This window comes from Pan troglodytes, chromosome 16, assembly GCF_028858775.2.
Source record: "Pan troglodytes isolate AG18354 chromosome 16, NHGRI_mPanTro3-v2.0_pri, whole genome shotgun sequence".
Lineage (NCBI taxonomy): Eukaryota > Metazoa > Chordata > Mammalia > Primates > Hominidae > Pan > Pan troglodytes.
The window spans coordinates 55,309,641-55,439,157 of NC_072414.2; the positions used below are offsets into that span (position 1 = coordinate 55,309,641).

The following is a 129,517-nucleotide window of genomic DNA, read 5'->3' on the forward strand; positions in this document are numbered from 1 at the left end:
AATTCCTATTGCCTAGTTACGTCATAGCCATTGTAAAATCCTAGTGCAGTGCGTTACTCAGATATTTGTGGTGATGCTGATGTAAACAAACCTACCACACTGCCAGTTATATAAAAGTATATAGCATATACAATTATGTTATATACTATAAATGTATATGCTGTACAATTATATAGCATAATTGTATATGCTATATACTTTTATATGCTAAAACAACTCTGTTATGGTTTATGAATTTACTACACTGTACTTTTTATTGGTATTTTAGAGTGTATTCCTACTTAGAAAAAAAAAGGTAAGCCTAAAACAGCCTCACGCAGGTCCTTCAGGAGGTATTCCAGAAGGCGTTGCTATTCATAGGAGATGACAGCTCCGTGCATGTTATTGTCCCTGAAGACCTTCCAGTGGGACAAGATGTGGAGGTGGAAGACAGTGATACTGATGATCCTGACCCTGTGTAGGCCTAGGCTAATATGTATATTTGCGTCTTAGTTTTAAACAAAAAAGTTTTAAAAAAAATTTAAAGGCTTATAGAAAAAGGATATAAAGACAGAAAATAACTTGTACTGCTGTACAGTATGTTTGTTTAAAGCTAAGTGCTATTATAAGAGTCCAAAAGTTAAAAAAATTGAAAGTTTATGAAGTAAAAATGTTAGAGTAAATTTATTATTGAAGAAAGAAAAGTTTTCAATCAATGTGTAGCATAAGTGTACAGCATTTTTTAGAGTCTACAGTAGTGTATAGTAATGTCCTAGGCCTCATACTCCCTCCACTCACTCACTCACCCAGAGCAACTTCCAGTCCTGCAAGCTCCATTCATGGTGGACCATTTTTAATCTTTATAACATTTTTACTGTAATTTTTCTATGTTTAGATACACCAATACCATTGTGTTACAATGGCCTATAGTGTTCAGTACAGTAACATGTTGTACAGCTTTGTAGCCTAGGAGCAATAGGCTGTACCATCTAGCCTAGGTGTGTAGCAGGCTGTACTATGCAGGTTTGTTCACACGACGATGAAATCTAATGATGAATTTCCCAGAATGTATCCCTGTTGTTAAGGGATACATTGTTAAGCGGTGTGTGACTATATGTATATATATATATGCACTGTATATACACACACTATATAGAGAGACACACTATTTTGTGTGTGTCTCTGTGAGTGTGTGTGTGTGTGTTTATTCCTTCTCTCCAGTTCAGCCTTAGGAAAAGGGAAAGCTTGTGAATGTGTCCTCGGGAACTTGGTTTGCTGAATTAACAGGTGAAGGTAACATCTCAAGAGCTCAGTAGACCCTTCTGCCCAAATGCAGTTGGCAGTCCTTGGTCAGGCTTCACCTGAGTGGAGGCCAGGGATTAGAGCTACCAAGCAGATTGCAGGTGGGAGGTTGTGGTTGACTTTTTGGAAGTCATTAGTACAAATGCTTTTAGTGCCTTTAGCCCCTGGGGTTTTACAAGGTCACCGCGTGATTGGGATAAGCACGGTAAACTCTACGACCAGAAGGTGTTTCCATGCCACGTGATTGGGATAAGCACAGTAAACTCTACGACCAGAAGGTGTTTCCATGTCACTGGGGCTGTGGAGTGTGGCCCTAGCACTGTCACTAAAAATCCGAGGGCTGTGGGAGCTCTGGGAGCTTGGCTTAGCCAGAGCCGCCTCCTCTTTCCCACTTGGAGGCTAGGGGCAATGCTGTGCCTGACCCTGGGTTGTGCAATGGAGTGAAGGGGACTTAGGGCGGTCAAGAGCCAGAGGCATTGCCGAATTCCTGGGTGGCTTGCAGTCGTCATGATACGCTGACCTGGTTGCAATCATTTTTATGGTGAATTATTCAATACAGCAAAGTAATCTGGCCCTTATCTCTGCCCAGTCATTCTATAATGAAGAGGCACGGGGTGGAGACCGGGGACACCCTTGGTGGCATTGTCGGGCCACATACCTTTCCCCTCACATCCTGCGACAGCTGAATCCGAGCCCGAGGACCACGTGCGGGGCGGTCTCCAGTGTGGATGGCAGCCCGGCTGGAACGCACTGGCAGGTGGTCCCTGCGCCCCAGAGGCCCCGTTTCCTTCCGGAAGCGAGGCTGCAACTGCTCCAGATACCCAGCAGGAAGGCCACGTGACAACGGGAGGGGCGTTCCTGTGTGTGTGTGTGTAGGGGCGAGGGGGTGGCGGTGCCAGGGTCCTGCAGTTCACCAGGTGCCCACGTGCCTGCCACCCGAGCGCCATTCACTCGCGACTGCGGGGCCCGGGCACGGCCGGGCCCACTGCGGCGAGGCGAGGAGATGTGGGGAGAGGAAGAGCGGCGTCCACGATGTGCTCATTTAGGCTTGATTTTCCTCCTGCCCTCCTGTCTCCCTCCCTGGCTTCACCCACAAGGCTTTCTTCTCGGGCTGATTTCTGTGGGAGCTCTCTAGGCAGAACCCTCAGTCTCTGAAAGTCGGGTTCGTCGTCCCGGTCTGCGCAGGGCATGGATCTTGAGCGCTTGGAATGTGCCTTAACTGAGAAACGCTACTTTATTTTAATAAGTTTACATCTGAAAGCCGATCATTGATTGCATTATTTGGAAAACAACTTCTAAGTGTGTTTGGAGCAACTCGGATATTGGAATCTTTTAAACTGTAAATTTTATGAAATCTAAATAACGACCAAATATCTACAAGGAAAATCTAGCATCTGAATCGAGTGTGCTGTCAGTGTAAAACACACACCAGATTTCAAAGATTTACTGCAGAAAAAAACACATGAAAATACTGGTTACATGTGGAAATGATAGTATTTTAGATCTGTTGGATTATCTAAAATTAAATTTAAATTAATGTCACTGGTTTTTTTTTTTACCTTTTTCTAGTGTGGCTACCGGAAAGTTTAAATTTCATACGTGTCTCATGTTATATTTTATTACATTTCTCTCGGCCTGTGTGCTCTAGATGGTTGATTTGGCTGGATTGAGATGAGGTAATGGCCATCCTAAAGGAGGGCCTGAGTTCCCTCTGCCGACCTATGGCTCTCACTGCTATGCCTCCCTGATCATTCAGCCAGTGGATGTGGAATTCAGGGAGATGAGAGATGCTCATTTCCTGCTCCAGGAGTGCTCTCCCCAGTGGGGTGGGAGCAAGTCCGAGGAGTGAGTGCTTCGTGGGAACTCTGGCTTCTCGGCTGTCTTCATGCCTGTGCGTGGCCATGACACCTGGCAGGATGCCAGAGCAGGGAGAGCGGAAGCTTCCTGTGTTCTAGCAGAGTACAGACCATCAGAAATGTTTCAATTCCAAAGCTGGGCCAGGTACTGTCACCCACTGGAGCCAAAGTACCCTTGAACAGTTCACCTCTCTCAGGCTTAGGGTGATTATAGTGAAAATTGGATGCTTTTCTAAATAAGGCAAACAATGATGGTACCTATTTTATAACCTTTACTGGACTGCCTCTTTTTGCCCCAGTCAGAATGTGAAGTCTGGATTTAGACAAAAGATTATTTGGAGGGTTGATAGTATGTTTTGCAAAAAGAATTCAAAATAAGGTAACAGGCAACCAAGAGGGGCTGCCCACCTACTAGGTTTAATACTCTCAGGAGTAAAGAGACATAGGACCTGTTCCCTGTATCATGTCCCCTTGGTTGGGAACACCTCCCTCTTTTCCATCCATCTGTTCAAATCTGAGCTATTTGTTCAAGGTGCAGCTCCAATCCCACCTCCTCCAGGGTCTTTATTTGATTCCTCTAGGCTTCCCAGCACCATTAAGCAGCTTCGTGACCTGCAGCCACACATGCCATAGGCCTCCATCCTCAGGAAAGTGATTGAGTCTATCAGCTTATGTTCCTTTGGAGCCAGGTTCTAAGAAGTGGATGCGAGTGACATTATTATTCTGATTAGTTACCTATCCCCATAACAGGGAGCTACAGAGTGCTTTGCAAATAGTAATGCTTTAACCTCGCCTCCAAAAAAAAAAAAAAAAAAAAAGAACAGCCTGATGTGAAAAACATTTATAATTTCTTGTAGTTATAGTGTGTATCTTCATTATAATCATTCTTACAATAAATACAGAAGTGCTAAACAGACCATTATCACAGTGGCCTGTGGGCTGAGGCACAGGAACTGAGGGGTGCTGCAGACACCAGTGCTTCTCCAGGGCTGGCCAGGACACCTTCAGAGAGGCTAGTGAAGAGGAGAGGAATGTAGGGTGAACTTGAAATGTGATTAATAGAGTCAATGCAGCACATGCTAGAAACAGATACAGAGTTTTTTGTTGTTTTTTGTTTTAACTATTTTACCAGATGATACTAAAGAAACAGAACAAAGAAAGAGATTCAAGATCTCACATGAGTGAGAATCCAGGGCCTTCCCCTCTGGCCCTGGCCCCAGCCTGGGCCTTGTTTTTGCTATTTCCACCTAGGCATCTGCCATGCAGCAGAGTTAGGAGCGTGTGGGCGGCTGCTGAGCCTCACACACCACAGTACTGGCATCCTTCAGGGGCAGCTGGCATCAGTGGAATGAGTGCGGATCTGAAGAAAGGTTTCCCAGTTCCAAAGCTGGACCCACAGGAATCCTGTGAGGATTTGCAAAGACATTGATAGTGTTGGTTCTTGGAGCATCTTTCTGCCTCCCGGGCTTTGTCTGGTCTCAGCCTCGGGGCTGCAATCCAGGGCTGTGCTGAGCAGCAAGAGGAGAGGAGAAATGCCACTGTCTTGCACCTCCCAGTAAGTCTCCCTTTTCATGAACAGCCCTTGTGCCAGGTACAATGGTCTCTCTGTTCTCTCACAAAACTCATCCACAAAAGATATACAGAGTCTTTTGACAGACAGTCCCACTGCTCTGGAGCCCTTTATGTTCATTTCTGATTGACAATTTTGGACCAAGGCCAAGAGGCCCCCTAATTCATGTTGCTTCGTCATGAGGGTTGTCCTTGTCATCTGATGATGCACGAGGCATGCTAATGGCAAGGCCGGGATGCCACCCCAGGCTTCGAGGCTGTTAGAAGTCTTGAGTGCACACACACACACAAACACACAGACACACACACATCTGAGCTCCCATTAGGTCACTTGTAACTTTGCCTAGCAAAACAGGCTCCCAAGACATAAGGCTTGCCATCATTGTGAAAAGTTGTGATGGTACAGAAGAATTTTTTTTTTTTTTTTTTTTGAGATGGAGTCTCGCTCTGTCACCCAGGCTAGACTGCAGTGGCATGACCTTGGCTTACTGCAACCTCCGCCTCCTGGGTTCAAGCGATTCCAGAAGAGAGAATTCTTAGAGTCAGAGGGAGGAGTAGAAGGAAAAAGATATTTAAAAAGCTATGCTTCAAGAGGACATTTCATGCTGTCAAAATGAGACTGTGAATCAGAAAGTTCTCGGGGAACTGCAAGGTGCTCTCAACTAGGGGTCAGTTCCTTCTCAGTCATGGCACTGACTCATCTCCACAGGGTTCTCACCTGCGGGAGGAAAATGGAGGAGTTGCGCCTGTCAGAAACTGTCTGGGTGATTCGGGGAAGAATATGGAGTATCTTAGTAGCATTCCATTATTACTTGCCCCTAAATACATGATGCCAGCCCCCTGCACAGATAACCTCCTGCTTTTATAGCTTGAAATATATTTGATCTAAACCACGATTTGACATCTTCAGAGAGAGAGAAGTAGATAAAAGTCTCCATTCCAGGTTGGCAGTAGGGATCCTGCAGAAGTGGCTGAAATGAAATTTGGCCTACAGAGAATAAGTTCTACAGTCATTTTGTTTCTGCCTATTTCCTCCAGATTCAAAGGCAGATTGGGTCATCTTGGAACTCATGTCTCCTCCAGGACACAGCAACAACACATTTTCAAGGAACAGCCTCATTATTTGTAAAATCTGTAGAGTATAAAACATAACTGCTCCACTGACAGGAGGTTGGATTTGGACTTAATATTGTATTGTTCTGTCCTTACATTATGGCTTGATAAACAGAATGTGATTCCAACTCTGATTCCAAAGTGAGACTCTCCCAGATCATCCATGTCTTCTCATTCTCTTTGTCCCTCTAGCTCTCTCTCCCTTCTCATCCCCACCAAGAAGTGGAACTTGAACCTGCCATTCCCTAAGGTCTGTGCAGTGTCTGTGATCCAGAGGACAGGACTGTGAAAGTGTCCCTAATATATCACAATGTATATCTCTTGTTTTCTTTTTCTCTCTACAACTTGATCCTTCCTGTCCCCATTTGTCCCCGAGTTGTAAGGTGCAGATTAAAGGTTTTGTCATAGCAGAAGGAAATCAGAGGGAGATGCCCCGTCTCCAGAGGAAAGAAGTTGAGTTTCCCAAGCAAAACCTAAGCAGAGAGTGCACATTCTTGTCTGAAAGCTTGGAGAAGCAGCAGAATTTCCAGGACACTTGAAAGCACGCTCTGGCAAAGCCCCGGATGAAAGTGTTTTCCAACCATTAATGGCCCACCAGCATGGCTTGGTTTGTGATTCCAGAATTCAGACCACTTCACAATCTCACACAGTTACAGCAAGCAGCTTTGAATTCCTGCTGCTTGGTCTGAGAGTGCATCCCATCCATTGATCGGATGGCTCTGGGGTGGCCATGGTCCCAAGGCAAGGAGGCACCCAGCAGAGGATCCCTGAGGCCTGGCATGTTTGCAGATTGAGCTACAGAGAACACCTTGAGGTGTCGCAAGTGTCCAGAGAGCCGAATGTGTAGGGTCCAAAGCAAGGTCCTTCCTGGATGTGCCCGGGAGCTCCGGGGACCTCAAGCGTGGGCCTCAGTCTCCATCTTGGTGGCTGGCTTGTAAATGACTCCCTTGTTATCACCTTTTTTGATACTAGAACAAAAAGAACACATAAGTCTTGTTAGAGAAGAGAGCGAGCGAGCCAGAGAGCAGCCTGACTCAGGTATGGAATGAGGCCGTTTTTAAAAGTTGGATTCCTCTCTTTGGGACCTTTCCCCAATTCTGTTGGTCTTGGGAGGGAGTGTCACCAAATAAAGCTTTAACAAAAACAGAACTTGTTCGTTTTCCAACTGTTCTCTTTCACACCTAACAATAGTAGACCTATATTTTGAAAGAGGTCTCGTTGTCACCCCCCTCTTCAAACCTCTGATTCCATAACAGGGTTCCCAGAAACCTTTTTATTTTTCATACCCCCCCAAATAAATTAGGTTTTAGGAAAAGCCAAATGTCACAATAAAAACATGGACAAAGGGCATGAAGAGTTAATGTGAGTGAGAGATCAGGTTTTCCTTCATCTTTCTTTTTGAATTCATAGACCAAAAAGCATATGTAAAGATCTTGATAAGAAGACAGCCTTGCTGCTTAACTTCAGGCACAAGCCCCAGGTCAAGAGACTCATCCAAGGCCATGCAATAGCAGCAAGTAAGGCACACACGCTTCCAAATCTGAGCACAGTGACCCCTGAACCCTTTGAACGACCAGGGTCACATGTGCGTCTCATGCAAAGGAGGCCAGGGCACGGGTGCTTTGGGGACGGCCCTCCTAGGGTAAGTGGTGGTCCAGGTGACTGCGGCTCTTCATGCCACAAAGCTGCCTTCCCAGGCAGACTAATCATCATGGACACATAGCTGCCCATTCCCATTTTGGACCCAAACCAGCTCACCTCTTCCTTCTGAAAAGCCAAATGGACACCACCACCACAATACAGATGCCAAGAATGCCAGCCAGGGCCAGTGAGAGGATGATGCCTGGTGAAGAGGTAGAGGGCACACATTACACTCCTTCCTTCCCCTCCATCTTAGCCCATGGCCCCCGGGTGTGAAATCATGGCCCAGCTGCATAATCATCCACAGAAAGGAATAATTTCCCCATCCCTGTTCTCAGATTCTGGTCTTTGGCTTAGTGGGACTGGCTGGAGTATTTTGAGGTGGCCATTTGCAAATTCTAGTGGTTTTCCAGCAGAGGCTCTCAAACTTACACAAGGGTCATCTGAAGAGCTTGTTTAAAATGTAGGGTTTTTTTTTTTTTTTAGCCCAACCCTCAGAGATTCAAATTCAATCTGTTTGGTGCAGGGCCCGGGAATCTGCATTTTGCCAAATACTTACAGCTGATACTGATGCACGTGGTCCAAGGACCACACTTTGATAAGCCCTGGGCTACACAAATAAGAACTTACTCTGTCTTTGCCTGCTGGATTTAAGGCCCATTGGCTGCCTCCATCAGTTTTGCCCCCAAGTTCCATTGCACAGTCCTAAGCAGTCCCAGATGACCAGTAGTCCATTGCCAAGGTCATGCGGCCTGTCAGCTGACCTCCACAATGGGCTCTGGTATGTTTTCAGCAACAGCCTCCCACCATGACCAAAAGAAAGTCTTAGATAGGTTCTTTGAATACACACATGCTGTAGAGTGATTGGATCTTTCATTAGAGGAACATTTGATTGGCAGTTCATCTTTGAATCACAGAGCGACTTGAGGGTAAGACCCATAGCAAGGAGAGGGCCGGGAGCCACAGCAATAGTACAGAGAAGCAGAGAGGACGGGCTTGGATCACACCAAGAATCACAGTGATCACCCAGCTGCAGCATGCACGGCCGGCTGCCCAGCCACATACCCAGACTCAGTCCTGCCGCAGTACAGACTTGCACTTAAAAGGGGAGAGGAAAAGACGAGGTTACTCTAGAGTCAAACCACACTGGATTTGAGCAGCGTGTTGAGAGACGCTCTACCATTTGTTTGGTCTTAGGCAGACAGACCTCTAGGGATGTCCACCCTTGGCTCAGGGATTACCTGATGAAGTACAGGAAATTGCCCATCTAGGGAATTCATACTGCAATCCCTCCTTCCAATGCTCTTTTTTTTTTGAGATGGAATCTCGCTCTGCCGCCCAGGCTGGAATGCAGTGGCGCGATCTTGGCTCACTTCAACCTCCGCCTCCTGGGTTCAAGCAATTCTCTGCCTCAGTCTCCCGAGTAGCTGGGATTACAAGCACCTGCCACCACACCCAGCTAATTTTTGGATTTTTAGTAGAGACGGGGTTTCACCATCTTGGCCAGGCTGGTCTTGAACTCCTGACCTCATTATCCACCTGCCTTGGCCTTCCAAAGTGTTGGGATTATAGGCGTGAGCCCCTGCGCCCGGCCCCGATGCTCCTTTATCACAACAGTTTCCTGGCTAGGGCAAGACTTCACTTGAGTTTTTGTTTGTTTGTTTGTTTGTGTTTTTTTGAGACAGAGTCTCGCTCTGTCACACATGCTGGAGTGCAGTGGCACAATCTTGGCTCACTGCAACCTCCACCTCCTGGGTTCAAGCAATTCTCATGCCTCAGCCTCTTGAGCAGCTGGGATTGCAGGCGTGCACCACAACGCTTGGCTAATTTTTGTATTTTTAGTAGAGATGGGGTTTTGCCATGTTGACCAGGCTGGTCTCGAACTCCTGATCTCAAGTGATCCACCTGCCTCGGCCTCCCAAACTATGGGGATTACAGGTGTGAGCCACGGCACCCAGCCAAGATTTCAGTTTTTAATACAACATGGCCAAAGAGGAAAGGTGAAGAAAGGTAGGGATCAAAGCCTGCTTGGGCAGGCTCCTGTCCATGTCCCTGGTACCTGCCTCCCTTCCTAAGCAAGGAATCCATCACCAGACTTCTCCCCCAGCCCATCAGCTTGTCATCACGGTTTGGTTCTATTTTTGCTTTGTCCCTCCTGGACAAATGCCTTCACCACATCAGCCCCACTTCTCTGCTCCATGGAACCAGGGTATTACGGCTTCAACCAGCAAGTTACTGTTGGGGATAAATAAGGTGAGAGAGAAGTCCTCAGTGTGGCTGAACCCGTGCCCAGCTACCTAAGTCTCACAGTCGGCCTACTAGCCACCTCCTGGGGGGAAAATCACATGAGAATCCATTGTCTTGAGTGAGCAGAGGATCCCAGTCATGAAGTCTCCCCTGAAAACCCTCAGCCTGTTTTTTCCAAGGTTCCCACAGCCATTCCCCATTCTCCTAATCAGGTCCTTTGTCTAAAGAAAGTGTAGATTTACACGTACCCTTCTGTCTGGTGGTTTTCTCATCTCAATGGAAACTTCTAGCATGTGTGTGTGTCTTGGAGGAAGAAGGGGTATTTGTTCTAACTCACATTGGGAGCCACAGTTGTACAGATGGTGGCCACCCAGCCTGACACAGAAGATCCTGTGCCCATAGAACCCACAGTGGTGGCTGAGGCCCTGGGAGAGCCCTGGTCAAGTGTAAGATGCCAGCAGGGGGCCAAGGACTCTCCCTTGGGGCCCTTAACAGCCTGGGGAACCAGATCTGAGGCTGCAGAGTGAGGTTTTGCTCACTGCCCCTTCTCCTGTCATATGGCCCAAGTCTAGCTGATTCCCCAGGAGCCGTCAGCCGTGTGCTTTTCCGATTGTCTTTTTCTGCAATCTCACATTGAACCTGCAGAGCCTCCCTGGTCCAAGGCTGGGCCCTGGGGGTTCCTGGTCTGGCTTCCCCAGGTGGCACCGGGCTGCTGTGAGGGTTAGCAGAGCAGGCAGGGAGAAGAGCTGTCCCCAAGGACAGGGAAGCCTATTCTCCCTACTCTGCTCGCCACCACCAGCTGCTCATGACCTCCCAAGTGGCAGAGAGTGGCTCCACTGGCCAGACTCCCTGCCCCAGGCCTCTTCGTGTAACCTGAATACAAGGGCCAGCCTGTGGCTTGGGGAGGTGCTGAGGACATGAGTCTCCACCTGGAGGGAGCTTCCAGTGTTTGTACAGCACAAGCTCTGTTTCCTGCAGGGCCTGTGGCCTCTGCACAGTGGAACTTGGTATTAGGGTTGGTTGTTTCTTTTTTAAATGTAACCAGAGACCATGGTCCCTGGAATCTTAAAAAAACAAACATAATAAACCTAGCCATGGTTTTTCTTCCCAACCCTTTGATGAAATACACTCTCGTTCTTTGTTCCTGAAGCTCCAGATGCTTGTGGTGCCAAACCAGTTCTCGCCACCTGAAGACTATTACTAGGAAGACTTACCACCTGGCTAAGCCATCCAGGCTGGATGGTTTCTAAAGTCATCTCTTTCACAGTCACCTCAAACATTCTGAGAGTCACACAGGCCCCAGACCACTGAGCAGCCCAGTCTGTGGCTGGTGGGGGTACCCTTCATGCCTGGTCTTGGGGAGCTGAGCAAAGTCTATGGACAGCAAGGCCCCAGCAAGGGTGGGGCTTTTCTCAGGGCACATGCCCTGCGTGGTGGCTTCTCTGGAGGGAGAGTCTGGCTTCCCCCGGTTATTACGCGGGGTTCCTTTTGGAGGTCCTGTAAGCAACAGCATAGTTGAACCCAGTGCTGTGACCTGGGATCTTTGCTCCTTGAGGACCACTTGTCAAGGCCTAAATGGACTCTCCTTGGAAACAACGAAATGAGACCAAACAGGCATGAAGACAAAGAAAGCCCCAGAGACTGGGACAGATACTTTTCAGCCAAGACTTTGATACAGCAAAAACGAAGCAGCTTGACTGAGCCAACATCATAAGCTGTTAAGGAAGAGGAATGCCGGCGAGGGTGTCACCCGATAGTTCCACCACCTCAGGAAGCCCAGGGCAGGAAGGTGTTGTTGGAATGCTGTCCCTGCCAATCGAGACAGCACCAACCATCATGGAGGCTCAGCTTCTTTGCAGAAATGGGCTTGAGTCCCATTGGAGGCAGATGCCAAAACATCTGTTATCTGATGGGAGAGAGAAAGTCAGCGAGACTTTCAGGACACAGGGAGAACTGTCAGGGCAACCAGAGAACTAGAGCCTGAGTGCGAAGCCAAAGCCTGTTTCCCAGCAGAGCCTCGGCTGGGTGAGAGCGAAGCCTCTAGGCACTGTAGAGAACAGGCATCAAAGATGGTACAGGGAGGGGCAGAACTAGAGAAATTCACTTTCAGGTTAAAGAAATGGTTTGTTTCTGAATAGGAAAGAAGGGAGGCGATTCCCACGGAAGAACAATGGGACAGACAGTAGAAATGGAGACAGGCTAGGTCACAGAGGTGGCCCACGAGAGGCATCGAGTGGCAGCCCAACAGAAGGAGCTCTGGGGCTGGCTGGTAAGAGGGTGCACACCATGAGGACGTGGGAGAGCCGCCTGTTCACAAAGTGCTCGGGTATGAGTCAGGGCGAGCAGAGAGACGGCAGTGTGACACACACAAGGAAACCACACAGATATAGAAGAACTCGATGGTCACACGCCTTGCCCAGGAAGGTACAGACACCCGGAGAAGGTCGGTGAGCTGCTTGCCACAAGGGCCTTGCTACCTGTTCTGGCAGGCCCAGGAGCTGCGTCTTCCACCGGCATCTTGCTGGACCGAGGGATGCTGGTTAAGGGCTTTTGAGGTCTTCTGAAGCCTCAAGCATAAACACAGAAGAGTCCAGCACGAGGAACAAGCACCTCACTTTCACATCTGGAGGTTCCTGGAACAACAGTCTAGTATTTTCTAGCTCTATTTACGATTCTGTTTGACTGTGGACTATAATCCTTTTCAAGTATTATTTTAAAGTACACACTGTTTACATAGATGGCATGTTACATAGTGATATCCTTAGCCGTCTCCAGCCTTGTAAAAGAGGTCAGAGAGTTTAGATTTATCAGGGGTTTGATAGTTTAAATACACAAAATCTGTTAGGAAGGTAAAAACCCCCTTATTATTACACCTAATAAAAAATCAGAGAGTCAAGAAACTGCAAATCCAGTGCTATCTTCAGATGATGCTTTGCCAAGACAAGGAAGATGCCCTCACCACAGAGTGGAGCCATCTTCAGAGGACATATTTAACTGCGGAGTTTTCCTTATGAACGCTATGCAACCCAAAACAAGGATTGCTACAAAGAAATCTGCCAACAAGATAGTACCAGATTACATGGGGGAACTGGTTTTATACAGCTATGATGGGACTGAGGGCTTTGCCTGTAGATTGCAGGAATGCAGCCCCTGCAGACAGCACGTTGCTCTGAAGGGCCTAAATCCCAGAGCCTCAGGGGCAGGTTACAATGCTGGCACTGGGTGCTTGGCACTCTAAGCTGTCTTCACTGTCCCTGGGGAAAGAATGGGTGGCGGGACGGGGGCCTTTGATCCCTATCAAGCCAGAGCTACAGAAGGCACAACAGCATCTCTAGGCAACTTCCTCCCGGACCTTCAAAACTGACAGCTAATTTCTGATCTTTAATGTCTCTTAAACAAATGGGTTGATTTTTAACATTGTTAGCAAATGGAGACCACAGAAAAACCAGACAATAAAATGAAAAGGTGACAACTGGCCAGGCTTATGTGTAAATCATTCTGCAGAGAAGACACTGAGGAGGGGAGGGAACTGGAGATGGGTCAGGGACATTCTTTCAACAAGCTTATATTGAGCGCCAGGCACCATGCCAGGCATAAAAATGAGTAACACGTCAGTCATCCCTGGCCTTAAGGAGCTTGTAGTATGTGTATAATATGTACGTATTGTTCTTTTTCTATTCGTCTTTGCTGTGTGTTAATAATTACTCTATGGTGTGTCAAGTAACATAACAGAGATGGAGATGTGGTTCTGGCTGCACTGAGGGAGATTAAGTCACCTTTAGAGGGATGGGGAGGACTTCTAGGAGGACGTGATTAGAGTTGGGTCTTGAAAGAATTTTCCAGATGGAGGAGGGAGGGGGCATCCCAGACATCAAGTGTGTGTACTTGAAAGCATCTGCCCTACAGTTTTGGGGGCTGAGGCTAAGAGGGCAGGGATGGGGCTGTGGGGAGATGATATGGAAGGATCGGCTAGGGCCCCATCACCAAGGGTGGGTCCAGCCGTCTGCCCGGCCCCTTTTCCCATTGTCTTTCCTGAACATAGTCTGCCCTGTGCCATGGGCTGTGTTTAAGAGCAAGATGACACCCACCATGGGGTTTTCTGTCCCCCATAGCGCATAACTCGGACTGTGCTCAGGAAACATGTGGTGTGTTAAAGGCACTAGGACCTCACTTCTTAGCACCTTGGACCAATGCTCCTGACTGTTCGGCCTCTGACCCAGACCAGCGATTGAAGGTGGAAATGATGCTGGCTAATCATTTGGATCCTTTGGGAGAATCGATGATATTCTTTCAGCTAATAGCTTTTATTTATAAATAGAAACTTTAAGAAATACAAGGTCAATAATGATAACACATGCATTCTAGCCTCAAAAAATTAGATAATTAGCCATCTTAGCCATGTATGATTTCCTTCTCCCTCCTTTTAAGGTTTCATAAAATTGCCCAGGTCTAGGCTTAAGCAGATCCTAATTGCAGGACTATAGATTTGCCCTTGCGGTTTGCTGCCTGGCACCCTCGTCTGAGTGTGCCATAGCTGCTCTGGTGGGTGACATGCAGTTGCTTAGAGCAAGCTCACTAATGATGTGATTATAGAAACTTCTTGGCTTCCTTTTGTCCCTCAAGTTTCCATGGCCCTGACATGTTGAGCACAGGGCTAGATGGTGTTAGCATTTTTGTCTGATGGGCTCTTGCATTATTACCCAGCATCTGGGCCCAGTGTTGGTGCCACTGGCTAGGAGGAGGTGAACTCAAAGGAACCAAGAACCAGGCCAAAGCCCTAAGCCTGAGCCCCTGTGATGTCCCCCTGCCTCTGCCGTCTTTCCCCTTTCCCACTAAGAGCACCTGACTTGAAACCCGAACTGGCCCGAGGACATGTCCCCTCCCAGGGGCCCACCTTGAGGACGAGTCTTGCTTTCTCCTTCAGCTCAAATCTTCCAACTGCCACTTGGAAGAGGCACTTTTTTTTTTTTTTTTTTCAGATGGAGTATCACTCTGTCGCCCAGGCTGGAGTGCACTGGTGCAATCTTGGCTCACTGCAACCTCTGCCTTCTGGGTTCAAGTGATTCTCCTGCCTCAGCCTCCACAGTAGATGGGACTACTGGCATGCACCACCATGCCTGGCTGATTTTTTTTTTTTAAGTAGAGAGGGGGTTTCACCATGTTGGCCAGGCTGGTCTCGAACTCCCAACCTCAGGTGATCCACCTGCCTTGGCCTCCCAAAATGCTGGGATTACGGGCATGAGCCACACCCAGCCAATGGAAGAGGCACTTTTTAAGAATGGAAAAAAGTGCCTGACATGACTTTCACTTTTCCATAAAGAGTGGACGTTTTAAATAAAGGCAACAAGAAACATAACATACAAGAGAGAAAAACTCATACAAAAGGGAGAGAGAAAAAGAATAAAGGGGGGATCCTGAAGAAGTTGCTACTTCAGAGGTATCTGCACCCCTGATAAAGGATTTGTACACTCCTAAGGGTGCACAGTTCTCTCTCACGCTACGTCTCTTGGTCTTACCCAATCATATAAAAAAGAATCTATACTTGAATTCTAAAGGAAGATGGGGAACAAGGTCTCTCTTGGGTTGGTTTGTTCTGCCTCAGTAACTTCAGCCTTACTGTTTCAGGGATAACCATCATCACACTGAAATGTTCATGCCATAAAACAATGAAGACCAGGGCATGTGATATAAAACTCCAGACTCCTATGACATGAGTGAAAACAATCAGTTCTGGGCCGCAGAAACCCTGGGGCAGTGGTTTTCCATCAGGGGAAAACTTGCCCCTCCTGCCTGCACAGAGTTGGCAATGTCTGGAAACAGTTTTGCCTGTTAAAACTGGGGAGGGGCAACTGGCATCTACTGGGTAGAGACCAACGGTGCTGCCAATGCTGCAACACACAGGACACCCCCCACTGTAAGAATTATCCTGCCTAAGTTGTCAATAGTGCCAAGGTTGAGAATCTCTGCCCCCAGGCTAAGGTGTAGCTGGACTATAAACCTCTTAAGGACAGAAATCAGGACCTGTACCCCTTTTCTAAGCACAGTTGAGGAAAATAGCAGGGTTAAGTTAAATGATTCAGTCCCAATTGTCCCAACCTGGCTAAACTTCAGATCCTTCCCCAAAGTCCATGTACTTTCTCTCATAGGGATTTTTTTTTTAATTTTAAAATTTTAATTATTTAAGAGACAGGGTCTCACTCTGTCACCCAAGCTGGAGTGCAGTGGTGTGATCATGGCTCACTGCAGCCTCAAACTCTTGGGCTAATGTGATCCTCCCACCTCAGCCTCCCAAAGTGCTGGGATTACAAGCATGAGCCACCACACCCGGCCATCCTAGACGATTTTTTAAACATCACTTTTCTCCTGGCAGAATTTTCTGACTCTGTAGTTCTTGTTAACTTCCAGAGAAAGCCCTGAGTAAGCCAGACCCTAATTACAAACATGCCTCAGTGGATGAGGCTACAATTTGAGTCCAAACTGCTCAAGGTTCACATTGACAAAGTCTCACACCATAAACCTGAAACGTCATGTTACAGTCTGAGGCCTGCTCCGAGCTGGGTAAGAGAGGCCTCGTGAATGCAGCCCCCTGGGCAGATGAGGTTTGGGCCTTCACCCCTTTGGGGCTGCCTCCTCATTGCTCCTTGGGAAGCAGCCCCACTTGCTGCTTGTGTCTTTGGGAAGTGAAAGGGAGGGGAGAATTCTGGCCAAGCTTCTATAATCAGCCTCCAAATGGACAGGTTTTCCTTGGACTGCCACAGAGTCTTACTCAGAGGAGAAAGCTGGTCCCAGCCTGGGCTTGTGGAAGCACCAGCTCTGGGCAAACCATGGAGGAAGAGCAGTGGCAACGCTGCATTTGGGCTTTGATCTTGACGTCCTAAGCTGGGAGTTGGTCTCCAGACTTCTGCTTAGAGGCCCCTCAAGCTCCCGTGTCCAGACTGGGAGAATCTACTGAAGCGCTTGGCTAAAAACCTGCCTATGCTGCCCCACTATAAGCAGCTGCTTAGACACAAGCTGGTCTAAGAAGATGGCTAATTATCCCCAATGCCATAGTCCATCGTTACAAGCAGGGGTTACTTTTGGATGTCAGAGTCAAGTTCCTGCCCGGTTTCTTCTGATCCTCTGTAACTGCCCTCAAACACTGTCCCTGCAATGTAAAGTCAGGATTGGCAGTTGTTAGTGTCCACTTAACCATCACAACATATTAGCACCGAAAGGACATGAGATCACCTAATCCAACCTGGCTTTTTTTTTTTTTTTTTTTTTTTTTTGAGACAGAGTCTCACTCTGTCACCCAGGCTGGAGTGCAGTGGCATGATCTTGGCTCACTGCAACCTCCACCTCCCGGGTTCAAGCGATTCTCCTGCCTCAGCTTCCTGAGTAGCTGGGATTACCTGGCATTTTGTGGCTGAGGAAACCAAGGCCAAAGAAGGGACACGATTTGTCCACAGCATGCAGCCAGGAGGAAGCAAAGCCAGGCCTTGAACCTAGGCCTCCTGACTGTAAGGAGAATATGTGCCACCCCTTCCCTGGGTGTGCATAGGTGAGCTCAGAGAACAGAGCCGGCAATGAGGTCCTGGGATCGCAAGCAAAATTCTATCTGATCTATGTGGGCAAAGTTCCTAATCTCCTGGCAGAGTTTTTATGTTTTTGGTTTTAAGAGTTGAAGTAGTTCCATTTAACCCTTGGATACTACATTCTCCACTTAGAAGAATGAGAAAAGACAGCGTTGTATCCATAACAGATTCACAGGGATAATTCCATGCACTCAGTTCATTTCCTAGAAAAGAAACTGTTAGTTATCATCATATGGATTTTGAATTTTCAGGAAGGCTACTGTTCACAGATTCTGTTTTCCAACTGAGAAACTGAGGAAAGAGGGAAATGATCTTAACTAGTGGTACCTGGAGAGGAGAAAACACAAAAGACAAATTCTTGGGCAGTTCTTCATGAAAAGACAGAGAATGACGTAATCCTGACCGTAAGGATGGGTCAGTTTCTAAAGCTTCCTGGGAAGGGCCTTCAAATACAGTCTCCATATGTTCAACTAAGTTTAGGAGGTGATCGTTACAACCTCATATAATAAGAAAGGAACCCAAAAAAGTGCACCAGGTGAGACGAGGAGAGCAGATTCTGACAAGTGGGTTAGCGGGTTATCTTTTGTTTTTGTTTTTTGTTTTTTTTTGAGACGGAGTCTCGCCCTGTCACCCAGGCTAGAGTGCAAGTGGTGTGATCTCGGCTCATTGCAACCTCCGCCTCCTAGGTTCAAGCGATTCTCCTGCCTCAACCTCTTGAGTAGCTGGGATTACAGGCACGTGCCACCACACCCGGCTAATTTTTGTATTTTTAGTAGAGACGTGGTTTCACCATGTTGGTCCGGCTGGTCTCGAAATCCTGACCTCATGATCCACCCACCTTGGCCTCCCAAAGTGCTGAGATTACAGGTGCAAGACACCGTGCCCGGCTAATTTTTGTATTTTTAGTAGAGATGGGGTTTCACCATGTTGGTCAGGCTGGACTTGAACTCCTGACCTCAGGTGATCCGCTTGCCTTGGCCTCCCAAAGTGCTGGGATTGCAGGTGAGAACGGGTTATCTTTAAATATGAACGCCAGGCCCGGTTTGGTCCACACGTGATGCTGGGGATGAAATGGAACTGCACAGACCAGCCATGAAGATTCCCAAGCTGGGAACCAGTCGAGAATCTACAGTAAGAAAGTGAGCTTGAAAGTGAACTCAGAGGTCTGAAGAGGGGTGTGGGCCCCAAAAGTGCTCCCTCACCCCTTTCCCCTGATGCCCAGTTTCCAGCAGTGTTGATATAGGCACTGAGCAAGGAAAAAGGTTAATGTTCTACTGGGGAGTTATTGGTTACAGCTGTGAAAGGGAGAACCGAGCCCTTGTAGCATTAGGAAGAAACCAAGCTATTAAGTTTTGTTCAATTGGGAACTTATGTGCTTGTGCTTATGCAAGCTCCAAGGAGGTTAGACAAAAATGCAGTGCACAAGGGTGCTTCCTTGCCTAACAGGCCCTGCTACATTAGACATGGTTGTGGGTTACACTCACTGTTTTACATCTAACATAGGAAGATTCTTGCTCATTTGGTGGTGGTGCATGAATCACCTGGCCAGGCCTAAGATAGGCTGGCTGCAGCCTTTGATGCCAAGAAAGCCTAGGGAGGGAAGTTAGAAGTCTGATCTCATGGAAAGGTTCCTATCCTGTGTCTTAGAGAAGGGATCATTGTCTGGAACAGAGAAGTCCCCAAGGAATTCTCTCTTCCCCATCTGTGCAAGACTCCCAGGCTTAAAGAGTGCTCTGGTCCATGTGCCTGGGGGCCCCGGCTTTTTGCTTCTCTGCAAAGACTCACTGAAGGGGGACCCCAGTGAGCCCCACACCTAGTCTCACAAGGCGCCTGGTTCCCGTGGCAGCCAGGGAGCTCTCAGCCAACTTCTTGAGGGCATCAGTGCCAGAGCTGCATTCACAGAAGATCCCAATGTCTTGGCACCACACTCCCGCACCCCCTCCCCCCAGCACTGCCTCTCCTCACCTTGGGAGAAGGAGGTGTATACCAGCCTCTCATCGAACTTCTGGACCTGCCGGAAGTTGTTGATCATTTCTCTGGGGGAAGGGTCGTCCATGTGTGTGCAGTACAGGGCTGTCTCCAAAGCCAGCAGCTGAGGGCAAGAGCAGAAATAGCCCGCAGGCAGAATGACCTCCTCGCCTGATCCCCTGGGAAGAGGCTAGCTCTCCGCTCTTGCACCTGGGAGAAGCCTCTGGAACCAGCTTCTGTGGGGCTGGGTGGGAGATATTAGAAAGCAGAGGGAAAGCCAGAGAACTGCTTCCCTCCACAGTGGGTGAGTGGGAGCTGGGCAGCGCTGGATTTATCTTCCCAGCACCCGAGACTTCAGGGAAAGGCAGTGCTGTTAGTTTCCAATTATACCTGGAATCTGCCCTGCGTGGAGGGAAACCTGGGGTGATGGAGTGCTCCTTAATCTCCCACAGAGACTGAGTTCCTCTCATGAACTTAAATTAGAGCCCAGCTCTCAACCAGAGGGTCGCAGGGCTTGTTCTGATGGTCATATCAGAAGGAATAAAGGAGGGAGTTAAGAGTTTCACAGGCCATCTGATTGCGGGTTCCGTGGCATTTTCATGCACCTGCATAGATTATATAACCCGTTCCCAAGGCAGTTTCTGAGGTAGGATGTTGCTGCTTCCCCACATGTTTCATCCATCTCTTGGTTCATCATGTCCTCATTCCTGTCCACCCACCTGCTGCCATTTACCAGGTGACTCAGAGCAGAAGCTTACTGTAAAGAGGAGCAGCTGTGAGGCTGCCCTGGACGCATGAAGCTGGGGTGGGGCTGTGAGCCAGGGTGTAGTGCTGGCCCCAGCCCCGTCTCCTGGGGAGCCATTTTTCTTCTCATGAATTTAGGCTGTGGAGGACAGGTATGAGCAGTGACATGGAACTCAGATGACCTAACTTTGGGTCTCAGCTTTGTCGCTAACCCGCGGGTGATCCCACAGACTTCTACTCTTCTCTCTCATCTCCTATCAAATAAGAAGCTTTAGAGGTGATGGCTAAGGATTTTGTTCCCCAGTTTGCACTAGACCTTGAGCTTCTTGGGGGCAGGGACCCTCACTTAGTCATTGCTGCAATCCCATCTCTTAAATGATTTCATCTGATCCTGTCTTTATTCTGCCCTGTAAAGGAACAAGGCTCTCTCCTGCCTGGGAAGTGAATACTACCCAGCCACTGAGGATATATTAGCAAATGCAGATTTAGAGCTCTTTTTTTAAAAAAAGAACTAGGAGACATCTATTCATTTGCCTAGCTTGACTTCTTTTGAAGCTCAGCCTGGAATTTCTGCGGTGCTTTCAGACACCTGTGATATTTGGAGAGGTTTTGAAGAGCTGCCAATGAAACTAAATGAGGAAATCAAGTCATTGATTGTGATATGGAGGATGATGGGGACTGAGGTGCCGCGTGGACTCTGGCTGAGTCTGGCACGACAGTTACCTGCTCCTGGGAAATTTGCACGGGGTTTCGGAAAACTGTCCAGAGCACAGTGGGGTTACAAGGGGGTGTGGTCAGGGAGCCCCGGTAGCGGTAATATTCAGCGGTCCTCTCCGGAAGCAGCTCTTCAATGTTGAATCCCGGGATGAATGCTTCCTGGCCTAGAGAGACATGTTGCAGAGGTGATAGTGTCAGCCTCCCTCCGTAGGGCATAAGTGCAGCTGAACAGAGCGACTGAGCCTAGAAACATGAACTAGCCCCTTTCAGGGTCATCTAACCCCAGGACCTGGTTGCAACATTGTTCAACAACCTGCTGCTCTTAACCTGGTGAACACAGACAGCACCTGCCCCTTGTGTTTGTTTTTCTTAAAGTCACACAGGGCTGACTACCCCCTTCTCCAGCAGACAGTGAATATGTATGCAAGGACCCCTCACCTTTGTACTTTACATGTTGAAGGTGACTGAAGATCTTGTCATAGGACGGATTGAAGGAGCCCATCTGCAACAGAGACAGGGCAGGTTAAACTGGGACAGAACAGGATAGGCTGAGCCAGGATTGACGATTGCTATCAGAAGGGCAAAGCTGTGGGTATGTTGCCACCACTGCCTGAAGGATCCACTTTATTGGACAATTATGATGGATCACTAGGCTCTTGGGAGTTAGTGTAATGGTCCTGCCTCTTGCATCTCAGGACGTCCTGTTTTCAGCTTAAGGAGTTGGGCTTGAATGTCCTGGGGCATAGGGTACCGTGTGTGCTCTTGATGATCCAGATATGAGCCTGAAGTCTTTGACTAACATCCATGTCACACAGAACTTAAGGAGCTCTGAGTTCACAAAAGCCACGTCAGACAAATGAGCATGTTGGGAAATGAGGTACATACAGCCTCATTAGGAAAAAAAAACATGCAAGCCAATCAGAAGACAGTCCTCTATCTTGGGATAAAAAAAGAATTCATTCCAGGGTACATATAGAGCAGGGGTGCCCAGCCCCCAGGCTGTGGACCAGTACCGGTCTGTGGCCTGTTAGGAACTGGGCCGCACAGCAGGAGGTGAGCAGCAGGCAAGCAAGCATTACAGCCTGAGCTCCGCCCCCTGTCAAATCAGCAGAGGCCTCCCATTCTCATAGGAGCACAAGCCCTATTGTGAACTGCGCATGCAAGGGATCTAGGCTGTGTATTCCTTATGGAATCTAACTAATGCTTGATGATCTGAGGTGGAACAGTTTTATCCCAAAACCATCTCCCTCCCTGGTCCATGGTCCGTGGAAAAATTGTCTTCTATGAAACTGGTCCCTGGTGCCTAAAAGGTTGGGGACCACTGATCTAGAGGTCCCTTGGATCTAGAGGAGCTTGGATGGCAGGAGTTGTATCAAGAGTTCAGGCATCTGATGGGGCAGATGGAGTTTGATGATCCCTTTCCAGCACAGGTCCTCCCCAGCTGGGCAATTCCATGCCTTACGCAACAGGGCTAGATGTTGGGGCCCATTTTTCCAATGGACCAAAGAACATTCCCCATTTCTGCTGCCCAGGCACAGAAAGTGCTGCCTCCAGGCCAAGAGAGAAGGTGCACTACAGGGGGATACCCCCTGCTCTGGAGTTGACACAGAGTCGATACAGGAACAGCTGATTATCAACAGGTATGCATGGAACAAAAGGTGGAATCCCAACCTCATCCCTGCTTCAAATTTCACCTAAGAACCTTTTAAATATCTCTTACCTCAATGAGAACAGCCAGGACAGCGAGGCCTTCTGACTTGTTGCTGGCAGTGCTGGCGTCAGGATAAAGGTCTGAGTTATAATGGACAATGTGCAGCTGCAGTGGGGGAGAAGCCACCCATTAGGAGATAAGCGACTCATGGGAGCCTGTCGCTTCTGCAGAAGACTTGACTCCAACTGTGAGGACAGAACCCCAGCCCCCTCAGCCCCCCAGACTAGGTTAATTCTCTCAGACCCTCCCCTTATTTTGCCAAGGATAAGGACATGTGCTCAAGGTGTCAGGGCACGGCTTGTTTTGATACATTTTAGAGACATAATACATCAATCAATATGTACAAGATACACTGGTTTGATCTGGAAGGGCAGGAAAACTCGAATTGGAGGCTTCCAGGACATAGGTAGATTTAAATTTTTTCTGACTGGCAATCAGTTGAGAGTTATCATCAATAGAAAGGAATGTCTGGGTTCCAATAAGGGGTTGTAGAGACCAAGATTTTATCATGCAGAGGAAGACTACAAGTAGCAGGCTTCAGAGAGAATAGACTGTAAATATTTCTGATCAGACCTAAGGTCTGTGTTGATGTTAATGAATGTGGGCTTTTCCTAAATTCCAAAAGGGAGGAGGGTATAATGGGTCATGTCCAACTCCCTCTTCCCATCATGGCCTGAACTAGTTTTCATGTTAACTTTGGAATGCCCTTGGTCAAGAGGAGAGGTCCATTCAGATGGCAGGTGGGTGGGGTGGGGGGCTTAGAATTTATTTTTGGTTTACACAACCCATGCATTTTTGCTGGTTCTTTGTCCTTGAGACTATGACATATTGAGATTTTAACTCTATTTCTTTTCTCTTTTCATTCATCCTTTTCCATCTCATGTGTTTATAAATACAGTTCAACATATGTTATTGAATACAGCTTAATTTTCCCATTTCGAACTTTAAGTGGCTCCTTCTAACTCAAAAAAAATTATATATCAAATTATTTCTTCTTTTAAGTGGTCCTCTATTAAGGATTTCTTCAGAGCTCCTACTTCACCATCTTCCCCTCAAAGGACTTAGTCTGCCACACTACCCACACCATCTCGGCCTGGCATCACTTTGAGAAACAGAGCTGAATTCTATATGATTAAAACCCCTGAGGTCCTAAGCCCCTATTTCCTTTTACAGCTGACCTTTGAGCTTGTGGTTTGTCTGTACTTTTCTTATTGTGCTCAGAGGAAGTGAAGACTAATCCAAGCATAAAGGAGCTCCCTGTTGAGGAGATTAAGATAGAAAGAATCTTTTTTTTTTTTTTTTTTTTAATGGAGTTTCGCTCTTGTTGCCCAGGCTGGAGTGCGATGGCGTGATCTTGGCTCACCGCAACCTCCGCCTCCCGGGTTCAAGCGATTCCCCTGCCTCAGCCTCCCGAGTAGCTAGGATTACAGGCATGTGCCACCAAGCCCAGCTAATTTTGCATTTTTAGTAGAGATGGGCTTTCACCATGTTGGTCAGGCTGGTCTTGAACTCCTGACCTCAGGTGATCCACCCGTCTCAGCCTCCCAAAGTGCTGGGATTATAGGTGTGAGCCAACATGCCCCACCAGAATCTTCTTATATGAACTCCATCCCAAAGAACCACTACACTTCCAAGGTCCTTCCTTAGAGGACCCACTTGAGGGACACCCTGATGCCTTTTCTCTAGTATTGGCATTTATGGTCCATCTTAACCAGACTCTTGGTCTGATGCTGTGACTTAATAGCAGAAAATACAAGAAGTAGAAATATTTTAAAACACATAAACCCTGCCAATCTACACCCTAACCTCCTTTGTGAAAGGAAAATAAATCTCGAGACCCCCAAATCACTAAGCCAAAGAGAAAAGTCAAGCTGGGAGCTGCCTCCCATTCTATTGCTAAATAAGACGGCTACAAAGATAAAAAAGCTACACACCTCACTAGGAAATTCACTGTGGGCCGCAAGGTCTTTACCCTAAAACAGTTCTGTTGAATTTCACCCTGACAATGTAAATGGATAACTTATCTTCATGGGTTCAGGACAAAGGATAGAACTCAAAGTCATCCCTCTGCTCACCTGAGACAAATGCATTTCTAATTGCTTCCTCTGCCCATGTCTGTTTTATTTTGTAAGAATGCAGATTCGCTGAGCTAGATGAATGCACAAGTGACTATTCCTCTACCCCTGTCTCACATGTGAACGGCTGATCAAAAACTCAGAAGAATGCGACCTCTTGCCTCTTACCTCCCCACACCTTTTAAACATTTCTCCCTCTTTCCCCAGTGTCTGCCCTTTCCCCTTTAAATATTGAAGCCCTCAAAATCATCTTTGTAGAAAGGCACAGACTTGTCTCCCTGTCTCCCGGGCATGTGTCCTTAACCTTGGCAAAATAAACTTCTAAATGGATTGAGTCTCAGACATTTTTTGGTTTACACCTTCTTTATTCCCCATGGGGGAAGCAGAAGTCTCAACACTGCAATTAGCTTGGAGGAAATTTCAGTTCTTGAGCTTCAGGGAAGGGCCTGCTCTGAAATATGTGAACCTCCAGTGGTACCATCCTGTTGAACCAGATCCTACCCCTTCCATGCTTGCAAGTAGACCTATGATTAGTCTGAAACATTAAGCAGTTCAGCAGTTATGACCGGAGGGGAAGGGTCTCTATTTACCATGGACTCCCCTGGCTGATCAGTCAGCAGCATTTATCTGCTTGTATTTCCCTGTAAATATTCAGAGCCACACCCCCAGTTCAGGGCTATTGGAGTGCCAGAATGGAGCATCTCAACCCCCTCCTTGCCCCACCCCATCCTGCAATTGCATAGGACAAATGCTCTGCCCGTCTTCTAATTTTCTTTTGGCATTTTGGAGTAGCTTCTCAAGGCAACATGACACGATGCTGTGCTGGCTGACATCTTGTCCCTAGTGAGTCTGCTTGCCGTGATGCCCTGCACATTAGACTGCCAGGTACCCCTAGACTTGTGGCCAGGTAGAAGAGTGGCCCTAGACCCATGTCCCCATGTTCTAAACACAGCCCATGCCCAGAGAAGGAAAGATAGCATCAAAAAGATGCAAACAGCATGACATATGAAGAAAGGCTGAGAAGTTTGGGGGAGCAGTGAGCCCAGTGTGAGTCAGCAGGAGATTTTTATCTGCACAGATAGGAAGGCAATGTCTAAAAGAAGGGCATGTATGTCCCACTGGGCCACCCTGGGAATACTGCCTCCCCAGCAGCATCACTCAGTAAAAGACACAGGGACAAACTTAGCATGTTCAGGAGAAGAAAGGGACCAGGACAGTGCAGATGAGCTGCAGGCTGGTGGAGTGGCTGTGCCCCTTATGCCAGGGCCAGAGGTGGGGCAGAGAGCCTGAAGGCAGCCTGTCCCATGCTCTGGTGTTATCTGCACAGCAGCCAGGTCGAGAGGGTGCCACACCACCCACTGCAGAGTAGCCTCTGCCAGACTGGCAGCCCTACTTACCTCGGCGGCGAAGTGCTGTCCACTGACGGTGTGCTCGGAGCCGTGCGGGTCATTCGGGTTCCCCCAGTGCAGGTGCAGCTGCGTGGCACTGTAGCGAGACTGGAGGCCCTGGATGTGCATGTCCGAGGGCAGGTTCAGCTTCACTGCGGGGAGTGGAGGAGCAGCCTTCAGAGCCCCGGCCAGCTGTGCACTGCCAGAGAGCAGTCAGGTAGGCAATGCTCACTCCACCCCTGCTGCCACCCCCTGGAGCCCAGAGAGAGGCAGGTGGATGGAGTGAGGTGCGGAGCAGAGATGCAGCCTAAAGGTCAGACACCTGGGCTCTTTCCCTGAGAATGTTCCCTTTTCCCCAAAGCAACTCCAGTGGCACCAGCACCTTCTTGGTTCACCTTGGAAAGTGATGCCAGAAACACTAACACTAGACCAACGGATGGGTGTTTATTTACATATTGATGGATCAGACACCTTTAGTGAAGTACCTTCCAAGCTTTAGAATTATATAGCAACAACAACGATAACTGCTATTTATGAAGCATTTACTTCACTCTGTATGCCAGACCCCAACGTACATAATCTCCAGTCTTCACGGTATCCATCAATACATCCATTTCCAGATGGAAGCTCAAGGAGACTAAAATTCTCACCTAGATTCTCATGGCTCGTAAGCAGTCAAGCCAGAGTTCAAATCCAGGTTGGTCTGACTCCAAAGCCTGGGTACCCCCCGCCAAACTGTGTGGTTCCTTGAATCGTTTATGGTCCAGAATTCACTCCAGCTGCACAGCCAATGAACTACAGTGCTCAGGCCGGTCTCCTGCCCCATCCTGAGAGATGTGCTTCTTCTGGGAAGTGCGGCCCTGGCAGGATCCTCAGAGCCCAGAGCCTCCAGCATCCCCTGGAGAGAGTGCTCCTGGAATCTCTCAAAGACGCCCCCGCCCAGCCCCACCCCTCCTCCTGGATGCTTCCACGGAACACCTCCCTGCCAGATGGAAAAGGACAGGCCTGGCAGCTGAGGGAGACTCAGACATACCCCTCAGGTCTCCAAGGCCTCTCCCTCACCTGAATGGCCATTGTTGGTCAGGAGAAACTGCTTGTTGGCAGACAGATTGTAGCCTTGGAACTCGAGGGGCGTGAGGCTGGCGTCATACTGGAGGATGTCGCTGTGCAGGTCTATGGGGGACTGCAGCAGGCCCCCACACGACGGGTACTTCTTGGACCAGCTATTCTCCCCATCAGGACCTGGACACAGAGATCCATGCTCAAGATTTAGAGTTTCTCACAAAGGGATTTTCCTTATCTTCTAATTCTCTGTTCAATACAATTACTCCTTTTCTCCTCTTTTCTGAATCCCCGGAGGTAAATCTTCAAGGCTCAGAGTCTTGGCCTCCAGAATCAGGTCCAGCAACCACTCAGGACCACCTGCTCTTAAGTGATGTGGGGAAAGAAGGACTAGGGCTGCCCAGGCCAGAGCCAGAAGCCCACCGAACTCTGCTTTATTTTGTACATTGTTCCGATTTGACACACACGTCAAGACCTGTTGACTTTCAGCAATTCAGCATCTGCTTAGCCAGTACCTATTATGAGCCAGGAATTACTCTGGGTCTTGGGGCTGCCAGGTTGAATACAATAGAACCCCTGCTCATCCAAGCTGGCATTCTAGCGGGGAAGAATTTAGCAAATCTGCGGGGCCACCCCAGGTGGGAAAAATTAGTGTCTTACTGACCACAGTGCCAAGTATTATGTTGGTGCAAAAATAATTGCGGTTTTTGCCATTCCTTTCAGGCAAAAACCACAACTGCTTTTGCACCAACCTAAATAGGTCTTTGTGGCTGCTGGCTTTGCAAGTATGACCTTCCTGAAGAGAAATCTCTGAGGACATTGACTCTTGATACCCACATTTAGAGTAACTATAGAACCCAATCTTATAGGGATGATTGACAAATGTTAAATAATTATAGGCCTGGAATCACAGAGTGAAGTGCAGAGTTTAAGCTGGAAAAAAATATGACCACACTATAAACTAATTATTACAATATAATTGACACACTATCAGTGAAGAGGAACAGACTTTAAAAAAAGAAATTCCTCCAGGGCTCAAGCTTCTTGCTAACTACCAGATAGCAGTTCCTCCCCTGGAAATGAAAATAAACATGCTATGTGCAGATGAACTTTCCTACTCCCACAGGGAAAAAGTCTTTAAAGAATGTAAATCTATGTTTAAAAGATTATCTCCACGGTAATTAAACAGACTTTCAGGCCAAGGTTTCTCCAGAAAAGCAAAGAATTGGCATGTCATGGCTCGTTAGGGTAGACCCAGGGTGTCCTGTGGGCTCTATCAGAGCTGGGGATCAAGCTTTGCCATCTGGGGTCCGTTCATCAGTATTTCAACACAAGGAAGGTGGGTAAATAGAGAAAAGGGGAAAGGAACACCACCTCTTCTGGGAATTCTTCTGTAGACCACTGCACTGTTTCACAAGGGTGTAAATGTTATATTGGCCCCACAGAATCCCAACCCCCTACATCGTGCTCTCTAACTAGGGGACCGTATCTGAGAGTGGGAAGAATCAGAAGTGATACTTGGTACCCAGGTTCATTTCAAATGCTATGAGGCGTTGGTCCCAGGCTTAGTTAGTTCTGACTTCTAGGTCCGGACACACACATCGGAACCCTACTGATTTTTCAGGCTGTCAACCTTAGGCTATGCATTTTCAGAAATGTTACAGCATGACGGAATTGCAGAATCTCCAGTCCAACCTTTCACTGGACACCAGTCTTCTCACTTGGGCATGGCAGAGGCTCCGCTGAGCTCTACTATTCTTATTTTCAAGGCCTCAAAATAACTCAACTACACCAAGATGGTGACTAGGGAAGAGGGAGGCTGGAGGATATCAAAGCAGGCACTCCAGGGCCAAACTGGAGTAAGACAATTATTCAGCTGGGGGCCAAACCGAATGCTTTAGGGGCAGTGGGGAGCAGAATGAAGCAACCATGAGGCCTCATGTAGAACCCCAGGGTCAGGAAGAGACACAGCACAGGGTAAGACTCCCTAAGTGAGGCTGCCAGCCTTTTCTGTGCTCACAATACTGCCTGGGCCCACAGCCAGCAGGGCGGAAGCTGCCAGCCAGGCATGAATGCAAAAAACTCAGGAAGTAAAGAGATGCATCAATGAGAAGCTTTCTCTTTGCACACATGACTAAAGGGAACTGGATTAGAAGGGTTTTCTTTTCCCACAGTGGAGGTTCAAAAAGGTTTCATCAAGAGGGCATTTTACTGATCGCTAAACGAGAGCCTCGTGAAGATAGGGACCCCTCATCTTCGTCTCTGTGAACCCATATTATAAGTAGGGTCACGTGCCCTCATGGGCATTTAGGAAACATTTTCCCAAAGAGTGAAAAAGAACAGAGGGCTTGGGAAAATGTGACTTGGGGAATGTTTCCTTTTTCTCCTGCTCTAAATACGCTTTATTGGAAGTTAGGACCAAATAAGGTATTTGGGGGCAGGAAAGACTAAGGATATTAAAGGCAGTAGAGTTGGTGTTGGCAAAACCTGTCTTGGAAAGAGAAGCAGCTATGTTGGACCAGGGGAGTCCAGAGAATGAGATTCCAGCATCAGCTGTCCCAACACTTCAGTGGGTTATGTTCCCTGCTGGAGCCTCCATTGCCCTTCGTGCAAATGGTGGGGGTGGTGGGGGTAGTGGTGGGGATGGGATGTGTGTGGAAGCTATGTTCTGGAAGGTTCCTTCTGGCTCTTAAGCTCTGATATTTATTAAGAATACTAGGACTAAGCACCTTCTCCATCTGTCAGGCAAATTTGAATGAGTCAGAGAGGTTGCTCATGTCAAGGCAGCTACTGGGCATGTGACAAGGTGCCCAGGGGAACCAGCTTCGGGAATGAGGGCACAGGGCACTGGTGCTCCAGGACTGGCTGGGATCAGACAGCCATCTGCATCAGGAACCTGCCCTGGTCCTGGCTGCCATCCACAGCAGAGTTCGTCCTTGGGCACCAGTCACAGGTCTATAGGTCAGCAAGGTCAAGAAAGCCTTGTCTTCGCCTCCTCCTCCTCATTGTTATTATATTGTAGTAGCTTTGATCCTTATAACTCTTTAACCTTATGGGGTAAGCAAGGCAGAATTGCACCATTTTATGGGTGAAAAATAGAGATTTAAGTGATTTGCCCGAAGTTTGACTTTGGCTAAGTAACAGTTACTTTGCTTGGGTCACAGGACTTATGTGTCCTTCAGTATGTATCCAGGAGATTTTGTGCACCTGGAATTTCCTGGCTCCCCCACGCTGTCCTTGAAGACAAGGACCACAGCTTATCCATCGCTGCACTTCCCACAGTGCCTGGCACAGAGTGGGCCCTCACATGTTTACTAAGCTGAACTCTCAACACCTGTTTCATGCTTGTTCTTTTCCCAGGGAACGTGCACCCACCTTAATTCCCTCATGTATTTCTTCTCCTCAAAAAAGAGGAGGAAAAATGAGATCACTTGCTCAGGTTCAAAATGTACCCTCCTAGCTTTCTAGCTTACCTGTGTGCAAATGGTTTCTGTTTGGGGGCACTAATTGAAAAAGAAATCTGATTTCTGCCCTGTAGCCTGGGAGATGGCCTGCCAAGGAAGTTCATAGGGCCCTCCCCCAGCATGTAATGGCTAGTGGGTGTCCCCGCCTTGCATAGCTGGGGACACTGTCAGAGCAGCCTCCTGTCTTTGTGGCATGTGAGAGATAGAGGCGCCGTGAGGGTGGGCACTGGGACAACCAATATCAGAGGTGACAACAGCAGGCCTTTCTGTTCCCTGAGCTGTGACATATGACTGCACAGTGCTGGCCTTATGCTGGCCGCTACACCCTGGGCTACCATTTTCCAACTCAGTGTCAGCTTTCACACTCATGCCTAGTGCTCCACTGCCAGAAATCCTCCACTAGGAGTGACTCTTCTAAAAGAAGCATTTATTTCCAGCTAAAAATTTGCCTTTGCTCTTCTGAGTTTTGACTTTGCCTCTCCAGTTGGTTGGACTCCTCCCATGATCGTGATACAGGAGGATCACGTATCTTTCACAGTTGGTTTTTCTAAATAAAGCCAAGGCATTATTTCTTTCCTGTCTATGCGTTTTTCCTGCTCTAGGCAAAACAGAAGTGGTCAGAATTCCTGTTTTGAAAGGTAACAAGAGATTAACATGGCACAGCTCAAAATGCCTCTCGTGATTTCCGATAGGGAATTCTGAGGCCCAGGGTGTAGGACCTGCATTATCCAAGGACCAGAATGTTTTTACAGAAAATTTCAAATGTATACAATGTAGAGAGAGGAGTGAAATGAACCCCATGTCACCCAGCTTGGACAGTTTACAATTCACAAACAGTCCTGCCTCATCTATGCTAAGCCCATTCTCCCCTTATCTACCTGGATAACTGGAAACAAATCCAGATATATTTCATCTGTATATATTTCATATGTTTCTCTAAAACATAAGGGCTCTTAAAACCACAGTACCATGACCACACCCAGAGAGTTAACAATTAATACTTTAAGATTACCGAATCCAATTAGAATTCAAATTTTTCCAAATAGGTCATAAATTTTTAACAGTTTGTAAATTTCAGGGTTCAAATACAGTCCATATATTTTTTGCAATATTGCAATTAGAGGATGTGTTATGGCCTAGATTACAGCTTGATGGTGGAATGCCTCATCAGAGAACACCTGGGCCCCGCTCCTCCAAGGCTCAACATCTCAGAGCCAGCTTGGTCTATCCTTTGCCCTTAGTGGGTCATGGACTCCCATGCTTCCATGGGTTAGGCCCTCGCCATGTCACACTGCAAAGGCTTCCCACAGGCAACCAGCCCCAGCCTTCCTTGTTACACTGCCAGGCTGGCTCTCCTGCAGTAACCAGATCAATCTTGTCATAGCCTGGCTTGGGTGGCACCACCCCACCACCCATCCGTACACTCCCTTTCTCCCTAGCATGCCCTGCCCCACCCCAACAAGACAAAGCACAGCCTAGCTGTTTTTCATGGCCTTGAAGTGCCCCAACCTGTCAAAGTCTTCAAAGGCCCCCACATCCCACCCCAGCCTGCCCCATGCTTCAGCCAGCTCCCTGAGCCTAAGAACAGGCTATGCCAACCCACCTTCACAAATGCCGTTATGAAAAAATCTGCTAAAATGCCCTCTCCTTTCCTCTGCACCTTTCCAAATTTCGTCCACTCTTCAAAGACCAGCTCAGGTCCTGCCAAAGCTACCCCAGTGCTTTCTAGTCCCTGGCTTGAACTTCTCAGCCAGCCTACTCGGGTTGTGCACACTAGCAAGCAGTGATGATTGTTAGCCTGCCTCACCTGTGACTGTTAGAGCCAGACTAGTACAGAAACCTATTACAGACTAGAGCTCAGAATACGAGTTTCAAAGACCTTTGGAAGACCAGAACTTTATGTCATATCCCTACTTATGTCTGAACGCATCCTTGAATGGATGTGGAGGGTTTTTTTAATCTCATTTCAGAAATTTAGCCATAAAGGGATGAGAGAAGGGTGTATGTGTGGTGGTTATGGTAAGGTGAGGGTAATGTGAAAGATTTTGTTTTTTGTTTCTGTTTTTGTTTTTGAGACTGAGTCTTGCTCTGTCACCAAGGCTGGAGTGCAGTGGTGCAATCTCAGCTCACTGCAACCTCCGCCTCCCAGGTTCAAGCAATTCTTCTGCCTCAGCCTCCCAAGTAGCTGGGATTACAGGTGCGTGCCTCCACGCCCAGCTAATTTTTTATATTTTTAGTCGACATGGGGTTTCGCCATGTTGGCCAGGCTGGTCTCAGACTCCTGACCTAAAGCGATCCACCTGCCTTGGCCTCCCAAAGTGCTGGGAATACAGGCGCGAGCCACCGCACCCAGCCTGTGTTTTTGTTTTTTATGAAGAGGCTTGAGCAAACTGCTATGCAGATGGCAAAAGAGAGCAGAGAAGGAAGGTTGGAGACAGAAGAAAGAGGGGCTCACTGATGAAAGGTAGCCATGGGAAGACAGTGGGGGGATCCAGGCACCGGAGTCAACATTAATTCTGCCCCATGACACTTCTTGGAGGTCATACTCTGAGGTGGACCCCCCTGTGTCTGTGTCAGTGCTCACTGCAGGCAGCTTCCTGGAGAACCTGCCTGGGCCCAAGCTCCAGGGTACATCTCTTTGGGCCGGCTACCAACACGCAGTCAGATCAAAACTTGCCCCAAAGGATACCACTGTAGTGGCAAAGTTTACACATTCTAGATGATGACACACCCTTTTTCAACAAATAGGCACAATTTCAGGACAATGATAGCTTTTGGTTAGTCCCTCAAAGTTTGTTTTGTAAGGAGGTCTGACCATAATGAAAGGCATGTATATCTATATGAAAATGATCAAAAATTATGTACCAAATTTGAATACACATTTAATAAGATGGATTGTATTTGCAATAAAAAACGAGTACTCAAATGTTGAATGAAGGAGAAAAATCTCTAAATGCTCTCCTTCTTGGAGTGCAATTTAATTTTGGAGTTAATGCATTCATTTCTTCAACAAATGTGTCTAGTATGTGTCAGGCACTGTACTAGGTGCTGAAGATGCAATGGAGAACAAAACAGCTCTAGTCTCTGACCTTGCGGCACTCACAGACCAGTGTAAGAGACTGATAATAAATAACAAGTAAACCAATGCACAAGGAAATAATTGCAATCTGCAATCAGCGCTGCAAAGGAATTAAACGAGGGCTGCGACAGAAAAATGGAGGGATCCCTGTCAAGCGGATGATGCAGGCAGGCTTCCCGGAGGAGGCGCTGTTAAAGCTGAGATTTAAAGGACAAGTAGAACCAACCATGAGTGAAACGTGAGGAATGGCGTTCACTAGAGAGGGCCCAGCAAGCTCAGAGGCCCTGCTGCAGTGGAGAGGCTGGTATATTCTAGGGATGTGTGATGCATTGACTCAGAAAGAGTCTGGGATCCATCCGGCCTCCCTTTGCCAGATCTGGGTCCTGCCATGTGCCAAGGCTGAGCTAGGATCATTTGACACCTGCTTGTGTACATTCCTCCATCTGTTAGAAAGGTCTTCCTGTTGGGGGGCTAGTACCCGCCTCTCTCTGGGGGTCATCCAACAGTCCCGCTCTTGTGGCTAGAGCCACAGAGAACACAGCTAAGCCACAGGACTCAGAGGGGACAGCAGACTTCATGTCCCCTCTAAATCCATCTGGAAACCAGACATCCTCAGGATGGTGTCTGCATGTAAAAGCCATTTTTTTAAAGAGATGGGGTCTTGCTATATTGCCCAGGCTGGTCTCAGACTCCTGGGCTGAACTGATCCTCCTGCCTCAGCCTCCCAAAGTGCTGGGATTATAGATGTGAGCCACTGCACCCAGCCTAGAAGCTACATTTTAAAAACATGTTTAAAATATATTTATAGGTCCTGCAGTTCACTTCTGAAGCTGATTAAAATATCTATGTCTTCTCATAAAAACCCAGTGGGTTCAGCCAGTCAGTAGTGTGGTTCCCACAGCATCACCTTGGTAAGAGGTTGACCCACCACACAGAAGGCCACAACCTGCTGAATTCTACCTGTTTTCCTGCCGGGTAGGCGGAGAGGCACAGTCATAAACCCCAATGTCCTGCCCAGAAGGAAAGGAGGTGACCAAGGACATGGGTTAATAATTGATGGATGAGGTCTTATGATGTTATTATGTACAAACAGAGGGCGAGGAATCAAACTAGCGTTAGAGTTTTCCTTTGTCAGTATCACCACTGAATCAGAGGTGGTCCCGGGACAGTGAGGGAGGGCTAGAAGGGGAGGGTTACTTGTTATGAATAAAGCTCAAAGCTGGACTTGCCATAGCAGGCCAACTCTTTTTCTTGGATTTTACATTATAGATCAATAAAAATAAACACATTTTCTAAAGATGCTTTAATCCACACTTTGCATCAAACTTTTGTCTAATTTTTGTTTGGGTCAGCTGGAGAAGGAGGGTTGAGACTTGGGCTTGGTAAATCCCCCCAAATCTCCTCTTGGGGAGGCAGGAGGATCAGTTGAGCCCAGGAGTTTGAGACAAGCCTGGGCAACATAGCAAGACCCCATCTCTAAACAACAAAAAAAAGTGGCTTATACATGCAGACACCATCCTGAGGATGTCTGATTTCCAGATGGATTTAGAGGGGACATGAAGGCTGCTGTTCTCTCTGAGTCTTGTGGCTTAGCTGTGTTCTCTGTGGCTCTAGTCACAGGAGCAGGACTGATGGATGTATTAACACAGAGAGAGCTGGGAATCATTTCCCATCCAGCCATGGTGGTGGGGGCCAGGAGTGCAGGCTGGAGGCCAGAAGAGGTGAACCATAAGGCTGGGGCTGCCAGCTCAGCCCTCCACCCACCCTCAGGAAGTCCTTCTCCTCCACCCCGCCAATAATCCCCATCTAATATTGCTGGGTGGGGGATGAGGCGGGGACAAAAAGGCTCTGCAGTCATTTACACACTGGTGTCAAGGCCTGCATCAGGTTCCTTCTGGAGATGAGGTTTATTACAGGGAGGCGGGTGGGGTTTCCAGGCTGCCAAAGGTAAAGGGTGACGATCTGTTTGCTTTTGCTTCTCCATTTCTAACCTCCTCTTAGGTTCTCATGACCTGTGACCTTAGAGTATGTTCATCGTGGAGAGGCTCTGCCCGCCTCTCTCTGGACTTTTCTGTGTCTGCTCCCACCCCTCCTTTTCGTTCCAGCAGCGCTGAGCTGCTTGCATCCTGCAGACACACCAAGCTGCTTCACATCTCCCTGAAACACCCTCCCCTCGCTGGGGCAGAGCAAAGGGTTTCCCCCTCTTCTGTGCTCCTATACAGCCTTTGCATTTCTCTTCCTTGCAGCAGCCACACTGATCAAAGCAATATTGTCTGCCTTTCCACCCCAATAGTCCAGTGGTTCTCAAAGCGTGGCTCCAGACAAGCATTATCATCACCGCCTAGGAACTCATTCAAAATGCAGAGTCTCGGGCCCCACCCCAGGCCTACCGAACCGGACACTCTGGGGGTGGCGCCCAGCATCTGCCGTTGGACAAGGCTGCCAGGCGATGCTGCTGCGGGCTGAGGCTGAGAAGCGCTGCACTAGACTGTCAGCTCGCTTTCTGCATGCGTGTACACCTGGCTCCTGCTGCAGAGCCTGGCACACTGAAGTGTTCAACAAACAGCTCTCGAACTAAGCAACAAACAACAGCAAACCACTAAGTTAAACAAACTGCTGACATGCTAACAACCTAACCCCTATCATGAAAACTAGCCAGGCCTGAGCCCCCCATCAGTGCTCACCACATGTTATCCTCCTTCACTTCCTTGGCCCATTCATGTGAGGAATCGTGCTAGATGTGAAAGTGTTAAGTCCACAGCCCTGTAGCCACCGCCCTCGCAAGACATCCTGCTCTGTCTTTCTTAAACATAATATTCAAATAGGGGGCTCCAGGCTCAGGCAACGACTGGTAACCATCTCTGAACAGAAAGGACTACAGATACCGTCTTTTTCATGCACTGTTATATGCATAACATTTACATGATTAAATATGGTGTTTGAAGTAATTTTTATTCAGTGTTGACCATCAGAAACATGGTCATGTTTCTAACCATGTTTTCATGGCTTAATCTCTTTTTAAAAATTGTCGGCCGGGCACGGTGGCTCACGCCTGTAATCCCAGCACTTTGGGAGGCCGAGGAAGGCAGATCACCTGAGGCCAGGAGTTGGAGACCAGCCTGGCCAACATGGTGAAACCCCGTCTGTACTAAAAATACAAAAAAATAGCTGGGCATGGTGGCATACGCCTGTAGTCCCAGCTACTCGGGAGGCTGAGGCAGGAGAATCGCTTAAATCCAGGAGATGGAGGTTGCCGTAAGCTGAGATTGCGCCACTGCACTCCGGCCTGGGTGACAGAGCATCTCAAATAAAAAATAAAAAATTGTAGTAAAATATACATAACAGAGCTTTTTCATTATCTCAAACATTTATTGTTGGTGGGAACATCAAATAGTTTGGCGGTGCCTTAAAACGTTAAAATAGAATTACCATATAATCCAGCAATTCTTTTTTTTTTTTTTTTGAGACAGAGTCTCTCGCTCTGTTGCCCAAGCTGGAATGCAGTGGCGTGATCTCAGCTCACTGCAACCTCTGCCTCCTGGGTTCAAGCGATTCTCGTGCCTCAGCCTCTCACGTAGCTGGGATTACAGATGCACATCACCACACCCAGCTAATTTTTGTATTTTTAGTAGAAATGGGGTTTCACCAGTCTCGATCTCCTGACTTCAAGAGATCCACCCACCTTGGCCTCCCAAAGTGCTGGGATTACAGGTGTGAGCCAACACGCCTGGCCTGATCCAGTAATTCTAATCCTAGATATAGATCCCAAAGCATTAAAAGCAGGGATTCAAAGAGATACCTGTACACCCGTGTTCATAGCAGCATTATTTATATTAGTCAAAAGGTGGAAATAAGTCCATTGTCCATCAACAGATGCATGGATAAACAAAATGTGGCACAGACACACAATGGAATATTGTTTAGCCGTAAAAAGGCTGATCTCATTTTAATGTACCATTTCTTTTCCAAGAATCTAACCCACCAGATGCTTGAGAGGAGCTGGGATAGGTCTTTTTATTTTCACGGCACCCTTTATGGAACCAAACGTATGGCAGATGCTCAATGAATACTCACTGGTTGAGAAAAACTCTGTAGTTTACTTGGCCTAGACTTGAATAGTGGTTGCCAGAACTTGAGTGCACATCAGAATCTCCTAGAGGGCTTGTTCCCACACAGACTGCTGGGCCACACCCTCAGAGTTTCTGATTCAGTACTTCACGGACGGAGCCCTAGCATCTGCATTTCTAACACATTCCCAGGTGATGCTGCTGCTGCTGGGTCCAGGAACCACATTTGGAGAATCCCCAGCCCAGAGCCATATTTCTCAATCACGGCTACATAGTGGAATCTCCAAGAGCTCCTGATTTTGCTCCCAGCCCCAGTCCCTGAGATCAGGATTAATTGGTCTTGGTGTTGAGGTGGGAGGTGCTTTAAAAAACTGCCCACATGATTCTCATGGGCAGCCAAAGTAGGGAAGAGCTGCTGTGAAACCCTCATCACACTGAAGGCCTTGTGGTTCTTGTGAGCAGAGCCAGGGCCTTTTTCTCTCTGGTCTCAGGGTGAAGTTGCTTTCTTTCTTTCTTTTTTTTTAAATTAATTTTTTATTGTGGTAAAATACATAGAGCATAAAACTACCATTAGTAAAATTTAGTATATTCACGATGTTGTGCAACCATTACCCCTACTTAGATCCAGAACATTTCAATATTCCAAAGGAAACCTCATACCTGTGAAGCAGTCACTTCCCACTCTCCCTGCTCTCAGCACCGGGCAACCACTAATCTGCTCTCTGCCTCCATGGATTTGCCTCTTCCGGATAGTTCATATAAACAGAATCATACAATATGTGGTCAATTGCAGGTGGCTTCTTTCATCTAGCATAATGTTTCCAAGGTTCATCCATGTTGTAGCATTCCTTCCTATGCAATAAAAAGGGCCTTCATGCCTTTTTATGATGGCATAATATCCCATTCTATGGATATATCACAATCTGGTTATTCATTCATAGGACTGCATTTTATTGTAGTTTAAATATTTGACTCTGGTTAAATTGCTATGGATTCTCTTGTGTAAAATAGTTATTGACCAAAATAAAATGTTGGTGTTTCTCCTGTTTGAGTTTTAGAAAATAAGCTGTGCAGAGTGCTGCGAGGCAGCTGGAAGGAAAGGAAGATGGAGAAAATACAGCCTGGTTTCCAGAAAATGAGGGCCTGGGGTCAACAAGGCTATTATTTGTGAAAAGCTCTTGAGTGAAAAGAGAAAACTTCAAATGATCATGATCATAAAGCCATATTCCACACAGGGTGATGTAGCAATGTTCCCCGGCACTCACGGGAAACCAGTGGGAGTGCGAATACTGTGGGCAGAGGCTGCTTTTGTGACAGGCTCCTTTCCTGACAGAGAGAGAGAGAGACTTGAAAATGTCACAGGTGCTTTTCATCACTGGTACAGCTGTCTCCCCTGGCTGACAAAAAAATGCTCCCTCTCCCCACCCGCCTTCCCAGCACTCATCTTTGTGAAGAGTGTGAAGCGGTAGGTGAGAAGCCATGACTTGATTTGGCATTTAGACAGCAGGCCGGGGGAAATCGGGGTATCTAATTTGAATGTGACCTTGAACTAACTCTGAGCTGTGGACATCCAATGTTTACTTCCTCAGGCGAGTACCCCTTTTTGCCCCTGACCTGATTACTCTTGTCTCCTCGGCCGAGCATCTTCAAAGAACTGTGTGCATACCCGCATCTGTGTCTTTACTTCCCATTCAGACCTCCCTGCTCTTCCACGACCACGTCCCACTGAGTCCACATAGACTCTTCGGCCCTCGCACTTCATGCAGCCCTTGACCCTGGTGGCACTAACCCCCCACTCCTGATTTCTGAACCCTCTGTTTCTGGGGACGCTGCTTTGTTGAATTGTCCTCCCATTTCCCTGCCCTTTCTCAGATCTCTGTGGCCACTTGCCCCTCAATGTCAGCTGTCACGGTGGTTTTGTCATTGGCCCCTTCTCCTTCTTACAGACGCACTCCCCTGGGGTGAAGCTGTCCCCTCCCATGGCTTCAACACCAGCTCTGCCCCTGCCCAGTTTTCCTCTGAGCTCCAGACCACCTGCCTACTGGCTACCCCCTTTGGATAATCCATGGGATCCTAAAACCAGATGTGGCTGGAAGGGGACTCAGGCTAGCAAATCATTTTTAAAAATAACCAAACTCACCATCTTTTCCTCCCCCTTCCTCCCTCCAAAGCTCCCCCCAACCCTCTATGTCAGCTGGTAATACCAGCCACCACACCAAATGCCTGGCGATCACAACTGACTCGTTCCTCTCCTCTCCTTCAACCCTCACTTCCAGCCATCACCTAGAATCACCAGTTGTTAACATTTTGCACACTTGCTTTCTCTCACACCCTCTACTGTGTATATGTATGTGTACCCTAACCCTAACCATATATATGTACACACACACACACACACACACAAATATATATACACATACAACCTCACTCCAGTCATGAGAAACCCTCAGACAAATAAAAATCGAGGGACATTCTCTAAGATCTATATGCTATATGCTACAAGGTCCGTTCTACATGCTTCAGAAATGTCAAGGGCATAAAAGGTCTAAAGAGATACCACAGATAAATGCTATCTGGATTGAATCCTGGATCAGAAAAAAAATGCTATCAAGGATAGTATGAAGTTTGTTTTAAACTTGACCGCCACTCTCCCAACTGGCACAGCCCTTGTTCAGACCACTTGCCCCACAGCTGTACCCCTCATTGACCGTGTTTCTCCAGGCTCACCCTCCAGCTCTCCACTCTCCACACAGTGCACACCAGATCCAGACAGTTCTCTGCTGAAAGTTCTTCAGTGACTCCTTGAGATAAATATCAAGCTCTGTCATGTAGCACACAAGACCCTCACAATCCCACTCACTTCTCCAGGCTTTGCTTTCCCCACTCATCACCTGTCCAAAAGTGTGGAGGGTCAGAGCTTTTATCCTGCTTGCAAGTTAACAAGTTAGTCTGCCAGTTTCATGGATATCGGCAGAAGACATGAGATGCCTGGGTCAGAGACAAGGGACAGTTTAATACTCACAGCAGTAGCCAGAGTAACGTTTGCACCTGTTTTCCCAGCCCCAATTCCACAGAATGATATGTGGACCAAGTGACACTGGCACATGCAAACTGCTCAGCATCATTGGCTGAGGAACTCAAGGCTTGGGAAACCTCATTCTTTTAAAGGGGGCGGCTAGCAAACCTGTCCAACATTTACCTCTGAAAGGAGACGTGATCTTTATTATGCTGACAGCAAATAAATCACTCTTTGCCCTGCAGGGAGATATTGTCACTATCATCTAAGACTGTTTGTTACATAAACGTCCTTTAAAAGCAAGTCTGGAACAAAACCTGTCTAGTGTCTCTGTTCACGGATATGCTGAAACATGAAAGACCCATGGAGAACTGTCTCCCAATACCACCCCTCAAACATTAGGCTGCTGAGTCTCTAATTGTGCCACGTGCTCTCGCCTGCTTTTTAGGGCCTCTGTTGCCTGCAATGGGATGCCATCCTCATCCCTAAAACACTCACCACCCATGCACATAAATACTCACATATTCTCCTTGCCCTGCTAACTCCTGTGTGTTTCCAGAATTAGCTCCTCAAGCAAGCCTTTGCTGACAGCCACACATGCCCCCGAATTGAGGTTATTTGTCCCCTCTGTGTTCCACAACACCAGCACATGTCATCATAGCACTTAATGTGCTTCATTGTAATTACCTGCTTATATGTCTACCTCCCGCTCACCTACCAGCCCATTGAGGGTAAGGGCTCTGTCTCTGGTTCCCTGTGACCAGCCCACAAAGGGATTCATTAAAGACTGGAGGAGAGAATAAGCGAATCGGTGAATAAACTATTATTTTAAAGCTGTCAACAGTTTCTTCCTGACACTTGAGGTGGCATCGGATGTAAATACAGTGAAGCTGGAAAGCTAGCATGGGGCCAGGGGTGGGAGGATTCATAAGCATCTTCCACACTCTGGGGCAGGCCGTCTCTGGGTTGTGGAAGGTAGCTCTTTGACAGACCGTCTTAGCTACACAGATGTGAGGCAGGGAGCTGCCCAGTGGAAGTGTAGCCCCCAACGGAGCAGTCCAGATGCTGCTGCTTCGAGGTGAGATGCTCTGTTTAATGATACAATAATACAAACTGGATGCATCTTTAGCAGTTTGTGCCTTTGCAAAGAACACTGTTTTTCAAAGGATGAAGTTAAGCCATCCTAGACCGGATTGCTGTTGCCCCACCTGTGATGTTATTTTAGACTAAGCCAGTGATTTTTAACTGGGGCGATTTTGCCCTTCAGGGGACACTGGCAATGTCTGAAGACATTTTCAGCTGTCACAACTTGGGGGGTGCTACTAGCATCTAGTGGGCAGAGGCCAGGGAGTCTGCTAAGGATCCTGCAATGTGCAGGACAGTCCTGCACAACAGAGAGTTATCCTGCCCAAAATATCCACAGGGAAGAGACTGGAAGGTCGAGACTGGACTATTGTAATTGTCCCCTCAGGGCCGTGAGGAAAGAGGAACCAGAGCATGCCCCACAGCGGAGGTTGATCTTGATGGAGTTGGCTGCTCTCCCTGTCAGTCGTTCTCTGGGGCAGGAAAGAGTGGTGGGAGAACACAGTCAGGACGGACTCCAGTCCATGGGACACAGCATGATGGCAGCACCTCCTGGCATTGAGGAGGCAGGAAGAGATCACCACCCTCAGGGAGCACTGATCACACAAACAGCTGTGTTAGATATTCCTTTTAGGTTGTCATTGTCTAAGCATTCATCATAGGACCTCATTCAAATTTTGTTAAACTCAAGAACTAGTGAGGTTTCTTTCCCTTTTCTTTGTTTAAGCTACCATTTAATGAGCACTTTCTATGTGCCAGGCATCATTCTATATCAGGGGTTGGCTAACTTTTTCTGCAAAAGGCCAGAGAGTAAGTTTTTGAAGCTTTGCGGGCCCTGTGGTTTCTGTCACTACCAGCTCTGCTATTGTAGCCCAAAAGCAGTCACAGAGAATATGCAAACAAATGAATGTAGCTGTGTTCCAAAGAAATTTATTTATAAAACAGGTGTTGGGCTGGATTTGACCCATGGGCCACAGTTTGTCAACTGCCATTCTGTAAGCTTAACATGTGTTAATTACTGCAATCTGAATAACAACGCTATGATATAGACACTGTGTTCCATTTAATAGACAAAGGAACCCAGGCACAGAAGGATTGACTAATATGGCCAAAGTCACACTGCCAGTGAGTAGCAAGCCTGAGCTCTGAACCATGACAGTTCACATATTCCACGACAGCAGCTTCTCAATGCTCTTTGGAGGGACCAGAGCCCAGGCAGTAGCAACAGCTATGAGGTGGTGAGACATGACCAGCAGATAAGCCCTGGGCAATGGTCCAGAGCTGGAGGGAGTGGAGAACTAGCCATTTGTGACTTTGTGAACAATCCCTGGGGAGTCTGGAAATTACCCAAAGAGGGGATCTGATAAAAGACAGAAACTTCCTGAAGTTCCCCAGGCTGAAGCCTGAACTAAAGTGAAGATTGGCCGCTGAACGTTGACCTGATGCTGGCTCAATGTTTCACATAACAGCTTTCACAATAAGGATGTTCTTTCTGATATCTTACCTATAGCACTCTTGCTATTATTTAAAGTTTTCCTTTATAGTAAAAAACCCACAAAAACAAAAATCTTTTGCTTTTTCATAGTTCTTCTTAAACCTGAAGACCTTCATCCTGGCTACTTCTGTCTCTTCTCTAGAGATGCGTGAAGTATAGCGGGAAGGTCGAGGGCTTTGGAGGCATTCGACCAACCTGCCAATCACAGCTCTGCCACCGACTAGCTATGTGACCTAAGGCACATTTCTTTGCTTCTCTGGGCTTCACTTACAAAATGGAAGTGGCAGTACCTATCTCACCGGGTGCTGTGCTGTGAGGAATCACTGCGTAAGAGCCATGTCTAGACAAGGTAGACTCTTACGCACGCTGGGCCCCAGGCCCTCCTGAGTTGATTTGTCTCAGTTCTTTCTTTTTTTCTTAGGGGCTGGTTTCCAACCTTTTAGAGCAACTTCTCTCTTTCACTTCACCAAAAACAAATCTAAGGTTTCCTACATGTCTCCTTTTACTTCTAACGAGATGCACATGGTGATGTGGCATTTCCTTTCAGGCCAGTTTCACCTCTGAAATCCGACCATCCCAGATCAATGTCACCTTCTCTCTGGTGCCTTCCCTGAGTCCCAGAGCCAAAAATTAATAGAGAAATAACCCATTCTTTCCTCAATCATCAACAAGTGTTTCCTGAGCACCTCCCCTGGGCCAGGCTATGTGCATCTATCTGCCTATGCAGCTGCTGTGGGGACGCTGACCCCTAAGCTGTGCAGACACACCCTCCTTCTAGATAACTCTTCTTGAGGGTAAAAATGGCTCCTTGGTCACCCTCTGTTCCTCTTGGAAGTCCTAGAACACTGCTGTGCATGCAGCAGGCTCAAGCTCAAAAGCCACCATTGACTAAACAATTCAGCAGTGATACTTTGACAAGCGATAATCAGCCTTTGCAGGAAAGCCAACACCTGATTATTAACCCAAGAAGTACCCATGCCATCATGGGACAGTTATGTGGCAGGAAACAGTTGATGCCTATAATTCTTAACTTTTTACCAGGGCATAACAAGTTTTCTGACAGGGCATCTGTGCAGATGCAGTCTGACCAAGGGATGGGTCGCTCCCTGCTTCATCCTTGCTGATGTACAAGTTAAGCATTCCACTAAAAGGCTTATCAAGAGTGGGAGACTTGGCCGGATGCGGTGGCTCACGCCTGTAATCCTGGCACTTTGGGAGGCTGAGGCGGGCGGATCACCTGAGGTCGGGAGTTCGAGACCAGCCTGACCAACATGGAGAAACCCCCATCTCTACTAAAAATACAAAATTAGCCGGGCGTGGTGGCGCATGCCTGTAATCCCAGGTACTCAGGAGGCTAAGGTAGGAGAATCGCTTGAACCCTGGGGGCGGAGGTTGCAGTGAGCAGAGATCGTGCCAGCCTGGGCAACAAGAGTGAAACTCTGTCTCAAAAAAAAAAGGGGAGGGGCGGTGAGGAGACTTGGCTACGTGCGATGGCTCACAATCTTAGAGCACTTTGGGAGGCCAAGGCAGGTAGATCACTTGAGCCCAGGAGTTTGAGACCCACCTGGGCAACACAGTGAAACAGTGAAACCCTGTCTCTAGAAAAACAAAAAACAAAAAAACAGTGGGAGACTCTTAGGAAAGTGCCACAAGGAGTCTCTTTAAGATTTCACCTAAGCACGGTTCCAAGCAGGGAGCTATAAATGCACATATGAGTAACTCAGAAACCAGCTGAGAGGCTGGGTCCCAGTTAAACTGTACAGGAGATGCAGCTGGGAGTATGTGTGAGTACAGACACATCTAAGAACACAGATACGCAGATGAACACAGATTGGGGGATGTGGGCGCTCCTCTTCAATCAGTCTTTGCAGCCTGGGCTCTTGCCTCGCAGTGTGCCGTTCTCATATGATATCTGCTCACTGAATCACGGCTTGCTGCCCAGGCCCTGCAGTCCTGGCCCATCGTCCAGGCACATTTCTGGCATATGCCTCTTCACTGTGCATGGCCTGTCCTCTGTGTTCCCTCTTCCAATGTGGTCCTGTCCAGTGCTAATCACCGCACTCCCTCCACTGCCCGACCTCTTCCAAAGATGTGTTCCTGAGGGCACTGTTTCAAGATTGTTCCTGGAGGAACTCCTGCACCTCTTTCAGCCCCGTGCTGCTGACAGCAATGACTGGATTCTATTTTGTCTTCCTAGCAACTGCACTGGTGTGTGTGTGTTTGTTTGTTTGTGTTGCGACAGGGTCTCTCTCTGTTGCTGGGGCTGAGTGCAGTGGCACAATCACAGTTCACTGCAGCCTCAACCTCCTAGACTCAAGTGATCCTCCCACCTCAGCCTCCCAAAGTTCTGGGATTACAGGCATAAGCCACCTCATCCGGACACACTGGTCTTTGATCCACATTTCCCACGAGCATGTCACAACGAACAGTGTAAAATATTTATTTATGTCAACAGGTATTAAGTCTGTTGTGTTTTCTTTAACTGCTAAGCCTTTGATCCTGATGAGGGGGAAGAAAAGCAAGTGAACTTGGCATAATTCCTGGCAAATCTACACTATTTACTCTTCAGAAAAAATCCCTGCATTTCCTCAACGGCATGAGGTGTAGTGCAGGGCACACAGTGCCTGGCATAAAACGAGCATCCACCAATGGACTGGGAAAGAGCACCGGGAGGGAGTTAAGAGGCCCAAGTTCTGACTCTGCTCCTCAGGCTGCTGGAGCCACCTGACAGTTTTGAGCTTTCCTGGCTTCAGTTGTAAACAGGGGCAGGGTTTGGTGACATGAGCTTCCCCTCCCCTGCCTGGGGCCCACCTAAGCAATAACGGCTGTCTGGGCACCTATTTGAATACTTTGTGAAGCCCAGCAGAGACGGGGCTTTCAGCCACAATCAGGCTGCTCCAGGCAATTGCAATGTTGGGTATCTACATTTCTGGCCCAATTATACCAAAAGGTCAGGACCCCCATTTCTCCTCCCTTGGTCCAGATCCTCTCCCTTTCCCCTACATCCCTCTGGTCTCCCTTCCTCTGGGGTTTCACACTCAATCCATTCTCCACCCTGCAGCTGGGATGATCCTCCTAAAATGCTAATCCCAGTTTGTCAGTGTTCTACTTAGAAGGTCCAGCAGTGGGCCAGGTCCAGTGGCTCATGACTATAATCTCAGCACTTTGGGAGGGCAAGGCGGGGAGATCACTTGAGGTCAGGAGTTTGAGACCAGCCTGGCCAACATGGTGACACCTCCATCTCTACTAAAAATACAAAAAATTAGCTGGGCGTGATGGCGCGTGCCTGTAGTCCCAGCTACTTGGGAGGCTGAGGCCTGAGAATTGCTTGAAACTGGGAGGCAGTGGTTGCAGTGAACTGAGATTGCACCCCTGCACTCCAGCCTGGGTGACAGAGCGAGACTATCTCAAAAAAAAAAAAAAAAAAAAAAAAGCATGTCCTGCAGTTCCCTGCTGTGTCTAGAACGAGGTCCTGGCTCTTTGGCCTGGCTCAGCTCTTCACACTCTGGCCCCAAGCCCCTTCCCTCCTCACTGAGGTCCTCAGCAATCTCCAGAACATAGCAGCTTCCTTCTTTGCACAGGCTGTCCCTTTGTCCCAGAGGCCCTCCATCCCCTGCCCTTTGCCTGGCTTGCTCTTATGTGTCCTTCAGGTCTCATCTTGGACATCACCTCCCCCAGGAAGCCTTCTTTAATCCTTTCCTCCAAAATACTGAGTGAGGTCTCTCTCCTCTGTACTGTAAGGCCCTGCTTACTTGCTCTGTCCTCCAGATTCTTAGTCTCATAATGGTAGGGACCAAGCCTTGTCAACCATTTCCTGAGTACCAATACTTATCCGTTTCTTTAGTCCAATATTTGGCACTTAGTCTTCACTCAGTAAATATTTGTGGAATGAATGTGAACCATTTATCTCAGGCAAGTTGAAAACTTTGGTTGGTTTTTACATCTGCCTTTGATTAATAACAAGTGGGAAATTTTAAACTATTTCATTACTATATAAATATGTTTAAAAACATGTTTAAATCATGGTATCCATGTGGTGGGGGAAGGCAGAATAAAACAGTGGTGAAAATGTAGGGTACCACTAGACTAAGGCTCTTTCTAGATGAAAATCCAGAAATCTGTTACAAGGTTTTGGCTCAGGATCAGGAAATAAGATCCCCAAGCTAGAAGGGTAACACTAAGGTGGCTTATTTATTTATTTTATTTTATTTTTTGAGATGGACTCTTGCTTTGTCACCCAGACTGGAGTGCAGTGGTATGATCTTGGCTCACTGCAGCCTCTGCCTCCTAGGTTCCAGCGATTCTCCTGTCTCAGCTTCGCAAGTAGCTGAGATTACCAGCACATGCCACAATGCCTGGCTAATTTTTGTATTTTTAGTAGAGATGGGGTTTCACCATGTTGGCCAGGCTGGTCTCAAACTCCTGACCTCAAGTGATCCACCCGCCTCGGCCTCCCAAGGTGCTGGGATTACAGCTGTGAGCCACCGCACCCAGCCAGCATGGCTTCTTTAGATTTGCAGGTCATAGAAGAATAGACATTTGTTCAAGTTGGAGACATCAATTTTCCTCTGGGCTTCCTGGTGACCAAAGCCAAAAGAGTCAACAGTAAACACTGCCTCATACTTGCTTCAAAACTTTCTTCCACGACATTGAGAGTTCCATCTTTTCTCCTTTCTCCATTTCTGATACAGTTTCCAGAAAAGTGGTGTGCCAAGGAGGAGCCACCCTGGGAAGGCACCAGGCTCCACTTGCCAATGCCAGCATGACCTTACGTAAGGAAATCTCACTGTCATCATTACCTAGGAGACTTTGCAGAGCCCTGTGTCCTAGAAGGAGGGGGCAGCATGTGCCACTTGCCCTGAATCTGCAGGTATCTTTCTGAGAACTGGTGGGTTGCATCCATTTCACACCATAGCTGACCTAGTCACAAGTTAATAATTGCAAAATTGTTTAAAAGTTAAAATGAGCTAAGTGATCTACGTATTTGGAGTTACACCAGCTCTGAGTCAATGTTTATAGACTCAAGGAGGTGGCAGCTAGTATTTGTTTCTTCCTGGTTGGCATAAATTGAATGCTTGTCAGGTAATTGGAAAGTTTTCTCCTTAAATGAATACTTACATAAACTAAAAAAACTAGTGCCTAAATTACTTTGTTTTTACATACTTGTGAGAACGACCCAACATCACCAAAAAGTATATGTGAACTGTGAATTAACTGCAAGTTGGAAAAAGCTATAGTTCAAGATCTGACATGATTCCCCATCATACTTACGTGCTGTGTCAGACCAGGTGCATAATGGCCGTTATTTTTATACCGTTTTGCCTCCACTGTTTTCAGTATTGTTGAAATTAATCGTTTCAGCCCCTTTCTGTGTGTTCTTAGCAACTAACATGGTGCTTCTCTGTATTCGTGGAATAGCTATCCTATTTCATTGCTGCTCAATGCAACTGATAACAAGATATATCCCAATTTCAGAGATGCTAAAATGTGGGGAAAGTGGACATCTTAGGACCAATAAAATAGGACCTTTGGCTGTAGCAGGTGCTATCTCTCTTTCTTGGCCTGGTGGTGTGGCCCCTGGAAGAGGCTGGCCATGGTGCCTGGGCTCCACCGTGGTGCCTGCACCCTTCGCCCAGCAATTGCCCCTGCAAAGGAAGAGAGTAACAGGCCAGGAAGGAGGCCCCTGCTCCTTCTGAGACTGCAGGATCCCGAGGAAACATTCTCTGACCTATTCTCTTCCTCAAGGAAAACCAGGACTTTCTTTCTCCCGCCTGCAGCCACCTTCCCACTCATGCTTTGAATTCAGCCTTTTTGCTTGAAAGATTTATTTTGAGCAGGTTCACAGGGCAGCACACTGGCTCCTCTTCTTAAGGGGATGCTTTGCCAAAAGCTCTGGCCAGCTCTTGCAGAAGCCATGCCCTGCCCTCACCTGAATGCCCGGGGCTGAAGACCAGCAGGTAGCAGGAGGGTCAAGTCGGAGCACAGCCAGAGGCCTGAAAGGCCCTGGCAGGACAGCCCCACAGCTCGTCCTTCCTCCTCACCTGCCAGCCTGCTGCACCTGCGGTTCCAAGGCTTGATGCTGCCCCAGTGGGAAAAGGGCGCTGCATGGGGCTAGGCTGGTGTAGCTCAATCCCAAATAGCTCAGCCCCAAGTTTCTTCCTAGGCTCAGGCCTCCACTCCTGAACCCCAAACTAGGCTCAGCCCCCATGGGCTAGACAGGGAACCAGAGGATTTGCCTGCTCTCTGGGAGACTTCAGGGGCTTGGCTGAGGCGTCCATGGTTATGGAACCAGATATCTGGTTCCTGGATGCCAGGAAAGCACCAGGGAGATGAGACCTGACTTCACCTTGGTCTGAAGGACCCGGCTAGAAAGGACATTCTGGCCTGTGAGGCCCTTGGGATGAGAGCTTGCAGTCCTTGTGTTTTTTAAATTCCTTTCTTACTCAAAAAGGAAATACCCTTTGTTTATTGAAAATATAAAAGGAGTATTTCCTGGCTGTAAAAACTCACAATTTAGAAAAGTGTGAAGAAGCAGAACCCTTCCTAACAAAAATAGAGCTCTCATGCGTTTGGTGCTGTAGAGTTTACAAGGCCTTTCCCTCCATATTAGTTCATTTATTCTGCACCATAGCTCTGCGAGGCAAAGAGAAAGAAACGACAGGTAGCTTTGTATGTGCTAGGCCCTGTGTGAGCCTCTCTCCATGTGTTATCTTATTTGATCCTTACCACAACCCTCTGAAGCACAGCTGGGATTCTCAAACTTGAGTGAGCAGCAGAATCACCTGGAGGACATGTTAAAACAAATTTCTGGGCCCCGCCCCCCAGAGTTTCTGGTTAGGAGGTAGGCCTGGGATGGGCTGAGAATTTGCATTTGGCTTAGGTGATGCTAATGCTGCTGGCCCAGGGACCACACTTTGAGAACCACTGGTGTAGATGCCATGATTCTCATCTTGTAGCTAAGGAACCAAGGCTCAGAGAGGTCGTTACTTTCCTAAGGCGCACCAGACAGAAAGTGGCCTAGCAGATATTTCCATGGAGGTCGCCTGGTTCTGGGGTCTGTAAAGTTTCCCCTTCTTCCTCCTGGTTTTCTGCCTCATCCTCTGTTCCACTATGCCTGTCTTTAGGAACTAATGCTAGCTTCCCTGTGTTTTTACTCAGCTGATGAGGCCAGCTGTGAACACAAAAATGTAGGCGTTTTGGCAGCCACAGGCCAAAAGCCTCCAGGATACGCACAAACCCCAATTCTGCAATTCAGGAAAGATGAGAAGTAACTATGAGTGGGCGGGCCACACCACATCCAGACAGACCCTAGATGTCACAACTTCAATTAGAAGTAACTGAAACTACAACACAGATTTAATCCAAGATAGAGGGTCGGATTTCTAACCCTAGCAGAAATCCGTGGGATTTGGGGATAGGAATTCGGTGTGCTGGTATGAAAAACATGTCTGCCAGGCACGGTGGCTCACCCCTGTAATCCCAACACTTTGGGAGGCCGAGGCGGGAGGCTCATTTGAGGCCAGGAGTTCAAGACCAGCCTGGTAATGTAGCCTGTGTCTACTAAAAAATTTAAAAATTAGCCTGGCATGGTGGCATACGTCCTAGCTACTTGGGAGGCTGAGACAGGAGAATCCCTTGAGCCCAGGTGATGGAGGCTGCAGCAAGCAGTGATCGTGCCACTGCACTCCAGCCTGGATGACAAAGCCCTGTCTCAAAAAAAAAAAAAAAAAGAAAAAAAGAAAAGAAAAGAAAAGCATATCTGGGCTGGGCACGGTGGCTCATGCCTGTAATCCCACCACTTTGGGAGGCCAAGGCAAGTGGATCACCTGAAGTCAGGAGCTCGAGACCAGCCTGGTCAACATGGTGAAACCCCGTCTCTATTAAAAATACAAAGATTAGCCGGGCGTGGTGGTGGGTGCCTGTAATCCCAGCTACTTGGGATTCTGAGGCAGGAGAATCGCTTGAACCTGGGAGGCGGAGGTTGCAGTGAGCCAAGATCGCTCCACTGCACTCCAGCCTGGGCGACAGAGCGAGACTCCATCTCAAAAAAAAAAGAAAAAAAAAAGAAAAAGAAAAAGAAAAACATGTCTGGCCTTTTCCGGCTCTCCTGAGAGTACTTTGTGCCCCTTATTCATCCTCAGGATGGCAGCTGGGAGTCGCGAGAAGTGGCTGGAATGTTTTGAGATGGCCAAGTCTCTCTCTCTTTGATAGAGCCAAGAGCCCTTGGTCTATTAATTGCAGGTGCTCCCTGCTGTTTTGAGTCTCCCCTGAGCTCTCACTGCAGCCTGCTTTTTATATTGCAATTCAGGTGTGAGGTCACACAGTGCCTTTATCACTGCTGAAGAATAGAAAGTCAAGAGTTTGCTTCCTGGCCTCCTTTCATGTGTTCCATTTCTAGTTCTGTGTGGGAAGAGGCTGAGAGGGTGTCTGGAGCCCCAAGAAAGTTCATTACAGAAACTAAATATTTCCGCAGATACAGGACAGAAGGCGGGTGGAGGTGCGGGCCTGGAGGACTTCAGGGACATGAAAATGAGGTTTGCCTCAGTGGAGGATCTCCCCCTGATTTCCAAAGGAAATTCTTTAAGACGGACAATGTATTATCTGGGAGAGGAACCAAGGAGTGCAGCAAAAGGAATGCACAGCACTGCCCAGGTCACACCGAGTCCTGCCAGAGCCGAGGGCCACGAGGGCTGGCCTGCCGCAAGAGAGAACTGGGCAGGCTGACCTGTAAGCATGTGCGGCCACAGCCACAGCCAGCCACCCGGCACCCCCGTGCCAGGCCACCTTCTTTCCAAGGTTTCCTGAACAGGATGGAGGGGCTGGCCTCGCGGGTGCCCTGTGGGGCTGTGATAGGGGTTCGCGCACCCTCCAGGAGGAAGGCTTGTCATCCATGTTCTTCTGCCATCCCATCGCCTTTAAGACTTCCCAGATCTTGAGCAAACAGGGGTTTTCATCTATTTCTCAACCAGCTCACATCCAAGAAGCAGCAAGCCAATATCTGATATCATCAGGGATGAAACACCACGCCCATTCTCAGCTAACATGATGTGCTCTCGGGTCTAGCTCCAATACAGTCATTCTTTCTGGTTGCTCTGTTGTTTTGAACACACTGGGGGTTTTTTTTGTTTTGTTTTGTTTTGGTTTGGTTTTTTCTTGGGGAAGGACTAAAAAAGCTATCAGAGTAAGGATGAATCTCCCAGCCAGCTGAAACTTTGTAACTCTTTTATCGAATATGAAATACATACCGAAAAGTGTGTAGACCATAAGCAAACAGCTGGATGAATGCTCAAAAACTGACTGCAGCACCCACACCAAGGACCTGAACGTGCCCACAACCCTTCCTGCCTCCTTCCGGTCATCTTCATCCCCCACAGGGCACATATTCTGATACCTTAGCAGGCTGGAGTTTGTCCTTAGCTCACATGACAACCTGACCTGCAGCTGTCCTCAGTTCAGAGCAAGTGAAGCTGCCAGGCTCAGCGGGATTGATGCGGGACTGATTTCCAGCGGGAAAGGTCCATGTCACATCATCCCCAGCCTCTCTCTCGTGATGCCACCTCAGCCATGCTAAGCCCAGCAGCCATTCAGCTGCTGTTTCAGCACCCTAGGAGGGGCGCAAAGAGGTGGCGCTGGCCCCATCTTGGCAGTCAGATGGTCCTCCTCTCTCCAGGGAGGAGCCATCCATGCAGTCAGCCTGGTGACTCAGCTATGAGGATGTAGGGGTAGAACTCCCTTTTTTGTACTTCTAAAAGTCCTACCATGTGTGCCAGACAGTGGGAGGCCCCTGGAGAATGACTCAGCAGTGTACGTGCAAAGAAGCTGAGTTCTGCACATGAGCCACCATGCCCAGCACGGAGCCTTTGGTTGGACTTGCCCCATTCAGCGCGGCCCTTATTGCTTGGAAGCCGTTTCCCTCCAGCACTTATGCTGGGCCCTCTGTCTACCTGTGCAGCTCTGAGCACAGGTGCCAGCTGCCAGCCAGGACCTAAGGAGGAGCTAGCCAAGACCTCAGGAGGAGTTTGCCTCCTTAGCTGTCTTCCATCTGTCCTCTCCTGCACGTCCCCTCTGAGGGCTGACTCCACATCACACATGCCCGTGTCACTAATAAAAACCAGACTTGCCTTTGTGCTTACCCCATGCATGTCCATGCATCATTAGACTCTGCCCTCTGCTTCCTCAGCAAAGAGCTGCTCTAATTATGCAGGGTAGGAGGGACAGAGGGCTGGCCAGAGCTAGTGGTCAGGGAGAAATGCTTCTGGACAGGTCAGTGTGGCTGCACTGAGAAGCCCGCCCTTGGCGAACACCACGTCATGATGAAGAGGCAGTTAAGATTCTCTTCTCAGCCAGTCATGGTGGCTCACACCTGTAATCCCAACACTTTGAGAGGCCGAGGTGGGCAGAACACTTGAGATCAGGAGTTCGAGACCAGCCTGGCCATCATGGTGAAACCCCATCTCTAATAAAAATACAGAAATTAGCCGGGCGTGATGGCACACCCCTGTAATCCCAGCTACTTGGGAGGCTGAGGCAGGAGAATCCCTTGGACCCAGGAAGCAGAGGTTGCAGTAAGCCAAGATCACGCCACTGCACTCCAGCCTGGGTGAGAATGAGACTCCAAAAAAAACAAAAAAAAATTTTTCCTCCCACACCTTCACACAATGTCTCTGTTCCCTGTCGCCATCTCATTCTGCCCAGGAGGGCTGTAACAGAGAGATAGGGATAGAGGACCCCATAGAGATGTGATCTGTGTTTCTATCAGACCTGAGAGGCCAGCAGAAGAGGTGGGGCAAGCTTCCTCTCTCTGGATAGACAGGTCTTGGGAACCGTTGGTCAGTGATTCTCTGATAGAGTGCAGCTAAGAATCACTTGGGGAGTGCGTTAAGAATACAGGTTTTTCAGGCTCCCTCCCTTTCCCAGGTCTAGCCCAAGGCCTAGAAATCTGCATTTTGGGGAAGCATTCCAGGTGATCCTGATGTGGGTGATCCCAAGCCATAGTTTGAGAAACACTGGTCTAGACAACCCCTCCTCCAGGTTACAGATGGGGAAAGTGAGGTCCCGGGGCTGAAATGGCTTACTGGGGATCATACGGAATAAAGCCCAGAACCCAAGTGCCACCTTCTTTCCATGCCTGTCACCTCCCACACACGGAACCTGCACAAGGGGCCCTGTGGCCCAGATTCTGCGATTCTTACTTTGTCAGGTCTCTTATCCTGGCCTGGCCTTCCCCCTCACTGCCACCACTGTAAACTGGATGTGAAGACACGGAACGGGGTTTCTCCACAGGCCAAACACCTTCCTGCCTCCCTCCATCCTTCCCCCTCCACCTCCTACCACCAAGTAACTCTTCCTAAAACACAGACTTACTCCCTGCCCTGCCCCTCCAGGAGCAGGACAAAGTGGGAAAGGCCTGCCCTGACCCTCCACACCTCCCCTGTTTGACCCAGCCTATCTCTCTGACCTTAGAGCCCGTGACTCCGCTATAAACCCTTTTCCACATGCTTTCCTCGAACACCACCTTGCTCTTTCTTGCTTCTGCTCAACATCACCTTAGCCAACAGCACCCACTCCCCACTCACCGAATCCTCCTTATCTTCCAAGGCCCAGGTGAAAGCCCTCCTCCTCCAGGAGGCCTTCCCTGACCATCTAGCCCTAGCACACTCGTCCTCCTTTGAGCACTCAGATCTCTGAAGCATTTGTTTATGATGTTATTATTACCTATTATGTTCTGCTTTGAATTGTGAGCTTTAAGTAATTCCCAACTATGGACCACAGCCTACCCTTCTATTACCCACCCACTTAGCAATGTGCTGTGCACATAATCAGTACATAAGGGATGTTAGCAATAACGGAGCCGTGCAGTGCTGGGGCTGAGGGGACCTTGGCCTGTGGGTAGCTGGTTGGTCAGTTCAGTGACTTTTCTATGCATCTTGGGCTGGTGAACCTCCAAAGGCTGACCTATGCAAATTGGTGTCAGATCTTTCTCTGGACGGTGCTTCCACTGTAGTAATCAACTTCCCGCCTGTCCCCGCCCACAGCCATTGCATCCCGTGGCTTTAACTTTGGCCACATCCCTGCTTGCTTAAAATGCCTCCTGTGCCAGTGAGTCAGTTCCACCCTTCTGCTACCAAAACAATCGATCTTGTGCATCTTCTATGGCTGTGCCCCAACAAGACATTATCAACATTCCCACACTGGCCAGGGGACTCAGGTGTCTGGCCTGCCACATCCATTCCAGCCAATGACCAATTTTTAATTCACTGCAACTCTCCAGCTAAGCTGATTTCCAGCTGCTTCTCTGGCAGGCCTGCCAGATGGGGCTAACATGCTCTTGGAGACCGTCCCACAGAAAGCCCAGGCAACAAGCACACCGGTGCTCCTCTCGCTTCATTTAAGACAAGCATCCCTATTTCACTAAGCACTGACCAACACCTCTTCATCCATCGCTAGCTTACAATCACGGCAACAAGAAGTTAATTCTAGACATACTGACAGCTTAAGTTCTGGGACCTGAGCCAAACTTTCAGAAAGGAGCCCTTTCTTCTTTGTTTATTATAGGATATGTGTCCTGCAAGGGAGAAAGGCTCTCTCCTGCCCAGGACCCTTGCAGTCTGGAGGTGGGGCAAGTTACCTCCAAATCTTGGAGGTTTGGTAGAAATCCTTGCAGGAATCTGAAGCCTGGACGCTATGACTCACAGTCCAGTGCCTGGAGCAGGCTCGCCTGCTTGGAGAAAATGTGGTATGCAACCCAAGTTGAAGTGTTCTTAGGAGATGCCTTTGTACTCTCTTTCTACAATACAAGAACTGTGCTTCCGACCCTTCAAAATCACCTCCACAGAGCATGAAGTTTCTGTTTTTCTCATTAAATACAACCATTTCTATTTTCTTTTCAACAAAAAAGTATTTAAAATCTCTACTTACCAAAATAAGTCCACTTGGAACCTACAAAGAACAAAACACAGTAAGTAAGTACAATGGAACCAGATGAGTAATGGAAAACACTACAGATTTTGTTTTGATATGAGCGAAATTGAAAAGGAGGTCGATGCCCAGAAATTGAAACTTTTTCTTTTTCTTTTTCTTTTTTTTTTCAAGGTGGAGTATCGCTCTTGTTGCCCAGGCTGGAGTGCAGTGGCGCGATCTCGGCTCACTGCAACCTCTGCCTCCTGGGTTCAAGCAATTCTCCTGCCTCAGCCTCCTGAGTAGCTGGGATTACAGGCACGCACCATCACGCCTGGTTAATTTTGTATTTTTAGTAGAGATGGGGTTTCTCCATGTTGGTCAGGCTGGTCTCAAACTCCCGACCTCAGGTGATCCGCCTGCCTTGGTCTCCCAAAGTGCTGGGATTATAGGCATGAGCCACCGTGCCCGGCCAAATTGAAACTTTTTCTGAGTCTGCATCAGAACAGCAGCTTCTCAGGGCAACTGTGCTCCAGTCAGCAGCACAGGCAGTTGGTTCATGCAGGGGCTCATGGAAGCTGGAGGGGGTTCTTGAGCAGGTGCCTTCCAGACATCTTAGAGAAGCTAAACTTTATTACCTGAATAGGCAATAATTTCATGTGGCTCAAAACCCAAAAGCCATCAAATGGTATATAGAGTAGAAGCTCTTCTTCCCACTCTACCTTCCCTGCTTCCATTAGACAAGGAGGTTAGCTGATGATTGGGAGCCCTTTCATGGCATGGCTACACACACATATGCATTGATCTCCCTCTTTCTCCTCACACAAACATTGGCATACTGGAAATAGTGTTCTGTGTCTTGCTTTTTCCCACTTTACATTTTCTCTCTCTCTCTCTCTGTCTCTCTCTCTCCCCTCCCACTCTCTTTCTTTCTTTCCTTTCTTTCTTTCTCTCGCTCTCTCTCTTTCTTCTTTTTCTTTTTCTTTCTCTCTTTCTTTCTTTTTGTGAGACAGGGTCTCACTCTGTCACTGGAGTACAGTGGTGTGATCACAGCTCACTGCAGCCTCAACCTCCTGGGCTCAAGCAATCCTCCCACCTCAGCCTCCCTAGTAGCTGGGATTACAGGCGCGCACCACCACACCTGGCTAATTTTTGTATTTTTCACAGAGATGGAGTTTCGCCATGTTGCCCAGGCTGATCTCAAACTCCTGGGCTCAAGCGATCTGCCCACTCCAGCCTCCCAAAGGGCTGGGATTACAGGTGTGAGCCACAGTACCCAGCTGGGAAAAAGTTTCTCTTTGAGGAAGCTGATACCCACATCTGAGTTAGAATTCCAGGGGTAGTAGGAATGTGTAGGCAAAGTTCTGCCAGAAATAGAACAAAAGTCACCCACTACTTCGCACTCCACACTCTTCATGCATAAAGGTTCTTCGTTCCTATGTCAAAAAAGGTCTTTTTCACAAGTGCAGAGCTGTGCTCTTGTGACCCTGCCTGCCGGCCTTCCTCTTCACCTCCGAGGAAGGGACCCTGAGTAGAGAAGCATCCCATTGTGTGTCTCAGGGGACTCATCCAATGAGGGGACTGTGCAACTCCTAAATCCCTGCCTCCCAACTTTTCCCAGGGTCTCCATGGTTCTCGACCCACAAGGTACAGATGGAAAAGCGTACCCTTGTGGGGAAGCACCTCACATCCCCTTTCTCTCGTGGGAATTAGTTTGCAGTAAAACTTAAGTGACAAGCAATCTGGTCACTTATCACTCCTGGCATTTCCTACTTAAGCAAATTGTGTTTTTTAAAAGTTAAAAAGTGAACTTGGCTTTTTTTTTAAAAGCCGGTTTAATATCATATTTTTTGTTATTCTGTTCCATTTCTTTGCCTCAGTGTTTGTAATTAATTTGGTTTTTAATTTTCCAATGTAATTGGTAATTTTTATCAAATTACACTTGCACGTGGTTTAGAAAGTCAGATGGTTCTACAAGGCGTGTAACAAAAACCTCAGTTCCCTGACATTCCCTAACCACGTACTGCTCCCTAGAGCAACCACTTGGGATCTTTTTAAAATGATTCTTTTGCTATTATCTCCATATCTCTATATAACATGCTAATATTGTTTTACCTTGATTGTTTTATGTTTAGGCATTATTTATTGACATCCCACCCTGGAAGAGAAGAGTTCAGATCTTTCTTATACTCATAGCCCATCTCCTCCTTTTGTAGGTGAGGAAATGAAAGTCCACCAAGGTGAAGTGTCCTGACCAATATCATATTCCCACTAGGAGGAGTCCCACCGCATTTACCATTAATTTAGCATTAGTGCCATGAACTTAGGGAATCTTCAAGTCTCCTCAATCTTTGGAGTAGTTCAGTGGAGGAGTCCAGACCCCCTGGAGTATCCGATGAGTATTATGGATCTCTCCCAGTAAAAATTTCCCTAAGCTGGCTGGGTACGGTGGCTCACGCCTGTAATCCCAGCACTTTGGAAGGCCGAGACAGGCAGATCGCCTGAGGTCAGGAGTTCGAGACCAGCCTGGCCAACATGGTGAAACCCTGTCTCTACTAAAAATACAAAAATTAGGCAGGCGTGGTGGTGGGTGCCTGTAATCCCAGCTGCTGGGGAGGCTGAGGCAGGAGAATTGCTTGAACCCGGGAGGCGGAGGTTGCAGTGAGCTGAGATCGTGCCATTGCACTCCAGAATGGGTGACAGAGCGAGACTCTGTCTCAAAAAAAAAATTTCCCTAAGCTTAGACACATAAAGTTTTATATACAAGTCATTTCAGAAGGTCCACAGACTCCCCTGAAACCAGCTATGGGTGCATTGAGAGTTGAGGGTCCCAAGATCAACCTCCCTTGAATTAGTAATTAGACATTCAGAACCATGGGGAAACCAAACTTGTATGTGACCCCCAAGTTTACTGCTCACCCCTTTGCTGAAACAACAATGAAGAAAAATAAAGAAAGCATTGCTTTCAAACCAAGCTATAGAAGACATAAAACCTCTTCTGGACATTTTCTTCAGTCTTTTGTGTGAGAGGTTCATTATTAAGATGTAATCCCAGACCTTAGAGATATAATAAGCCAGATCATTACCTCTTAGCATGCAGAACAGTTGGAGGCCCAGGATGTAAAATTCCACCAATAACAGAGGAGTTCACCCTTACTTTTCCCCTGAGGAGGCACAGGCCACTCCAGTGATCCTGGAGGCCACTAGAAACACATCTGCTGTCTGAGCACTGCTGCCTTGCCAGCAGTTTGCATTGTACCTGCTCACATTCAAATCATAGCCTTATACCCTACATCTTCTGCTACCCTCCCCAGGGCTTGCTAATCAAGGTTTTCCCTGTTGTTGGAGTTCTCATCCTCAGAAGAGGCCTCAGCATCACACTCTGGAAAGCTCAGGGCTAAAAGTCATAGAGTGGACATCTGGGACTGTGAGGTCGTGGTGGTGACATAGGACTGGGGACTTGTTGAAAGGCAGCAGCCTCCAGAGCAACATTCCCTGCCCTCCTCTCTGTGAGTGAGCTGGCTTGGGACTCCAAACTCGGCACTTTGGGTATAAATGGCAGTGTCTGGAGGGGCTCAGGAGCTGGAGGGCTGGGGAGAAGCGGCGTTGTAAGTGAGGATGGTGAGTCAAGAGGGTTCATCGGGTGAGGATCAGGGCCCCAGCTCAGCTCTGACCTCCGGAAGTCTCTCTAAAAGTGTGTGTATGTGTGCATGTGTGTGTGTGCACGTGCACGAAAGTGTGCTTTATTCAGGAATTGCACCCCCTGGTTCCCCACTTCTAGCTGTAAGAACAGAAGGCTTAAAAGGATTAAACTGATTCCACAAGCAAGGCCAGGCCAAGGCCTCAGTGGCATCCTGAGGGAGCAGGCCCTTCCTGGAGGGGAATAGTTTCCTTCCCAAGGAAGGTTATCTGTTCCATCTGGGAAACCTGGGAGGCTCAGCCTGAAACCTGTTAGAACCTGCAGACCCAGCTGGTACTGGGCAGGGAGGTTCCCCTGGAGGGAATGCCCAGAGAAAATGGTATTTACCAAGATCCATATCAGAGGTCCTGGGCCCTGCCTGCTTCCTGTGCTGGGTGCTAGAACTTTCCCTGAGTAACCATCTCCTGGGTAGCCCAAGACTGCCTGGCTCTCCACACCAGGTTTGGGCAGGGCAAGCTCTGCAGAATTCACTGAAATGGCCCCCAAAGCCACGGTAACTAAGAATTCCAAGGGTTTCTCCAGAAGACACTTGACTTCACATTATTATGCTCCCTCCTGGGCCCCTGACATTGTTCTTGAACATTCTCCAATGCTGGAAGTTTAAATGCACCAGGCAGAGAGCAGATCACACTTTGACCCCATTACTCAGCTTAACTCCTCTCCACCTCCAACTTTGGGTTCATGCTGACATTCTACACCTCAGTGATTTTTGCTTTGACCTGTCCTCTAAGGCAGTTAAAAACCCAAGGAAACTGCATGAGAATTTACAGAATAAAAGCTGTGCTCTACCCAGGGGTAGGCAGTCTCCTTCCTCAGAGTGAGGCGAAAGTGGAGTTTTGACTACAAGCTTCCCTAGTCCCAACTTGGAGAATTGGGAGAGGAGATAAGGAGGAGGGAAAGGGAGAGGGAAGAGGAAGAGCAGGGAAAGTAGGGAAGAAAGGAAGGGGAGGGAGGGAGGAGAACAGGGAAGGGCAGGAAAAGAGAGAGAAGGGAGGCGGAGCTGCCCCAGAGTGAGAGGAGCAACCAGCTATAGGAAAGAGGGCCAACTAATGGCTGTTTCTCCCTTCTGTCTTGGAGCAACTTAGGACTAAAGAGATTTCCAGGGAAACTTTGGTCTCAGTGCAGCTTTCGTAAAAGGAAACATGTAAAGTTTGTGGTTTTAAAACTTGATTTTCACTTTTACATCGCTCCTTTCTCCCACCTTCTGTTACATCGCTTCTGTTTCTCCCTGACCAGATGAGGGAGATAATATCAAGCACATCATGCCAGCTAGTTGACTGGAACTTAATTAAGAGTTATCCACAGACTGGCTCCCCTGCCCTTCCCCATGGGCACAGTGACCTCCAAGAGAGGAGGCTCAGAGCTTTTATGCTGCTGAGCAGGACACATTTCCCACCACCACTGCCTCGCCAGGAAGAATCTAGTTTCAGCCAGTAAAATCACTTTCGGTCCAAAATTACTTTCTTATTCCAAAAGATTAATGAACCAGCCTTGGCTGTACACGTGTTAGCTCACTGGCCCCGCGTGAGCCCACAGTTCAGGTCCCCCCTGCCACCTCCTCCTGTCACTCCACGGAGCCTCCATCCAGTCCCTCAGCCTCCAGCCTTTTGGGATTTAGTGTTCTAATTACAATCAGAAATATGCTGTGTGTGTGTGTGTGTGTGTGTGCGCGCGCGCGCGCGCGTGCATGTGTGTGTGTACGTGCACACACACGTACATTCAGCATAGTAGAGCCCTCCTGGAGAAAAACAATGATTAAGAATGGGATGCATCATCCCTTTGACTTGTAGGTAAGACTTAATGGTAAAGATCCTCTCCTCCAAAGAAAAGCGCCTACCACTGTCTGCGGGTTCTGCACAGGGGCACAGCAAACCTTTCTCTGTGCTTACCCCAATCAGAATGCCACAGTCATGTCTCTACTTTCTAAACGTGGATCAGGGGAACGCTGTTTTAAACCTTGGCTTTGCATCTCCTCCCTGGTTAGCAAGTTCCCAAGTCACATCTTCAGAGCTGGCGGTGCCCGGGAGTACACGCAAACATTTTAACATCAAATCTGCGCCAAGCGCCACTAGAAAGCAACGTGCTTCCCGGCCCAACCTCAGCAAAGGAAAACGGAGCATCCTTTCTTGAGAATGTACTATTTGGTGCTACACCTTCCCTGCTCCCCTCAGCAATGATTTTACTTTATCATTGAAGAGCCTTCAGTCCAGGGGCGGCTGAGCGCTCAGGAGTGTTAGGAAAGAAGCAGGCGGAAACTTTACCGTTCACTGGGGCCGGGCTGGAAGGCTGTTCCTTTAAGATCACCAGCAGGAGCACGGCCGCCGCGTGCAGGCTGCGCCGGGGCATCTTCGCGGGCTCCTGCGGGGCGGGCGCGGGCTGTCCCGGGGGCTCCCGGTGGCCGCTCGCTCTCCAGCTGCACACCGGGACCGCGTGCGCGCAGCCTGGGTGCCGTGGCGAGTACGTCCGCCCTTCGCTCTCCTGGCTTCCCGGGGCAGCTTTTATGGAGCAACTCAACCCCAAACACTTGATGTCATCGTGCGGGGAGGGGGTGGGGGAGGAGAACGCCCTGCCCACCGGAGGGCTGGCGCCCCAGATCCTAGGTGAGTTGTAGCCTTGACTTCAGCAGCACTCTGCGGGTCCCCGGCGCTCCTCTGGGCCAGGGCTGACCCAGGAACACAGTTCTCCGAGGAGCTGCTGGCAGGCGTGGGTGAGATCCGCCTGCCTCACATCCAGAAGGGTGCGTCTAGGGATTCCTTCAGTGGCATGCCCTTGGTCTGTCACTGGTCCTGTAACAGCCCAACGAGTTCACCTTGCCCGCTGCTTAGACAGAGCCCATTTATCAAGACAGGGGAGTTGCAATGGAGAAAGTAATTCACGCAGAGCTTGCCGTGCCGGAGACCGGAGGTTTTCGTTCCTTTGTTTGTTTGAGATGGAGTCTCGCTCTGTTGCCCAGGCTGGAGTGCAATAGCGTGATCTCGGCTCACTGCAACCTCCGCCTCCCGGGTTCAAGCGATTCTCCTGCCTCAGCCTCCCAAGTAGCTGGGATTACAGGCACGTGCCACCATGCCCAGATAATTTTTGTATTTTTAGTAGAGGCGGGGTTTCGCCAGTTTAAGGCTGGCCTTAAACTCCCGACCTCAGATAATTCACCTGCCTTGGCTTCCCAAAGTGCTGGGATTACAGGCGCCCACCACCACACCCGGCTAATTTTTCTAATTTTAGTAGAGACGGGGTTTCACCATGTTGGCCAGGCTGGTCTGGAACTCCTGACCTCAAGTGATCCACCTACCTTGGCCTCCTAAAGTACTGGGATTCCAGTACTCAAATCAGTCTCCCCAAGCATTCCGGGAGTTGTTTGTTTGTTTGTTTGTTCAGAAGGAGTCTCCCTCTGTCGCCCAGGCTGGAGTGCAGTGGCATGATCTTGGCTCACTGCAACCTCTGCCTCACGGGTTCAAGCGATTCTCCTGCCTCAGCCTCCTGAGTAGCTGGGATTACAGGCACGCGCCACCACACCCAGCTAATTTTTGTATTTTTAGTAGAGACGGGGTTTCACCATGTTGGCCAGGCTGGTCTTGATCTCTTGATCTCATGATCCACCTAAAGTGCTGGGATTACAGGCGTTGAACCACTGCACCCTGCCTCTGGGAGTTTTTAAAGATAATTTGGCAGGTAGGGGCTTGGGACTTGGGGAGTGCTGATTGGTCAGGTTGCAGATGGGATCACAGGGGGGTTGAAGTAACGTTTTCTTGCAGTCTTCTGTTCCTGGGTGGGATCGCAGAACTGGTTGAGCCAGATCACACACGGTCTGAGTGGTGTCAGCTGATCCATCCAGTGCAGGGTCTGCAAAATAGGATGTTAGATTTTACAATAGTGATGTTATCCCCAGCAGCAATTTGGGAAGGTTCAGACTCTTGCAGCCTGACGCCGCAGGACCCCTAAACCATAATTTCTAATGTTGTAACTAATTGATTAATCGTACAAAGGCAGACTGGCACCCAGGCAAGAAGGGGGTCTTTTCGGGAAAGGGCTATTATTGATTTTGTTTCTGAGTCAAACCATAAACTGAATTCCTTTCTAAGGTTAGTTTGGCCTATGCCCAGGAATGAATAAGGACAGCATAAAAGTTAGAAGAAAGACTGAGTCATTTAGGTCTGATCTTTGTCACTGCCATAATTTCCTCAGTTATAATTTTTGCAAAGGCTGTTTCAGCCCTACTCAGAATCCCCCAAGTATAGTGCCATTTGGGCAAAAGCCTCCTTCATGCTTTTTTTTTTTTTTCTTCAGGTGCCTGCCTGGACTTAGCACAGGTTAAGGAACTGGACAAGATAGTTACATTCACATGAGTTTCTGCCAATTGTTCAGTGCATCCTGATTAAGTTCTTACCTTCCAAGTTGAGATGCAAAGAGATGAACTGAGAATAGGAGAATAGCACAGTGGGGTACACATGAAGAGCTTATTACAATTCCCCTTAGTAACGGGTAAGTAGATGGGACTCATGCTGGTTCGATACATCATTCCGTCCTCACTAGGAAGCTGGGAGAGAGGGTCCCTCTTTTGGGGTGGCAGCAGAAGAAAGGGACTTACATTATTTACTGAGCACCCGTTGTGTGTCAGGCACTTTTTTGGGGGGCTTAGAACATGATACCCCAAAGTATGGCACCTTGGCATGCTGAGTACTTTGAACTGAAGGAAACTGAAAAGGCCTCAGAAACAAGGTCTCTCTGACCTTCTCCCATCCTCCTGTCTCCTGCCCCTTCTTCTCCCGCTAAGTGAATCATAGAAACCAGAATCCCTCTTCCCCAGGCAGGTCATAGAAAGTAGAGCCCCTCTCCTCCACAGCAAGCCATAAAATCTAGAAACGTTACTCTCTCCCCTCTCCCTTCTCCTTTAAAGACCCTCATTCGAGAGGGGTCCTGCCCCATACCCAGGAGAAAGCAATGCTACACAGAGAGGTCAAGAAGAATTGGAATGGACGGGCCTTGCTGGGTTCCCCTCAGTCTATCACTATGAGATCACACCCTTCTCTCCAATCACATTTCTATACGGCCATCCATGTTCTTCATCAAACCTAAGCAGAAACACCGTTCTCCCTGAGTCTTTGGGTCTTCATTTCTGAAGTCTCTTGTGTCACTTGTTGGCCTGTCTTTTGTTATTTGAGTGTCAACTGTGACCTTTTTGATGGGGGAGGAAAGGGATCACACCTTTCTGTCCCTACAGGCTGTGCTAGACCTACAGGCTGTGCTAGAGAAACAGGAGTGTTTCTCTAGTCTTGTTAACCTGCTGCCCCAATACCCCCTAAATCTTCCCACTGCTGTTGCCACCACTGTAGTCATTTGTGCTTCTGGCTTCCCTGGGCCCTCCGTGTGTCTCTGCACCGCTGCAGGGGCCAGGCTCGGTTTCCTCCCCGCTCTATGATCCTACTCACTGCTGCCTATGCACACTGCTCAGGTCACATGGGCTGCGGAAGGGTGTCCACCCCAGTTCTGGTACAGGACCCCTGGGTTTGTGACCTGGCCTGTCATGCCCTCTTCTCTTGGCCACAGCAGCCAGACAAGCCCTCTCTGATCTCACATCTGTGCTGACCCTCAGCCTGTGCACACTCTCAGGCCAGCCTTAGTGACCAATGAAGCCACTTGTCCGTGGTGGGTTTGAAGGGATGGAGTAACTTCTCCTCCAAGAGCCACCAAAAAGCAGATGCCACCCACATTTCAAGGGGTGTTACTGCTCTGTCCCTACCAGCTCAGCTACTGTGTGGGTTAATAAAGGGCTTTGAAGTCTCCTTAAGGAAGTTGTTACAAAGACAATCTTGTTACAAGCACTTCCAGACCACAGTAGGCTTAGGGATAATCTTTTCTGCCTGATAGAGGGCCTCGAGTGAGCTCTGGAGTGGTGCAGGAGTGTTTCTCTTGTTCAGATTTGTCATCGAGGGCAGTCTGTCTGTTTAGAAGATTAAATGGACTAGAGGAACACAGAGCTTGGGGAGAAACCACTGCAGGCTCAAAGACGCAGAGACTGAATCTGTGGAGGTGAAATCACTTGCTGCGCATGTCACAACCAGTTAAAGGTAAACTGGGCCATGCACACACATTTTGGTATTCCCACTCCAGGTGTTCACCCATCATGTCTGTCTAAACAGTAAGTTCATTGTCTCCTGGAACATGCACCTCTAAGTGTTCTCCAGAGATCCCCAGAGACGGAGAGGTTAAAATGGCAGAAACAGGTGGACTTCGTAGACCAGTAAGGCTAGATTGTGAACTGGGTTTCATAGACAGAATGAACAGGGCTGAGATGTTTACTGCATGTCTGTGTCAGAAACTTGGTTAATTAGTAAAGAATGGATAGCAATTAAAAGGGAATTGAGCATATAAACTGAGACCCAGTTGCCCCAGTGCTTTGAGAGAATTATTATTATTATTATGAATGGAATGACCACAGGTATTCAAGTTGAATGTCAAGGATCCCCCCCTGACAAACAGCACAGACCCAACCAGCTTAAGTTCCCAACTCTGGGAATCCTTTGTCTGCTTCCTTAGGCTTGTGCAGATGAACATGCAAGGGCTTGCTGTGCCATCATCAGCTGGGGCTGTTGTCAGCCAATAAATAACCCATTTCTCAATGAGTTAGGGTAGAAAGTAGACCTTCTGCACTCAAAATGTGGCAATTGGCCACCAAATGACATGCCTAGACAGGGAATGGTACCCCCTAGGATGTTACCATCTGAATAGACACAAGGGTGAGGCTGGTGAGTCAAGGGGCAGAGAAGCAGGAATGAACAAGGATTTGGTGTTAGGAAGTCTGGGCTGGCTGAAGTGCCTGCCCCACCACTTCCTCAATGGCTGACCTTGACCGTGATGCAAGCTTTCATCCTCTGTAAAGTGAAGGTGTAATCCATACCCCTGAGTCATCATAGAATTGATATATGGCTGGAAGGTGATAAGGCCAGTGGACATCTTCTTCATTCATTCATTCATTCATCTTCTATGTGCCAGGCACTATGCTAGGCTCTTGGAGAGTGCACAAACATAAAACAAATAATCTCATGAATAAGTATATAATTACAACTGTAATAAGTGCAATAGAAGGTTGAGATATGACTGAGAGGGGCCCACTCTGTCCTGGGGTGGTGAGGAAGGATAAGGATTATGTTTTGTGACTTCATAAAACCTTTGAAATGCACAGCACATACCAGGCTCTTCTTTCCCAAACCTAGTGTCATTTGGTGGCATTTGCCCTGACATAGCAAGTTGTTAGCCTTTCAGGCATAAAGGTTAGGGTATAGAGAATTTTGTTTCTTAAGGTGATAATTTTATTTCTTAAGATAAGAATGAACTCTTCAAATGGTGTCACTCAATTGGGAATGCAACTTTATATGGAGCTAAAGAAAGGACTGCTGGGAGGAAAATAGACATTTATTGAGCACCTACTGTTTGCCTGCCACTGTGCTTGACACTTTATTCTTACAACAACCTGCAGGGATAGTGTTAGGTTTGCCATTTTATAGATGAGGAATCTGAGGCTTGGAGAAGTTGAATCTTTTCTAGTTCATGAGGAACCCAGATGATTTTGTCTCCAAGGCCCAGGCAGGCTCTTTTCATGGCTGTCCTACAGATACCTCAGATGGAGATGTTTTCTTACTAGGTGCCTCTAAGGGAGGATTCTCCAGTTTTCCTTCTTTTCTTTTCTTTTCTTTTTTTTTTTTTTTTTTGGACAGTCTTCTCTGTCGCCCAGGCTGCAGTGCAGTGGTGTGATCTCTGCTCACTGCAACCTCTGCCTCCCAGGTTGAAGTGATTCTCCTACCTCAGCCTCCTGAGTAGCTGGGACTACAGGCGTGTGCCACCACACCTGACTAATTTTTGTATTTTTGGTAGAGACGGGGTTTTACTATGTTGGCCAGGCTGGTCTTGAACTCCTGGCCTGAAGTGATCTGCCTACCTCAGCCTCTGAAAGTGCTGGGATTACAAGCATGAGCCACCATGCCTGGTCTATGGTTCTCCAATTTTCTAGATGCTGTGATCGTTTGTTTGTTGATCAGAGGCACGTGTACCGATTCTAGCAATCAAATAATGCTCAGCATGGGATATGGCTGTGTCTGAGGGACCAAGGGACCCTGTATCATACTCTGTGATCAGTGGATGGAACATTTGCCAAAAGGAGAGCTCAGAGCTTTGAATCGACGTAGGTCTCAAGCAAAGGAAGGAGAATGTGAGCCATACCAAATAGCTCTTCTGTTACATTAACGAGGTTTGCTTTGACTTAGGAAGGCCAGACAAGACAGAGGCAGAGAGGGAAGGGGGAGGAAGGGAGAAGAGGGAGGAGGGAGGGAAGACGGAAGGAAAAGTCCACATGGTATCCTTTGACTGGGCAGTGGCTGAGGGAACCTCTAGGCCAAGACTCACATAGACCCATTGATCTGGGTACCGATGTCTGTGTTTTAAAATATAGCCGGTTTTGTAGTTTTATTCACATCTCCTTCCCTTTCACGGTGATGGCTTGGAGGCGTAACCCCTGTGTGAACCCTCGCTGCCCTGCTCGGTTTCAGGCAGGATCAGTTGGAGGACAGTGTGACCTGGAGGAAAGAATGCCAGGCTTCTGACTCTGCCAGGAGCCAGCAGTGGAATGTCAGCAAGTCCCTTGCCGTGTTTCTGCTTCTGTTTTCTAATCTGTAAGTCGAAATAAGAATGTCTAACTCCACACAGGGTTGGCAGTGGGATGAGGCCGTATATGTGAGAGCACTTTGGGAAAAAAATAAATAACGGCATTTGTCGTACATAAGATGTCACTCCTAAGAGTGGACTTCACAAGAAAGGAAGTGTGTTTGATCTCAGCTTTGGTTTACTAATCTAAGAAAATAAAAACTGGATTCCAACAAGGGATTGTAAATTCTCACTGCATACCTGACACCAGTTACCATGGTGACTCTTGTCTGGTTACTTGATCCCTGAGTCCTTCAGCTCCTACTTCTGTTGAGTGGGGAATAACAGCTCTTCACTGAGACTTTTATAAAGCACTCTGTGTGATTAATTTAAACATCATAATAATTCAAATTTCTATGCATGGGGAAACTTAGCATTTTACGTGAAGTAAACCTTGGTGCAATAGTGTCACCTCTTTCCAGGTGCATTATTCACAATGTCATGGTTAGCTGACACTCAGACATTTAGGAGATATAATTAGACTGTAATAGCTTAAGGTTTCTCACAGCCTTCTCATTTTTCACACCTGCTGGGGAACCCACTCTCCTCTAGCCTCAGGGATTTGGTCCATATCCTTCCTGTTCTTCTTGTTCTCAGTCTGAAGCACTGTCCTCTCCCACCCGTCTTCTAAACCATAGTGTATTCACAGGCCACATTCCAGCAAGCTCACAAGTGCCAGCCTGATGTGAGTAGTGCTAATATCAAATCTGACAACTTCCGTTTGGAGTCAGGCAGGCAGAATGGTATAGGGGGCGGAGCTTTGGCATCATGCGAACCTGGGTTTTGAAACTCCACCATTCACCACCCTGTGTGACTCTGGGCCAGTCATTCAACCTCTTTTAATCTTGATTTCTTCCTGGTTAAAGGGATGAGAGTCCAGCCAGGCACGGTGGCTCATGCCTGTAATCCCAGCACTTTGGGAAGCTGAGGCGGGCGGATCACCTGAGGTCAGGAGTTCGAGACCAGCGTGGCCAACATGGTGAAACCCCATCTCTACTAAAAATGCAAAAATTAGCCAGGCGTGGTGGCGCATGCCTGTAATCCCAGCTACTCAGAAGGTTGAGATGGGAGAATTGCTTAAACCCGGGAGGTGTAGGCTGCAGTGAGCTGAGATCACACCATTGCACTCCAAGCTGGGCAACAAGAGTGAAACTCCATCTCAAAAAAAAAAAAAAAGAAGAAGAAGAGAAAGAGAAAAATAGAGATGAGGGTCCTAGAGTAAGTATACCCCAAAGGGAGAAAGGGAGGAATACATTTAATCAGCTAGGCATATGAAGAACTTAGCACGGCGGCACATAATGAGTACTATGTCAATGGTCTTTGTCCTCTGTGGGAACATCCTGACTGGATGAAGGGGGGCTGTTTCTCCCAAAGTTCCAACCCTGGTTTGGGCAACTCTGTCAACTTCCATGAACCCTCAGGGAAGAATGAGTAGAGATTTCCAGATATCCCTTTCCCCCACACATTGGCCTCTCATAGAATGTAACTTTGGTCATAACAAACCCAGTCTTATTACTGGAATAAGTTGAAGCCTTCTAAACAAGTAGGCTTAGAACCTCTTTTCCACAGGAAATGCCTGATCACTGGAATTTTGTAGCTAGAAGGTATTCCTGAGCTCAGAGATGCCACATACTATTAAAATTATTGGTAATTTCCTCTTGCTTGGGCACTCAAGCTCTCTACCATTGCAGGAATTCATGAGCTGACTCCTTTATTTCAGGTGCTTCCAAACAAAACTGACAAGCAACACCCAGTTGCCTACATTTTAGTTTGCATTCATCTCCACTGGGTATAGGGTACTAGGAGCATGCAGCACAATTGTGCTTCTCTTCCAGCTGGAGTCTGTAGACTGAGCCAGGCCACCTTGTTTAGGCTCTAGTGCCTGACAAAGAGCTCAGTGGGCTGGAAGCCTAGTGCAGTTAACACTGCTGGCTTTGTAGCTTGGACAGGTGAAAGTCAGCAAGCTTCCCAGTAGACCAATTGATCTGAGTTGCCTCTCTGGCCAGAAGCCAGCCCTGGCAGGGATCCAAGTTCCTCTCAAGCACTGAGAAAGGGCTCAGGTGTATCTGGTGGCTGGCAGAGCAGGTAGTCAGCCAAGGCTTCATAGTTCTCACCCACGGCAATTCAGCTAGCAAACTAGAGACACTTCCCCAAGAAGACACAGCGTGGCAAGACTGCTGAGATGCATAAAGAAATCTTGGCTGGTGAGTTACTTCTTTATGCCTGCCCCACTTGAAATACGAGTTTGGGGCTCCTTTCACTGTGATTAAAACTGGATTATTTATGCTAGCATCTCTGTTTTTTGACACAGCTATGCAAAACTTTTTGATCTTACATGTCTCTGTTTTCTTTACTGTCCAGGATTTTGTGGAAAGTAGAAATGATAGCAAGATATAGTTGGAGTTCTTAAAGAATGTTCAAAGAATCAGAAAGTTCAAACCCCAGAAACTTGGCCTCTCTTTAGAAATTCTGTTTCCCCCGAGGACAGTGGAGAAGGGAAAATACCTCCATAACTCCATTTTTATGATAGGGATTATGCCACTTAATCCCAGTGAATATTTGTAAAATTATTTTGAGACGTCTAGGAACGACATCATAGTCCATAATTACAAGATGTATTGGTGCTTGTAACTGTAGAGATGTTTGTTTTTAGTGGGGGCATCAGACCTGTCTGTGATAAGAAGGCTCCCTGGGTTCATATCACCCCTGAGATATTCCAGTTCGTAGGAAAGAAGTCAATTCAGAGGCAGTGAATGAGAGAAGTCCCATCATAATAGGTCTTATATAACTAGCCGTCAGCAGAAGGGAACTGCTAAAAACTGGGGGAAAGGGCACAGAAAAGTTATGGAAGGAGCAGTGCTAACTTGCTGCAATTGTCCCAACAAGAAGGAAGGTGCAGGGAAATGAAAGATAACTCTGTGGCCTCTTCCAGGGCAATGAGCAGCATAGTGCTTTTGTGAAGATTCCACCCGGAGTCTGATGCTGGGCAAAGCATGTCTGGCCAAGACTGGAAACAGAACTTTTTTTTTTTTTTTTTTTTTGAGTCTGAGTCTGGCTCTGTCACCCAGGCTGGAGTGTAGTGGCACGCTCTCAGCTCACTGCAACCTCTGCCTCCCAGGTTCAAATGATTCTCATGCCTCAGCCTCCCAAGTAGCTAGGATTACAGGTGCTTGCCATCACGCCCAGCTAATTTTTGTATTTTTAGTAGAGATGGGGATTTTGCCATGTTGGCCTGGCTGGCCTCAAATTCTGGCCTCGAACTTCTGGCCCCCAGCGATCCACCTGCCTCAGCCTCCCAAAGTGTTGGGATTACAGGCATGAGCCACTGCACTCAGCCTGGAAACATAACTTTAAATGTTGAACTGAAACAGGGAAACATCTCAGCCAAGTGATTTTTATAAAGAGTTATTAACAGGGAACTTTTAAAAGAAAAAAAAAGGGATAATCCAACCTACCAGATAATGACTCTTCATTCTTACACGTTCCCTTCTTCTTGTCCATGTCAGCAAAGAAATATACCTGGTTACTATGGAGAAAAGATACCCTATTGTATATACTACTTTTAAAAAACTAACATTGGATTATAAACACTTTCCCACATTTCTACATAGTCTTGATTATTTTAACATTGATAAAATCTTAAGACAAGTTCCAGGAAGTCATGAAGCCCGGAAAGATTAGTGATTTAAAACAGGGAGTCAAATTTCTTAAGTGACTTCCTCTAGAAGTTCAGGGAACTCCTAGAAGAGCAGCAAAGCTCCAACTTGAAGGATCCAGATACATATGACAATAGGTAGACTGTTGGTAAGTCAGTGGCTTGATGGCTTAACGGGGACAATAACAGGAGGCGAGTATACCCACAGGGCCAGACATGCTGGGGAAGGGAGCCCGCTAGAATGGGTCCAAACCCATAGCCAAGAGCAGAAGCTGCCATAGCGGCGGTCAAGGAGGCTTCATTCTAGATCCACATGCTGAACAGTGCTTCATCAGCAGACTCTCTGAAGAAGCTTCTGCACCTTGGAGCTCCCAAAAGAGATCAAAAGCCATGATCAAGACCAAGGGAAAGGTGGGGGAGTTGTGGGAACTGGACACAAAGGACATTTAACTCCTTGTCCCACTTCCAGCAGCTGCCAACCATCCTCCTCCCACTCACTCCTGGCTCTCTTTTGCTCTCTTCTCTATTTTTTTTTTTTTTTTTAAGACAGGATCTCACTCTGTTACCCAGGGTAGAGTGCAGTGGCATGATCATACCTCACCGCAGCCTTGATCTCCTGAGCTCAAGAGATCTCCTACCTCAGCCTCTGAAAGTGCTGGGATTACAGGTATGAGCCACTGTGCCCAGCCTTCTCAATTTTATTTACTTCTGTCCCTTTAACTTACTCCATCCCTCAGCCTGAAGAGTCAATGGGCTGTGATCTTTGGTTCCAAACTCTACATGCTGTCCTGGGGGATCTAAGGCAGAGGTCAGAGGAGGAATGAACTCAGATATCACGGAGGGATAGGCGAGAGCATTAGGAAGTTAGCAATGAAGATAGTGTTCTGGGGAACAAGGTGACATTTTTACTTGTTCCACTTCTGTATTGTTTGGAGTTTTTTAAATGGCAGATATGTTGCAAACTAAAACAATCACATAAAATTTTTTTTTAACTGAAGGAGGTGAATGTTTTGTTTTCTAAGAGAAAGAAAAGAAACTGTCGATAGTGCCAATAAAAGCAGCAGAAAGATCACTCAGCGCATGTGCAAAGACAAGGTCTTGGATAACAAGTTCTGCAAACCACAGAGTGCACAGAATCTAGAAGCCAGGAAGAAGAACACTGAGACGCGAGAAATGGTGACTGAATGATATGAGAAGGGCCATTTAAAGACTTTTACAGAGAGGACAAGGAGAGAGAGCAAGAAGAGAAGGAGCTCCTAAGATTTGAGAAACTTGAGGCAAATAAACAGAATAAGGGCTAGGTGGGGTGGCTTATACCAGCACTTTGGGAGGCCGAGGTGGGCGAATCACTTGAGGTCAGGAGTTTGAGACCAGCCTGGCCAACGTGGTGAAACCCCGTCTCTACTAAAAATACAAAAATCAGCCAGGTGTGGTGGTATACACCGGTAGTCCCAGCTACTTGGGAGGCTGAGGCAGGAGAATCACTTGAATCTGGAAGGCAGAGGTTGCAGTGAGCCAAGATCGCGCCACTGCACTCCAGCCTGGGTGACAGAGCGAGACTCCATCTCAAAATAATAATAATAAACATAAACAAAATAAGGACAGCAGCCATTTCTGAAGCCAGGAGGAAATGTTCCAGATGGAGGGGAGCGGGCAAAAAAGAGAGACAAGAGCAGTGAGGAGAGAGCCATTAGGTGGCACTGCAGAGAAAACTGGAGTTTTAAAAATTTTTTATTGTGGAAAACTTCCCAACCCATATAAAAGTGGAGAATACATACTCAGTAGGTGGAGCAGGAGGATTGCTTGAGCCCAGGAGTTTGAATCCAGCCTGGGCAGCAGAGGGGGACCCCATCTCTTTTAAAAAAAAAAAAAAGGAGACAGTATGGTCATAATGAATCCCTATATACCCATCACCCCTTCCCCAGATTATTTTGAAACAAATTCGAGACATCACATTATTGTGGTGGCTCTCAAACTTCAGCATGCATTTGAATCCCCTGAAGGGCTTGTTAAAACATGGATTGCTGGGCTCCACCCACTGAGTTTCTGATTCAGTAGGTCTGGCCTGAGAATCTGCATTCTAACAAGTTCCTGGGTAATACTGATGCTGCTGATCTGAGGGCCTTGCTCTGAGAACCCTTGTAGTTAGTATTTCACCTATAGATATTTCTCTTTAAAAAGGACTGCCTTATTTAGACATAATCATGATGTTATCAGCACACATAAAAATCAATAATAATTCCTTAATATCATGTTTCCCAATTATCCTCTAAGTGTTTTTGTTAACCATTTGTTTGAACTGGGATCCAAACAAGGTCTATGGATTGCAATTGGTTAATATGTTTCTTTAGACTCTTTTCCTCTATAGGTAGAGTTTGAATGGGCAGCATGAGAGACAGTTTGAGCAATAGTTGAGAGAGATATGCAGATGTGTGTTGTGAAAAGACTATAGGCCGTGCATGGTGGTTCTCACCTGTAATTCCAGCACTTTGGGAGACCGAGGCGAGCAGATCACCTGAGGTCAGGAGTTTGAGACCAGCCTGGCCAACGTGGGGAAACCCCATCTCTACTAAAAAATACAAAAAATAGCCAGGCATGGTGGTGGGTGCCTGTAATCCCAGCTACTCAGGAGGCTGAGACAGGAGAATACTCAGAGGCTTGAACCCAGGAGGTGGAGGTTGCAGTGAGCTGAGATTGTGCCACTGCACTCCAGCCTGGGCAACACAGCAAGACTCCATCTCAAAAAAAAAAAAAAAAAAAAAGCAGAAACTTTGGTTTTGATCCCACCTCTACCACTTACTAGAGATACATGAAGACAATGAAGATAATAAGTCTATTCATGGACTACTTTGACAATTATATAAAAATTACACCTGTAGAGTGGAATCCATACATGTTACGGCTAAGGAATCAGAAGCTCTGTGACCTGGGGCAAGTACTTAACTTCACTAAGATCAGTTTTCTAATCAATAAAAAGAGAGATTATAGCAATACCTATTTTATAGGGTTGTGAATGAGCTAATGAGTGTCAACATCTTAAGCACACTACCTAACCTGTAATAAGCACTCAGACTTGGTATTGTTATGAAAATAACAATTATTCTAGCCACACAATGAATGTCACTCCTCTTCCTCCTAAATAGGAATGCCTTCTCAGAATCTTGATTTTCAAAGTGATGGACTGGGAGATCCCAAGCCATGAATGTGAATTTGTGTATTTCCCTTCTTATTTATTTCTCAGTTCAGTTAAAACCACCATCATCCTCCTAGTTGCCCAGATTAGGAACTTTAGGATCAACCTGAACTCCACCCTACATTCACCATATCAGCGTTTCCATCTTAAGGGGGCTTCTGGGATCCATCCCCAAACGGAATGCAAGAACCTAACGGTGCCTAGCACATGATAGGTCCTTAGTCAGCATTGATTATTTGTATTTCCACTGCCTCTGCTCTACTTCCAACCACTGTCATCTCCCACCTCCACTGCCCCATCCCCTCTTCCCTGGTCTCTCCCACCCTAGCCTCTCAGTCATTGTCCATCCTGCCAGAGTGACACACTTTCTGTTTTTCCCACCTTCTCATCCTCTCCCCTCTCTTCTCTCCCTCTCTCTGTTTCTGACTGCAACTGTAGTGAGTGGAGTATGGGGCTCACTCATTATCCATTGTGTAAGGAGTTGCTCTTGTTTTATTTATTTGATTTCCCCCCCACCTTCATTTCTGATACCCATTCTCCTTCCTCCCACACGCTGTCACTCTGATATTGTGATAATGTATTCTTGGGTATGTATGTGAACTTACAAAATGTTAGAAATGTTTGTTCCCTGGTGCCACAAAGAAATAGCACTCGAACATACATTCAATTCTCTCAGCAAGGCAATTTTTACTTTCTGCAGAAAGGGTGCTCATCACAGATGGAACAATGGCGAGAGCACACCTGGACAGGGGAGGGGCAGGAGTTCTGATTCCTGACACAGGTAGGCCCTGCTGCTGTGTTGTTCCCCTGTTGGCTAGGGTTGGACCGCACAGTCTAAGCTAATTTTGATTGGCTATTTTAAAGGGGCAGGGGTATGAGTCAGAGTGGCGGAGTGAGTAGTTTGGCAGGAAGGACAGTTAGGAACAGGTAACCAAAGGTGACTTAGGTCAGAGAAGGTGACCAAGGGTGACTCAGGTCAAAGAAGATGACCAGAATGAGTCAAGACGGAGCAGGTGACCAGGGGAACAGATGTGAACTACTGATTAGGACTAGAGGGAAAGTTGTTTACTTAAACTAGAAGCAAGTGGGCAAAGAGAACCAGGAAGTTAAACTTTAAAATGGAGAATCAAAGAATAAGAGAGCTGAAACTACTGACGTGCTGATTCTTTGAAGAGAAATTTGCAGTTCACTATATTTAACAAAAATATGTTATTTTGTGCGGTTTGGTTTTGAAACCTACCTACCGCATTTACTTATCCATTCCCCTAGCAAATGCCCCAGCTCCCTGCTACCAGTACTACAGTGAGGTGAGTGTTTTTGTCCGTGATCCTTTAGGACCTGTGTAAGAGTTTCTCGGAAGCATATGTCTAGGAGTGGAATTGCTGATGCATATTTATTTTCACAAAGTACATCTAGGTTGTGACTGTGAACTGCAGAACTCTCTGCCCGTAATGACTCTGTCCAAACCCCTGCACTAAGAGACTTGACCAAACCCTAGCATGGCTTCTAGCAGCTTAAGACCATGTCCCTAGGATGATACCAGCCTCCCTTAAAATGCTTGCCTGGAAGCTCAATGCTGCCAGGAGAATCTACTGTTTATTCTGGCCAAAACCTGGTGATAGGCAGATAAGCCCCTGAGCTCCCTCTTAGAGCAGTTATTTTAGAAAGCTTGCAATTATAAATCTTTCCTTTACCCTTTGAGATGTAAATCTCCCACCCAAAACGGTCTCCTCAAGGATCTGAGAGCCCTCTCTTTGAAATGCAGATATTCAGGGAGCTATAGCTCTTCTCCCAGGAGGATAAGGGCCTAACTGCTGTGGATGCCTTACTTTAGGAGAAGTGTGTTTATCCTTCGGATAAGCACCAGTGAACAAATCCAGGTGGCGTAATCACATGGACTAACCCTCCCTTAACACCCCACAGTGCCTTTCCCTTAATCTTTAAATAGTCTCCAGTACTTTGCATCAGGTACTCTGTTCACACTCTACTCTTTTTCCTTATTGCAGTAGTCCCTGAATAAAACCTGTCCTGGCTGCTTTAACCGGTGCCTGGCTCTATCTTTGACATGCCCTAGAATACAGTGTTTGTTTCCTTTCCGTTTTGTTTCCTTACAACCTTGCCAGAGTTTGGTATTATCCAGTCTCCTAATTTTCCAACCTCATTGGTAAAAAGACTTAATCTTGCTATTGTTTTAATTTTCATTTATCTAAGAACTAGTGAGGTTCACTTCGGAAGGCTGAGGCGGGTGGATCATGAGGTCAGGAGATCAAGACCATCCTGGCCAACATAGTGAAACCCCGTCTCTACTAAAAATACAAAAATTAGTTGGGCGTGGTGGTGGGCATCTGTAGTCCCAGCTACTCGGGAGGCTGAGGCAGGAGAATCACTTTAACCCAGGAGGCGGAGGTTGCAGTGAGCCGACATCGTGCCACTGCACTCCAGCCTGGGCAACAGAGTGAGACTCTGTCTCAAAACAAAACAAAACAACAACAAAAAAAAACTAGTGAGGTTGAGCAAAACCAGTGGGTTTTTTGGGGTGAGTCACATATTCATATCCTTGCCCATTTTCTTGTTGTATTCTCTTTTTCTGATTGATTTGTAGGACTTTCTTATATATTCTGTATAATAATCTCTTGCTGGTTTTGGGAGTCTCAAATATTTTTTCTCAGTCTATCACCTGTCTGTTCATTTAGATAACTATATCTGCCATCGTCATTATTGTTAATTTTGACATAGTCATCAATTTGAGGGGCAGGGAATACAGTTACACTTTTTTAATGTTTTTTAAAAAAATTCTTCCCCACTTCTAAGGTCATAAATATATTCTGACGTATATATATGCATACACATGCATATCTATGTTTTGTAGGGTGGTGTTTCACATTTATATCTTTAATTCTTCTGAAGTTCACCTTTGCTTATGGTGTTAGGAATGCAGCTTAATTTTTTTCCATGTGGTGAGCCAATCTTCCCTACACTGTCTACTAAGCAACCCATCCTTTCCCCATTTACTTGTTTTTCATACATCAGGTGCACATACAACAAAACACATAAGCATACCTATGAATTTCTGACACTTTCTCACCCTTACTCTATTTCCATGCTTCTACACCACAGTGCCGTAATGTTTTATTATATAGCATTGGAGTATACTGGGGCAAGTCATTCCTCTTTGTTCTTTTTCTGAAATTGGCTCAACTGATGGTGGACCTTGTTTTTTTCTTCTTTATAAATTTTGAATATGCTTTTTTTATTCCCTCAAAAAATTCTGTTGGGACTATACTGAAAGTGCCTTGAATTTTTAGACTAATTTTGGGAGAATTGTTATCTTTACATGTTAAGTAGTCTTGTCTACCAATATGGCATATCTCTTTCCTTAAGTCTAATGTCCTTTGATAGTTTTGTATTTTTCTCCAAAAATTTATTTTGAATATTAAGTTGATTTTTTAGTTGTGTTGCTCTTCTGAAAATTATCTTATTTTCTATTAGGTTTCCTGGTTGAATGTTCTGTTGTAGAAGAATGCAACTGAGTTTTCTAAACAGATCTTCTTCTTGACATCCTTGCTGAACGTAAGTATTAGTTCTAAAAGTTTTTCTATTAAGTCTGTGAGGTTTTCTATGTAGATAATCAGATCACCTGTACATAACGACAGTTTTGCTACTTCCTTTCAAATCCTATACCTAGTACTTCTTGTCTTATCACATTGGCCAGGACCTCCAATACTATGCTGAGGAGTGGCAGTTCTTAGAAGGAATGTGGGTGTATCTTTACCTGTTATCTCCTTCCTTTCCCCTGATGTACCCACAAGCTTCATCTCCTGCTGGTGCAGGACTAGTGATACTGTTCTGTCTTGCAGTGGAGTTGGGGAAGACTATAATCTGCCCATGGAAATACAAGGGAGGAAAATAGTCTAAGATAAAATCTTCCCCACCTACAGCACTGTCCCTTTTCCCCTGCAGTCTGCAGTCGCAAACACATACACTGGGCTCCAACCATTTGCTGTCCCTCTAGAAACTTCTCACAATTATGACATTAGATTCTCAGATCCATCGGTTGCACCATTTCTGAGACACTCCCAGAACTAGGTTGACAGAGATAGCCAGGAGCCCCTGTTGGGTCCCCATTGTGTCAGTATCCAGAAGCCAGAATGACACTTCTAAAATATAATCATGAGAATGTTTTAATCAAGGGCCTTTAAAGCCCTCATGTAAGCCCTTTAATATCACATTCAAAGGTCTTAACAAGCTGGCCTCACCTCCTTTTCTACTTCCCATAACACACCCCACACTCCAACTACCCTGGGTGATGTTTTCCCCAAAAAATGCTGTGCACTTTAACCCTCTGTTTACCATACGGTTACCTCTGTATGGAATTCTCTCTCCCCTTTCTCACATTGAGAAATGCTACTCATTCTTCAAAGCTCGGAACAAAAGTTGTATTCAAGAAGTTTTCTCTAGTTCATGCCATTGGTGTAAATCATTCCTTCTTCAATACTCCCTGGAGTACTTATCTGTCAGATTTGCCTTATAGTTTGTTGCCAGCAGAGCAAAAACTGTGTTTTATCCATATTTCTATCTCTAGTTCAGTTTTTCACTCACAGTAGATGCCCAATAAATGTTTATTCATCAGGTTAAATAATGAAGACCACGATTTGTAGGAAAGATAACTTTTTAGTAAGAATGAAGTAATCCTTTTCTTGGCTAATCTCAGTTCCAGTAAGATTGAGTGTGAATTTCCAGAAGTGGTGTTATCTTCAGCAATTCTCAGCACCATGCAAATAGGAATGAAAACATATACTGTAGGCCGGGTGGGGTGGCTCATGCCTGTAATCCCAGCACTTTGGGAGGCCAAGATGGGTGGATCACTTGAGGTCAGGAGTTTGAGACCAACCTGGCCAACATGGTGAAACCCTATCTCTACTAAAAATATAAAAACTAGCCGGGCATGGTGGCGGGCACCTGTAGTATCAGCTACTCAGGAGGCTGAGGCAGGAGAATTGCTTGAACCCAGCAGGCGGAGGCTGCAGTGAGCCGAGATTGCACCATTGCACTCCAGCCTGGGCAACACAGCAAGACGCCATCTCATTAAAAAAAAAAAAAGAAAGAAAGAAAAAGAAAACATGTACTATAAACTCCTAGTCATTTTCTTTATGTGATTAAGTCCTCCGAGTGCTATAACAGGTGTTCAACTTGTACAATGCTGAGCAATTATTTAAAACAAAATGTAGGCCGGGCGCAGTGGCTCATGCCTGTAATCCCAACACTTTGGGAGGCTGAGGCGGGCGGATCATCTGAGGTCAGGGGTTCAAGACCAGCCTGGCCAACATGGTGAAATTCCATCTCTATGAAAAATACAAAAATTAGCCGGCCATGGTGGTGGGCGCCTGTAATCCCAGCTACTCGGGAGGCTGAGGCAGGAGAATCACTTGAACCCGAGAGATGGAGGTTGCAGTGAGCGGAGATCATGCCACTGCACTCCAGCCTGGGTGACAGAACAAGTCTCCTTCTCCAAACAAATAAACAAAAAACCAAAATGTATCTGCCAAGTCTAACATATAAGGGCAATTGTGAAAGTTATCCTGTGGTTAGACATTCCTGGGTCTCTATTCTCGAAGAATCCTGCTAGTTACATCCTTAGTGGGTATCCTTACACACAACCCATAAAATGTACCAATTTGCTGGTGAAAATTATGAAAACAAACAAAATTTTCTTTTGAAATTGTTACCTTTATTTTTGATAGGAATTTTCACTAAGTGGGATTCCTAATTGCCCCATAGATAGATTAGCCGTGCTGTGGACGAGACGTGAAAAAGGTAGATGAGTAAACTGAAGTAAGATGAATAATAGTTATGTTGTCCCTTTTCTTTGAATGATATACAGTAGTTTCTTCCATGTGTTTATTTTTTTTCTTTCCTGGCAAGTAGGTCAAGAAAGTGTTATTAATATTATCATCTTGGTAAACACTGAGATAAGGAGAAATTAAATTAATTTTTTCAGTAGATTGTTACAACACTGGTCCTTAATTTGTTCATACCTCTCTCTACAACATCCTTGGATAATACCTTTCGCACTGACTCAAGGCTTAGCCATGTATCTTTCTTTGGCCAATGGGACAAGAGCAAATGTGACACAAGAAGAAATATTCAAGCGCTTGTACACTGAAGCTTGCTTTCTCTTGCTGCTCTTTTATACCCTGAGACCACCATGCTGAGAACATTATGTGAAGCCTGGGCTAGCCTAGTGGAGGAGGAGAGATCACATGGAGCAGAGACAAACCATCCCAGCTAAGTCCTCCTCAACTAACCAGCCTGTCAATTTCATGTATGTGAGGGAGGCCAGCCAACCCCAGTTGAGCCACCTACACACCTCAGATCTGCATACCAGCCTAGATCAGAACAGCTCAACTGACTCACAGAATCATGAAAAATGATGAGTGTTCATTGCTTTAAGCCACTAAGCTTTGGGGTGGTTTGTTTTACCCCCAACCTAACTGGTACATTCCCCAAGAAAGCCTAGTCAGGCTAGATTCTAGGGGTCCTGATCCCCAGATTCATGTTCAATTGCTACTACTCCTCTTCTGTTCAAAGGCCAAATTTAGATATGCAAAACTTAAGGATTTTATTTTGGATCTTATTGAATTTCCCAAGGGCAAAGGCCATGACTTGATTTATCCAGCTGGAATAATACTTTGCCTTATTAATAAAATAATGCTCAAGGAGAGGTGTTACTTCTCTGAAAAGGAACTAAACTTTAGTTGTTTTTACAAGGATAGAAGGGAAAGCTAACTGTTACATGTATAACTCTGAGAATTTATATAGGGCATAGATATTTCTAGTTACAAAGAAGGTTTTAGACTAAGGAACTCTCCTAAGAAATAGAACAGAGAGGATGGAAAAAGCAGGGCCCATATCTTCCTCATGATTTTGTCCCTGATATGGTTTGGCTGTCCCCACCCAAATCTTATCTTGAATTGCAGCTCCCATAATCCCATGTGTTGTGGGAGGGACCTGGAGGGAGATAACTGAATCATAGGGGCGGTTTCCCCCATACTGTTCGTGTGGTAGGGAATAAGTCTTACGAGATCTGACGATTTTATAAAGGGTTTCACCTTTCTCTTGGCCCCCATTCTCTCTTGTCTGCCACCATGTAAGACATGCATTTCACCTTCCACCATGATTGTGAGGCCTCCCCAGCCATGTGGAACTGTGAGTCCATTAAACCTCTTTTTCTTTATAAATTACCTAGTCTTGGGTATGTCTTTATCAGCAGCATGAAAATGGACTAATACAGTTCTTATGGCCCAGACCAGAGTCTTGCAGAGCTGCTAGGCTGCACAACTTCAGGAAACACTATTTACATTGAGGTCTGTGCAAACTGTGCCCTCTGCTCCCATCCCCAGAGTTGTGCAGTGTACATGGGGCCCCTGCATGGCACACAGTAAATATTTAAGAATGAATGTTAGCCAGGCATGGTGGCTCACACCTGTAATCCCAGCACTTTGGGAAGCCGAGCACGTGTGTACACACACACACATTTGTGGTATTTAGCAGAAGTTTTTTTGTTTGGTTTTGTTTTTTTTTTTTTAGAAAAGGTCTAGCTCTGTCTGTGCAGTGGCGCAATTATGGCTCACTACAGCCTCAATCTCCTGGGCTCAGGGCTCAAATGCTCCTCTCACCTCAGCCTCCCAAGTAGCTGGGACTACAGTTGCACGCCCTCATGCCTGGCTAATTTTTAAAAAATTTTTGTAGAGATGGGGGTCCCACTATGTTGCCCAGGCCAATCTGGAACTCCTGGTCTCAAGCGGTCCTCCTGCCTCATACTTCCAAAGTGTTGGGATTACAGGCATGAGCCACAACATCCAGCCTTAGTAACTGAGTTTTAACTGCAAAGAAAAATAAACCAAATTAGAATGAGTATCCCTATTGGGTAGCCTCCAGGAGCGCAAGCCACTTTGCTTTGTCTGTGACAAAGTAGGAAAATACCTAAATGAATTGTAAAGATCAACAATAGACCCAGAGAAGAAACTCACCAAATTCTGCAGGTTAAAAACGATAAAAAATAAAAGCTCATTTTGGCTAATGGTGACACCTAGTGGAGTATCAAAACTGTGGGGTTTTCTTGGAGTAAACTATTTTATTTCACACAATGGAGTGGGGGAGTCCCTGGGATTGTGTACCCTTGCTCCCTTCACAATAAGATAAGGAGATGAAGACCTACAGGCCTCCCAGGGTAAGCAAGTACAGTATTGCTCTAGAAGAGACTGTTTCTGTGTGCGGTTGCAGAAGACCTCAGAATCACACCAGAAGGTCTCAGCAAGTGAGATCAGGGGCCACTCATCACTTAAGACAATTATTCCTCTCAGTCTATGCCTTTCCACTTGAATTTCACTCTTTCTCCTGCTCCTTGCCCTCCTTCTTTCCTCTTCTGCTTTTATTTACCCCATGTTTATCCTCTGCCCCCTTTCCATTCTTAGTTCTCTAAGCCCATTGATGCCTCCCAAGATGTTACAAACCCCAGAGCGACACGATCTAGTATGGTAACCACTGCCCCATGTGGCTGTTTAAATTCAAATTAATTAAAACAAAATTAAAATAAAAATTCAATCCCTCAGTCTCACTGGTTCCATTTCAAGTGTTCAACAGCACTAGCGGCTACCATATTGGACAGCGCAGACGCGATCATTCCCACCATTGCAGACAATCCTGTTGGAAAGCATGGGCCTGAGGCTTTGTTTACCTCGCTTGGCTCACCTCTTTTCCTTCTCAGCACCTCTTCTCTAAGTGGCAGTTCTTGAGACGGTCTTCTTTCTGCTCCTCCCTGTCCCTCCCTGCTCACTCCAGTCTATTGGGTGGCTTTCTGTTTTCTGTATATTATTATGTAAACTTGTTAACATGACCTTGCCAGGGTACACACACAAAATATGTAATCATATTGGACAGTTTATTCAGGACAATGATTTCAGACTATCTTGTTTTCCATGCATTGGAACACATCAAAATATTTTTAAACTCAACACATCAACACGTCATTTAAAACAATTATACCCCAGGCCCATTTTTTTCTTTTTTAATCTATAGGTTCCTACTTTTTTACCTTGTCTTATGCTAAAGTAGCTTTAAAATTAAACAGTACATCTTTTTTAAAAATACCTAAAAATATATATTTTATGCATAGAACGGCTCTGGAATGAGACACGGGAAACTGGTAACACGGTGCTGTTTGGCTGGGATGGACATTTATGTGGAGAAGCCTTGTATAGTATTTGGATTTGTACCAGGCGTGAGTGTACGTGTGCATATCTGTGTAGATATGTGTATATGAAGCTTTTAAAATTAAATTGAATTATGAATAACTTTTGAAAAGAAAAATAATACTTGAAAATAAATCTCACAGCCTTGAAAGGATCAAACCAAAATGATTCCAGGAAGATGAGCTCTCAGACACAAGGTCATTTCTGAATGAGGCTGCATGGTTTCAGTGACGATGTGTCTAATGCGTGGACATGTGGTACTGTGTTCACTTTATGTGCAATGACGATTTGCTAAGAATTAGAATACTCTGGTAAGTGGCACCTTCTGACTGCCAATGAAAGTTTACATTAGAAAGAGAGCCTTCTGGCCAGGTGTGGTGGCTCACACCTGTAATCCCAGCACTTTGGGAGGCCAAGGTGAGTGGATCACGAGGTCAGGAGTTCAAGATCAGCCTGGCCAAGATGGTGAAACCCCGTCTCTACTAAAAATACAAAAATCAGCTGGGCATGGTGGCGCGTGCCTGTAATCCCAGCTACTCAGGAGGCTGAGGTGGGGGAATCGCTTGAGCCCTGGAGGCGGAAGTTGCAGTGAGCCGAGATCGCGCCACTGTACTCCAGCCTGGGCGACAGAGCAAGACCCCATCTCAAAAAAAAAAAAAAAAGAAAGAAAGAAAGCCTTCCTTTGAGCCTGTCACTTTGGTGCCCATCTCAAAAAGGACCTTGGAAAATGCTGAAAGCTAGATGGATCCTCCCTTCCTGAGGCACACTGAGTCACCTCTCTTTCAAGGGCTTAAAGAACAAAGTGAAAGTAACCATTTCTCTTCCTTTTCCTTGGCTCTCCTGGTCTAGCCATGGCTGTGTGTTCTTCTTAGGATCTTCGGGGAAGAAAAGAGAAGGGAGCCTGAGTTCTTGCCTCACTTCAAAGCTGGTTTTAGCCCAAAGGCACTTCGAACTTGGGATTTATGTAGCATTTATAGTAAATTCTCATGTTTCTTTAAAAAGAAATTTGGGGACTAGAATACCTACAAAATAAGAACTAGTTACACCACCAATTTGAGAAAAAGGGAAACTGAGGTAGACACAGCAAATGTGTGAGCTGGGATTCACAGCACTCTTGACTTCCTGTAAGTTTCCATGACATCGAAACCATATAATCATATGCCCAGACCACACTATAGCACCTCTGTGTGAATTCATCTAAATAAAGCGATGCCTGGACCACGCCACCCAGGGGAGTTGGTTTGTGGTTCTATCTGACTGTGGATTTCTACAGTGCCAGCCTGGCTTTGCAGGGAATCATCATCCTTCTAAAAAAAACTAAGGTTTACAACTGGGCTCCCCAGGACATGCAGGATTGAGTTTCTAATGATGGGAAGACAAATGGCAGCCCATTCCTCAATTAGGTTTTTGAAAACAAGACATCTGTCACCAAACTACCCCCCTCTCCCCGCCGCCGTACAGAAGTTTACATTTTATTTAAACCTAGTGTTTTTTGTTGTTGTTGTTGTTTTCTGTTTTTGACACAGGGTCTGGCTCTGTCGCCTAGACTGGAGTGTGGTGGTGTGATCACAGCTCACTGCAACCTTCACCTCCGGGGCTCAAGCAATTCCCCCACCTCAGCCTCCCCAGTAGCTGGGATTACAGGCACATGCCACCATGCTCAGCTAATTTCTGTATTTTTTTGTAAAGTCAGGGTTTCACCATGTTGCCCAGGCTAGTCTCTAACTCCTGGACTGTGACCTACCCGCCTCAGCCTCCCGGCTGGGATTACAGGCATGAGCCACCGCACCTGGCCAAAACCTAGTGTTTTGTTTTGTTTTGTTTTTCAATGACTGAAAAAAGAGAAAAAAAATCTATCTTTTAGAAGGAGTAACGAAACACAGGCCTAGAAATTGAGTCCCAGGCAGGAAGCATCTGCTACCACTTAATGTTTAATGGTGTAAGCCCCAGACTGCCGAGGATGGGCAGGATTTTATAGTTTGGAACTTACCAAGCACCATCTATTTTCTAAACTAATTTTGAGTTGATGTGGAATTCTATGTTTTAGGAAGGCAATTTAAAGGGCACAGAATAAGCTAAAAAGAACATAAGTGAGCAAAAGGGGAAGCAGCTATCACAGAACAGCAGATGGAAGGGTTTCTGCCTCGGCCTGAGTGTAGCTGCATATTAATTAGATGTTGTTGTTGCTCGCATTAGAGAAACAAAAAAGTGTCAGTTTTGCACCACAGACAAAAATGTATGAAAGAAAAGAGGAGTAGAGGCCTCAGCAAGAGTAGGAGAATATCACATTTAAAAAGTGCAATTTGTAAAAAAGCATCCAAGAAAAAAGAAAATCAGCATAATGTTGGAAGAAAGTGTTCTGGAACACTGCTGTTTTAATCCTTCTCCTAGTCTGTTTGTGTTGCCATAACAAAGTACCATAGACCGGGTAATTTATAAGAACAGAAATTATTTCTCACAGTTCTGGAGGCTGGGAAGTCCATGACCAAGGCACTGGCAGGTTTGTTGTCTGGGGAGGGTCTGGTCTCTGTTTCCAAGATGGTGCCACACGGTGGAAGGCAGAAGGGCAAGAGGGACTTACTCCCTCCATCAAGCCCTTTTATAAGGGCACCTAGTCTCAGTCCTCAGGGTGGAGCCCTCATGGTCTAATCCCCTCTTAAGGGTTTCACCTCTTTTTTTCTTTTTTTTTTTTTTGAGACAGAGTCTTGCTCTGTCACCCAGGCTGGAGTGCAGTTGCATGCTCTCAGCTCACTGCAACCTCTGCCTCCTGGGTTCAAGCAATTCTCCTGCCTCAGCCTCCCCAAGTAGCTGGGATTATAGGCGCCCGCCACCACACCTGGCTAATTTCTGTATTTTTAGTAGAGACAGAGTTTCACCATGTTGCTCAGGTTGGTCTCAAACTCCTGACCTCAAGTTATCTGCCTCCCTCGGCCTCCCAAAGTGCTGGGATTACAGGCCTGAGCCACCGCGCCCAGCCAAGTCTTCACCTCTTAATATCACTATCACGTTGGCAACACCTGAAGTTTGGAAGGGATACATCTAAATCATAGCAATCCCCAAACCTTATCCCCAGTATGCGAGACTGTATTCAGTTAAAGAAAACATGTCCTAGAAATGATATATATGCTCAGACCTCAGGAAAGGTCACTGATACAAGGGAGTGTGTGATTTTCTTCAGGAGAAAATGGCTGATGACCACAGTGGATTCAAAGAGCATGGAATAAAATCATTGGCTTGGTGACCCAGTCTGAAAACAAGAAAAATGTAAGCCAGGTGAAAATAGGCTTTTCTGCAGCCAGGCTGCAGAAAAGGGCCAATATCTGTACATGCAAGAATAAAGGGGAAAGGAAAAGGAAGATGCCGAGGCTTCATCAACCTGGACAGAGAGACAAAATGGGCCTATTTATTGTGAGTTCCAAGGCATGCTGGGTAGGGATGCTTAAGAGCCTGTGGTTGCTTTGGGATCCTGACAGGCCCCGTCGAAACAAAAGCTATTTGACCTTGGGTGAATCACATAGTCTCTCTAAACATTAAGATTTTTCTGTAAAATGGGAGCGTAAGTTGATGTGCATAAAGCGTCTGGCAGGCAATAAGGGATCAGTACCTAAAAAGAGTTCAGCATGGGATTCCTGTTATTTTCTTTGGGAAGCTTAAGCTTGAGCCATGTTATCACATTTCCTGTCTTCTAATTAGCCCTGACAGGCTCATAAAAGAGAGACCTGGCTTAGGCACAGCAGCTCTGGGCTCCCATTAGGAGTGGTGGATCGTTTTTCCTTCTGGCCAGGATCCAGTTGGCCCCAGGTGGTAAACCTAAGAATGACTTCAATTTTTAAACATCTTGTTGCCTTAAGGGGCAAAGGTAAATAAGTCCCAAGAGCCTCAGTTTCCCAGATTCCCAAGTGTTGCCCGCATTACTGCATCTATGTTTCATTCCAGGTATAAAATGCTAGATTTCTGAATGTGGATTTTCCTTCCCAGGAAGCCTAAAGATAATACAGATATCTATTTAGTTGAGTGCCTTTTGCCAGGAGACAGGAGAATGGAGAGAATGATCTGTTGAATTTTATTTTTAAGCACAACATAATCTTTAGCTATGGTTAATTTGCTTAATAAATAATTGTCGAATATTATTACGTTCCAGGGAGATACAAGTGCTCAGGTGAGACAAAGAAAAGTAAAACATAGTCCTTGCCCTTGAAGAGTTTATGGTCCAAACGGGGCTAAAACTAGGACACAAATTATTACACTCAAGGCACAATGCAATAAGGACCACAGACCAGATGGGAACAAAACGAATCAGGGGTTTTGAAGGAAATTGCCTCTAGGAGATTTTTATTACATCAGCAACACTCTAATAAAAATAATACCCTAATAAGTAGTGATTTTCCTTTCTCTCTGTTCCCTTATATATCCTTATCCATACATTTATGTGATTTTTATAGTGTAGTCACAATAAACTTTGTGTCTCGTGAGCATTATGTTATAAGCATTTCCTTTGGCTAAATAGTCTTCATCATCATAATTTCCATCTGTCTGAGTGTAATTTCCTTTAGAGTCCCCTGCTGTGAGGTAGTTGGGCTATTTCCAGTCTTTTCACTGTTAAAAATTATGATGACTATGATGCAAGAGGTATCTTTATGCACGTAGCTTTTTTTTTTTTCTTTAGTGTCATTTTGTTTAGCTCAACTCTGCAAAATAGGATTGATGGGCATCAAGGTACAGGAACATTTCTGTCTCTTTTGAAATATATTACTTCATTGTTTCCCCCAGAAGTTTGGGCCCATGTATTAGGCAGGGTTCTCCAGAAAAACACAACCAGTAGGATACATATAGATATATAGAAAAAGGTTTATTCTGAAGGATTGCCTATTATGGAGGCTGAGAAGTCCTGTAACTGCTGTCTGCAAGCTGGAGGCTCAGGAAAGCTGGTAGTATAATTCCAGTCCAGTCCCAATGGTCTGAGAACCACGAAGCCGAAAGCATATGTCCCAGTCCCAGTCCAAATGCTAGAGAACCAAGAACACTGATGTCCAAGGACGGGAGAAGATGGATGTCCCAGCTCAAGCAGAGAAATCAACTTCGCACCTCTTCTGCCTTTTTGTTCTATCTGGGCCCTCAACAGATTGGATGGTGCCTGCCCACGTTGGTGAGGGTGATCCTCCCTCCTCAGCCTGTCAATCCAAATGCTCGTCTCTTCTGGAAACACCCTCACAGGCACACCCAGAAATTATGTTTTACCAGCTATGTGGGTATCCCTTAGCTCAGTCAAGTTGATACATAAAAGAAATATCGCAGCCCATTTACAATGTCTCCAGCAATAGATGTACCTGTTTCAGCAAAACGGTGTCCGCATTGAGTGGGCTGTTTTTGGTTTTCTTATAATTTGCTATGATTTTATAACTATGCCATGATGCCTCGTTGTTATTTTAATTCACATTTCTTTGATAACTATTTTTCCATATTCTTCCTAATCGTATCTCTTAAATGAGTTGGCATCCTTTGCCTATTCAGGATAAACGAATAAGATTTCCACTGGCAGAGAGCCAGTGAATTGACATTTTGGGGACAAAAAATGGCTTAGTCAGGCATAGAGGCAGGAAAGCACAATGTATTAAGGAAAACACAGACTTTTTGGGCTGGGATGTAGGTTACTAAAAAAAAAACTGGTGGAGGTGAGGCTAGAAAGGAAAGTAGATGCCAGTGTATGAAAGAGTTTGTTTTTATTTTTTATTATTGTATTTTGTTTTAAGATAGAGTCTTGTTCTGTCACCCAGGCTGGAGTGCAGTGGTGTGATCTGGGCTCACCACAACTTCAACCTCCAGGGTTCAAGTGATTCTGCCACCTCATTCTCCTAAGCAGCTGGGACTACAGGCATACACCAACACACCCAGCTAATTTTTGTATTTTTAGTGGAGACAATGTTTCACCATGTTAGCCAGGCTGGTCTCAAACTACTGACCTCAAGTGATCCGCCTGCCTCTGCCTCCCAAAGCTCTGGGATTACATCTGTGAGCCACCGCGCCTTACCTGTTTTTTGTTTGTTTGTTTGTTTTTTCTGTCACCCAGGCTGGAGTGCAGTGGCATAATCTAGGCTCACTGAAACCTCTGCCTCCCGGGTTCATGTGATTCTTCTGCCTCAGCCTCCCGAGTAGCTGGGACTACAGGCGTGCACTACCACGCCTGGCTAATTTTTGTATTCTTAGGAGAGACAGGGTTTCACCATGTTGATCAGGCTGGTCTTGAACTCCTGACCTCGTTATCCACCCGCCTCAGCCTCCCAAAGTGCTGGGATTACAGGCGTGAGCCACTGCACCTGGCCGCCTGACCAGTTTTTAATCCTATAGGGTTTTTTCTTTTTTTTCCTTTAATTTGTACAATATTCCTCATAGGAGTGAACAATTGGGGTGGACTGTCTCTCTCTCTTAACTCCGATGAATCTATAGGACTGCCAGTCAGGAGCAGCCTTCTCCATATGCCCCTGTCACCTCTAGCCAAATTCCTGATCCTCTTGCTTCTTTTCCACCTGGAACCTGCTGATTCCTGGGGCTCCCACCCCACCTGGCTCCTGCTCACCTGCTCCCTGCTTCCATCATCGGTTCGACACTCCTGGAACCCCTGGCCCCACCTCTCCTCAACTCCTCGTGACACTCACTCTCAGTGCAGGCCCAGTCTACTTCTGATTTAAGCTCTGTCCACCTGATCCAGCCTAGGGCCCAACATCAGTTCCGGGCATTGGACCCCAGGTTCTGCACCCCTCCTGGGCTCACCCTGGCCCCCTCAGGGATGTGTTCCCTCTGTCTTCCAAGAGGGTTAAAAGCCATGAGGACTCAGAAGGAGGCATCCAGTCTTTCCTCCTCTACCTGGAGAAAGAGGGGCGGCCTCACAGAACCATAGAGAAGAGGGGTTGTTGCTCTTTGAGAAAACACCTAGACTTGGTTCCTGGGAACTGCTAACTGCAAGGGGTTGGCTGTTCCTGCCCCACGGCACTGACAGGCCTTCTGGAGAATCATCTTTGTTCTACCATTTCCCCAGCCAGAGCAACATGTGCTGCTGAAAGAGGAAAAAGCTGACAAAGTAGCCCATTTCCCTTCCCATGATAAGGATATTGCATGCCCAGCTCCAGGCTCTCACATGCCCAAGGCTGCTTTGTCCAGCCAGATCTGCAGACCAGAGATCCCTTTCAGACATTTGGGGCTCAAACCCCAAGTCTCCTGATGCCCACCCCGGTGAGGAGCAGCCATTCCTGCAGGACAGGCAGAGCAGAGACACAACCCACTATCCAGGCCAGGTGCGGTGGCTCACACCTGCAATCCCAGCACTTTGGGAGGCTGAGGTGAGAGGATTGCTTGAGCCTAGGAGTTCAAGACCAGCCTGGGCAACATAGGGAGTCTCTAAAAATAAAAAATTAAAAATAAAAAAGTCCTATCCATGAAGTAAAAGCTCAGCAGCCTCCCCATGAGCAGGGTCTTGATGGGAAGGGCCACAGCTGGGGGCCCAGGGGTGGGGGTGGGGTTAGCCAGACTTTGTTTCCCTGAAGGCATCTGTGGCTTGTACACTTGTTAGGAGTCTTGCAGAGGATGGCACAACTGAATCCCAGCAGCCACTTATGCACTACTTACTGAGAACATGGTGCCCTGCCCAACCCACAAAGCCAATGTCATTCTGTCCAAACCCCCTAAAATGGGAGTTTGGGAAATGCCAAGGATTTCATCTCCAGGTGCTCCATGTGGACAAGCTCCGCTCTCTGTGGGAGGATGGCATGAAATCATGTCTATGCCTTTTGCAAATAACAAAGAGCTCCACAAAGTGTAAGGGATGATAACTGTGTTTCCCAGCACAAACCACATCCCTTACAACTCCGCGGGCACTGAAGGACTATCCGCAGGTCTTGTGTTTTGATATTTGGGCAGATTGCCTGGCTCATCTGCGTGGTTTTTCAGCCTGTGCTTTCTTTGCAGACAAGACTGGGATTTAATCACATCAAAGTGGAGAGAGGCCTCAGCTGGGGTCTGGCATGGGCTGTGACAATGTCATTCAGATTCTGAACTTGTTCTTACACTTACCTGGTACACGCTCCTAAGGGAATTTTGGCAGCTCCAAAAAGGAGAAAAACATGGCTTTTGATCCTGGACCACCGTTTGCTCTCATATTGTGGGAGAGCAATTATTAACTTGTCTTCACTTGACATTTAAAAATGTCTTAGTATCTGGTTTTTATTAACAATATCCCACCAGACAGAGCAAGACAAATAAAAGAAAAAGCTTTGAACATTATCTTAGGGACCAGCTGGAGGAAAATAGAAAAAGAAGAATCTTATTAACATGTAATAATAGCTCCCCTCCACGGCACACGTTCTCATTTTAGCCTCACAATCACATAGGGAGCTATCATCACCCTTTTAAAAATAAATGCACCCATTATTGAAATAACTAATATTTTATCTGATTTTTAAATGAAAAATAAACTAAGCTTCGTGTCCAGATTTATCAGTGCAGTGGCTTTGGGGTCGCTTCTCTCGCCACCAAAACAGGAGCTCTGGTAAATGTGTTGGTTTCATGATTCTTGCATTTTTTCTGGAGATTTTCCATCTGTTCTTCCTTTGGCAGGCTCACACCTAACATTTGCAGGGGCTGGGATGAGAATGTAAATGGGGGCTCCCTGGCCCACGGCTCATGCCACTTCTCTATTTACCCCGGTTCCATTTCTTACCACCGAGGGCCTTCCATGCATGTATGCAAACAACTCTGTCCAAGCTCCAACCATGTGCTTTCACCAGCAAACAGCTGTCCCTTGACCACCTCTTGGGCCCCTAGGTGTATACATCAGATGCACTTCCCACCTTTGGGAGGATGGATTTGGGAAAGAGTTCAACAAGTCCCTTGAAGAGGGCTTGGGGTCCCTTCAGCAGAGAATGACAGGATCCTCAGAGACCCCCAGGGATCTGGGGAGTGTTCCTTGTCCTTGGCTTCCCTTGGCTGCTTGTTCTCACTCCACAGCGAGGGGCAAAGCCAGAGAAATGCAGAGGGTGCCGAACAAGGACCTCAGCTGCCCTGATCTGGGGTTGATGCTGCCTTTGTACTTAGCACTGCCTGCCAATGGCAGGCCACCTCTGCTGAAAGACAAGGGCAGAGAGTTTGGCCACCTTAGGCCTAGCGACATCTCTGGACCCAATGAGAAACTCCAATGTCGAATTCAGAGGGACTGAATGTCCCCTCCCCCTAAAAATTCTTCCTCTGATGCTAAAACCGTGTCTGAGCTGTGTTTTGTTTGATAGTTTTTTCCCTAAGGCTGAAATGCCCTAGTTCTTACTTTGTATTAACAAGGCAGCTTTCAGTTGGAAAATCTCAAAGCAACTAGGAACCGCTTCACAGACAAAGCTGGGACAAGAGAGGCTCTCCAAGTTCAGGGATTGGGCAAACGACAAGATGTCCTTCCTGCCCCTTCCTCTGACAGTGAAGCCTCGCTCCCTGGGAAAGGCAGAAGAGTCACTGCTGGGTGCAGGTGCATGGTGAGCTCTGGGTCTGGAAGCCCTAAGACCTGAATGAGCACATCAGATTTTGGGTTTATAAGGACCCAGAATTTCCAAGAGAAAATAAGCCCTTACACTTTCAGGAGAACCAATGTGCAGCCATGGCAAGGAGCTAGATTTTCCTAAAGCAAGCAGCCTCAACCTTCACAGCCTCAAAGCAGTAAGCCAAATCTAACAGTAGGAAAATGAGGATGGAATTTCAAAAAGAAAATGGGAACTCATTTAAACTGGCCAAAGGCATTCATGTTTGATACCAGATATGCAGTTTCTAAGAAGTCAGTGCATCCGTGCTAAATAAGATGAAAGTACTTAACTCAGGGCTTCTCAGGGTTTTCTACTGAAGCATCTCTAATGACAGACAGAGCCCAGTGGCTTTGCACCCAGAAACCCAGGACCATGGCTCAAAGATACTTACAGAAAATGCAAAATTTCTTCCAAGGTTTGTGTTTTGTTTTCAAAATGTATACAATTGTGCATTTAGTTTCATTTTTTAAAAATCTCCATTTGGGCCGGGTGCGGTGGCTCATGCCTGTAATCCCAGCACTTTGGGAGGCTCAGGTGGGCAGATCACCTGAGGTCAGGAGTTCGAAACGAGCCTGGCCAAACTGGTGAAACCCCGTCTCTACTAAAAATACAAAAATTAGCTGGGCGTGATGGCAGGCACCTGTAATCCCGGCTACTCGGGAGGCTGAAGCAGGAGAATCATTTGAACCTGAGAGGTGGAGGTTGCAGTGAGCTGAGACTGCGCCATTGCACTCCAGCCTGGGTGACAGAGCGAAACTCTGTCTCAAAAAATAATAATAATAATAATAATAATCCCCATTTGTTTAGCGGAAGGCATAAAGCTGGTAAGTCCATCGGATCATCAGACATGAGGCTTCTGCTTCTGAAGGGAGGTCTGAAACAGGTAAACGAATTCAGGTTTTTCTAACTAGGTATTGTGACTGATGAATGATCTAAAAAAGCTGGCTTCAACCGAGACACATGTGATGTCTGATGTTAAGGTTTCTGGTTTTTAGCTATAACTCTTTTATGTTTGCTTCAAGCCTTGGCCTGGTCTAGTACCCCTGCTGGCCTTGTCTGACAAGTACCTGAAATCAGAGGAAGGCCTCAGTCTACCTTTGTGAGAAGGTGGACCAGGTGGAGCAGCTTGGAAAAGGGGTCCCAAGGTGGCCAGCAGTGACCAATAGAGAGGCAGCAAGCCAACACCTGGCAAACAAGCTCAACATCACTTGAGAAACAGAAACTGTTCCCTTCTCAGGACTTCAAGAAGTACTGCAGAGGGGGACAGACTTACTTACTGAAGTCAGGTCACGTGAGAGTGTGGAGTATGTCAAGGCTGTGACTAGCATATATGATGCTCTTATGCAAACCACACAAAAGGGGCTCATCTGAGCAATGAATTATGAAATGCACCCCTTTCTTCCACACTGCACATGTTACCAGGCTGGTTTAAGCCCCACCTGTCCCCTTGCTTAGCTGCCTTTGTGCATTGCACAGCCTGCATTTGCAGAACAGTACTGGTTGGATGTTGATATGGATCTGTGTCCCCGTCATATCTCATGTTGAATTGTAATCCCCAATGTTGGAGGTGGGGCCTGGTGGGAGATGATTGGATCATGGGCACAGCTCCCTCGTGGCTTTGTGCTGTCCTTGCAATAGTGGGTGAGTTCTCACGAGATCTGGTTGTTTAAAAGTGTGTGGCACCTCCCTGCCACTGGTTCTCTTGCTCCCGCTCCCACCATGTGAGATGCCTGCTACCCCTTCACCTTCTGCTGTGATTGGAAGCTTCCTGAGGCCTCCCCAGGAGCCAAACATATGCCAGCATCATGCTTCTTATATGGCCTGAAGAACAGTGAGCCAATTAAACCTCTTTTCTTATATATTACCCAGTCTCAGATATTTCTTTATAGCAATGCAAGAATGGCCTAACACAGATGTTAAAGAGAAGGTGACGCTAGAAATTGGAGACCGTGTAAAAACTTGGGTTTCAAAAATAATGTTTATGCCAGGCTCACGCCTGTAATCCCAACACTTTGTGGGGGCTGAGGTAGGAGGACTGCTTGAGTCCAGGAGTTTGAGACTAGCCTGGGCAACATAGGGAGACCCTATCTCTACAAAAAAATTTTTAGTTAGCCAAGTATGGTGGCACACGCCTGCAGTCCCAGCTACTTGGGAGGCTGAGGTGGGAGGACGGCTTAAGCCTGGGAGGTTGAGGCTGCTGTGAGCCGAATTCACACCATTACACTCCAGCCTGGATGACAGAGCGAGACCTCATCACCAAAAAAACAAAAAAAAAATTAGAAAAAATAATTCCCTTGAAATCTTCCAGTAACATTGGTGCTCTAGACCAGGCGTTGGCAAGCTATAACCTGCAGACTTAAGCCTGCGAGGCTTAAATCCAACTTAGCACCTGTTTTTGTAAATAATGTTTTATTGGAACAACAACGATGCCTATTCACTTGGATATTGTCATGGCTGCTTTGACGCTATGACAGCAGTTAGATAGTTGCTACAGAAACTATGTAGCCTGCAAAGCCTAAAATATTTACTACTGGTCCTTTATAGTCAAAGTTTGTTAAACCTTGCTCTAAAGAGAGACACCATGTTTTTCCTGTGGCTTTGCATCCCTATTGACACACTGCTGAATCCTTCTAGAAAATAACTGTAGCCCGTGGCTGGGCGCAGTGGCTCATGCCTGCAATCCCTGCATTTTGGGAAGCAGAGGCGGGAGGATCACTTGAGCCTAGGAGTTTGAGACCAGCCTGGACAACATGGTGCAACTCTGTCTCTACTAAAAATACAAAAAAATTTTAACAGGTGTGGTGGCGTGTTCCTGTAGTCCCAACTACTAGGGACGCTGAAGTGGGAGGATCAGTTGAGCCCTGGAGGTCGAGGCTACAGTGAGCCATGATCGTGCCACTGCACTCCAGCCTGGGCATTGGAGTGAGACCATGTCTCAAGAAAAGAAGAAAGAAAGAAAAAGAAAGGAGAAGGAAGAAAGAAAAAGAGAGTGAGAGAGGAAGGAAGGAGGGAAGGAAGGAAGGAAGGAAAGGAGGAAGGGGAAGGAAAGGAGGGAGGGCCGGGTATGGTGGCTCATGCCTGTAATCCCAACACTTTGGGAGGCCAAGGCAGGTGGATCACCTGAGGTCAGGAGTTCAAGACCAGCCTGGCCAACATGGCAAAACCCCGTCGCTACTAAAAATACAAAATTAGCCGGGCATGGTGGTGGGCGCGTGTAATCCCAGTTATTTGGGAGGCTGAGGCAGGAGAATCACTTGAACCCTGGAGGTGGAGATTGCAGTGAGCCACGATGTGCCACTGCACTCCAGCCTGGGCAATAGAGTGAAACTCCGTCTCAAAAAAAAAAAAAAGGAAGGAAGAAAGGAGAGAAAGAAAAGAAAGAAAAAAAGAAAGAAAGAAGAGGAGAGGAGGGGAGAGAAGAGAAGAAGGCAGGGAGAGAGAGAGAGAGAGAGAGAGAGAGAGAGAGAGAGAGAGAAAGAAAAGAAAGGAAGAAAGCAGGCAGGCTGGGCGCCATGGCTCAGGTCTGTAATTCCAACACTTTGGGAGGCCGAGGCGGGCGGATCACGACGTAGGGAGATCCAGACCATCCTAGCTAACACAGCGAAACTCCGTCTGTACTAAAAATACAAAAAAAAAAAAAAGAAAGAAAGAAAGAAAAAAATTCGCCGGGCGTGGTCGCGGGCGCTTGTAGTCCCAGCTACTCGCGAGGCTGAGGCGGGAGAATGGCGGCGTGAACCCAGGAGGCGGAGCTTGCAGTGAGCGGAGATCGCGCCACTGCACTGCAGCCTGGGCGACAGAGCAAGACTCCGTCGAAAGATAGAGACAGAGAGAGAGAGAGAATCACAAAGCCTAGACTGACTATTGATGACTGAGCCTTGCTGACAGTAAGGAAACACCAAATCCATTGCTGTAGGTTTCACTTCCCGTATAAAGAATTGATGACTGGAGAAAGTAAAGTGTTTGCTTTAGTGGGTTTTGCTGAAAACCATTGACTTATTGTCTTTCTTTCCTCACTCCCTGACCCTCGGCCCACACCCAAGTGTCACAGAGCCCTTCCAACTGCCTTCCACATGGTGTTCCCATCACCAGCCAGTTTCAGGTCTTAGCACATCTGTCCCCAGTCTATTTCTGGAGCCTCCTAACTAGTTTCCCTGCCTCCAATTTTCTTCCTTTCCCCTCTCTCCCTCCTACAATTGCCAAATTAATCTTCCTAAAACAGTGCTGTCACTCCCTTCCTTCAATAACTACGCACTCACTGCCTGCATGCCTACAGCAAGAATGTCAACCCTGCTAGGTGACAGAATGACCTAAATTCAAATTCCGATGCCCAGGCCCCACTCCCCATCCCACCGTAGAATCTGATTCTGTAGAATGAGTCTTGGACCCCAGCCTGTGTGTTTTTAAAAGCTTGGGCATAAGTGATTTTGAGGCACAACCAAGGATGAAACGATTGGCTTACAGACATGGTTCAAACTCCTTAACCCGCCCTCAACTCACTCCTCCAAACCTACTCCCAGTGCTATTTGAATTAAGAATTAACCCCCGCCCCGAAGACTTGAATGAAGGGCTGGGGTTGAAGCAGCTTCTGCAGGGGCTTCACCCAAAGCCCCCACCAAGCACACACAACCAGCAAAGTGGATGATCAGAGAAAAGACCAGCTCGAAGATACAACAGATACAAAGACAGGAAAAACAGATGCCTGGACCCTGCTTCCGCTCCTGAGTTTATTATATCTGAAGAAAGGTGTTCACAGGCCTAAGATTTAGTGGGCAATGGAATCGTGAAAGTGCAGTGAAAGGACTGTTAACATTCCACTTAAGTCACTAACAACAGTTTCCTCCAGTATAAGACGAAAATAATTACAATATCTGCTCCGGAGGACGTTGCAAAGCTTACATGGGATAATAAGAATGAAAACATTTTATGCTCATAAACATTTTGAATCTCAATTAGTTTCCAATAGAAATAATGCTATATAAATCTTGGTTAAGTTCCCAGACCAACTCTCAAAAGTTTAACCCCAAATAGAACTGAACTAGAGTATAAATACTGCCAGCCTGAATTCTGGGTCCTAGGAGGAGGAGGCCACAGGACATACGAGGCACGAGGTGGGAATAGGGTTTCCTTTCTCCTTTCCCAAGTACAGGATGGCCCTAGGAATATCTAGGAGATGGGAGAAAGTTCCCTCTGCCGCTCTCTCTAGATCCAAGTGTGATCCTCGGATTGCCTGCATTAGAATTCATTTATTCAACAGAAATGTACTGAAAGCCGCAATGGGCCAAGCATCTGTTCTTGGCCCCTGTCCCACATTGGGAATCAATCTCTGACAGTAGGCTCCGGGAAGCTATCATTTTTAACAAGCTCTCCAAGAAAGTAGGATGCACAATAAAGTCAGACTCCTGTGCTGGGCTGAGTTTCCTTGAATTTAGGATGCCCTAAGCCATTCAGACCAAGGCCAGACAAAAGTATCTATTACCTACCTCCCCTCCAACCAACAAAATTCCCTTCCCCTCAGTGCAACTCCTGTCTGCTCAGTAATAAAAGGAACATATAGCATCTTGCACTGCTCCTGAACATCTCTATATTTTCCATATTTTCTTGTTTGATATTTTAAAGTTAAGAAGAGAATACAAATAGCAACATAGGCAAGGCTGGATCTTATAATTCCATGTATTTCCCCGATCAGGGCTCTATTAGAATTGCATTTGACTTTTGTTTTTTGTCTCTCTCCCTCTCGAACACAAGCTCCTTTGTCTGCGATATTCCTAGTGCCTTACACAGTGGCTGCCACCTAGTAGGTGCTCAATAAAAATCAGTTGAAAGTTGTAAAAGAGAACAGTAATCTCCGGAAGTTAAGATTCCCACATGGTTGCTGATACTCGCAGGCGTAGTCAAATTTTTCAGAGTCTGCCTTTAAGCCCTTAATGGATGCCTGATAATTCTCTGCAGTTTCCGACAGATAAATTAAGAGAAGATAAGAGTCCAAGCCATGTGAAGGAAGACGATTTGGGACTCAGAGGCCATTGTAAGGCAGGCTGGCCCTGGGAACAACCCTGCAACAGGATCTTGCTTTACCGCCCCTTCCTGGTTCTACACCTGAGCGCTGGACCTACCCCGCCCAGGCCCACTGAGGCCCAGGCACCCCCAACACTTCTGACTTGGATGAAGTGCTATGCCATGGGCCACGGGATCTGGCTTCTCTAGTGGCCGTCCATAGGAGGCAGGAACTCCATCTAAAAATATGAGTGAGTTGAAGCCCCGTGGGTGAACTTTGACCAATGAGAGATGGGGGATAAGATCCTGCAGATAAATTCGTTTCTTCCTCACATCCCAAAAAGACTGTTTTGAGGCACAGTGGCCCCATGTGCCTCTCTGGAGATCTGCCATGTGAACCCAAATGCTTTGTGTTTCTTGTGAAGCTTCAGCCAGCTTGGCAACATCATCATGAGATTACTTTCCTGCCTGTTATGGATTGAATTGTGTCCCCACAAACATATGTTGAAGTCCTAACCCCCAGTATCTCAGAATGTGAACTTGTTTGGAAATAGGATCATTGCAGATGTAATAAAAGACGAGGTTATACTGGAGTTGGGTGGGTCCTTAAGCCAAGGTGACTGGTGTTATAAGAAGATGAGAGACACACAGACATAGACACAAGGGGAGAACGCTATGTGACAACAGAGGCCGAGATGGGCGTTACACCACCACAAGCCAAAGAACATCTGGGGCTACCAGAAACTGGAAGAGACAAGGAAGGATCCTCCTCCTAGAAGCTTCCAAGGAAGCATGGCCCTGCCGGCAGCTTGCCTTCATATTTCTAGCCTCCAGAACTGTGGGAGAATACCTTTCTGTTGTTTTAAGCCATCCCGTATGTATTAGCAGTACTTTGTTATGGCAGCACTTGGAAATTAGTACACCATCTCACTTCCATTTTCCCCTGACTCATGCTGTGCTCTGAGATTGTCCCTCCATAAAGTGTTAGCACAGAAACTTTGCCTTAGGCTTTGTTTTCTAAGGCAGTTAACAAGATTATATATATGTATGTGTGTGTGTACGAGTTAAAGTCCATAGTGAACTTTGATCAATGATAGATGATTTTTAATATATATGCATTTACAAGCATAATATATATGCATTTACAAGCATAATATATATGCATTTACAAGCATAATATATATAATACATATAATGCATTGACTATATATGCATTACAAGCATATATATATATGCTTAAATTATTTTTGAAGGGACACATAAGAAACTGGTAAAAAGGGTTGCCTCTGGGGAGGAGAAGTAGGGGGCTGCAGGACAAGGACAGATGAGAGAATTTTGTTTTCCTTTTTGTACCCTTGTCATGGTGGATGATATGGGTTTGTTAGTTGTTTATTTAAGGTAAATTTAAAACATTTTAAAGATAATGGCCTAGGAGGGTCTCTGAGGCTCTAAGAAGGACAAAAAGAGTACAGAGGGACTTGTGCAGACCTGGTAACAGGTAAGGGAGGTGTGTGGATGTCCCAAAAGATGCCAGCATATTCTGGACCAAAGGCTAGTCAAGATGAATTAAGTTTCAGGAAATAAACAAGGGCAGGTGTCTCTCTCCACTACGGAGCTAACACTCGAGCAACCCCAGGACAGAGGAGAACTCCCCAGAGAGAAGAAAGAGAAGGAGAAAATACTGACTTGAGCAAGCTTAAAACTAAAATGACCAAGAAACACATTTAAGTGTCTGAATTTGCTTAGAATTGACTATTTTGTTATTATTGTTTGTATTTAATCAGTAGTCAAAATGGGAGCTCAAGATATTGTTTAAATTACAGAAAAACAAAATTAGATATTTGGGGGATACTCAGGGTTATAGCTTGGGAAATATTATACCCACACCTGTTATTTGGTTTAATCCTCTCAACCACCTGTATAAGGTTAGTATCCCCATTTTACAGATGAGAAAACCAAGACCTAGAGAAGTTCAATGACTTAATCAAGATTATACAACTTTGAGGACAGGCATAGTGGCTCACACCTATAATCCCAGCACTTTGGGAGGTGGAGGAGGGCAGATCATCTGAGGTCAGATGTTCGAGACCAGCCTGGCCGACATGGTGAAACCCCATCACTACTAAAAATACAAAAATTAGCTGGGTATGGTGGCACAAGCATGTAATCCCTGCCACTCAGGAGACTGAGGCATGAGAATCACTTGAATGCAGGAGGTGAAGTTTGCAGTGAGCCAAGATCATGCCATGGCACTCCAGCCTGGGCTACTGAGTGAAACTGTCTCAAAAAAAGAAAGATTATACAACTTCTAAGTGTTAGAGCTGGGACTTGAATCTAGGCGCATGTAGACTCCAAACCTGATCCTCTCTTCCAGACTCCAGATTTCTTTTTGAGTGGGGTTTATTCCAGCATTTCTAAGAGAGGTTCACACATCTGTCAACTAGGAGGCTGGTTGGCTCTTAAGGACCAAATCATGCTCTTGGGTTGGGGGTAGAAGAGGCAGAATCAGGGGAGGAATGGAAGACATAGAGGGAGAGATGTGAACTTCCACTCCCATCCATCTCTGTATCCCTTCTTGGAGAAGGGTCTCCTGTCTAAATGGCTCCCTCTTCCTTCAACACAATTTGATCTAAGTATGTCTCTCATTCTACCCTAATTCCTGACAACCTAGTGTTTTGGGGGCCTGACTTAAAATGGCTTGAAGCCAGACGTGGTAGCTCACACCTGTAATCCCAGCACTTTGGGAGGCTGAGGTGGGCAGATCACTTGAGGTCATGAGTTCGAGACCAGCCTGGCCAACATGGTGAAACCTCATCTTTACTAAAAACGCAAAAATTAGCCGGGCATGGTGGCAGGAGCCTGCAATCCCAGCTACTCAGGAGGCTGAGGCAGGAGAATCGCTTAAACCCAGGAGGGAGGCAGAGGTTGCAGTGAACTGAGATCGCGCTACTGCACTCCAGCCTCAGCAACAGAGTGAGACTCCATCTCAATGAAAAAATTAAAGTTAAAATTAAATTAAATGGCTTGAGTTGACAGGATAGACCGTTGTTCACACAACAGGATATCTGTTATTGCCAGAGCACCCTCCAAGGTACAATCTGTGTGTGCCTTGACGGTAATTTTCCCTAAAGGCAAACTAGGTATGAGGTCTCAGTTATTCCTGAATAGGACTAAGAGTCAGGAGGATACAGATGAACTTTCCTCCACCGAGGTATTAATAATTATTTCTTAAATAAGTAGATGGATGGAGGATGGATGGATGGAAGGATGGATGGATGATGGGTAGATGATGATTAGACGGATGGACTATCTACTCAGGACCTCTGTTCGTTCTTCACTATCCTTTAATTTATGGTGGCTTACATCATTTCCTTATGTTTCCGCCTTCTATGCTTGGCTTCACTCAGAGATGGATCTAAGACTGCACTGAAATGCGTCCCCTGTCTGTCACAGACTATTCCCTCAGCTTGACTTTATACAATTCAAAGGATTCTGCTTCAGACTAGTTCTGTGTGATTAAAGGGCAACAATATTTCTGGCGCACACTTGTAGATTGTTTATACAAAAATAAAAAGGATAACTGAGACTATGGAAACTGGAAATCATTTGTCCTAATTATGGATAGTAATAGGAGAGCTTTGTGTTCACTAAACACGCCCGCCTGCTTGGCCCCCAGAGTTACTGAGTTCATCTCTGTTTTTATGTTTTGGCCTGTTATCTGCCCCTCCAGGATAGTTAACTCATTTTCCATCACTCCTTTCTTGCACTTTCCATTCCCGTTGAACTGAACCACTTGGTCTGATTTTCTTTTTCTTCTCAGTTATCAAGAGAGAGGTTCTATAATCTCAAACTATAATTGTGGATCTGACTATAACTCCTTGCAGTTCTATGAGTTTTTGCTTCATGTATTTTGAAGCTGTTTTGAGGTATATAAATCACTAAGATTATGTCATCTTGATGAATTGACCCCTTTATCATTATGAAATTATCTTCTTTATCTCTACTAATATTCTTTGTTCTGAAATCTATTTTGTCTGGTATTGATATAACCACATTAGTTTTGTTTTGACAAGTGTTAACATCACATATCTTTTCCCATCCTTTCACCTTTAAGCTATGTATGTATTTATTTATATTTAAACTGAGTTATTTTCCTTCTTTTTTTTTTTTTTTTTTTTTCTGGAGATGGAGTTTCACTCTGCCACCCAGGCTGGAGTGCAGTGGCCTGATCTTGATTCACTGCAGCCTCCACCACCTGGGTTCAGACAGTTCTCCTGCCTTAGCCTCCTGAGTAGCTGGGACTACAGGTGTGCAACACCACACCCAACTAGTGCTTTTTTTTTTTTTTTTTTTTGTACTTTTAGTAGAGACAGGGTTTCACCATGTTGGCCAGGCTGGTTTCAAACTCCTGACCTAAAGTGATCCACCCACCTCGGCCTCCCAAAGTGCTGGGATTATAGGCCTGAGCCACTGTGCCTGGCATAAAGTGGGTTTCTTACACAGAGCACATAGCTGAGTCTTGCTTTTTCTTATCCAACATGGCAGTCCCTGCTTTAGTTTCAATATTTAGCCTGTTTACATTTATCATGATTATTCACATGGTTATTATAAACACTATAACATTTATCATGATTATAACACATGCTATGTGTTTTCTATTTCTCCCATCTATTTTTTACTCACATTTCCCTCTTGTTCTTGTTTTTTTTTAAGTAATTGGGTATTTTTCATGACTCTATTTTTATCTTCTTTGTTGACTTATTAGCTATAACTGTTTGCTTGCTATTTTAGTGATTGTGTTAGGATTTATAGTATGCACCTTTAACTTATTGCTTACCTTTAAGTTATATCATATCACTTCATATATAAGAGTCTTACAACAAGGCCTGTCACGGTGGCTCATGCCTGTAATCCCAACACTTTGGGAGGCCAAGTCGGGTGTATCGCTTGAGCTCAGGAGTTCGAGACCAGCCTGGGTAATATGTAACCCCATCTTTACAAAAAATACAAAAATTAGCCAGGCGTGGTGGCGCATGCCTCTAGTCTCAGCTACTCAGGAGGCTGAGTTAGGAGAATCACTTGAGCCTGGGAGGTTCAGGCTGCAGTGAGTGGTGATCACACCACTGCACTCCAGCCTGGGTGACAGTTAAGACCCTGTCTCAAAAAAAAAGAAAGAAAAGAAACTTACTACAGTATATTTCTATTTCTCCCCTCCGGGCCTTTGTAGTATTGTTGTTATAGATGTACCTCTACATAATTATTAAATTATTTTTGCTTTAAACAGTCAATTATCTTTTTTTTTTTTTTTTTTTTTGAGACAGAGTCTTGCTCTGTCACCCAGGCTAGAGTGCAGTGGCATGATTTCGGCTCACTGCAACCTCTGTCTCCTGGGTTCAAGTGATTCTCCTGCCTCAGCCTCCCGAGTATCTGGGATTACAGGCACCCGCCACTGCGCCCGGCTAATTTTTGTATTTTTAGTAGTGACGGGGTTTCACCATGTTGGCCAGGCTGATCTTGACCTCCTGACCTCGTGATCCACCCGCCTCAGCCTCCCAAAGTGCTGGGATTACAGGCGTGAGCCACCGTGCCCGGCAACAGTCAATTATCTTTTAAAGAGACTTAGCTAAGAAGAAAAAAGTATTTAAATTGTCTATATAGTTGTCATTTCTGGTGCTCTTTATCCTTTAGGTAGATCCATGTTTCCATCTGGTATCATTTTTCTTCTGCTTGTAAGACTTCCAATAACATTTCTTGCAGAGTTAAGTCTGCTGCTGAGGAATTCTTTCAGCCTTTGTAGATCTGAAAAAGTATTTCACCTCTGTTTTTGAAAGACACTTTCTTTGAGTGTGGAACTCTCATTTGACAGGGCTTTTTGTTTTGTTTTCTGTTTAGTACATTAAAGATGTCATTCCACTGTCTGCTAGCTTGCTCTGCTTTCATGAGAAATCTTCTGTCATCCTTACCTTCATTTCTCTGTATATAAATGTGTCTTTTTTCTCAACTGCTTTTGATTTTCTCTTTATCGTTGATGTTTAGCAACTTAAGTATGATGTGCCTTGGGGTTTTTTTTTTTTTCATGTTTCTGTGCTTGGGTCTGTTAAGTTTCTCAGTTCGGGAAGTTTATAGTTTCCCTCAAACTTAGAACATTTTTGACCAATATTATTTTTGGCATACCAGCCCCATTTCAAGGACTCCATTCTCCAATTCCACTTACATTAGGCCACTTGAAGTTATCCCACAGTTCACTGATGCTTTGTTATTCTCCTCTGCAAAGTATACTGTGTTATTAGTCCTATTGAGTGCAATTTTTCATTTCAGATGTAGTTTTCATCTCTAACAGCTCAATTTAGGTTTATTTGATATCGTCCATGTCTTTCTGTCATGTTCAGTCTTTCCTCTAGCTTCTTGAAATATGGAATATGTAATAATAACTTTTACAATATGTTATATACAAATTCTATCATCCGTGTTATTTCTGGGTCAGTTTTGACTAATTGATTTTCTCTTCATTCTAGGTTGTATTTTCCTGCTTTTTTGCATGCCTGGTGCTTTTTGCTTGAATGCCAAATATTGTCAATTTTACCTTGTTGGATATTGAATAGTATTGTATTCATACAAATATTCTTAAGCTTTGTTCTGGGATGCCATTAAGTTACTTGGAAAGAGTGTGATCATTTCAGGTCTTACTCTTAAACTTTGTTAGGCCAGGTCAGAGCTGCATTTAATTTAGGGTTAATTCTCCCCCCTCCTACCAATGCAAGATAATCCTTGGTACTCTAATCAATGCTGCCTGAATTATGAGGTTTTCCACTCTGGCTGCTGGGAAGAGGCATTATCTGGGGCTCTCTGTGAGTACCCTCTGAGTACCATTCCCTCAAATCCTTTTGGGTGGCTCTTTACCTGGTTATGGGGGCATCAGTTTCCAATTACTGCTGTAACAAATACCACAAACTTAGTGACTTGAAACACCACAAGTGTATTATCCCCAAATCAAGGTGTCAGCAGGGCTACATTCCTTCTGGAGGCTCTAGGGAAGAATCTGTTCCCTGCCTTTTCCAGGTTTATAGAGGCTGCCTGTACTCCTTGGCTTGTGGCCCCTTCTTCTATTTCAAGGCCAGCAGCATAGCATCTTCAAATCAATCTCTCTCTCTCTCTTAGTCTCTCTGACCGCTGCTTCTGTCATGTCACATCTTACTCCCTCTTATGATTACACTGGGCCCACCAGGATGATCCAAGGTAACTTTCCATCTCAGTCTCCTTAGCCTAATCACATGTGCAAAGTTCTTTTTGCCCTGTAAGAGATTCCAGAGATTAGACATAGACATCTGGGGTGGGAGGGATTATCCAGTCTGTAAAATGGTCCATTACATATGATTCTTGATAGTTAATACACCAAAGTCATCTTAGTCTGTGTAGCCAACATCATGACACAAACTATTAGTATTTTTTTAAGTGATTTTATTTGTTTTCTCAAACTGACCCAGTCTCAGAAGTCTGTAACAGCTTAACCTTCCAGAAAGCATGCTCAGCATGACAGATCCGGGACCATGGAATGCCTTTCTCTGGCAAACAATAGAGATGCCCAATGATGCTAATCTTCTGTGGTAGGAACAGTCAGGGAGAAACAGTAATTCTTTTAGGCCCATGCAACTTTTGAATGTTTATATAACTCAAGTTACTTAATACAACTAATTTGGAGGGCAACTTGACAACATCTAACAAAGTTGAAGACATACATACCCTCTGATCCAAGAACTCTGCTCTAAACATTGACCTTAAAACTCCCACATGTACACGAAGAGACTTACACAAGAAAGTCCATTACAACTTAGTTAGCAGTAGCACAGAATTGGAAACATTGATAGGAGGATGGATAAACTGAGATTTAATCATTGTCTGAGTTCTCCAAAAAACAGACTCAGAGACAAAGATACAAGTAGTTTATGTGGGACGTGGTCTCAAACGTTTGACAGCAAAATATGATACTAAGGAAGAAGCCAACAAGCCACAAGGTGTGTTCTTGTGGTAGACATGGATGTGCTGCCCGGATTCCCCTTCAGGAAGCTGCAGGGGTTGGCATCAGCAGAGGGCCTCCAGCTGTCAGCTCCTCCAGGGTCTGCCTCAGCCATAGACAGCAGCCTCACCCAAGGTCATGCCCACTCCAGGACAGCCCACAGCCAGGGACTGAGCTAAGCGGAGGTATAAAGACCCAGCCATTTGGGTCCACCACGAGACACTCTAATGGGTGCTACTGTACTTGCTCCCCAGCTCCCTGCAGGTTGGCCAAGGCTTTATCAGGCCAGCATCACAGTTCTCCTCCTCCTTCTGCCCAGTCCTGTGTTCCCCCGTTTCCTTTTGGAGGTGTTGATTCCTAATAAACATCTTACATCCCAAATTCCAGCTCAGTTTCTGCTTCTGGAAAACCTGGCCTGAGATGCTTATCAAGGAAGTTACCACTGTGGGCAGTGAACTGCAGCTTAATCCTGCTGGGAAATTCTAGGAGGCAGTGTAGAGTGAGGCCTCAGAGTTATCCTCCCTAAGGAGCAAGGGAGCTGGGGTATTTATCTACCAACTTCCATCAGTCATTGGTGAGGGCTATTCCTGGGGGCTGTTAAATCCCAGGCTTTTGGGCCTGCTCCATGTAGCAACAGATCATGCTCCCACAGTCAAGAAAGTCCGTGGACAATGATGTGTGGGTGCTGGCAGTGGGAGCCAGAGAAATGCTGAGTGCTCAGAGGATATAGGCAGGCAAGACACCAACAGAGATTGCTACATTCACAGAAAGGAATATTAAACAGCAGTGATGATGAATTAGCTATTTGCATCAATGTGGATGAATCTGTCTGCGGCCATACCACCCTGAACATGCCCAAACATGTCAATATGGATGAATCTCACCAAAACAATATTGAGTGAAAAAAACAAGGTTCAGAAGAATCTAAACAGTATTATATAAATTGGAGAAAAATTTAAAACATGCAAAACAAGAATATTTTTAAGAAAGATACACACACACATACATATATATAGCAAAAGTAGAAAAATATGATGAACAGTAAATTCAGGAGAGTCATAGTATCAACAAAGAGGGAGGGATGGAATGGAATCAGGAATCAGGAGGAGGCCTTGACTACATCTTAAATGTTTTAAATTTTTTGCTGGGTAGAAGTTACACATATGACCATTATATTATATTCTAATTTTTTTTGTATGCCCAAAATTTAAAAAAATAAAACATTGTAATAAACAGGCCAGACTCAGTGCTTCATACCTGTAATCCCAGCACTTTGGGAGGCCAAAGTGAGAGAATCACTTGAGCCCAGGAGTTCAAGACCAGCCTGGGCAACAGCGAGACCCCATCTGTACAAAAACTTTAAAAAATTAGCCTGGCATGGTGGCACATGCCTGTAGTCCCAGCTACTTGGGAGACTGAGGAGGGAGGATCACTTGAGCCCAGGAGTTTGAGGCTGCAGTGAGTTATGATTGCACTACTTCACTCCAGCCTGGGCAGCAGAGTGAGAACTTAAAAATAATTATAATAAACAAAGTAAAATCTTATTTAAAAAATTCAAATGATCTGAAAGACACGAGGATTGGCCATTGTGGAAAAAAAAAAAGACTTGTTTTGTTTTTAACTAAAAATAGCATTAAGGATATTTTTAAATATAAAAACTCTTTCATGACAAGGGTATAAGAAAATGTAATAGGCGCTACCACTGGAGAGCTGAAATACTTTCAACTTCACATCTTTTTTTTTTTTTTTTTTTAACTTTTATGTTAGGTTCAGGGGTACGTGTGCATGTTTGTTACATAGGTAAACTTGTGTCATGGGGGTTTGTTGTACAGGTTGTTTTGTCACTCAGGTACTAGGCCTAGGACCCAGTAGTTATTTTTTCTGATCCTCTCTCTCCTCCCATCCTCCACCCTCTGATAGGCCCCAGTGTGTGTTGGTCCCCTCTATGTGTCCATGTGTTCTTATGATTTAGCTCCCACTTATAAATGAGAACACATGGTATTTGGTTTTCTGATTCTGTGTTCATTTGCTAAAGATAATGGTCTTCAGCTCCCTCCATGTTCTTGCAAAGGACATAATCTCATTCTTTTTATGGCTGCATAATATTCCATGGTGTATATGCACCACATTTTCTTTATCTAATCTGCCATTGATGGCCATTTAGGTTAATTCCACATCTTTGCTATTGTCAACAGTGCTACAGTGAACATACATGTACATGTGTCTTTATGGTAGAATGACTTATATTCCTTTGGGTATATACCCAGTAATGGGATTGCTAGGTTGAATGGTAGTTCTGTTTTTAGCTCTTTGAGGAATCGCCACACCGCTTTCCACAATGGTTGAACTAATTTACACTCCCACCAACAGTGTATAAGCATTTCCTTTTCTCCACAACCTCACCAGCTCTTATTTAACTTTTTAATAATAGCCATTCTGACTGGTGTGAGATGGTATCTTATTGTGGTTTTGATTTGCATTTCTCTAATGATCACACCTTTTTTATTGTTTGAATTGTTTTTAACATGAACAGGTACTGCTTTATTGAAACATGAAAAGCACCTGTAATTCTATCAACCTAACACCACTATTTTCATTTTCATTAATTCATTTTCCAGACCTTGCTCACATGCATACACTCTTTGCTAAGTTGCAATCATATTACACATGTATTTTATACCATTTACACTTAATCATATATGATATGTACATAAATGTTTCTCCATTTCTATGTAGTCTAAATAATCATCTTTTCTTTTTTTTTGAAACAGGGTCTCATTTTGTCACCCAGGCTGGAGTGCACTGGCACAATCTCTGCTCACTGCAGCCTCAATCTCCCAGTTTCAAGTGATCCTCCCACCTCAGCCTCCCAAGTAGGTGGGGCCACAAGCATGCACCGCCATGCCTGGCTAATTTTTGTATTTTTTGCAGAGATGAGGTTTCGTCATGTTGCCCAGACTGGTCTCAAACTCCTGGGCTCACATGATCCTCCCGCCTTGACCTCCCAAAGTGTTAGGATTACAGGCGTGACCCACCACACCCAGCCTAAAGAATCATAATTTTAATGGTTACATAGTGTTCTGTCTTGTCAATGCACAGTAGTTCACCAACCATTTCCTTATTTGAGATATTTATATTGCTTCTAAATTTCAGATATTGAAATAACTTTATGATAAATATACTTGTGGAGGTTTTTATGTTAAATATAGCCTTAGCAGAAACCCCAGGGGTGCAATTACTAAGTCAGAGGGTGTGTCTTTGCCCTGCAACACACAAAGCTTTCCCTTTGATGACGATTGTTTACTTAAAGCCCTGGGGACTCCCAAATGCCTGGGAATCTTCATTTTAGACTTAACCTATTTTAGGCTTGGTTTTGTTTTACTGGATTCTCAGGAGAGCAAAGGAGACAGCTGGGAGCAGATGGCAAATCCCAGTTTGCCCAAAGAAATGTCTATTTTCCAAGGGGCATGAAGAATTTAGGAATAAAGCAGATCTGATTTCTAATTCTGACCTTGCTACTGGCAAATTGTGTGGACTCAGGAAAGTGACTGGCCCTCCCTAAGACTCAGTGTCCTTACCTCTGAAATGGAGCTGTCAATCACATCTGCCTCACAGGCTTGTTCTGAGGATGAAGTGAGAAAATGCCCACAAGGTGCTGGTTGCAGCAGCTGGTGCATAGTAAGTACTCAGTGGATATGAGCTGGTCCTAAGTAAGGTCAGCAAAAACACTCTTCCCACAGACCCCGAGAAAGCAGAGTCCTGAATGAGGGGCTAGGGGAGTTGCCTTCCAGCTGATATTTCTCAATGGCTGTAATGCTGGTGAGAATTAAATAATTGGAGGAAGCAGGGGGAGAGAGAGAATGGAAAGAATCTTCTCTGGAACTACCAGCCTGTATTCTCTGCATTTCCATATCTAGCATGGAAATGAGAGAAAAACTGATGTTTATTGAGCAACTATAATGTCCCAGGTGCTTCACGTGCATTTTCTCCCCAGGCCTCCCTGCAGGGGTGAGGGAAGACTGCAAAGGTACAGGAATGGATGTTGAGGCTGTCCAGGCATCTCGCGTCTGAATGCGCGAGATGCTAGCCCTGCATCTCCCAGCTGGAGAACTGCACTCAGTTTGTCTCCTCATCTGTAAGTTGGGGAATGATCATTGTGCTGGGAAGAAATCATTTTTATAAAGTGCCGGGCACATAGTAAGCACCGGCAGTAGCTATAATGAGCAGCTTGCCCCAGGTCACCCAGAAAGTGGCAGCACTGAGACTGGGGCTGGGTCTCCTGCCTCCGGAGCCCACATTTTTTCCACTGCATCACATTTACCTCTATACAAATGCCCATGGTCCGTGTGATACAAAATACTTGAGAAATACTTCTATGGTGGTTCAAGAAAAGAATTATTCTGGGCCCTTTGTACTGTGTTTCAAGTGTTCTGTAATCAAAGAATTCATCCCTCCAGTCATTTCTGAAAGCTTCCCTTCTTTTTCAGGAGCTTAAAAAGGATGCAGTCCCAAAACATAGAAGGATTTACTCCAGATCCAAGCAGTGAGTCAGGAACAGAAAGCCTGATGCCCTCACCTGGAACTCTCCCTCCTCCCTGGATGAGGACCTTCCCCAGAATTGCAGGGCACCCACACAAGACCAAGCAAGTTCAGAGAAAAGTGAAACCTGACTTTAGAGCCTCTGGGATGTTCACTACACCTCATGGAAACTGTTTGGTTCACAGGTAAGGAAACCGAGGCCCAGTCAGTCACGTTGGTCACGACTGCTCCTGGCGTTAGTGTCTGAGACAAAATTACTAACCACCCTTGTGCTTCTGGTAAACAGTGTTTGAGGTTTAGTGTCAATGTGAGCAGTCGTATATGAGAACATCTCTGGCTGTGCAGCTAATTACCACCTTTCTAAAGTAATCTCTGCCTGAAATGTACTGTGGCTGGAGCAGTTCAATTTCAGCATTGAATATGAAGTGACCATGGGCTCCGCAGGCACACAGGGATCCAAATTAGGAGAAAGTTGTTCCACTTGTCAACATGGAAGGAAGCGTTGTGTATTTCTTCTTTGTGGTGCCAGATTTAGCACAGGGAGGCTTCTGCCAGATAATTCGTCTTTGCAGTTGTCCTTATAGGAGGGTCTTAGCCCACCACACTAGGTTATTTTCAGCCTGGTGAAGCAAAGAGGGAACACTAGTAGCAGAAGACCAGGCTGAAGGAGTTGTCTCTGCCCATGAGAGGTAACAAACGGGCTTTGTGGTTCTGAGCCTCAATTCTAGAAAATGGGTGCATTAATATTTACTGTATCTAGACCTAAAGCTTTAAATAACATCTATAGACTGAAGCCTCCTAACAACCTAACACCACTATTTTCATTTTCATTAATTCATTTTCCAGACCTTGCTCACACACATACACACTTTGCTAAGTTGTAATCATATCACACATGATATATGTGAATCAAGTGTGATTCATATATACGACCGGATTCTAGGTTCATACATATGACTGTCTACCAGACCCTGCTCTTGAGACCCAGCCCCCATCTCACTGCTGCCGCTTTCTTGATCTGGGGCAAGTTACCAATCACAGCTACCACTGGGCTCTACTACGTGTCGGGAGCTTTATAAACATGATTTCTTCCCAGCACAATCATCAATCCTCATTTTACAATAGTCAACATGCAAAAATGAAGCTTTCCATTTCCTGCCCCCCAAACCTGCTCCTCCCCTCATCTGCCTCTTCTCTGTGACACCACTGGTTTGCATCTACCTGCTCAGGCCAAAGACCCAGGAGGCCTAACTCCTCTCCCCTCCTCTCCTGCTCCACACTTTTAATTCATCCGCAAGTCCTGCCAGCTTTACCTGCAAAACACATCCAGAACCTGACCCTTTCTCGCCACATGCACTATGTCCACATAACTCCTGCCACCGCTTTATGAAAATAATATCTTTAAATGCAAAAAATAACATACAGAGAATTATAAAGGAAACCAATCATATTAGCATCTATTTACCAAAATATTTTAAAGAATAGATTTATGAGATATTAATGTATGTGCTTTGTTATTACCACATTAAATAAAAAGATCTGGTGGCAAGTCTAATAACTATTATAATTCCAAAGTAGTGATAAGTATAAGCAATATTTCCAGAGAGCTGCAGGGACTGGATGTAATGTGATATAAAAACATCTGTGATTTCTAGTGGTGACAAAGTCCCAGGCACTGCTCATATTATTGTAGTTTGTTGCCTACATTTATCATTGAAAAGAGTGCTAAAACCTAGTTAGAGGCCGGGTGCAGTGGCTCATGTCTGTAATCCCAGCACTTTGGGAAGCTCAGGCGGGCGAATCACTTGAGGCCAGGAGTTCAAGACCAGCCTGGCCAACATGGCAAAACCCCGTTTCTACTAAAAATATAAAAATTAGCCAGGCGTGCTGATGCACACCTATAATCCCAGCTACTCAGGAGGCTGAGGCATGAGAATCACTTGAACCCAGGGACAGAGCGGAGGTTACAACGAGCCAGGATCCTGCCACTGCACTCCGGCCTGGGCGACAGAGCCAAACTCACCCTAGTTAGAGGTTCATGAAAATAGTCTTACACACACACACACACACACACACACACAACCCCCACTTAGAAGCACATAAACACACACACTCATACACCCACATACATATTCCTCCACTTAGAAGTACACAAACTCCCTACATTCTGGTTGAGAACACGTGACTGAGTGCACACTGCAGGCGTCCCTGGCCTGGGTGTTTGCAGCAACCTCCCGATGCACCTCCAGGCATCCAGTCTGGCCTCCTCCAGTCCACTCTCAGCTTGGCAGTCCCAATGACTCCCTCCCTGTGGATGTCATATTATATCACTGTCCTACTTCGAACCCTCCAACAATAGCCCATCACCATATGTAAAATCCAAAGTCCTCACCACAACCAATGAGGCCCCAGATCATCTGGAAACCGCCTTTGCAAAAATTATATCGGTGAGAAAAATTATAACAGTAAGCTAAGCTAACCCTCCCCCAATCTTGCCTTTCCCTTAATTATTCCTGGACTGTTGGGCTGAGCTAAAATTGGAAGACATTTAGGCTACAGTGTAAATAATAGGCCTTGTGCCAAACTCAGCTGCTTTTGTAAAGCTAATGGGAGGCCATCAGGCTTGGGGGAGGAGAGAAGCCTGAATCCCGCTAAGGTGCGGATATAAACATTGTCAGCCATTATTCGGGAGGTTATAAGATATGCAGCTTGCCCAATTAGTCCTGCAAATAACACCACTATTGTAGATTGGCCTTTTCAGATATCTTTCCAGGCTTTATCCATGTCTGACACCCATGGCTCCATCTGGACTGCCAACTCCACTCCTGTGGCCCCACCCAGAAGTGATTCAGCCTTTCAAAGGACAGCTTTGACCCCCACTGATTTCATTTCCACCCCAACAAATCAGCAGTAAGCACCTATTACCTGGCCTTCCCCCAAACTGCCTTTGAAAAACCCCTAATCTAGAAGCTTCACACGATTTGAGTCCAGATTCTATGTCCCACATGGCGTGGTCAGGCTTGTGTCTATCATACTCTTTCTCTACTACAATGCTGTGGTCTTTGTTTATGCAGTGAGCAGGAAGAACCCCTCAAGCAGTTACAGTCTGGACCTTGGCTACCTCCCCGTCCTCATTTCCACCACCCTCCCCTCACTCATTTCACACCCTTCTGCCCAACGCTGTTTCTCTCTCCAGTACCCACCTGGCTCCTTCAGTCCTTTGGGGCCTCTGTTCAAGTGTCACCTGCTCAGAGAGGCCTTCTCCGATCCCCCCATCCCCATGTAAAACAGTCCCCCCTCCCAGTCACACTCTACACTCAGACCCTGCTTTCTGGTCCTACTGAGATGCATTTGTATGTTTCTGTGTCTTTGTGTTACAGTGGGCAGCTAGTCAGGCATAAACAGGAGGAGAGAGCCACCCCCGCCTCACCACCAGGAATGTCTGGCGAACATTAGGTGATGGTCGGGCGGTTGTTAACAGTTTCTCTTAAGGAATCATCCGTCACAGCCAGCTCCAGGGAAAGGCAGTCTCCCTATAGATAGGAAAAAACCTGAAACAAGTGATCAGTAGCTTCCTGATAAGATCAGGAATTGGGTGAGTGGGCTCACACATGTGCGCTCAAAGGCAAAATGGTGGAGTTTCACTGGTATAATGACCTTATAGGAACACTTGACTGGAAAGGGGAGAACATCTCAAGTGAGCATGCGTACAACTCTAGGAAACATACTGCGCGTGCTCACCCCCCAAGTGCTGGCAGGCCACTGTGCATGCCAACAGGCGACCCCAAGGAAAGGATGAGGGGAGAAGGGACGCAAGATCCCGGAAGTATGCCAACGTATAAAACCCCAAGTCAAAAGCTCAAAGCTCACTTGTCTTTCAAGTCACCCACTTAGCCCTCTTCCAAGTGTACTTTCCTTCCTTTCATTCCTGCTCTAAAGCTTTTTAATAAACTTTCACTCCTGCTCCAAAATTTGCCTCGGCCTCTCCTTCTGCCTTATGTCTCTCAGTCGAATTCTTCCTTCTGAGGGGGCAAGAACTGAGGTTGCTGCAGACCTGTACAGATTCGCCGCCAGTAACATTTCTTGTCTGTCTACCCCACTAGAATGTCAGGCCTTATCACTGCTACTGGGATAATGTAGAGGGACCTATCATGTAGAGGGACAGGGTACACATCTGTAGATTTAATAAGTGGAGAAATATGAAGTCCGGACTCATTGGCCGTGAGAGTTCTGGCAAGGAAGAGGCCAGTCAGGACAGCTGCTGGAGGGCTGGACCATGAACAGGACCTCTGCCAGTTGGAGCATGCCCTCTGCTTTAGTGCCTTGTTACATATACCCCGGTCTACTCATCACTCATGTTGCCATCAGACACTCCATCTCAGAGCCTGCAGTGAGTCCAGAAGAGAACAGGGCCCCAAGCAGAAGTAAGTCCTGCAGTCACTCAGCCCACCATCCCAGGAGGCATTGCACAAACTCTGCTGTCATCAACATGCCCCTGGGGGTCTTACACTCCCACCCTGGACTAAGACCTCCTCCTGATGCCTCACAGTGCTCTCCATGAGAGGAGTGTTGAGAAACACATTTCTAGGGGGTTCTGCTGTCCCCTACAGACCAGCGCTCAGTCATTCCTCCTGGATCTAGCTCTGGTATGGCTTTGCAGCCTTCACTCACAGATTTGCCCTGAATCTGGGCTCCACTGTCTCCCTGTCTGACACATCTGATCTCTCTGTTTCAGTAGAGCTCCAACTACCGTCTACTCCCTGCAACTGGCCTGCTGCCAACGCCCCAGATCTCTTATGGAGCTGCTGGAAGAGACAGCCTGCCACAGAAGAAAGCAGCCCTCCTCTTTCATGGCCTCCCACATCTTGAAACAAACAAAAGCAAACAAAACAAAAGCTTAAGTCCCAGCCTGATTCACCAGGTTTGGTTCCCAATTGTTGAAATTCCCTTCCCAGGGCTCTCAGAACCAGGGTTGGCTGGAGGGGTGAAAGAGGCTGGCCCTAAGCCCAGTAATAGGACACCAAGGGGGAGCTAAAAGCTGGGATCTGGGGTGAAGATGGGGTCTTCCAAGCTGGGAGGCAGACACCAGGCCAGAGCAACCGGCCTGCCCCAGCTCAGGCCTCTTAACCCATGCAGGGCAAGAGTATAAACAGAGGCCACGGACCACATGCCTCAGTATTTAAACTTATAAATCAAGCTAACATAACATGAAATCAAATATGTTCTATCCTCCTAGCTTGACAAATACTTTCATAATGAGATGGAATGCCAGGTTCAGATTTAGAATTTTCAACTTCTTAAAGTTCCAAGTCAAAATACAGCATTAGGGGAGGGCCCCCAACCTGGAGGTCTCCCCTCCCCCATTTTCTTTCACTCCCAGCTCTGTCTCACACCACGAGGGACCTTGGGTGAATGCCCCTTGATACCCCAGCCCCCCACAAACAGCTGCCCTTTCCCCCCTTGGCCAAGGGTAAGCACAGCAGCAGGGCAGTCTGCCCTTGGCTGGAGAGATGGAAGGAGAAGCCACACGGGCCCTGAAAATGCATTTGGGGACTCTTGGGCAGGAAACTTGGGAGTTTCTGGAGCCTCAAGGATGGTCTAGTGGGACAGAGCCACTTGGGCCCATGAGCTCCTTGACCCATGGGGAAGGGTAGGGCTAGAGGAGGGCCAGGGCAGGCCCTATGAACAGAAGAACCTAGAGTAACTGCCCTGTCCCCAGATCCTGTCACTGAGCAGGCATACTTGGGAGGGTATTGGAGGGTGGAACCCAAGGGAGCTTGCCCAAGGCACTGGGAAAGAAAAGTGTAAACCTTGTTAGAGAATGCTAAGGATAGCTGTTAAAGCCTCAGAGATTTTACTCACTTTTGGCTGTTTCTAAAAATCTTCCCCCAAAGGAAGATCTTGCTCTCATTGAGGATCTGAGAAAGAATTCTCTCCAAGTAGTTTCAAAACATTCTGATGTAAAAACTCTGGTGTGTTAGTCAAAAATAAATTTTGTTGCTTGATGGCTTCACCATTCACAAAATATTCTATCCATCCAATTTAAAAATAAGAGCAGGGTATTTAAAACTCTTTCAATGAACACAAATTAAAACAATGAATCTTGAATTGTTGTTTTAACCTTGTTTTTTAATTATGATCAGCTTAAGGGAGAGATATCAGGGGAAATGGGAATAAAAAGATACAGTGATTCAAAAATAAATGAAGTGGGGCCAGGCGCGGTGGCTCATATCTATAATCCCAGCACTTTGGGAAACCGAGGTGGGAGGATCACTTGAGGCCAGGAGTTCAAGACCAGCCTGGCCAACATGGTGAAACCCTGTCTCTACTCAAAATACAAAAAGTAGCCAGGCGTGGTAGCATGCACTTGTAGTCACAGCTACTCAGGAGGCTGAGGCAGGAGAATCACTTGAACCTGGGAGGCAGAGGTTGCAGTGAGCTGAGGTTGTGCTGAGTACCACTGCACTCCAGCCTGGGCAACAGAGTGAGATGCTGTCTCAAATAAATAAATAATCTCAGCAAACTAACACGGGAACAGAAAACCAAACATCGCATGTTCTCACTTGTAAGTGGGAGCTGAACAATGAGAACACATGGACGCATGGTGGGGAACAACACACACCGGGGCCTGTGGGGTGGGGGCAGGGGGAGGGAGAGCAATAGGATAAATAGCTAATGCATTCAGGGCTTAATACATAGGTCACGGGTTGATGGGTGCAGCAAACCACCATGGCATACATTTACCCATGTAACAAACCTGTACATTCTGCACATGTATCCCAGAACTTTAAATTTAAAAAATTTTTTTGGAAAAAAAAAGAATACTACACAGATGACTATTCTCACATTGGTGCCTTTTAAGACACAGTTGCTACAGATTTTAAGACCATGATGTATTTTTACAACCACAGGACCAACAGCGATATCATCTCTAGCTACTTGTCCTGTGAGTTGTATGAACTTCTTCTGTCATAGACTCCCAGTCTCTCAACCCTTCCTAGCACTGTCTGGGCATGAACTTCTAGCCTGAGATGAGGGAGGGGGTCCATCTTATTTGCCGGTTTCATAAAAGCATTAAGCCAGTGGTAATAATCAGGCATCTGAATCACCAGGACTCTTTTTGGTCCCTGTATCAATCTGTTGACCGTAATAACTAATTTTCAGATAGGACTGGAACCTCTTAAAATGTGGCATCCATATTGTCTCTCATGGTCCTTTCTATAGCCCTATAGTGAAGGCCAGGTGCCCATCCCTAGGTACAGAGAAGGAAACAAGGAACAGAAAGGTGGAGCTTCTTCCCTGGGGTTTCAGAGCAAGTTCGCTGCTGGCAGAGTCAGGATAAGAACCAAGAAGAAACCAGGTCCCTGCCTCCTGGTGCTCTGTGCTTTCCACTTGGCCTCCCTCTCGTCTGCCCGCTGCATCTGTTGTCACTGGAGAAGAGCAGGGTGTCCAGGCTCCTGAGCATCTCCTGACTCAGGCCTTGATGCACACAGTGACCAAGGGGGGAGTCATTCTGGGCCCTTCTGATGAGAAGACGTGGGTGGAACCAGCTGCGTGTGGCAGGGGAGGACCCAAGAGGTGACTCTGGGAGGACCGGTTTCTGAGAAGCAGAGGAAAAACAGGGCCCAATGGTGCCTTGAAATTAAACACATGGCATCCAGGTGGGCCAAATATGGAAACAAAATAACAGCCATACTCTGGGAAATCACCATCCTGGCCACATCTGAGGACACTAGTCCAGATTAAAAGGGAGAGAGGGAGGGAAAAGGGGCAAGCCAAAGAGGCTGAGCTACTGCCAGGTTTGCCCCTGAGGAGAGACGCCAGGGCTACTGTTCTAAGCTGTGGCTGTGACTGCTGGATGAGCCACAGGAAACTGTCATGGGGATGGCTGTAAGAGGCAGAGCTGAATAAACACATGCTGGATGACAGAATGACTGCATGGACGAGCAGGTGGATGACTGGAAGGAATGGGACAAAATGAAGGGAACCAGTGCTCAGTCATCCTTGTTTCCACAGGCAGAGGGTTCTGGTTGCATCTGCCTCTCTGTATTTCTGGAACTGTTTTTCGATTTGGAATGTTGGATTCTGGCTTTAACCAAATTTATTATTATTTGTATTTAACTGAAGTGGGCATGTAATGACAGCAGCCAAACTCCAGTGAAGAAACTCCCTCAATACATAGCTTGTTGGAAGACACCAAAGGGGGGAATATACTTGACCCCTCATCTCCTCTCTTACCACCTTCCCACCCACCACCAGCCCAGAAAGAGCACCCATTTCTGCCCTAGAGGAACTCTGAGGTCACCTTTGCAGAAATGTTGTCACCAGCCAGGTCACACCGGACCTTGCTGCTAACATTGGAATGGAGACCCACTATCCAAAAACCACATCTAAACCTATCCTTGTTTTTATCCAGTCCCTGACAAGAATTTACAAAAATACCAACTTGTGACTTGACTGCCAGGGGCCTTTGTTGTTTAATTTTAAGAGTACTTCTGTCCGTGCAGCAGAGAAAATAGAGCACTCATCTTAGGGGCAGAAAACCTGGGCTCTGTTCTCAAGTGAGACATTTTATCACTTTGGATCTGAGTTTCCTTATTTGCAAAATGATATGATCTCTACCTCTCACAGGATGTTGTAGAAATCAAGTTGCAAATTAGATGATGCGTCTGAGCATTCTTTACAAAGATAAGCCACTCGTGATAATATTCATCAAGTGTCTGCTTGGTGCCAGGTGCAGTTCTAAGAGCTTTACATGAATCGGCTCATTTGATCTTCACAACACCATGAGGTGGGCACTGGTATTACCCACACCCTCAATGAGGAGACAAAAATGCGCCCCCAGGACCACTCAGCCAGGTAGGGGAAGCCCTGAGAAACGCAGCCAGGTAGTCTGGCTGCAGAGCCTGCGCTGTGAGAATGACACACTCTTCTGGGTGTCAAAGCCATCGTTAGAGTCTGACCATAACTTCATCAAGCCTGTCCATGTTGGAGGGGATGGTTGGGTGGTATTGGCATTGACATTCCAACCAAAGGCTGATTCCAACATGGGTACAAGGACCACCATTATTGCACATATTTGTCTGAAACCATTGGTAGAAATGTTTCTGTGGATTAGTGGCCCATGAAATTGTCACAGAAAAGGAAACGGAAGCTCAAGGAGGTTAACAGCCTTAGACCAAGGTCACCAAGCCAGGAAGCAGCATGAGTGGGATTTGAACCCAAGTCCCCAGAACCCACAAACCTGCCTTATGCCAGGTCACCTCGCATACATCCTGTTTAGATGCTGAGCCCAGACAGCCTGGACAATGGGACAAAGTGAGGGAGCACACTGTTCTCCTGCCAATGGGGGTTCTATATGAATAATAAACAATAGTACAAAGACACAGGCGTGGCCAGGCAAAGGGATCATTTTGGAGTATGGGATACTCTCTGGGAAAGAAGACGTGAACAGAACCCAACAGTGGGGCCTGGGATAGGGCTGTGCAGTGATCATAGGGCAGCTCGGGACGCCAGAGGCAAATGCACAGACTCCACAATCTTCCCTCGGGCCATCCTGGTGATGAACATACTTTCCCCACCCATGGCCCTGCCAAGTGGCTCTGCTGCCCAGGGGACCTCATCCCTGGTACACATCGCCTATGTGGTTCCTCAGTGGGGGCCTGGTCTCTGAGCTCACCTTGGCATGTCTGGAAGTCCCATACCCTATGCTTTGGAAGGCTAGAAACATACTTCTCTTTAAATGGGCAAGCCCCTCCCCGCACCATCATGCTGTTTAAAAATAAGAGTGGACCAAAACAGCAAGTTGGACTCTCAAACCCCTATGCTTTTCATCCTGGGCCAGAAAACCATGGGGATGATTTCCAAAGCTCTTTCATTTGCCCAAATAGGGTGCCCACCTCACACTATCCAAAGACATTCTTCAGTATAGCCCCAGACAGGAGCTCAGAGCATTTTGAGCCACTTCGGAGCTCAACTGAGTCACAGCTTTGACTTTTTTTAGGTCAAGACTACTCATCTAAATAAGGCACAAGAGAAGCTGGTGTTTTAAGCCCTTGTGACAAGATGAAAATAGCTCCCCCGCCTTCCTCTTCCCCACTCTTCCACCTTCAACACCTAACTTACAGAAGTCACCAGTCTGTGGCCAAGGATCGTAATTCAGACTGTGGTTAAGGGAATACCCGCCGGGGAGGCTCCTCTGTTAGCTTTGGACCAACAAGTGAGGCCAGGCTTCTGGCTGCTGGGCTCTGGCTTGGTCCTGGAGACCCCAAGTCTCTGAGATGTGAGAGATGACATGTGCAGGGTCTGATCACCGGCCATGTGAAGGCACCAGCTGACCAAACAGAGTGGCCATAAGCTGTGGCCTTGGAGAAGCTGCACATCTGGCTGATGGGCAATCATAGCTGCCTTTCCGGAGCATGTCCCCAGTAGGGATTCACATAGAGTCACTGCTAAGGTGAGGTTCAAGAGTGAGCACCCCGCACAGAAGAACAAACTGGAGACGAGAGTGAGGACCGTGGTCAAGTTCCACTAAACTGGGCCCTGGTCTTGTTCACTGTTTTCTTGTGTGTCTTGTTCACTGTTCTTCCTAACATCTAACACGGTGCCCAGCTCACAGTAGTCTTCCAGTGGAAAAAGTTTCTCTTCTGGTGGCTACAGAATCAGTATGCTGTCTTGGAAATGTCAGATGTTTCAGTCCCAGTTCTGTTGAGTAACTTTAGTCCACAGTTTCTTTATCTATAAAATGGGTATAAGTCCCCCCCACCCGCCTTCCTCCCAAAGTTACAGCAATGAATAGGGGAATACTTTGAAAACTGAAAGCCTCTGGTAAACTCAAGGAAGTCTAAGTCTGGCTGATGGGGGGTGCTCTTCCTCTCAGCTCTTACGGTGCCCCAGTTTTAAAGCAGTTAGAACCTTGCAAGTACATAGCTGCGAATTATTTCTTTTGATCATTAAAGATAGGGTTGGGCGTGGTGGCTCATACTTGTAATCCCAGCACTTTGGGAGGCTGAGGCGGGCGGACCACCTGAGGTCAGGAGTTCAAGACCACCCTGGCCAACATGGTAAAACCCTGTCTTTATTAAAAATAGAAAAAAAATAGCCTGGCATGGTGGTGCACACCAGTAATCCCAGCTACTCCCAGCTACTGAAGCAATTGCTTGAACCTGGAAGGCAGAGGTTGCAGTGAGCCGAGATCACACCACTGCACTCCAGCCTGGGCGACAGAGTGAGACTGCCTCAGAAAAAGAAAAAAAAAAAAAAAAAAACTGGCCAGATGCAGTGGCTCACGCCTGTAATCCCAGCACTTTGAGAGGCTGAGGCAGGCAGATCACGAGGTCAGGAGATCAAGACCATCCTGGCTAACACGGTGAAACCATGTCTCTACTAAAAAATACAAAAAATTAGCCATGCATCATGGTGGGCGCCTGTAGTCCCAGCTACTCAGGAGGCTGAGACAGGAGAATGGCATGAACCCAGGAGGCAGAGCTTGCAGTGAGCCGAGATGGTGCCACGGCACTCCAGCCTGGGCAATAGAGCGAGACTCCGTCTCAAAAACAAAAAAAAAAAAAAAAAAGAAAGATAAGATCTTGACATTGAACAGACTTTCATATCTGTTCTTGGTTATGGCACTGAAATGTGGCCCCTCCTGTGAGGGTCCTCTTGGGCCAACATCCACTGAAGGGACATTAACTGTCATGTTTAAGTAACTAAATGTGATCTCAATATTCACATCTCAGCAGTTAACCGTGAAGAAGCAGAAATTCTTCACCTCTCCTATGCACATTAAAATAGAACTGACCGCTGTAGTATCCTTTTTAAAAATAAACTGATCTTTAAAGGAAGATTTCTTACCCTTGAAAGGATTCAAAGGAAAGTGCTACAGACATTAAAAGTATTTCTGAAAGGAGAGTTCCCCAAAGGCTTGGAGCATTGATTTTCAACCCTCTACACATTAGGATCATCTGCTGAGATTTGAAACATCCCCATGCTTTGTCCCCACCTTTGAGTCTTTTGTACGATAATGAAGGGCCTGGCAAATTGGTGAATACAAACATTAGCTACTATTCAGTGCATGCCTGTCCCGTGGGCAGGCACTAGGACAGGTGTTTGATCAACAGAATTTCATTTGCTCCTTTCTTAAGTGATATGAGTTAGTATTATTCCCATTTTACAGATGAAGAAACTGAAGCCCACAGACACTAGGTAACTTATCCAAGATCACCCGCAGACTCCTGGGTTTATCCAGCAGCAAGGATGAAGAGGCAAAGAGAGGTAGGCTTGGGACCAACCAACAGAACAACAGGAAGACCATGCTTTTGTGAACTGTTGCTTAGCTCCTTCCCACCTCAGGTTGTTTAACAGGCTGGAGCCACCTATAAGGTTACCATCCAGAACTGCTGAACCATGGTGCTAGGTCTGACTGCACCTGAATCCAATCAGAGCAATGAAATGAATCCAGGTGTGCCCCACTGTGTGTGCAGGGAGAGGGTGGAAAACTAAAATGATGACAAGGCAGTTAAATGGGTAGTTTTGAGCAATCACTTGGGAACTTAGCTCAGCAAACCATGGCTGCCCTTTTCACCCTGGGAGACTCCACTGATTCCATCAGTGGGTCTGAACCTTGGCACATTGGAATCACCTGCCAAAGTACTTTAAAATACTGATATCCATAGTCCTGCCTCCCAGAGATTCTGACTGAATTAGGCAGGTGGGGTCAGGGCTTGGGGATTTTTCAAATCTTACTAGTTGATTCTAACATGCAGAGGGTTGAAAAATCACTGCGCCAAGCCTTTGGGGGAGCTCTTCTTGTAGAAATACCTTCGATGTCTGTGGCACTTTCCTTTGAAGCTTTTCAATGGTAAGAAATCTCCCTTTAAAGATCAGTGGGATTTTTGAAGAGCAGCTAAAAGTTATTCAGAACTGAATCTGCTGATTAAAAGTGAGCCATCCTTCTTTGTCCAAAACAAAGTGAGATGCCTGAAGACGTGTGTCTGGGTTCCTTGTGGGGGTCTGAGGTGGTTTCAATGGCAATAATTCACTAAGCGTCTGCTACACACCAGAAGCTTTCTGGAGCTCACTGCTGGTTCTAGGGATCAGTGGGGACCAGGATTCAGGCCTCCTTGAATTTCCTGCCACTGGGGCTTCCTCAGGCTGGTGTCCATTTGAGAAACTTTGCCTGTGTCTCTATCTCCATGTGGAGTCGTGGCCTCAGGACCTTTGCTTCTGAGGCAAAGATGCTCTGGGGCCAGCCTCTCACCAGGCTGTATTTGATCCCAAGATGCAGCCTGGGGTTGAGGGTGAGTGACTGCCCCGTTCCCTCCTCTGTGCCCACAGGTCCTGCTCAGCTTGCTTTATCTCTTGATGGAGCAGTCCCAGAAGCAGGTTAGAAAAAGAATCAAGTGTGAGAGAGGAACAAAGCTCTGAGACAAAGAGAAAGGGAGCCCATGACCCAGCAGCCTTTTGTGGGAATACTGTGCCCTCACCACTAACATGATGTAGCCTTAGCAAGAGTCTGAGCAACTCTAGACCTCAGTTTCCCCAACTGTAAATAAGGGAGATTAAAATGAGGTGGGCGCAGTGGCCTGTAATCCCAGCACTTTGGGAGTCTGAGGCGGAAGGATGGCTTGAGCTCAGGAGTTCAAATAACAACCTGGGCAATAGAGAGAGACCCCATCTCTACCAAAAATTTAAAAATTAGCCAAGCGTGGTGGCGCATGCCTGTGGTCCCAGCTACTCAAGAGGCCGAAGTTAGAGGATCGCTTGGGCCCAGGAGGTCGAGGCTGCAGTGAGTTGCAATCACACCACTGCACTCCAGCCTGGGTAACAGAGTGAGACCCTGTCTCAGAATAAAATGGATGAGCTTCAAGGTCCTTCTCAGCTTTACGATGCTGTGATTGTGAGATGCTATAGACCCGAATTTTAAAAATCAAGACTAGATGTTAAGATACATGTATTACAACTCTGGCTTCTGCTACCCAGGGGGAACAGCAATGGGTGGGCACAAAAAGTGGCACAAAAACATTAAGTGTGAAAGTCAGAGATGAATCTTGATGGCCCGTGTTTTGTTCTAGATGTACCCACGTGAGACCTTCCCAGAAAAGGCTGGGGACATTCCCATGATGCCAGAGTGAAAGAAATGTCTTTCTTTGATGCCATTTATGTAATTATCGTCATGTCTGTGGTGGTGGTGGTGGTTGTGGACGTAAGAGGAAACCATTCTGGGTGGGGAGGCCTTTTGCAGGTACCACCTAGCAGCTCGATTGTTTCAGGTGGAGACAAGACTTGCTCATTAATCCTCATGCTTCTGAGGAGGCCTCACCACCAGAGGAGGTGGTGGGGCTGATAATGTGGGCCTCATGAAACAGTGTAGCTTCATGCTGAGAGTGGAGTCCATCAGCTCTATATTTCTGATCTTGGTCTTGCCATCTACTAGCTGTGTAACTTTGGGCAACTATTTCACCTTTCCGAGCCTTTATCACTGGAAAATAAGTGGGGATAGTATCCACCTTGCAGAATGTAGGGCAGTTTAGATACCACAATGTCTATCAAGCACATGGCACATAATAAATGATAATGGCACAGTAGCTGAAAAAGCACCACAACCTCCAGGTATTCTGCCACTTAGGCGATTTGAATCACCTGCACTATTTATTGCAGCATCTACCTAGCAAACCTCATGCCAGGTGAAACTAGCCATTTACCTGGGAAAGGAAAGCTCCCCAAAAAGCAAAGGCAACTGCTCGTGGAAGGAGAGAGGGATCCTCAGAGCCAAGACTTCAGGGTCTAGTTCCTGCTTTTCCTGCCACCCTTTTGACAAAGCAGGACTCTGCTCCCCATCTTTGGGGGCAGAGGCACTAAATTACAGCCTTCCCCAAAACATCCTAGCAAGAACATAATATAGATGCAAAGCTTCATTGTAATTCCTAAACCCAAATTATTCAAATGCGGGCTAGAGAACAGCCCAGCATAGGAGGACCTGGCTGGAGGGTGCCCACGTGGTCTCCTGGAAGCCTCTGGCTGACAATTCTAACCCCAGGCTAAATGCATAATGTGCTTATTATACATTTAAGTATATTGCTGATGTTTTGAACCGGCAGCTTCAACAACATTTCGGTATATAGCTATCATTAAGGAGAGTTTTTAAAAATAAGATCCTTTGTACTTGGGGCGGTGGGGTGGTAAGGGAGAAAGGGTATCAACATGATGCTGTAATCTGATCTTTTTAGCTTTCAAATGATGTCACTTAATGACTTGGACCTAAATACACTCAGGAAGCTTAGGCAGCCCCAGTGCGCAGCTGCCTGTGTTGGAGAGGATCTGAAAGTCCTGCCTATCCTGGAGTACCTTCTTCACCACTTTGCACCAGGCCTAGGGTTGCCCCCATTAGTTACTCTTTTGGGTCATGGTCCCAAAGGGAGAGAAGAGAAGGGACAGCAGAAGTTAGCTTTGTTAGCTCACTTGACATTGGAATCACCTGAGAGCTTTAACAAATACTGATGGCTGGCCTCACCCCCTGGAGAGTCTGATAATTTGTCCCAGGTGCAGCCTAGGCATTGGGATTTTTTTTTTAAAGTTCCCAGATAATTCCAATGTGCATCCAAGGTTGCGAATCATTGCCCCTGTGCCCTCTCACCCCAACACTCAACCCTCACCTCTCCGTCTTCTTCTACTGCAGCCCTGGTCAGTCCAGCAAGCCCTGGGGCTGAGCAAACACAAATAACTCCACTGCGAGATAGGGATCGTGATCTCCATTTTGCAGATGAAGAAACTAGGACCCCAGAGAGTCTGTTACACAACTTTGCCCAAGGTCACACAAGTAATTAATAGCAGACTAGATCTCTCTGGCTTCAAACTGGTTCCCAGTTCATCGGGCTCCATTGATAACTTGGGAGCATTAACTCATTAAGCTGTTAATACATCAGAGGATTTCATTTATGGTAATAATGGCCCCTTACATTTTTATGGAGCTGTTAGGGTTCACAAAGCACTTTCATATACTTTGACTTTTTGTAAGCATTATTCCTCCATTTTATTATTTTTAAAATTTATTTTAGGTTCTGGGATACATGTGCAGAACGTGCAGATTTCTTACATAAGTAAACATGTGCCATGGTGGTTTGCTGCACCTATCAACCCATCACCTAGGTATTAAGCCCCACATGCATTAGCCGTTTGTCCTGATGCTCTCCCTTCCCCCGCCCTCTTCCCCCACATATTCTTCCATTTTAAAAATGAGGAAACTGGAGCCCAGAAACATTGTCTTCCTCATGGTCACAAGATAGAGGAACCAGAATTTGAGCTCAAATCTTCTTACTCCTCATTTCAAAGAAAGAAGTACAATGAGAAACTGGGAGCCTGGTGGGTGTACATTTTTTGGATGTAGGGAAGATTGAAAAGTTTCAGAGCAGGGCAAGATCTCGGGTTCTCCAAAGGTGGGAACTGAAGAGACATCAACACCCAGGAGGTGCAGAGAGAGAGAGACTGTGGTCCAATGTTAACAACTGGTGAATCTCATCGAAGGGTATACAGGTGCTTGTTGTATGGTCTTTGCAACTTTTCTGTATGTTTTCAAATTTTTTAAATAAAAGGAAATGTACGAGTAGTTTTAGAAATACCCAAATAGGGCCAGGTGTGGTGGCTCACGCCTGTAATCCCAGCACTTTGGGAGGCTGAGGTGGGTGGATCACAAGGTCAAGAGATGGAGACCATCCTGGCTAACACGGTGAAACCCCGTCTCTACTAAAAATACAAAAAAGCCAGGCGTGGTGGCACGGGCCTGTAGTCCCAGCTATTCGGGAGGCTGAGGCAAGAGAATCGCTTGAACCGGGGAGGTGGAAGTTGCAGTGAGCCAAGATTGCGCCACTACATTCCAGCC

General features: G+C 46.4%; 1 protein-coding gene and 1 long non-coding RNA gene across 6 annotated transcripts; one reads left to right on the forward strand and one right to left on the reverse strand.

Annotated features, from left to right (window-relative positions):
- Positions 1–3,963: 3,963 nt before the first annotated feature.
- Positions 3,964–63,587, reverse strand: CA12 (carbonic anhydrase 12). 4 transcript variants are annotated; one of them, XM_001173904.6, is made up of 11 exons: positions 62,009–63,587; positions 56,069–56,089; positions 26,947–27,126; positions 25,894–26,036; positions 22,431–22,526; positions 21,149–21,212; positions 20,717–20,874; positions 19,247–19,373; positions 8,526–8,558; positions 7,578–7,662; positions 3,964–6,787 (listed from the first exon to the last, which is right to left on the reverse strand). In XM_001173904.6, the coding sequence occupies exons 1-11, from the start codon at positions 62,091–62,093 to the stop codon at positions 6,715–6,717; spliced, it is 1,065 nt and encodes a 354-aa protein (XP_001173904.1). In that variant the 5' UTR covers positions 62,094–63,587; the 3' UTR covers positions 3,964–6,714. The 4 variants fall into 4 exon arrangements, 2 of the variants coding, with proteins under 2 accessions (XP_001173904.1, XP_001173899.1); XM_001173899.7 differs by lacking the exon at positions 8,526–8,558; XR_010151725.1 differs by lacking the exon at positions 8,526–8,558 and having other exon boundaries at positions 5,138–6,787; positions 19,247–19,485; positions 62,009–62,213.
- A 12,398-nt stretch (positions 63,588–75,985) lies between these two features.
- Positions 75,986–118,749, forward strand: LOC104002338 (uncharacterized). Of its 2 annotated transcripts, none has more exons than XR_001710000.3 (4): positions 75,986–76,070; positions 78,779–78,859; positions 112,590–112,826; positions 117,377–118,749. It is a non-coding gene; the product is annotated as an uncharacterized LOC104002338 (long non-coding RNA). The 2 variants fall into 2 exon arrangements; XR_001710001.3 differs by having other exon boundaries at positions 117,380–118,749.
- Positions 118,750–129,517: the final 10,768 nt, after the last annotated feature.

Excerpts from the sequence above, each read along its gene's own strand:
- CA12 (XM_001173904.6), bottom strand. The coding sequence starts at position 62,093 with ATGCCCCGGCGCAGCCTGCACGCGGCGGCCGTGCTCCTGCTGGTGATC. Across the intron at positions 8,559-19,246 it reads ATACACCTCCTTCTCCCAAG|TGCAAGTCTGTACTGCGGCA; the intron begins GTGAGGAGAGGC and ends TCCCCTTTTAAG. Across the intron at positions 6,788-7,577 it reads TGGCTTTTCAGAAGGAAGAG|TATCAAAAAAGGTGATAACA; the intron begins GTGAGCTGGTTT and ends TTTTTGTTCTAG.